Here is a 144,179-nt window from a genome sequence, read left to right on the forward strand (position 1 = left end):
TTATTTGGACTCTAGCATTAGGAGCTGTGAAAATGGTTCAAAGGTCACACTGTCATCAGATGTTTTTGACTGTCAATAGTGCAAGCTGTGCAGCGCAAGGTTGCAAGATCTGTCAGACTCACTGATCACAGAGGGAAATTTCACCATTAAATGCTGTTGTGACCAGAATGACAGGGGGGGGGCTTTATGTTTGAGATCACACAGCCAGGTATCCCACAGTCCTGCCATGTTGAGCTGGTCTCATGAGTCATTCATCAAAAGGTCCCCACTCACGGCTTTGCTCTTAATCCTCGCGCTGCAAATTTGGTTCCGTTTCGTTTTTTTGGCAAAACACAGTCAAAGCAGCATAAATATGGCACCTTTCAAGAAAAGAAACTGCGAAATGCTGATCATGAAGATTTTTTTTATGAGTAAAAATAAAAACTGAGCAATAACTGAATTCCACACAGCCGTTCCCAGAACGTTTTGGAAACGTTTAATATGTTAAATAGCCCATGGCACTGTGAAAGTTCCTGCTCTTACTGCAGAGGCCCAAATTAGCCTCATGTATGAGACCTTCTAAATGAAGATGGATTTTAATCCTCAGATCCCTTTTTCCCTTCATCTTCGTCATATTTCTGGATGAGTGGTTTGATGTCAGGATTAGACCCAAACTCTCCCACTGACTGTGATGTTAGAGTTTTTCAACACTTTAACTGTTTAAAGCTGTATGTGGGGATTTGTATTTGCAATATAGATGATGGTAAACTTCTGTTGAAGGTTTGGAAAATTGACCTTAGTTGCCTATTTTTTTATTTTTATTTTTATAATGATTCCAGGATTTTGTTGTCCTGTGAAAGAAACATGCAATCAACAGCACAGATGGTTTCAGTTAGGGACAATTACTTGCTTATGTGCATAAATATAATTTCCTTTGACTCCACACAGGCAAAATGATCAGACTGTAATAAAAAGCAAAAGAAAGCAATACGTTCAAGGCACAGAGGTGAAACAACGACAACAAAAGAGAAGAAAATTAAAAAAAAGAAAGAAAAAGTAATAGCAAACACAGATTCAGTGTTGAAGTCTGACATGTTTGTTAGCTGATACAAAAAATATCTACAACAAAGTTTGGAAAAGTCATTAATTTTGCTCTTTGTAATGATGCTGGGGAACCAATAGTTACATTTTACTGCAAATTAATTCACCAAAAGATGCCAATTATAGAATCAATCAGACTGACTGGCACACGCAGTTAGCAATAAAAATGCATTGAAGTGGGTAAGTGCAAATAGGCTCTTTTGGTGTATTCTTGGAAACAAAGTTAAAACCATTATAAGTTTACTTTCCAGTGAAATAACACCACACATGGTGTGTAGAGAGTGAGGTAGAACACAAATGGAACTTTCCCCATGCAAACACAAACACAATCTGGAGGTTCAAAAGGACATTTTATAACTGTTGTTATCAGCAGAGCTCTGATCGTTGCCAATTTGTGTTTTTCATGGAGGAACACATGGAAGTAAAGGTATGTACATCTGGGATCTTTGATTTTTAAATTTAAAATTCAAGGCAGCTTATGCAGCACAGTTTTATTGATACACTACACACACTTTCTTATAATGTATTATTAATGTGTTTGATTGAAGTTGACTGCTGTTCTTCACAAGTGTAATGTCTGTGTAGGATCTCAGTTATCCAGGTCATGGTAATCCAAAGCTTTGGATCACAAGCGTAATATATATTTTTGTTATTGTTGTTTTTTCAAAGATTGTGCTTTTATAATAATCGTCTTCAAACAACTCAGGGCAGCAGAAGCACCCACCTTAATATTTGATCAGTTTGGCAAGTGATCTTCAAATTTGTATATCTAGTAATTTGCTGAGCCACTATTTCCACAACATCCAAGCAAGAAGACAAACGTTGTCCAGTGTACCGCTCAGAGCAACTCCATCCATGATGCTCTAATGTCCATTTGAGCAGTAAGGCAATTGAACACCCTCATATTCTTACAGATGAACATGTTGAACCAGCTGTCTTTTAAAAACAGTGAATTATATTATGCTAACTTTATAAGAAACACTGGTAAAAATGAAACAGAATCTACCATAGATGAAAACAGGATACACTGGATAAAACAAGCCTTTTCCCTCTGGTTCTTAACGCCTTCAAAAACCTTGTTTCTCTTGTAGTTCTTTGCCCTTACATTGCTTCCTTCATCCCTGCCTGTCACTCTGAAGCCCTTGTGACCCTTGTGTAGCTCCCTCCCCACCATCCTACGCTCATGACCATGACACCCCTCCTCATTTTCTCAATAGCCTGCCCTTCCTCTCGAGACTCTGTCAGTTTCGTGCTGTCTTCCTCACTGCTCTTTGAGTTTCACATTCCTCCATGTCATTTCCCCCTGTTGTCATCTGCCCGGCTCATCTATCTGCCACCAATATGAGGGACAGAAAAAAGACATGGGATGCTTGAAGGCACACGCACGGGAAAAGAACTGCGAATTTTACTAAAACCCCCTCAAGGACAAACAAGCTTGCAAACACTGTAACTTCAACGGATAGCCCAAAATCTCACAGATAAGAACCCCCTCCATCCTGTTCAGATCAGCCGCTGAAGGAAACTCTGATGTTAAATTGTAATGCAGAAAAGGTATGAAATGAAAATGGAAAACCTGACAGTCTGGATGCAGATACGTACACCAAATACCACCGATAATGCATCCAGTCTATAAATGACTGGTTAAAGAAACGTAATATTTGTGGTATTTTTCATGATGACCTTTATATTTGGTATGTTTTTCTCCTTGGGATTTTAATCCAGATTTCTCTTTCATCACATTATAACCGTAAAATATGACTGGAAATTTGAAAATTACAAATGGAAACAAGCTCCAAGGCAGTCACAGACTGCAACATCCCACCTAGAAGTAGTACCTGACTAGTGCATAGGTAGATCAAAGCACTAGCTTTGATATATGTTCTTAGTAACACAGGCCTTCTCTCCTGTCTTTCTCTACTATCCTGTTCCTGGGTGTACAAAAGTTGAAATTTGACCTTTGACCTATGTTTCTCAAGATCAAGGTCATCTCACTTTCATCCCCTTTGCTGCCCGAGTAATGTGCTTCGTGTTTCATCTGTCTATCTGCAACGGTTGAGAAGGTATTTGGTGGACAAATGAACAAACAAACGACGGACACATGGACAAACACTGACAATTACAATACATCAGCGCTTTGAAGCAGGATGTAATTAACACTGCCTAACCCTACCTTCACAGAGAGACGTGTAGTAACTTGACAAATCAGCCCAGTTTCCCCTAATGCAACCAACCAAAGTCTTACTAAACATGGAACAATGAATGAATTTCGTACAACACAATTCAAAACTGTACATTCATCTTTAAAAAAAGAAGTGTGTGTGTGTGTGTGTGTGTGTGTTAGATTTGTACTGTCTAAACATATGACATCATCTTTTTCTTACCTTAAATTACATCATGAGCAGCAGTTCGGTCATAATGACTGCAAAGCACGAGATCACAGTTTGGTACCACTGCAATAGATCGGATCATTTTATTAGCTGTTGTAACCTTCTGTGGCACCGAAGCAGAGAGTTTTAATGATTTATTACGAGAGCCATGTTTGAAGTGAGTGAGCCTGGTATTGCATATCTAACCAGACCTGAGAGACATTTCGTGGATTATAACGTTACATATATTTTTTACAGTATCAACGCTCAGAGGGAATTACATTTAGAGAAAACGTGTAAACAAAATAAACATGTGGTTGCATTTATTGTCTCTTTCTCAGACACACAGCAGACACAGGGAGCACCACTGTTTCATTCTGTCTTATTCAACACTTTGAACCAGACACCCATTTAATGCAAACACACTGCAACAGTTTTTAAAGGGATTCTTGGGACAGTTTCCATTAATCTTCGCCTATACTGCACAACTGTCACAGACAAAAAAGCCACAAACCAATTACATGTCGGCGCAGGGAAGAAAACACACCGGAACAGCGACTCGATTAAATGGATGACAAAATGAAACAACTGAAAGGAAACAAATTACACAGTGTCAGCCGCGGCATCAAAAACACCCAAAGGGACGACGGTGGTGCCGCCTCACACGGCTCGGCTCGCCTCCCAGGCTCGGCTCCTCCCCTCCCAGAGCTCCTCACAGCTGCCTCTCTCCAAGTGATGAGACCAATGAATCATTCATTGGCAAGAACAAACAAACACATTTGTTGTGGAGGTGCAGAATTAAAATATAGCCTAATTTTTAAACAATTTATTATTCTTTCATAGAATGTGTTGAGCAGTGGTTGCACCGGTGAAGAATCGATCAGTGTAGGCCGTCTTGTCTATCATATTAGACGTAAAGGCCAATATTACCCACAGCCCCACTGTGCTACTCCCACATTTTAGTAATGTGCATTTTATAAGCACATATAGAGAAGAATAATATATGATTAGCATGTCTGAAATCCAGCACCCAGTTTTTGTTAGCAGAGTAAAACCTGAACAGAGAATTTGCACTTTAAGATAACCGCGAGTAGTCAGCTCATCCAGAGCTACAGCAGTTTCACTCTCATAAGGACTTTACTATAAAACTGTATTATTTCATCTACAGTTGGGTAATGTGCCATTTTTTTAGTCTCCCACCCTGACATGACATCATTTACCTTGTCGTGTCTGTGCACTCTGCCGTCTCCAAGACTTAACTGCTCCTTTCTTTTCTGTGTAATTCTCTGTTCCTATCACTTTAACACATAATACACGTCTCCGATGGTCTGTGCTCCTATTGTGATAGGATAGAAAGGCGAGGGAGAAGGCCAGCGTGAGTAAGAAAGCCAGTGCTTTGATCTATGGTCTGAGATATTTTCTATTCTGCAATATTTTTGCACGCATCTCAGGAACCGGATAAGAAAGACAAAACAAAAGGCATTATATTCAGGGGGGTAAGGGGATGAAAATTAGATCACAACATTGACCTTGAAAAACTAGGTCAAGGTCACATTTTCACTTTTATACCTTTTTAAGTACACATCTCTGAAACCTCCTGACAAACAGAATGCAGCAGTCACATGATGGATTGGATCTTTTATTTTGAATTCAGGGGTGTTGCAGGATGTTGAAGTCTCTGACTGCCTTGTTCATGTTGTAATCAGTCAGTACGGATTCCACATTAGAGAATCTGTGACCGCTGAGAAACTTTTACACCATCGTAAACGAAAGAAAATGTGTGTGGTGCAGTCCATTGGGACTCTGACGCCATCTCAAGAAATGTTTGTCACATTTTTATTTTAATTGATATTGTTATTTTTATTATATACTTTACATAAATAAGTTGTCAGATGGGATAGGCTTCAGTGTAAACCCTAGATCGAGTTTCAAATAAGCAGCTGAAGACGAGCCGATTTCTGATCATCTCGTCTTCTAGACAATGTATGTAACATATTATGCTTATGTCTCTAAGCTTGATAATCGCCCATTATAGGTATGGATTAAGTGAGTATGCTTCCATCACTCTCTGTGGAACAATATCCTCTTCCCTATTCTTCTCTTGTATAATTCCTCAGTATGCAGGCATTGACACAAAGGAGAATAATGTTTTAAAACAATACCTCTTGGCAACACCTTTGTTTGACCTTCCAGCAAGAAAACTGCTTCATGAAACTGCTCACAATCTGTACAGATGATTCACAAAGTTATGCAACTCAAATGATCTCAATGAATTTACATTTTACATTTGGATGAGGTTCATCAATTCTATAGGTATGTAGTAAAGACATTCATTTTGTTATGTCAGAAACCCTTTTTTTTTTACTGTCACACTTCTCCTCATGCTTTATCTATTTAATATGATACTTGATGTCCCCAATGCAAATCTGCTGGATCAAATTAATTGATTTTCAGTTTAGATTAGAACATTACAACTATTACATCTTTGTTGTTCCAGTTATCTTTGTTCCCTTTGGTGCGAGACACCTAAAATCCTCTGTCAAACTATTGGTAGAGCTTGAAGAACAGGGACTTTGTCATTTAGTCTTAACCTTTCTTCTGTACCAGGCACCATAATATCTCACATCACTAATATGAAACCAAAGGTAGCTATGAAGAATTTGATGTTTATAGACTAATAATCTAATAAGTTATTTCCATACTTGTGGCTCTAAGGAGACTGAATTCTCCTAGAGAGGGTTTCTGACAGCCTGTCGTGTGCTTCCACTGCTTACTGCTGCTCTCACCACTGTATCTGGGCTGCACCCATTCTGTGTTTATCCTGCAATCCACATTTATTCCCTACCCCAGTTAGCTCAACACGGTTCTGAGAGATTTTCCAGGCAGCTGACCATAATACAAAATATATGGTCCAAGGGAGTGCACATTCAGCAAACATTTCAGCCCAGGCATGAAGGTATTAGATTTTAAATGCCTCACAAGAGTCATTGATCTCTAGTTGATATAATGTTGCATTTCCACCAATCTTTGCTGTAACACGGCACAGGCGTGATGTTAGTTACATGCTAGGAGGAACACAGGAACTGGTGGATAGGATGACAGTAATTAGGTGTATAATGACTGGAGGGGATAAGGGAATTGAAACAGGATACAGCTCACTGTTCTAGTTTATTAGAAAGTAAAGTAAATCCCGGCGTCATTTTGGGCGTGGGGGCGGGAGGATGGAGGTGTGTTTTTGAGGGAGATTTAGTATAAAAACATGGGACACCTGTTCCAGATCCACTTGGTGTTTCTCTCTCTTTTCAACAAGGACCCTTTCTGTTTGAGATCATCTTGACCTCCACGAAAGCCAACTGGGTGACGTTTGAAAATGTTTTTACCTACATCCTAAATGGAAAATACTTTTCACATCTGGTGAGACAGGAAAGTACCTGGGATGGGTCCTTGCGGGGAAATGAATCTTCCTTTTTATGCACTGTCCCATCAGTCTGACTGGCATGCTATTAAATACACTCCATAGTTTATTGCCAACTGTTGTCTCCTATCCCCCCCCCCCCATCACTCAACACCTCTTCAGAGGAAGCTCTGATATTTTGGGAGGCCTTTTGGATGCATTGATGGGAAAATTTTTTAATTTACATCATTTGCTTTTGGATTTTGTGCTTTGTCACTTTAAATGAAATAATGAAATAAAAATGTAAATTCCTCTTCCTTCGCCTTCTGTTGTTTACCCACGGCCGATGGCTGCCTTTATTTCACTCATAAATCTCGCTGTCAGCCTTTGACTGGTAGATTGAGCAGACAAAACGGGCTGCCTAGAAGGCGTCTTTTCCACGACATTACGCCACTGTTTTCAGGATACCTCCTCCTGAGAGAAGGTCCTGATTCAGCAGGGAAACAGGATGAGGAGAATAAATCCAAGATTACAAGGCTTAACTCCACACAGTTGTGTGACATCAGTCATAATTTCTACGATGCAGCTGAACAACTAAAGTTAACCCTTAGCTTCTGGAGGACTTCTTCCAGTTTCCATTGTCAAAGATACACTAACTGTTCATCTGCTGGGAGCTGTTATTTTTTAAAGCACCCATGTGGAAACCACAGACAGCAAATATACCTTCAACAACTGCCAAATGTTCTTGATTATTTAAATTCCTTCTACTATTATTTGATCATCCGTTTTGTGTCAGTGCTGATTCATTCAAAACCATATTTGATGGGATTCCTGACAGCATTAAGAACTGAGGTACACCTCGGGACTGTATGCTATTAAATAAGTGCCAGCTGGAGGTCTGGTGACAATCTGACGGAGAGCCTCATGATGTTCAAGGCATCTCAGTCTTGCATCGATGCCTTTAAAGTCAATGTTGAAAGACATTCTTTGTAATGGAAGACATCTGTTTGTATGAGCATCTTCTGATGACCCTCCTTCGAGAATCCCAGATGGCATTGCATAGAGAAGGGAAGATAAAGAGGGAGGGAGAGAGCCACAGAGGAAAAAACTGATGGAGATGGGATCAGGTAGTTAGTAATAATAGCATGTGGATGAGGAAAGAAATATGAGGCATGAATGATGGAGACATAGTAAAATGAGGAACAGGGAAATGTATTTTTTCTTTCTTTCTAAGTGATCCATCTACTGAGGTTTGTTGTGGCTGCAGGTAGAGTTTGCTATGCCCTTGGGATGTCTTCATCCTCAGAGTTGAAGCTCACAGCGGGCTTCTGATTTTGAATCATAGTCTTGCAGTCAAAAACGTTGTGTCTGTTCTGACATATTTAGATTACGGTGGCAAGGAGCTGAATGTTATTTTCCCCAATGACTAAATTTCTGTTGCCGAATTTTTCTTTTTCAACATCCTTCAAACAGGCAAACAAGTATGGTTGATCAACCTCTATTGTTGTTGGAAAATTATTAGATGTTAAATTGTTCTGTGTAATCATAAAATAACAGCATGCGAAAACATGTGACGTCATAACAAGCTATGAAATTACAGGTACCAGTAAAAAAAGAATCCGATCCAACAAAAGACGTTTTGTTCTAGCAAACGTTTCTGCACAACAGGGACAAATCTGCTAACTACATATCAGCCTCTTTGTGTAATATGTTCTCATGTCACCTCATCATGTTAAATGAATGACAGGACTGTCAGCACCGGTTCATCTCAGGCCATTATAGTCTGAATGGAGGTCTTTGGTGAAGAGGGCTTGCTTTGCAGCACAGCAGAACAAGGCTCCCTCTTCAGCTTTTTCTTTGCTGCATCTTTTATGAGAGGTAAAAGCTAAAGCGATGTATTCATGGACAGAGGACTTCCTCTAAACTATTGAGATGTATCCAAAGTAAAGAGACGCAGAACAGTCTCTCAGCAGCTCCCCTCTCTCTTCCCTCTGGGTGTCTGAAGAGAAATGTGGCCTCTTTCCTGCCTTCATACGGGCTCAGAGAAGGAGGGAGGCCCCTCAGGTAACCGGAGCAGACTCGATGGACTGCAGGGCCAGCTTTCAGAGGCAGACAGATGTGTCATTGAAGACAGCAAACCGTGACCTCCAGGCAAGCCAAACAACCCTGGAGGGTCCAACAAACTACTGGGTCTTTGCATGAGTCCACAACCACCTGTATTTTATGTTTTTGCGATGTTATCGTTATACGCTCAGTCACTGGACTTTTTTATTTTCTTCTTCTTTTGGGAATTGCTGATTTTAATCTTCAACCCCTGAAATAAAGTACTGTATTGCGTTTTTCTTGTAAAGTGTTTCTTGCTGTCTGAATGGGTTACACATGATTGCAAAACTTTTTTATTTATTTATTTTACGTGTAGAAATACATGTTTTCCTCTTCTCCCCCTCCTCATTGGTTTGAAGAATTAAAATATGTTGAAATTCTATGTTTGAATGTCAGCGAAAACATGTAAGAAAAGGCACTTTTTACACATAGATTTACACGTTGAATGAAACAACAGCGGATTGTCTCTTTGATTTCTATACTCAAGGGGCATGATGGATGGCATAGCAGTATCTAATGTGATATCTAACATATCTAATGGACTAAGGTGGCAAAAAAAAGCTACGTCCACTCTCTGTGTTGGATAGACCTAGCGCTGGCTTTGCCCATTGAAAGACTTTTTTTTTGATTGCTTGTCTTCCTTCTAACAACTTCAAACTATTTCCAATTGTGGGCCCCACACATACTGTCTACAAAGCATCACAACCTCTGTCAGTCTTACCACTTATAGATGCAGATTTCCAATTCAGGGCCATTACCGTCTCCCCTGCATCACAAAACTGGAACAAACAGACAGCCATTATGCCTTCATTGAGTTTACAGAACAATGGTGCTGGATAAAGGAGCAGCGTGAACAGGATGAGTAAATGGTGCTTATGACAGGACTCCAGAGATTCACCAGCCTTCCAATAGGACTCGGAAGTCTTGTCAGATTTGGATTTTAATAAGGAGTTTTACGATTACCATTTCTGCAAGCAGAGAAAGCTATTTTTGTATTTTGGCCATTCCGAAATGCATTAAGATGGGATCTATTCTTGGACTGTTGCTTGACTGGTTGGTTGGTTGGTTGGTTGGTGGATTGGTTGGTTGGTTGGTTGGTTGGTTGGTTGGTTGTTTCATGAAGAATTAAACTCTGCCAGCCTTCTAACCTGCCACCAGAGGACGATTCAATGTAGAAAAGCTTGATGCTTAACAAACGTTAAACATCAACCTGACGTTTTTTCTAATATGGTTGAGCATCACTTCAAAATAAGGTTATAATTAAGTCAGATGAACATTTATTAGCACAATATTCAATTTATTATTTTACAAATAATATGTCAAATTATTCTGTGGGTTAAAATTTGGATTTCCTATTTTGTAGTTAATCAATCAATCTATTCCTGTTGCTGTTGTGTGTGCTACGGGGATTTGATAAAAATCAAATGTTTTTTCTTCAAAATGACCTCTGTGCAGTAGGACCGATGTGAAGGGGAATGACAGTACAGGGAAGGACCTACACTCAGCTGAATGAGGCAGACCTCGATGCACCTCAGTGATTTAAAAGTAGAGAGAAAATGGCCAACGGAATAACAAGAGAAGCATGGATCAGAATAACACCGTATAGGTCAGTCCAAACAGGCAAACAAATCTGATGAGGAGCAGACAAGCATCTAAAATCAACGGTCAATCAAAAATTTCCAACTGGCTTCAACAGGTTTAGGTAAAAAGAGAATGTGTTACCATGAGACCATATAAAAGAACCAATTTATTGAAAGTCAGCTGATTTATGACAACAAATGGTCTTATTGGAAGAATATTTGAGCACACGTTAAGAATAGCCGATTCCTGTCTTATCAAGTATGAAAGTCGTACATGAATAATTAATTCATTTACATCAAAGAAAGTTTCTACTGGTGATGTAAAATTAAAACAACTTTGACTTTGTACAAACTGCAGCCTAAAGATCTCCTCCAGACATGTTTGGAATCTATAATGTCTCTATTATGTCAGAAAGATCCTTCTACCTCACTACAATGGAAGAATCTATGAGCACCAGTAGCAGCTACAGGTGTCTCCTGCTTGACTGGATGTTTTATTCTCAGTGTATTCACACACTGTAGACTTCCACAACACACATTTGCAATTTCAGCGCTGGACCAGAATTGGCAGTACAGAACAGTTCATTTCGTCACAAATCATGTTCTTTGGCTTGCCCTTTAAAATAATTTTTTTTATTCAGCACAGAAAAAAATTCAAATTTGAAAATAGTATGTAAATGTAAAAACAGCCTTCCAGTGAATCAGTTTTACACATCCAAGAGCAAGAACTAAAAGAAAATTATTTTTGTTTGGCTAAAGGAAAAGAGAAGAGCGTGATTACAGCAACAAATGTTCTGTTAATCCATTGAAACTACTGGACCAAGACAGAAAAACAAACATTTATTACTGAGGAAAATGTTGCAATAACATTAGCATATTTTATCTGTTGGACAACAGCAACATCCTCATGAGAGAAATGATTCTGTTCTCCAGAGCCTCAAACTAGCAGACATGGCAGCAGAATAGTGTTGTCAGAACAGTGACTTCACACAGTTTAGGTAAATGGGGTCATTTGCCAGCCTGTGTCTCCTCTCCCGTGGTGTGTCTCTGACAGAGATCAATAACATTCATTCTCTTCCATTGACTTTCAATCACTTTTCTGTGACTTTCCCTGCTCCCTACCACTAACTCATTCTGGGGCTGGGTTAAGGTAAGTAGGCCTCTGCTGCTGAGACATTAAAGATTGAATACCTGTAGGCCAAACACACTCATCCTGTGCTGTAATGACAAGACACTGATGTTTACGCAATGATGTTAATGTGGACTTATTCTCCGCAGCAACTTTACTGGACAGAAAATATGTACTCAATCAGGCAATACAATTATGTCTTGAAATTAACAATTTGACTGAGATCAAGAATAAAAAGGGAATAAAAGGAAAAGGGAAAAAAAAACACCTTAATGAGAATAAAAAATACCAAAAACCTGAAACCCAAGTCCCTGGCAGCAGCTCCGGGTAACATTAGCATGACTGAAGCAGGCGCTGTGCCCACTTATGCAGTTACATCGTCCATGAAATGAGAAAGAAGAATAATTGATGAACTAGTTGGAGACTGGACTTGTTTGAATTGTCTTGGCTTAGCATTTAGGGTAGCCAAGACTTGACGCACAATTTCATTAGGTGAGATTCCTTGCCCACATTCTTACAAGGTATTTAGGAGACTAAAAGAAGTTGAACAAGTTGCAAACTATTAACAACATGGTGCCCCTTGTCCCTGCTTTCAGTGGTCATCTAGGGTTTTTTATCAATATGTTGTCTGCGTGTTTGTATTTGGTCGAATGCAGTGCAGATATTAATCTGAGCAAATAAACAAAAAACAGATGTTCCCTGGTTTTAATACTTATTTCAGCAACTGTCATTGATTACTAATTCTGAACTTGAGGTTTCTGTACTCGTGTCTGTTCTAACGTGATCAACCATGCATCCAATTCAGCTCTTTAAAATTCTTCTTTATTAACTGCAGAACAATAAGAACATGCCACAAGAAGGTTCTGCAGCAGCAAACTCTTTCCTCCATAACTGTGCTGTTGAAAAAGTTCATCCAACAGCTGCAGTAGATAAATTCTGATGTGTCTGTAGTCATTCAAGCCATTGCTTTGGAGCGGAGTACGTGACAAATTGAAATTTAATGGCAAAACACTGAAGAATCTTTTAAACAAGCTCCACATCTCAGACTAATTGAGACTTTTTATGTTCTTCTAAAAAGTGCCAAGTTTTCAGTTGCAGGTTTGACTTTCAGCAGATGGGACGTTTGACTCAATAAAAAGTATCTGAGCTTAGCTGTCGGTCCAACTTAAACCACCATTGGTCCTGTGAGGCCGACTGCTTTCCTGTAGATAGATCTAGCAACAAGGTGCAAACCTGCTGCTCAGAGGCAGCCTTAATATCACACGCTCCACATCTGTTCCATTAGTTCAGCAAAAAAAGAAAAAGAAAAAGATTTGAGGTCTATCTGAACGACCACAATAAGGAAAACAGATTTATCTCTTCTGGAAAATATTAGTGCTTCAACGGCTGTGTGTACACCACGTCTGTCTGCTGCCAAGCACACAAACACAGATGAGTTTTCAATGTTTCTCGGGCTGCAAGTGAGAGGTCATCTGGGAACATTTCCTCTGCCTGCTCCACTTTCTTCTTCTTTTTCTTCTCCGTCACACCGTTCCGGTTTGGGTATATCCAGATCATCTCTTTTCCACTTGTGGAGTCAAATAGAAAAAAAAAAAACTTTACACATTCTCCCCAGTTGCATGTGTATCACGTTTGTGATAATATATAATGCATGCTAGTTTTATGAAAAAGAACAACAGCAGCATTTCCAGTCAGCAACAGGTTGTTCACTGGCTTGGAAAGATTTTTAAAAAATGTTGCTTGAATTCTGAATTCTGAAGTGAAGAAAGCAGAAAATGTTTCTATTAAAAGAGAAATAAGGTCAGTTTCATTCAAAACTAAGGCTGAACCTGACGTAAATATGTGACTTTTTTTAAGATTATAGTGCTGTTGTAAGAACCTGGTTCTCATTTTATTACACTGGTGGAGCATGTCTCTGAATTTATCCTTATCTTATCTACAGCTTCTCACATTCCTTTAATGCTGATGATCAGAGAATCTCTTTTTTCAGCATTTTTCAGATCCCCTTCTGTCTGCTCTTTGGTGTCTCAAAAAGTACATTTGTGAAATGCAAACTACTTTTGAAATACAAAAGTATTTGTGCTGGCAGTAGTAATGGCAAATTACTGTTGACATGTAACAGTAAATGGGAGTTATTGTTAGATTGGACATTATATAAAGACTGGGTAAAATCAGAGTTACATTGATCTTAGAGCTCTGATGTACTGTTGTAACGTGTGACTTCCAAATTCAATCTGACAGTGTTGATTACCTTTCTCATTTTTTACCTGGAATAATATTCTTGAAATAAATTAACTAGAACATACAATTTAAAAGTGACATAATTCACACGACAGAAAAGCTACATAAAAAAAACCCTTAATCATCTTTACTACCATCATTGCCATTTTCCTAGCACCTTCTATCCTCCAGCCAACATTCTCAGCTTTTGTGTATCTACAGTGAGGAGCATAAGTATTTACATCCCCCACATTTTCATAAGTTCTCCCACTTAGAAAATAGGGAGAGGCCTGAAATCATAGATGCATGTCCACTGATAGAGACATAACTGGTGAGAATGGTGAGAATAAATCAACTATTGCAGCAATTGTTAGGAAATGGAAAAGGCTAAACATGACTCCTAATCTAAGACCAAACTGGAACTTTTTGGTGTAAACTCCACTCGTCGTGTGTGGAGGAAAAAGAAGAATGAGTACAATCCAAAGAACACCATCCCTACTGTGAAGCAGGGGGGTGGAAACATCATGCTTTGAGGGTGCTTTTTGGCAAAGGGGACAGGACAACTGCACTGTTTTAAGCAGAGGATTGATGGGGCCATGTATTCGTCAGATTTTAAGCAACAACCTCCTTCCCTCAGTCGGAGTACTGAAGATGAGTTGTGGCTGGATCTTCCAACCTGACAATGATCTGTAGCACAAAGCCAGGATGACCAAGGAGTGGCTGCGTAAAAAGCATATCAAGGTTCTGGAGTGGCCCAGCCAGTCTCCAGACCTAAATCACATAGAGAATCTTTGGAGGGAGCTGAAACTTAGTGGTGCTCAGCGACAGCCCTGAAAGCTGACGGATCTAGAGATGATTTGTGTGGAGGAGGGGGCCAGAATCCCTAATGCCATATGTGCAAACCTGGTGAAGAACTATAGGAAACGTTTGACCTCTGTAAATGCAGACAAATGCTTCTGCACTAAATATTAGCACTGATTTTCTCATACTTATGAACCCCAGTAACATACAAATAATCATTGAAAAATCATACAAAGTCATTTCTGGATTTTTTTTTTTTAGATCATGTCTCTAACACTGGAAATGCATCCATGATGAACATTTCAGGCCTTTCCTTATTTTCTAAGTGAGAGAACTTGCAAATTCACAGGGGGTGTAAATACTTATGCTTCTCACTGTATTTCCTTCCTTGTCGCTTTGGGAAAGCAGGAGGTTTGAGAGGAGACACATTCATCATGGTGGCCTTGACATTAAAAAAAATGGTGGACAAGAAGAAAGAGAAGTGATGAAGCACCGGCGAAGTGCTGAAGGAATGAGGTCAGTTGGAAGAGAGGAGGGAGTAGGAGGGGAAGTGGGAATTTGAGCATATGGAGGAGACAGTAATTTTGTGCATGTGTGTCTCAGCACATATGCCTTTGCATGTTTTGCTCATGAAGTTTGATGGAGATTGAGCCATTAGATGCATTATTACCATTTTGCTCAAGGGGACAACTGATGCTGATGCAAACAAAGACAAAACCATCTAAACCTGTCTCTTAGCCATTTATCATTGTTAGGACGACAGCTGTAGCACTCCCAGTATCCCCACAAAATCCCCCAAGTGTGTGTGCGTGTTTCTAAGAATCACTCCTCACACTGTATATCTCACAAAGGAGCCAATTTACAATGATTTGAGGGAGATGAAGCTGAGAGAAAGACACGGGGAAAAAAACTAGAAGACACTGTCGGAAGAACGCAAAATTTGTCTTGGCAAAGAATGAGTGGCCAGAGGGTCGATGGATAATTTTGTATTCCATATGCTGGCTGGAAACTGGACTGTCTTCTGGATTTCAGTGTGAACATAAGAGGAGAAACTGGAGGGAGTGGGGATGTCCCACTGCTTGGATGAATAACTGTATATATCTGTGTGCTTGTGTATTTCCCTCCATGTTTAGGAAATCTGCAAACATCAAGACGCATTTTCATTGTGCACTTGTTTATGCACTCACACGCTCATCTGTTTTTTCAGACTTGATTTCCTTTGTGTGTGTGCGTTCATGTGTTTGTTCATGTACACTCCAGAGGACTGTCCAGACTACAGTGTGGAGCGTCGAGCGCTGAGTCAGTGCATTACTGTCGTGGCAGATGTATCCTCCAGCCTGTCCCCTGGCTCTCACTGCTGGCCCACAGGGAAGCATTCAGCTGCAGCCAGCAGCACTTTGCGTGATGAGCCTGGGCAATGGCCTCAATAAGGGCTGATAGCACATTTGGAGAGAGAGAGAGGAGGTAGAGTAAGGGATAGAGGGAGGAAAGAAAAGGTGAAGGATGGATTACCCAAAGGAGGAGATCTAGATGGGAGGATGGAGTGCTTCTGGGAGAGTAATAGTGAAGAAAGATGGCTAAAAGAGGAGTAATATTGGTGTATGCTGAGCTCTATGTAGACTCAAATTGTCAGACTGCTGGCCATTACTGATAAACAGCCATGTTCTCCGACTACAGCCTGCTCAGACACCTATCATTACCCTGGTAAATGTATTATGAGACACTGGGGGGAAAACTGAATCCATTTCACAGCCACATTCAATCAATGACTGGAGCCTCATTGGCAGCCGAGTCTGCGGCACGTGGCAGCCCAGGGTGCACATTTATAAAAAACATTCCCTTAGCCACTGTTATTAATGGGAGGGGGTCAAAGCAGGGGGTGTCATCTCATTAGTGCCTCCATTTTATAGTGCAGAGAATTATAAATAATTAGCTCGGCACTATATGGTGCCGGGCGCGCAGTCATCTGAGAGGTTAAACACCAAAGATGTGATTGATTTGAAGCTAACGTTCAAGCATCTCATGGTTCAGTCGACATGTGTTGGTTATAAACTGATGACGGTTTCCTCCACAGTTGATCAAATGTTGAACTCAGGAGCATTTTTTTTGTTGTTCATGCATATAATAACTTAAATCTCATCGGCAGGGCTGATTTTTCTTTTCAGAAAGGGCTCAATGAGCAAACGTTGTTTTTAAACAGCAGCAAAGTGGGTTTAGTGCACTTTTTCCAGTTCTTTGGATGGAACGTTCAATAACTATGATGGAACAGAGACTTGTGGGCTTGTCCTGATACCCAGACCATCATTGTTTTATACAGGCATGTGATGAAGGCAGCAGGGCAGCAGCAGCTGGTGGACGTGGAGAAGTCATCCACCCGCCGGAGGATCGGTGGGTCGTGTGTCTTTGGATAAGATGCTGCAAAGTTTGAAAGAAAAAAAACAACAACTTCATATCTTTTAAATGAACTCATGAAATTTGGAGCGACAGTAAAAGTACTGCATTCATATTTTTTGACATTTAGTGTGTGTTACAGAGAGAAATGGAAATAAGCTGTGAAGCACTGACGTTTGCCCGGGTAGGGTTGGTGTGTTCTGACACACAAATGTCACGTCAAATCGTACTGACAGATGAACACATCAGCACAGACAATTAGGTGACTCAGGTCACAGATGACAGGGATTCAAGTGAAAGCATCACCAGCTTTCTGTATTCCTTGATTAACAGCTGTCACCTGTTACACGTGCTAACATGCTAAAAAAATTAAAGTTCTGATAATGACCGTTTCCACTGAGTGTGAACTTGTTCCCAAATTATCTGGTTATTAACTTGTTCACAAAACTTATCAAGCACAGATGTCCTTCTTATATGTCCAGTAGTACAGCAGCACTGCGTGATGTCTCCGTAATAAGAGACCAGAGCTGACAGCTTCACCTGCTAATTAAGATGGAGGTGAAAAACTAAAGCCACTGGATGACTTTGATCATGTACCACGACATTTAGCTAGACATTTCTGTTGGCATGAATTGGCTCACAACCCTCTGAGGATACATGGGTAACAATTTATAGATGTGAGATGGTTTTAATTATATCTCCAGTGATGTCAGATCATCAGACGTCACATGGTTCTTTTTAGTCCCGGTTGTTATGGTAATGTTTAATTCTAGGCATGTACATTCTAGGTCACAAAACTTATATATCAATCTACTAAATAAAATTCAGAGTTTTGAAGGTTATCTGTTGGAAGTTTTCTCATGTAGTTCTTTCAGTGCAGAGCTATGTGGGAAGCAATCACAGGCAGAGTAGACAGGATCTCAACATCAACATAGTCGGGTCTGTATATTTGCTTGCTGGAGGTATGTATTCTATAGACACCCTGAAGACTGTATGGTGTATTTTTTCAGCAAACAAACAGTTGTAAAAACTCTTGCATTAAATGATAATTAATTTTGGTATGTTAAATTTGGAGGGTGCACATATCATTGATTAATATTCTCAAACCATCATTCCACTCTTTCGGTTACGTATGTTCATCCTTCATTTTATGTCATTAATACTGATGTATGACAATAGTGATTGCTTTGGTTTTCACTGATGAATGTCCACATTAAATAAGTGTCTCTTGATTGATGTGATAATATGATCCACTTGAATGAACGCAGCAGAGCACATACCTCTAACAAGGCCCTTTAATTAAATTAAACCCTACTCCAAATTTAAATGATCAACCTAATCTAATAAAGCTGATCACAGACTGTTACTGAACTGTCAGCCAACAAACATATCAAATGGCTGAATGGGGAAATCTTTATCCACTAAGACACAAATGAAAAATGAGAACTATAGTTTTATAGTTTTATAACTGTTGGTCCATTTAGGAAAAAAAGCAACAACAACAACAGAATGTAAAGTTTCTAATACTTGATTCTTATGCAAACATTTTTTTAAGTGATGAGAAAACAAACTGGAAAAATCATGTTGATTTTATTCATAACAAAATCATGAAATCTCTGGGGAATGTCAGCAATCGTCAGAGCTTCAAAAACATCTCTTGTATATTTCTTTTATGGTTATATAGTCTGGGTAAATACATTCTCCTTTAACACTGAAAGACTTTATTTCCTGCAAGAAAAGGTTTGTAAGACTAGTGACTTTTCACCTTCTACTGAAACTTCTTTTCCCGTTTAGAAAACAGAAAATTTTTCCATCGTGGACATGAACATTTATCAGATTTGTGTTTTCAGTTGAATACATGTTACTTCCTTTTTTTCTGCTGCTGTAATTTAGTATGACCTTTAAACTCAGTTCTCTATCCCAATCAAGTACTACCAGGCGGTTCCAGAGAGAATCTTATCTGTCTTTATAGAACCAAGCGTGCCCAGTCCTCCATTAGAAATTAGAAATTAGAATTAAATTTCTTTATTGATTATACATAATCAATAAAGTCTCGTGTTTTTCATAGCCTCCTTGTTGAAGGTGATAACAGCCAATGAGTCTCCAGGGAAAACGGTGTGTGTTGTTCAGTGAAAGATGAGGGTGTGGAACGTCACACAGCATCCAGGAGTCAAACTCTCCAGGTACGAAGCTACGTGTTGAACGTTATCTTGTCTCAATGCCAATGTTATGAATATGATAATCATTATGGGTCTGGAAATGCACACCATTTTTGCTGTAGAACAAATCAAAACTACTTTAACTCCTGTTTCTGAGAATCACCTGTGCTGTTTCACCAAAACATTAACATCAAGCATCAAATAGGGGCCAGAAACCTGTCAACAGGGGCCCACCTCAAAGCTGGGCTTAGTCAGTGGAGCAGATGATCTCTTCAGATCTGTAGTTATTATAGTTATTATCGTTTATTAAAACCCCTGGTTGATGATTGTCCACTTTAATAGAACTTCACCTTTTCTGCTAATAATGACTAATTAATATTTATTAAAAAAACATAGATGTGTGAACAGACAAAAATGTTGTCGAGACCATTGGTTCATCCTGATCCATTCACTCGCCATTCTGTAATAGTCTGTTTAAAACACTTGAATAGGGTTTTTTTTTTCTATTTTAAAAAAAAATTCTCTTTTAACAATCAAATAGCACTCATAATAACATAACCTTTTTGGCAGATTTAATGAAATGTGACTGGACAGTAAGTGCCCTAGAGAGCTGTTATTTTACACCACAAACACGAGCAGGCATTAATTAATAACACTGATTGCTATTGTGCTCATGCATCATTACCAACATGATTGTAACGGCCCCGTCTGCCTGGGAATCACCATTTCAGCATGTTCCCACCTACTTCCTGAGAGGAACAGTGTATTATATCTTACATGCAGGAAAGCTTTTCATTTAATAGAAATGCAAATTTGTTTTACCACAAGCGCTCCAGGCATCAATGTTGCTCCCTTCTATTTTTTATTTTTTTTAAATAGTCAGTGATTAGAATCTTCACTGTTATTTTTTTAAAGGGCAAACTAGTTCTGTGAGCTAAAGTTCAACCGTATCCGAACCCTACAGGATCAATCAGTGTCACAACACAGCTTTCTACATTTTACTTCCCTTTTCTTTGTGTTTGCTTTTTCCTTTAACTTATTTAAGCTGTGTTTTTAGTTTCATCGTAGGCAGCAAAATACAGAATAATCGATACAATAACAAAATTATTCTCAACTTGCCCAAAGAGTTATTAGTCGAACCTGTCAGTGGAGGTAGTGAGGCTAACCTCAGGGTTAATTTTTTTGGTTACATGATGAATAAATTTGAACAAGATATTTTTTATTACACATAAACATAAACAAAGGTATTTATTTCAACTGGACAACACAATCAAATCCCTGGTCAGTGGAATTTGCTCCAGAGTGCAGAAAATTTATTTTTTGTCCAGAATTCAAATTCTCCCGACTCGCCTGCTCCCCCCTCTCCGTCTCCTCTTTACCTTCCACTTTCTAATACCTGTCTAAGGTTGACATTTAGTATTTCCCTGGGCCAAACACTCCTGCCGGTGCTGTCTGCTTTCTAATTGTAATAATAATTGTGTTTCCGCTTAATCTCCGCCAGGGCTTTGACCCCGGTCTGTGTGAGTGGATTTGAGATAATGAAATAATTGCCCCAAATGCTTCTTTTCCAATTGCCGCTGAAGCCCGAACCCCCCGACGAAATGGCATCAACTTTCACGCGGCCTCTATCAGCCGCGTTTTCTGCTTTAATTGAAATTTAGATTGTTGTTGACCCCTTGGGTGCGGTTCGGCAGACCAAGCCGAAGGAGCGGGAGGATAGCATGCAATTCTAATGGGGTGGGTTGGTCAGAGAATGCCAGCGATTGATCGAGGTGTTTGTGTAAATGGGTTTGTGAGAGTACGACTTCATGTTTTCAAAGAAGAAAGAGGAAGTCCATACAATCTGTCTTCTTGACCAGTGCAGATTTAATTGCATATGTATGTGGGGTTGTAATGATAAACAGTGAACTACACACATGCACACACACACACACACACACACACACACACACACACACACACAGGACATGTATTCCATTTGTCTCAGGATATCACCATGCATCATTTATCATGCAGAAGCCTGGATCAGTCTACGCACTGAGTAACTGAAGATAATTTCTGACTCCTTTGAGACTGTCCTACATGGAGGATGTAGGACAGTGTGTGTTTATTTGTGTTGTTCCACTGTTCCTTAACAGGCCCTGAGGGATCTCTGCTGGACTGCGTGAACCAACACCAGCAGTTATCCTGCTATTAAACCATTACTCCATCTGGATCCATTTCATTTCAGCCCCTGTCTCTATTCTGTCGGCATCACCAAAGAATGGGAAAGAAAAAAAGTGCTTGTGGAAATAGATGAATAAAATGACAACTGGCCATATGTCTCTTTAAGCAGTCAGTTTAAGCAGCTTAAGGATTTTTAAGTCAGTTATCATAGCAGAAGTGTAAGCCGAAGCTTTAAGCTTTAATGACAAAAACACACATTATAAGCTATCGGCTGTTTGAAGCTTCATCATTCAAGACGTAGAAAGTAAAAAATGACTTTGTCATAAACAAGTCCATTCCAGTGAAGTTTAAAATGCTGTTTCCAGTCATGGCTGATGATTGTCTTACCTAAGGAGGTTCTGTTTGTGGTTCTGTTCGTCTGTGTCACGATTCCTGCTGAAACATAGATTTAATCTAAATCTCCGTGTTTCCATCCTGTCTTTTCAGTCTTCTCCACCTCCCTCCACTCAGTCAAGTTCGTCCCTTCACCGGTTCTGTTTTCCTATCTGAATACTGAATCCTGTCTGTTGCCTATACCCTGTCGGACTTGTCTGCCTCTTCAGATTGATCGAATTCTCCTTTGGAATAGACTACAGATTTGAGTTTCCCTCTATTCTTGTGTTCTCCGGTTACCATTGTCGGATTAGTCGACTGTCAGCAGGAAGACAGAAGAAAACGTCATGAAACGTACTGGAATTATGTTGCAGAAACTCTGGTTGGATCATCCTTTAGTAGTGTAGAAATAATCTCACCTCCTGACAGGCCTCCACATGTCTAACCTTGTTATTTGTGCCCTGCTTCAAGCCCACTACCCAATGGTGGATGAACGGAAATGTCAAAACACAAAAAAATGACATAAAACACATTGAGTGAATGGGCTCCACTTATATACAATGAAAGTTTTGCACAGACAGTAATGTTGTTATTCTGGCTTCAGCTGAACTATCCAAGAAAGAATCGTTATAAAGCATAACAATAAAAATAATTAAACCTACTTTGAAAGTTAAATTAAGTATGTGCAGTGGTGCATGTGCAATGTGCATGTAGAACTCTCCCTGTAAATATGTTAATAACCAGTGATAAAAATGCTTGAATTCCACACTTGCTTTATGGTCCTTATTTTTTAATGTTTTAATTTTTTTGAGTAGTTTCAGCAGTTAACACATTGAAGATGGGGAAGAAATCCCATTCAACTACTTATGTATGCAAATACTAACATAACTGAATGAGTGACAGGCTGAAATGTAGCTTAACTACTAGTTTCATTGCCTGCAGCTCACTCCACCCCAACGATGATGGATAAAGTGATATTTAAGTGCATGATGCCTTTCATTGCACTGATCTCTAGCATGATTGTTAGAAGAGGATGAAAATCAATTCAGCTGAACCAGAGACGTCTTCTTTCTATTCGATGCCCTCTTCTCTTTGAATCAACCATTAACTAGTTCTCAAAAACTTGAAATAAGGCTGCACAAATGAATGTCTCACCACATATTTCAGCCCCATGTTGTAAAGTATGAAGGACCACATGACCAACATACGCTCACAATACTGTCCAATCCTGCATCACTCATGGGAAACACCATGTTTACTTTACAGGGATTTTATCTGCATATCCCTGAGGGGAAAGCGTTGAAACATGAGGCCAATATCCTCAGAACTGGGCCCATTACAGAATGACGTGTATAATGTGGAAACTACTCCAGTGGTTGGGGTTGGATCAATATTTCTCGAGAAAAAGGTAAATAAGAAGTCTGACGCTGTAACCCATGCACACACACACACATACACACTGATGCATTGGGGATGTAAACCTATTGTACCAGACTTGGAGTTATAAAAGCCATGATACAACAGCATGACTAATAGTTGTTATGAGTCCACTTCAGGGCCGCAGTGACCTCAGGAATCACTGAGTCTGAATAATTCAGAGGGCAGGCTGTAGGAGTGAACATGCTGCTCAGCGATAAGAGATGGAATAAATCCATTCTTTTACATTAAATATGGGGACGTAGATTTTATTGCCAGTGTTTTCCATATCTAACCAAAGATCCAACCTCCTATTTCTTTTTTTTTTTTTTTTTTTTTTGTGGAGAAGTTGTAGTCAAAGCACAGCCCTGACTGGAATAATTTAATTAGATCCAAGGGGAGGAATACATGACATGTTTATTTGGAACCACATTTAGTCACAACATGCAGTTGATGAATATGTTTAATATTGGCCTCCACTCCTGCAGTAAGTCTTCCACTGTAGCACCTTGGTAAAGCATGACCATAAAACCGTTTGAAGCGTTTGACATGAAGGACAAAGGATTTTTGTCAAACTCCACAAAACATCCTTCTTCCAAGGAATCCCACACTGAATTAGATTTTTCTTCTCCCACTATTCATCACACTAATTAAACTGACTCAGGAACAAAAGCCAACTTAGCCCATCCAGTTTTCTTAATTGCTTTTGACGCAATGCACAGATCGTCAAAGATAAGACCCGCCACCGCTGTTAGAATTACTGCAATTTTTAATTAGCCTTTGTCATAGAAGTCATTTTCATGAAGGTAATAAGAGAGATGAGGACTTTGTTTGAGTACTGAGACAAATCAAGCAGCAGTATGGCAGGGATTTGTGAGGCTAAAGCTAACATAGATGTAACATTATTCTACATATCAATCCTGGACAGTTAGCAGAGGGAACGACCCTGAAGCAGACCATCAACTGGCTCTTTCTAAAATTACCGTTCTTTGCTGAATGTGATCAATTTGTGAAATGACATCGCCATAAAGAACATGACAGTAAATTGAGCTGTAGTTAAATAACAACCAGACCTTCGTCAGGGAAGTCAAAGGTCACTAACCAGGAATCAAGATTCAGATTAAAAAGGTCAGATTAAAAAAAATTGTTCACATCTGACCACAGACATCATCTAAAACAGGGATTAAATCTGTCCTCGTTGTACAACTGCTGGTAATCATGTGACCCAAATATCGTAATCACATCATACCATTTCACATAACTATCTCCATGGTGACAGAGCAACTCCATCCACCTTGGAGGGCCTAATAGGAACTTCAGGTCTCTGGGGAAAAATAATTTTCATCTGAAGGGACTTATTGTTTAAATAAAATAAAAATTAATAAATAGACAGCTGTGACTAAAGACTTTGGAGAGAGAACGTAAAACGACCATGTGTCGAATCGTTTGTTGCCAAATCACATTTCTCTTTTGGCCACAGCTGAGATGTGGAAGGCAACAGTTTTATCACATTTGGATGATTTTGAATTATCTTTCCATGTATTTTCCTGATCATTCCAGGAGAGGATATGAACACACATACCCCTGATGAAACCTGGACAAACTGCAATCCTAAACCTGGGCAGGAACACAGCCTAAAGCCCCTGTCAGAGAGACATGCCACGACACAACTTTCTTTGTTATCCCAGAATCTCTGCTTCAGATTATTAGTAGAGGTTTGATGGGCCATCTGACAATAAATCATCAGGTTACAATGAGGACTATGACCAATAGACAAATATTATAGCATTGTTCCGTGAAATAAGACAAGCGAGGAATGCTGGCAGAAAAATACTGATCATGTAAAATCATGAAACGGAGGGTTTTAACAGCTGGTTCAATGTGAATATGACCAAGTCACTATGGTGATCTAATAAGTTTAAAAGAGATCCGTGGTTTAGAATTGAAACCTCTGGCTCAACAAATCCAGGCAGCATGACCCTAAGGTAACAATTGATATGTTTTCAATAATTAACGCGCAAACCATTGAAAAATACTCATCTCTCATTCAGCTGTTGGTGCAATAAGCAAAATATGCTTTTGCTTTCATCAATATTTTATGTTTTTAATTGATTAATTTTACTTATAATATTTGAGCCATTCTGTCTTTTATCTCTAATGTTTGTTCTTTTTTATTTATTCACCTATACAGCACTTTGGTCGACTGCAGTTGTGGTAAAGTGCTCAACAAATGATTTTTTGGTTAAAAGATTGACACTCTCTCGTTCTACACACACACACACACACACACACACACACACACACACACACACACACACACACACACACACACACACACACACACACACACACACACACACACATATATATAGTATATATACAGTATATATATACTGTATATATATATATATATATATATATATTAACATCAGCCGCCATTGTTTACATGTCATAGCTTTTAATAAAAATCAGCAATTTTGATCATATCTGGATGCTAACATACCGTATATACGTAGTATAACACATTTACAGCTGTTTGAACACATGGCTTGTAATCTACTTTCCTGTTATACCTTTAATTCCAAGGCACACTAGAAATAGAAATGAGATGCTTAGATAATCATCTCATAAATTTGAGAGGTCAGTACCGGTGTGCGGTGGGATTAGAGGAGAGATTAAATCAGATCACAATCTGAGAAGCCTTCAGGTATCAAAAGAGATCTAAGACTGGAAACTTCAACTTTCAGTCCCGGGTGAATTAACATTCTGTAGTTGAGCGCATGGAAGACCAAGGACATACTAGAGAGACTATGTCTCTCGGCTGGACTGGGAACGCCTCGGGATCCCCCCCCCCCCGGAAGAGCTGAAAGAGGTGTTTGGGGAGAGGGAAGTATGGTCAACCCTGCTGAGACTCGGCTCCGGAGAAGCGGTTGAAAATGGATGGATGGATGAATGGATAGCTGAGTGTATCCAACGTCTGTATTGATAAATACTTGAAAAGCATGAGCTTTCGGATTGAGTGCAAATGTATGTTGTACGTCTGGAATGAACTTTGGACAAGAATTATAATCCAAACATTTCTGGCTGCATTCCTAAGAGCTTTGGAAATGAGATTCTGCTGTCGTGAATAATCCGCTAATATAATGACTTCCCTGTAAAAGGGATAGATAGTCTGAGCCCACAGGGGTTTGAGCAGTAACTCTGTCAGACAGCCGCAGCTCCACGTATTAACACAGGCGCTCACTATAAATACTCACCCTCTTCAGAGCTGCGCATCTCCACGGCTCAGGTTTACACTGTAAATAGACATTTTTTCTGTGTTGTGTGTGTACAAGTGACAACACTGAATGAATAATTGTTAATGAGAGACTTCCACCCATCCGCTACGACACACATAATTGTGGAACGGTCCCAGTTTTCATCATGCCTGCCACCGCATCATTAATAATGAAAATTTCATTATGAAGTCTTGAATCAATTCATAACATGCCAAGTGGTGCACAAGTAGAGTGTGATAAGGTAGTCATATTACTGTAGATGGTATTGCATTAACAAGCTTGATCAAGTCTAGTTAATGAGCAACTTCACGTTCATGTGAAGCTGCTCATTAACTCGACTGCCGTTCCATTTTATCCAGAGGAAGTGGGTGGTTTTCATGGAAACACCATGTCCGCTCTACCAGGTTACATTCTCAGCAGCAGGAACAAAGGAACAAGCATGTTGCAGCGTGGACGGCAAGCATGTTCTCACTGCATCCCAGTCTTTTTACTGGCATGTTTACAGTCCTCTGATCAAAGTGTGGATTCTGTACGTAAGCACATGCATTGACACACACAGATTCACTTTTACAGAATCATGTAAACATTTATTTTTCCGTGTGTGTGTGTGTGTGTGTGCGTGTGTTGGCGATGTGATATCTTTCCATACACTATTCGGTTAGCGACCGACCCTCCTCCCTGTAGGCTGCAGTCACGCCATCATCAGGTGTTATCACGTTATCAGAGCTGTGGGTGGGAATATAAGCAGATGAAGATGAAGAGAGGAGTGAGGATCAGTCAGATTTCTGTTTGCCACACGTTGCAAGACATATAGTTGACATGATATCTAATGATTCCACTGGAGAACTGTTCTTTTCCACGTTGACTTTTAAAATCACTCTGTTCTGCTGTCAAATATTTTGAGAAGAGCAATTTTCTTTCATTCAAAAGAAAAAAAAGACCCATCATAAAAATACTTTGAAATTCAGACTTCTGAAATTGGCCGTGTTTAAAATCAACAGTTTTGTTAATACCGAAACAAGTGAAGCCAAAAGCCGAGGATGTGCAGATGTAAGCACTCCAGGATATTATTGAGTCATGCTGGAAGCACAGACGTAACACAGAAACACGGATGCACATGTCGTCTACGTACACACTTGGACCACTGACCGAACATCCTGTAAGTAAAACGGCAGCGGCTTACACCATTCATTACCCTCAGTCAGTTCTTCGCTGATCACACTCTGCAGCATACATAACATGCACTTAAAGACCTACAAGACCATGACCCACATTTCCTCTGGAAAGATCCATTTACATCAGGTTCTCTGCCTCATAGAGCTGCTGGCGTTTCCCACAGTCATTGGTTACATACAGCCTGATGCAATTTTTAAGGCCCGCTTGTTTTCCTTTTCCCTGTTCGTCAGATCTGAACCACTTTGACATCTACTCATGAAAATGAAATATTGATGCTTGATATTATAGTTGCACATATTTGGCTTAAACTCATGAAGATTCAAGTGAAATTCTGCTGAACACAAGGACTCATTGGAAACAATTGTCTCTGGAAACAAACACAGCTACAAAATAATTTCCTGGGGCGGCTCCTTGTGTTACCTTCGCATCGAGGCTTGAGACTAAGTAAGAGAAAGCAAATAAGAACAACTGCCAACGGGTTACCATGAATCCAGTCTCTCTGGACTATTTGAAATGCTAACACTTCCTGAACCCGAGTTTCCACTCAGTGAAAATAATCACCCAAGGAAGGAAAAAAAAAAAGAAAAATGTCTGGGGTGTGTTGATTTAGCAGATCTGTGTCCAGGGTTCTCAGAAATGGTGGTGTTGAACATGAAGAGATTGTATTCTATGTCTCCTGCTGATAAAATTTTATCGCCATCAGATGAAGCTGTGAAAAATAAACTCATATTTTTGCTCCTCTGGTGTTCTCAAGCTTGTGTAGTCAGTTCTTTACGGCCAAATGCCTGTGTAGGACCCTCAGCTGACTCTTTTCTGAGGGGTATTTAGGGCTGATGTCTGTCTTCTGGGTCACAACTGCTCAAACTGTACAATTTATGCTAATTGTTTCCTGTTATCCCTTCAACCTCAGTGCATAAATTATAACACACACACAAACAACAGACACACACACACAGGCATCTCAGGGTGCGAGACAGCCAGTTATCATAGCATCACAGTAGATAGTGAGACCTATATGGTGTATAACAAACAACACACTCAAAAACCACCGCACACAGTTCTGATCCATTCTATAATCCACGTCTATCTACTCAGACCACAGCGGTTTAAATTAACACAGTAGCACCAGATTAAATATACGATTTTAGCTAATGTTGCAAAATTACAGTGAGACTGGGATATCGAAGGTTAATACAGTAGGAGGATGGAAGGATGTTGCATTTTAGGATCTTGGACCGTCATTGGAATTAAAAATCAGTAGAATTTTTTCATTCAATTTATAGTTGCAAGTCCTTGAAATGCATAAAAGTGAATACGATAAGTTCCTTTATAGATGGTCATTTTAAAACTCTGGGTGAGAACAGAAGGAATTCTTAATAAACAGAAAAATTGAGGGTTTGCTCTTTTTCACAGCTGCAGTTAAGGCATGTCAGTCAGGCACGCAGAATTTTAATACAGGCTCTCCAGGTGCTCGACTGCCTTTATGAATGGGTAATGAAAAGAGAGTAACTCTACAATATGAAGTTAAATGTGGATCTAAAGGGGCATGTGAAGTTCAAGTACACTTTATACCTCAGTTCCACAATGAATGTCTGTTGTCTTTGTTAGTTGGAGAGGATGAGTCCAAAGAATAAAATTTACAGAAGCACTTTGACCAAACAAGGACCGAAGATACTGACCTCTCTTCAATAAACAAAATGAAAGGTGAGGTATTGAAGGGATTTTAAACAGGCTGTGTTTGCTACAGTTGCAATGAGCAAACAAAAGAAAGCCCAAAACACTGCAGCAGTGAAAGAATGGTGTGTTGTGATGGGAGATGAAACCTCACTGAGGTCTTTTTCAGTTTGTGCCTTTCTGAAACTGCATCTAAATCATTGTATACTTGAAGGCTTGTGCCTGCAGAGCTTGTTCTCCATCGTAATACGGAAAGCAATGATTACAGCACACATCTATATGAATAGTAGGATAAGAAGGAGACATTCAAATAGTCTTGTATACACAACTGGCCCTTGAAGAGAGGTAAAAAAAAAAAAGAGACTGATATGTGAAATGTTATCTAACACCGTTGGAATATCTGATAAATAATGAATCTGTCAATGCTTTACTTAAAGTTCATGGAAGGTTCAACTCTCGATGAATGAGCAACACTCTCTCAACCCAGAACATCATATTCTCACACGCTGTACCATTTAGTGTCCAACACATAAAGCCTTTCAGTAACAAAGCCTTTCTAACACAAAGTTAAGGAGTTAAGGCACAAAAAACTATGGCTATGGTGTTAGTAATGATAAGTGATCAATGTTGCTTTCTCTGATCAAACTCTAGCCTCCTATTACTCATCTCCATCATCCAACCCATGAGAGGATATTTGACCAGATTCATCAACAGGCTCATGGTGTACGATTGTCTTTACATTGAGAAGGTGTTGGAGCTAAATTAAAACTACGGACAAACAAGGACATCTGCATTTAGACGATGCACTTTACACTTTTTGAGATATTTCAATTTGTTTCCTCAAGTTAGAAATGCTGCCCTGGTATACTTTCTGGGCCAGAAAACTTTTCTATATTTTCTGTATTGACTTTTGAAAAAACTTGAAAAACCTCAAGAAATATCTCATGCATTATCAGGCCTGAGTTTTGGCACAGTTTCATATAGCATGCATTGGTCTTCATTAAAGCCTTACAGATCCCAATACCCAAACATACAAAAATAAGACAGAACGACATTTCTGCCATTGAATTTGTGGAGTATATTTTCAGAAATCTATCATAGTTATGGAAAACAACAGAGTTTCAGGTATTAGAGGCTTGATGGTTGATGCATACTAATGAAACCACTAGATTTTCCACTTTCAAATCTCATACATCTTTCTGAAAGGTGGATATCGATCAAAGTGAACGCTCCCTCACCAACAATCTGGAATCTGGCTGCGGGAAAATAAAAACAGTTCATAAAGTCTCGGTCAAGAAGCTGGCAGAAAATCCATCAGTGGGCTGAAGGAAGGAAGACAGGGTAATGATGAAAAGGGAGATTTAAAAGTTTTCAGGTAAATCGCTGATGAGGCTCACTTTTTTTTTTGCGTCGACATTGAACAGAGGTTTTTCAGCCCAATTCTTCTTAATCTAAAAGAGAATGGGTATTGACTGCCCATATAAGGACAAAAAGAAAACAAAAAACAACAACAACAACAGAAAAACCTCCAGATGAACAAAGAGCATCCCCCAGAATCCAAACTTATCACCCATATGTAACCAAAGATCCGTCTCCAGAGGTCGTAACTGCTGCTTGTGAAAGAGACAGAAAAGGGCCATTGCATTCTGTAGCTGACCAATCAATGGTGTGATTAATGGATCTAATTTTACCTGAACGCTGTGGATCATTACTTCCTGTTCTCCATCTCCTCCTTCCTCCTGTCTATATTGAAGTCAGCGTGGATAACATGTTTGCTTCACTAATGAGAGACCCGCAGAGACGCAGAGGACGGTGGAAGGTAAAGTCACGGACGACAAGTCATCTGGGACTGCAGCCTGGCACGCACAGATGCTATCTGCAGCAGCCGCCAAAAGCACGGCAGCAGCTCACACAGCCGTGACCTTCTCCTCTCCACCACTGACAGCGTGTTGACATGAAAAGCTACCCTGCATACCTGTCTCCGAACAGAATTTAATTTGTCTCACGGTCTGCCGAGATGAAAACGGAAGTGCAGGAATGCAGTTTAACTAGAAATACTGGAACTAATGTTTATAGCTAACAACATGTGTGGATGGATGTAAACATTAAATATGAAAATTGTTGTGAATTTAAGAGGACTTAATGGTAGTGCTTGAGGAGCTTGTTTCAATCCATGGAGTCATTTCTGGGTCCTGTTCACTGTTACCTTTACTCTGTTGATTCAGAACAAGTTGGTGTAGTTGGCTGATTCATCGATTGGAATTAGAAACCTATTATTCATCCAAACATCGTGCTTATGGTACAGTAATTAGCATGCTAAGGCAACTACAAGGAATTGATCAGATTCATTAATGATTTTCTTCTTTGTATTTCAGTAGCAGATTGTCCACCAATTGTGGACCAATAGAAATGATTCTACATTCTTCCACTCAGTACTTTGTGGGTTTTGGTCAAGAAAAATACTTTGTGTTAGTTGTTAAGGCAGAAAGCAGCAGACTGACTATTAGGGATTTATTAGAGAGAAGATTTACAGTCAGACAGACATGTAGTCTGATTTACAGGTAAAATAGAGTAAGCAAAGCCACGAGGAAGAACCGGCTGTCTGTCAGTGGGAACGGGATCATTAAAAAAATGTGAGGAGGGAAAGTGGAATCAGGTGAGAGGGCAGAAGAAGGAAGTTACATCCAGTGTTTGGTTGGTTGTGGCTGTTCAGCATCGGGTTGGTGGGTAGAGAATGGAAATGATTGTGTTTCTGGATTTGGGAGCCTTGAGGTGGAGTCAAAGGAAGAAAAATATCAAACTTAACAGATACTATTGGAGTTATGTTATTACAACTTTACTGATAATTGTAGCATCCAAGGACCCTATTAGAGGGTCTTTGGATGCTATAACCCATAATATATATATATATATATATATATATATATATATATATACACACACATACAGTATACATACAGTATATATACTGTGTATATATATATATACAGTATATATATATATATATACTGTATATATACTTTATATATATATATATATATATATATACTGTATATATACTTTATATATTTTTTTATTTATATTGTAAAATATAACAGTCAGCTGTGTAATTATGCCTGACACTGCAAAAAACACACCACAGACATTCCAAGGTTCAACCTCAGTTTTGTATAAATAAAAAACTTGACACTTGGTGTTTTTGTTATTGTACTTGAAGTATTGCATGTTTGCGTGTGGGATAAGGAAATAACCCGAACCCTTTCAAAACACCAAATGCTTTGTGGTTAAGATCAGGTCAATATTAGGTCGATGGTCATGTTCCTGAGTCCTTGCAATGCTGACATTTCAGACAATTTAATGGAGAAACAGCATTAAGTAAAACATTTCTGTTGACCTTTTTCTGGCTTCCATTGTGTGAAGTCTTTCAGACACATGGCTACAAAACCAACCCGAGAGTATGGTTTGAAAAACAATGAACTGGTCTTCTCATGAAAGTCCCTTCAAAACATGTGAAGTAAGAGAAATTAAGAAATAAAAAAAAAAGTAATGTAGCTATGTAAATTGTATACTTTTATACTACAGTATATTATACAAAATAACAGGCTAACAGGTGAGGACAATTGAAGGCATGAACAGATAGATAGATAGATAGATAGATAGATAGATAGATAGATAGATAGATAGATAGATAGATAGATAGATAGATAGATAGATAGATACAGTACAGTACAGTACATAGACTTACTGAAGTTTGTGTAATAATAAGGCTTTTAAAAGTGCATTCAGCAACAGTATTTAATGGATGAGCAGATGGCCCTAGTGTTCCTTAGCCTATAGTCTATATTACTTTAATCTACATAGTAAGATAATGCCTGCAGCTCCAAGCTCATCAGCTTAATTGCAGGATGTGCCATCTTGGTGGGAGGGATACCAAATGGACGCGACAGGGAGCAGCTGAAAGCTCACAAAAGCTGTTTCTTTACTTTGCTTTAAGTTTGTTAAGTTTCTTTTCCCTCACTTCTCAAATCTCCAGCCTCATCACTTCTGTTAATGATGTGAATAGAGCACTACCAATAGATCTAAAATTAAAATGTACAAAAGTCCAAGTCACATCATGTTAAGGAATCCAAACAAGTGTCAGCAATTATATAAATAAAAAGAAGAAGAACCCAACACTGTTAAAACAGTGTAGAAATACTTTCAGCAAAAGTACAATGCTTCTCTTTTTGAGTGTCTGGAATGTGCAATGTGCCTGGAGTCTGTTTTCATATGCATGTAGGTGTTTTTCTTAGTAGATTTCAGCGAGAAAGTGCACGGTTGAAAAATCCATTTGGAATGATGGAAATGATAGAAATTGGAAACAGATTATGAGCCTGTCTGGTCCGAGTTGCTCGTTGAAAGCCAGCAGACACAGAAATGACTTTTTTTTTTTTTTTTTTTGTCAATGCAGAGCTAGTGTTCAGCAGTAGAGAGAATCATTATATATGGTGCCGTCTCAAAACTTTCAGTGTTTCATCCTCCATCTGAATTCTCCTTTCCATACAGACGAGATTTTCGCTACAGAAATACTCTGTGGTATAAAGAGAAACGTTTTCAGCCTCTGAATGGATTGAAGCGAGATTAGAAGATGGCTTTCATCTAACTACTGGCTATAACTACCGGTTTTCTATTTCACAGCAAAACCGAAACATGGTCCTTTTGACCTATGATGGAATGATAAAGACATGAAAGCTGATGTATGGTCAAATCAGGATAAAATGGAAAGAGAAGCCTAGAGAAGAGACGATCAAACATACTTCAAAAAATAACAAGTTTTTTAATCATCTGCTTATTTTTCCTTGATCATCTGTCATGTCACAATTTAGTAAGCTTGACTGCTTTCCTGAAAGGAGTGGTGATTGTTTACGATACTGCATGCATAAAAGTGAGAAAAACAACAACAACAACAACAATGCACAGGCGCATCTTGAATAAATTTGCGGATCCACTCATACCACAGACAGCAGAAGACAGAAAAGAGCTGTAATCCAGTGCAAAAACGACACGAAACAAGGTGACACTACAGGACTTGAAATAGGTGTCATCAGAGTGTCTCCTCAAACAAAAAGACATAACAGGTCAAGTTTCTTGTTCTCACTCCTACAGTCGTATGCTATTCATAGCTCAGCCGCTCTGAGTGTGTTCATGATTAGAGCCAGAACTAAACAAAAGATAGACTTTCATAGAGGGTGACTGTCCATTTTTGTTGGATGTATTGCCAACTTGCAGGCTTAATGAACCAGCTAGATAGTGGTGCATTCAGTGATTTAGGAGAACTGAGTTCCCAAATTGAACACTTAATAAAAATACCATCCAAACCAACTTAGAAATGTTGAGAATTTGTGATTAGAAACTGTTGACCGCCATCAAAAAGAGTTGGAAGTCTCAGAAGGGCTCCAATGTGAGAAAACTATTTTCTGATGGCTTGGGGTTTAATGACAATAGTTCCAGTATTTTCTTTAAACACATATTGTGCAACAAATGTCGTTTACAGCACCCATATTGTTCCAGAAAATCATGTAAAAGCTTATGAAAACATACGGATATGTGCTTTATTTGTTTCCAGGCTGAGGATGAGGCCTAACCCATATGTTTGGTAAATGTCATGGTTTGTCAGAAATTGAGTTTAGTTTGTCAGAAATTGAGCTTAGCTGGGATTACTTCACTGTAAACATCCCCCAGTCCAATACAGAGTAGCAGAGATTTGCTCCCATCAGCAAAAAAACTGCATCCAGGTCTAGTTTTTGCAGAGAAGGTATAAGACAAAGTGGAGGTAATAGTGTTGGTTAAGGAATTTTCTTTTAATTTCTGTAACTTTAGTCATTAACTGGTGAATTATGTTTTGGATCTTGTGATGCTCAATTACTAGAGAACAGAAGAAGTACAGTCGACTGCCTGGCCTGACAGGCAAACGATTGTAGCTTCTGTTGGAGCACAAAAAACAACAACAAAAAAACCAACAAAAAAAATGACCTAAACCACTTTTTAGACCATTCTGAGTTCTGATTTCTGAATACACACATGCACACTGCTTTGATCTGTGTAGAAATCCAAAGATTGCAAATGTTGAAAACAAAGGATATGTAATGATCAAACATGTAACAGAAAAAACCCCAAAACATTTCAATAAGCATTTCAATCAATACGCAATCTCAGAAAAATTATAAAAATCTGGGCTCTGTGCAGCAAATGTCAGTAAAAACATCCTCCTTTACGTGCGTCAATGCATGTTATAACCTTCTGTGAAGCCCATAGTGACAGCTTGACCGTTACTGTCCTTCAACGGCCTCCTATCAAATGCTTCATTGTGCCGTACTAATAACCACCACTAGGATATATGGTCCTTAACCTATAAGGACCATTAAGCACCGCACGGAAAGGACTCGGGTTAAATGAGAATGCATTACTTCAGTTCCTGATGTAATCGCTCGCGTTTTGAGCCAGTGACAGCAGGGGAGGAGGAACAGACAAAAATAGCAGCGTAGAAAAACAGCCTGACCAGTTTAGGTCAGTTTAGCGCTAACGTTTTAGTCTGCCAGTTGGCGGTTGAGCCTGGTGGAGGTTTTTCGTGCTCCAGGCGACAGGTTGGTATGTTTAAAAAAAACAACACACACACACACACACACACACTGTCCATTATGGGTCTGACCAAGATACAGAATGAGATTTGCCAGAGGTGGATGCAGGGCAAGCAACAGTAGGTTTGTGCATCAAGTATGTGTTTCATGGGGATTAAATGAGAATGGGCACTGAGTTTGAGCAGTGGCACTAAGAACCGACCCAAATGCCTTTGTCTACAAGCACAGAGGCAGTTTGAGTCCTGTCATGAGAACCACTGAAATCAAACAGAGACCCACTCTATGACTGCAGTCGGTACACACCTTGACTTAAAAGTTCTTTGTTGTCAGTAACTGTATGTCACATGGATCCCTGCAAGGCTAGAATAAACACTCGTGGGCCATAGACAACTTGTGTTTCACCTTCATTGCGCAATAAATGCTGGCACTGTACAGCTGGGACTGAACATCCACGTCATTGTTTTCATCATGACACGCACAAAAAAAACCCCCAACACAATAGCAGGAGAGTTGAGCTTTATAGCCCGTATCAACACATATACAATTTTCCTTAAATCAAAACCACTTCTATTTTTCTTATCTGTTATCTCTGACGTCCAGGGTTCCCTTCAGTTTGAGCCGATGTCTTTATTTACTGTATGTCTCCATCGTGTTTGTTCTGGACTGTAGCACACACTGGATTAAGCCAAGTTTTCAAGTTTTGCTTGTCTGAATGAAATCATTTCTACTAATTCAGGGAATATCAGAAAATACTCCTCGTCGGAGGGGGTGTGGCTAATGTTTGATTGACAGCAGCTGCAGCTGAGGCCCACAAGAGGAAAGAGAGACAAACATCTTGTGCGCTGTAGAGAAATAGCATACAATCGTAACCAAGTGACTTTCTCAGTTTAAATGTGTGATGCAGCTGAGCAGCTAATTATCTAAGTAGGTGCTGAATAGCTGCAACAGGAGTGAGCTTTCCCTGGATGAATATTGCTTTGCTAAAATCTAGAACAAAGATTTATGACTATAGCAGGGAACCTAATACTGTTATAGTTCAACAATCTAAAGTTGTCATCTGGCTCAGTGAGACCATCTGCATTGCCTGTGGTAGAACTCTGACAAATGGCTCCATTGAGATTGGACCTACGTATGGACCGTCTGAACAGACTCATACTCAGAGGTTCAGAGGTCGCACAGAGCCTGGACTCTGTGGAGAGGCTTCGAGAAAGCAAGACCATGTGCAAAGTCAAGGCTATCTTGAGTAACATCAACCCCCACCCTGCAACACCACCTCCCCCCAGCAGAGAAGCACCTTCAGCGGTGGACTGCTGTCACACAGCGCCTCCACAGAAAGGCAGAGGTCCTCCCTCATGCTCTGTGCCATCAGGGGGTACAATGACTCTCTCAGGAGGAGGGGGGGTGAGTGAGGTGAGGTCAGCAATGTAGGGTAGGAGATGGGATGTCAGCCTGTGCTGCAGTGTTGTGGGGCCAAGGTGTTATGGTGCATACAGTGACATTGGGATAATGAAGTCTCTTACAATGTAAGGATGTACCTTACCCACCAGGTGGGCCTCCTGCTATCACTTTTATTCTATTTTATACTCTGTACTTTAGTTTAGCGTATGTCCTGTTAGTGTTGTATGTGTCTGTTAGTGTAGTGTATGTCTTGTGGTATGTCCTGTCCTGTGTCGTCTGTGCTTCTTTTTTCTCCTATCCAGTTTATCCATTGTTTATTTATTATGTATGTATGAGCAGTGGAAATGTGCAATTTCCTCTGGGATTAATAAAGTATATATCTATCTATCTATGGACATCCATTATTATTCTGACAATTTTAAGTTAAACTGGGGGGCTGTGATGTTAGCATTCAGAGAATGAAAGATAGAGATAGAATGGTGAGATCTCAATCTCCTATTTATGACTCGTAATTGCAAAAAAGTTAATGTTTGTCATTATCAGTCCTTGCTGTCCCCAGCTGTAACACAGCACAATATTGCATTTAATCTCATTTTATTTCCTTCATGATTTGAGATATTGGAAAATATTACTTATGTGGAAAGTATTAATATTTTTGTGTCAACATCTTGCGTGCGTCTCACATTGTTGGGGTGTAAAGCCCAGTCTGACTGGTTGGAAGTCTCAACATGCCTCCATGAGTGGTGGAAACAACTCAGGAGGCTTCATGGACAGAAGTGTATGCACTGAAACTATATCAGGACCTGACATCTGCAAGACAAACTACAACCTGTAGGAAACCTTGTCTTATACTAGTGCATTAGTAGTCATGTGAAATTATCCAATCCATTGTGTTCTGGTGCAGATGTATGGGTTAGTATTATCTCTTTTCTTTCAAGCTAACTAACAGCACATAAACTACAGACTCACAAATACAATCAGACTCAGCACTAGCAGATGAAAACAGCCTGCATTTAAAAAGAAGAACACAGAGTTGAGCAGCTTTTAATCATATATTGATCAATTTATTCATTCTGTCGAACACGTTTCCTCATTGTTCCAAAGCATTACACAAAGAAGTCATGGTGACATGTCCCATTTGTTTTGACCAGAAAACAGGAAAGAAAAGAAAAAACCAGTATGTGATTATGAAAACTGACACACATTCAAAAATGCTCGCACAAAAGCGAGGACACTTGATGTTTACGGATTTTTGGGTGGTCGACTGCAGCCAATCTGGTATGCCAATTACCTGTTTATATTTTCTTAAGATCCTTCAAATCTACTGCTTGAAGTTCTTTGGAGATTTAATTGTACCTGGAGAAAAAGACGGGGTTGGGATGACTTGTAACGCATCAAGTGATTCAGTATTACAGTAAACTTCCTCATCAGCTTTTGAGGAGATCTAAAGCCACGCAGAGCAGAACCGGTTGGATTTACAGTATGTTAATGCTCGCATGCACGTTGATACAGGCACTGATCTTGACTTCCCGTCTCTTCTTTGTTGGTACTCAGTCAGGAGAGCATTCTGGGAACTATTATTTCTGTCAAACAAGGCAGCCAACAGGATTCCATTAAAAAGTGGTCAGTCCATTTACAATGAACCGTACAGAATGACCAGTTTGGAGGCCCGCTTACTTAAATCGACAAGAATATGGGCCACTGACAAAAAATTAGAACAGCAAAATCAATAACTAGAACTTCAAGCTCATAATTAGCTTAATTCATGTATGTAAATGACAGAAAGTAACAGTAACAATATCTTAACACACAAAAATAGTGGCTTAACTCCAGGACCTTCAGACATCTTTTCACGATACAATACATTACGCTCAATACAAGCTGACCCTAGGTATATTTTGTCCAGAACGGCTCAGCAAGCCAGTGCTGACAATTCTGGACAATGTAATAAAATCCAGAAAAACAATCAAAGGAAGCTCACAATTAGCTTCTGTTTAAAAACAAACAAAATAAAAAGAAATATACAAATTTAAAAAAAAAACAACAACTCCAAGAACAGCAAAACCAAGCATAAGTAGTATGATCTATAATTAAGGCGAGTTAAAATATTGCAGAATAATTTGGCCCCTGTGTCACGAACAGACTGCCACAACAGTCAGAGCTTCTTGACTCCGTATCGCCGCGTGGATGCAGAGAAGTGAGGATGAACTGAGGTTAGAGAAAAAAAAAAAAGGAAAGAAAAACAAAGCCAGAGACAAAAAAAAAAACTGTCCTATTTCGAGAGAAATTGATTTCATTTGGTATAATTAGGTTTCTTCCTCAGGAACATGTTAAAGGGAACACAGAGGACCTTCTTAGAAACTTAATACAAAATATCAAAAAACAAGATCAGAAAAGGGATTGAAGGTTGGTAACGTGATTAATTTGTGTGTATCTGACACTGTTTATCTTTTAAGCACAGAATGCACTGTAGAGGAGGGCAGGCACCAAGATCAGAAAATATAAAACTGTTGCTCGATTGGGCAACTTGATATGACGGATTGGTGATGACGTGCCCTGTGGGAAGTGTTTGTGCCCCCTGAAAGTCCTCCTCTTGATTAAGAGCAGTTGGACAAAGAAATGAAGGAAAAAGGAGTAATGGGATAAGAAGTCATGTTTCTGAGATACAAAGTGATGCGGATCCTCTTCTTTTTATTTTCGTACTGGTCATTTCCCCACAAACTGTCCCTTGGCTCCCTGTTAGTTAAAAAGGCTGGGGCTTAGCGGAGTCATCTTTAAGACCTGGGGTCACTCGATGTGTGAGGATCCACTGATAAGCTGTCTGGCTGATACAAAGGTATCAGAGCACCCAACAGGAGGAGGCATGGCTGTGTGTTTCCACTAAAGATGTCCACTGTCCTCCTTTGTGAGGCGGGGCTGTCGTCCTGTTCTCTCTTGCACCCCACCTTCTCATCTCTTTCACAAGGTTCACACCCATTCCTGCATAGAGCGTTTGCAGTACAGTATGTGGCGTGGCGTACCCTTCCTCTTGAACTGCACCACAGTATAAATCAGCACCAGCAGGCACAGCGCGAGGACGCAGGGGATGACAATGGCGATGGCCTTCACTGTGTTCGCCTCGTTGTCCAGCTCGATCACCACGTCCGAGTTGCCGTCATCGGCTGGCGGCCGTGCGGGGTCAATCGGCCTCAGCTCACAGCCCATGAAGTCCTTGAGGATGGAGCGCGGGTAGCCCGGCTCCACTCGGAGGAACTGGTTATTAAACTTCCAGTATTCTTTACCCTTGTAGAAGTAGGTGAAGCCTGAGAGAGGGAAATAAAGGAGAAACAGAAACTATTAAGTACTGTTAGGTTTCCGTATCCATTACAACCTGGACACAAGTGGGTCTGCATGCAAAGGGTCTCTACAAAGTACTAGAGATGCTTGTCATTAAGAGGTTGAACCACTTAGAAAATATAGTAGTCAGTGAAAGCAGAGGTTTGTACTTTAATTGGGAAAATACTTGATATATCCTTCCTATTGTGATATTTAAACTGATTTCAGTTTACCGTCTGTGTTTTCTGCGAACAGGTAACAAATGGGGTAAATAGTACGAAACACAACGCTGGTTTAATCATTTCGCTTCTCATTCAGTGGTGAATATAGCAGTCAGATTTGAACCAGATGGAGGTCAAAGATGTATGAGTAAGGATTCAATTGAACTATTAAAAGTAAAAGGTATGTAGTGGATATGAGTCTTTAAATGCTGTTTAAATATTATCGTGTCAGGATTTTACTGTTGCAGACAAAATCTTACAGTAAAACAAAGTGTAATCCTGGGTCAGAAGTTCCGTGCAAAATTTGATTGACTCATGCCTCTCCTACACAGGGTTGCACCTAGCTGGCAAGCAAAATAATTGAATATCAATAACAATAGACTTTATTTTATTATGTGATATCATGATATCATGGGTTTAAAAGCTTGATTGTGTTTCAGTGTAGTACCTAGTAACTATGTCAAAAATGCATGAAATACTACATATTATTTAAGCTCGGTCACCACGAGATGCAATCCATCTGTAAGAAATAAATATAAACTGCAAAAATGACTGGAGTGACTGCACTACGTTACATCCCCTCCTGATCGTAGTGGTGGAGCCGTGTTAGTACTTCTGGCTGCCAAAACACATTTCAATGATTTGTACTACCATCGCTTGTTTGGCTTTTTCTGGCGAGAAGTGCGTCTGTGTTTAAAGTTCTTCGTGTGTCTGCCAAGCTGGGTGGGGTTCAACTCGCTTTGAATTCAGGGAGAGAGTTTCATCCTAATCAAAATATTGAACAAACTCTGCCTTGGGACACCTGGTTCTCTCTCCTCAGAAAATAACAGATGAAATAAAATCGAAGCGCTGGCGACAACACCGTGGGGTTGTTTCAGCTTGATCGCTCAGCTGACTGTCCCTCAGGACTGATTATATCTGGTCATGAGGGAGGAAACACCCGGCTGGAAGTCACACCGCAGCTAATATCACACAACAACACATAAAATGTCACGGAGACCCGAGCAGCTATGGTGCTTCCCAAACCAGAAGAGTCCTGGTGGCCAAGAACTGATTTGATTTGGTTCTCCTGTTCAAGAGCAACAAAAATTGTGACAGAAGCTATGAAACATTCTCTTAACTTCAACCACAGATCAAACACATATAACCATTCCAACAGTTTAACATTAACATAAATAATTTATGAGATTATACTGCGGTCTCTTTTTCCTGCACCATGGTATTAACGAACTGTGAATCGATGTGTGTTTAGGTTGACTGTAAACTTTGCAGCTGCCTGCTTGTCACTGGCTCTGAATGCTTGTCGGGAAAAAATAAAATAAAAATGCTGAGTTAAACAGAGAATGACAGCCTGGATGAATTTTCAAGCTCTCCTCTTCCTCACTGGACCACTTTGTTTCTAACTATTTATTATTAATGGTCGCTCCTCTCGGAGAATGTAAAGGTTGGGCAGCTCTAAATTTCCAGTCAGAAGGTGAGGCGGCTGCTGGAGAAGTCGGGGCTTCTTAAATCACCAGTGAGGCCAAGATGTGAGGACGTAAGGAGGCGTGTAGGAGTTGTTAAAAGTGCGTGAGACAAATATACAGGATGGAATATAATGAATTTTTTTTTTTCAAATATATGACAAAACTAATTATAAATCATGTTTAGCAAAGTTCAAAGTCATCTGAGAGAAACATAACCACCAATTAAACTTCCTGTCTGTGCAAGAATTCATTCATTTAGCTGGTTACTGGGTCTTAAAAGCCCAGCAGAATGTCGGCTCACATCTAAAAACTCATTTCTAAGCAGCAGGAAATCAAAGAGGTCACTTGGGGACAACATTTACTGCTTTCTTGCCAATAGATTTCAGCAGGAAGAAATTAGCTTTGCTAAATCATGAGCATGTTGGATCCCTCACATTGTGTCATTGGGGAGTTCCATACCATAACTATGTCAAAAAAAGACCGAGACAAAGGTTAAAACTTGCTAAATTAGATTTGCTGGTTGCCAAGTAAAATTGTGCAGTAAAATTTGTTTAGCATGTGAATGCCTTCACAATCTGCTTTAACTAAACGTTTGTGAGGTCAGTCTCTATGTCGACACGGATAGTCAGAGATCTCACATGAAGTGACTCATCCAACCCAGCTGGACCGGCTGACGACAGAAGGCTCAGATTACAACACACACACAAGGAGGAAGTGTGACATCATCATGTGTTCAGGAAGAAATTACTCCACTGATTCTTTACAGAGAGAATAGATGTTTGCTGAAAGCTTAACGGTCAAAATCCTATTGATATAACCTTTATATATATACACATGTATATTATATAACATAAAAACAAATCCAGCTTGATTAACACTAAAGAAAGTATGAAATAGAAAACAACAAGGCTTGGAAATACAAAAAGAACCCCTTCAGGGTTCATCTGAATTAGACGAAAACATTTTTCTGCATTCGCAAATTTTGCTATGAACCACCCTGATAGCAGCTTCTTTCTTACTTTCCTCCAAGACTGAACACGGAGTATTTTTTCTGCCACAGAGAAATCTGGATGAAGTAAGACAAAGATGGGGTTGCTGAACACAAACCTCCAGCGTTGTGTTGCATATGAATATCCAGAGAGAGATAGAGAGGCTTAGAGGTGAGATGGACGGTTATTGTGAGTTAGAGCCAGGTCAGCATCACCCCGAGGCCTCTGCGCTGAAACATGTTGCCCCCTGCACATTACCATTGGCAGCAGCGCTCAATTATGACTGGGAATTTGGGTCAATGTTATGAAAGTGCCCCTTGACACACTGTCTGAATTTAGCAAGCCAGCCAAATAAATGCAAGCTGACACACATACGAGCTGAAACATCTGATCCACACAAACACCAATCATCCCCTTAGATATCAAGCTACCCTTCACGCCTCGACTGATGCCCGCTGCACCTGGCCTCACCGGCAGACATGCCTGGCTACAGATCTGGCAGCAGATCTGCAGAACAGATGGCCTGAGCATTCAGGACCACCTGTCCCGCTTTTTCCAACCCAGGCAATGCCAAGAACAGGCCAAAACCAACCTGGCATGATACAACCAATGGCAGAGGCATTTTGCCACTTCACACTGTTTTTCAGGCCAATGGGTTTGCTTCCGTGCATCGAAGTCCCGCCTCTCTATCCATGGAAAGAGCCAACTGGCTTGAAGTGCAATGTGCACCCAGCAGTGGTCTTTTCACAATCTTAATCCAACTGGGTCTTATGGCACCCTGGAAAGCATGGACTGATTATGGAACATTCTGCATGTGAAACAATTCGAAAACAAACAATTTGCCAAAGTTCATGAATTTTTCAACATGCTAAATATGTTACAAGGTAAAACAATAACAACATTACTTTCAAACACAATAGTGGCAGTGCCAGGCACCTTATGGAACCTGGACTCCGTTTGTCCTTAATTTGCTATTCTTTATTTCCCTTCATGTTTGGACGTGCGTCATTCCTTGAGACTCAGTTTAATTACTAGGACAAATTTCAATCAATGCTACTCTGGTTTACCTCTTGCACAGAATGTACCAGTGATCAGATAAAATCAATGCTGCCTGGCATGTCAACCTTAATGTCATTGCAAAATCACAGCAGTGAGCAGGACAATGCGTACCGTTGGCTTTATCAACGAAGGCCCCCTGTGGTGAGTCAGGCACACCTCTCCATACTGTGATGGGCTTGGGATAGCCAGGGTCCATGGTTCTCATTTCTTCATTGTAGCGCCAGTACCTAAGGGGTAACAAACGATGAGCCACAGGAAGTTGAAGCAGGTACCGACTGCACCTTTGAATGCAGTAGGTGTAAAGGAATAGTAGGAGTTGAAAGGAGTAGAAGGACCAAACAGACCACAAGTGGTGACTCATGCTCATCATAATACCACAATTCTGCTGGTTCAACTAGACTGTCTACCTCTGCTAACCAGATTGCATTTTTTCATCCATGTTTGTTCAAAGGATTCTTCAGAGATTTCAAAAAAATTGTTGTTGAGTAGTCACACTTGAAACGGGCAAGAGGTGCATTGATTTTATGGCTGATCTAAATCAAGGCTGATATGTGAGTATTTTTGCAGCCTTGGTGGAGGTACACCTCTGAAGTTTGACTGTTTTCAACAAGATCCTTAAGTTTGAAAAAGGACAAAAATAAAGTTTTAGGCTTTGACTCAGAAAAAGCTGACTGTGAAGAATGTGAGCATCCCAACAATTACCATTAGACAAGTGATTGATGCGACTGTTTGAGTGTCTTTTTATGTACACTCATGCATGCTCCAGCTTTTTTTTTTAAATAATTATGGCATAGCACAAAACTGCAGATGACAATAACTAAGTTGTAAGTGTACAACACATGAAATGACAGTGAGGTTAGCGGGGGGGAAAAACAAACTTTTTAAGGTATTTATTTATAGTTATGCTTTTTTTCGAGCTGTTAATACATTTTTTGGGGAGTCCTTATCACTTCTGAAACCCTTCTTGTACCCACCTGTCCCCTTTAAAGAAGTAGGTTTTAGCCACATCCTCCCACCAAACAGCAGTCTCGATACTCTGGGCTGGCATTCCATGGCCAAACTGACTGATGTCTTTTGGGTATCCAGACTGCAACACTGTGTCCTTAAACACCCAGAACTGCTTCCCTGCACATTGAGAAAGAGACAGAGAAATAAATTAGCAGAAAGACGCTATTGAGCAGCTGGGATTACCCTCCAGGAACAACACACGAAAAAGCTAGATTTAAAAAGACAGAAACAACCCTTTTAACAAATGGTAGGCAATAACCTGCTGCCTCGTATTACTGTATTTGATGTTGATGTTTCCTTAATTTAAAATGGGACTCAGACGTTGTGACAGGCTCTCCTTGACCTTGCTTGGAGGTATTCTGGGAACTTTTTTAGAGTTGTTGATCTGAGCAGCTAACACTGGGATGAGATAAAATGAAACAGGAACAACCTTTGTGACAAGATAAGCGATGAAAGAGTCAAATTAAAATGTACTTTTTTCAAGTCCAAATGCTGCAAAAAAAATGCCTGAATATTATTTTGTACTTTATATTATTTATCATGACCTTTGTATGCGTCACTCCCCACTTCCTTTTGACTAATTAGGTTAAACACCAGGTTTCTGACACATTGACCCCAGGAAGTGTTTTTTTTTCTTCAATGACGGAGGTGGAGGGTGGACCAGGAGGAAGTGGACAGACGGAGAAAAAGAAAATGGAAAAGGAAAGGATATTAAAAAATCTGAATCATCCTAATGACTCACTGCACAATTTGTTTCTGGACTCTTATCACATCCTTTCAGATAATTGTCACTTGATTAATCCGTCAGGCTGGAGGCTGTAATTCCATACATGAGAAACAGTTCTCCTCACAAAGAGTATAATGTTGATTATATCTGTATTGCAGACATAGCTAGAGTTTCTAAAAAAATTATTCTCAGGGCTAACCAATGTAAATGTGTCCCTTTGGGATCAAACTCCTGACCTCATCAGGTTGGTAAGATTCCTTCAGGTAAAGGTGGAGACCGAGCAACAAATGAAAAGACTGGAGGAATGGAAAATAAGTAAATGATGATTGTAAACAGGCTTCAATGAATGGTACATTTTCAGTGAACAGACTTCTAAAAATGCTTCATACTTGCCACATCCATTCACTCACACACATTCATATTCATCCTGAGTGACACAATGCAGTCACACATGCACAAAGATGAAATACACATCTATTCATAACTCTGAAGCCTCGGCTGCTAAATAAACATAAAAAGACTACAGGGGTAAATATATAATACACTACATACTAAGGCAACAAAACCATTTTCCACTGAAATTGCAGATAAACCTTAGCACTGACAAAAAGTGCTATTTGTTTGGGAGACTAAATACATTGGCGTGAAAGGAAACATATCTGTTTTCAACAGCATTTCCACTTGTTCTTTGGCTTCTTAATAGCCCTGCATCTGAGACTTAACATTTAAGAATTATTTCTACTACACAGCAGAGGTGAGGGTGAGAGATTAATAGCTGGTCGTGAGGAAGGAACAGTAGGACAAAGTGCTGGCTGGACCGAAGTGGGAATGTAGTGGCCTCTTTTGGAAAAGGAAATTCCTGTCATTTCTCCTCTCTCTCTTACAGTGCTCCTCTTATTCTGGGTCACACTTCCTGTGGCCCTGTCGCACACACAAACACTATGCAAGCTGAGATTAATAGCGGATGGGATGGGGGGGGTGTTCCTACACGCACTGGATATGAGGGCACAATGTTGAGCTTTTGAAATCTGAGGTGTAAATGAAGCACACTGGGGGTACCTGAGGGGGGAGCTGATTATTTTCTTCTAGTCTTCTATGCTTGAAGTCGATCCCAGCTGACTTTGGGTCACATGAATGAGCTGCATGAATTAAATCTGTTAAAGGCCATCTCATGGCCTGTGTGTCATTATTTCAGTTGCTTTGGAGTATTCCATGGGATTTAATGTTGAGGTTTCCTGAATTTAAAATAGTTACAGAAAATATATTGTATTGTTTGAATATTTGTAAAGCAGAAATATCATTTTAGGATGACTGCATGTAGTTTAATAGCATAATGTATTAAAAATAAAGCTGCATTTGGGTAAAACAGGGCAGGGAAACTGTTAGAGTCAATTTTATTTGATTTTAAAAAAAATCCTGTCTTGATATCCTAAATAAAACAAGATTGCTCTTTTTTAGAACTGGAATTGACTTGCATCTCTCTCATAAAACTCTGGCTTTATCTTCAAAGCTGTGAGGGCTGCTTTCATGTCGCAGTGGCTTCAGCATCTGCTGTGCTGTAACGAATAATCCACCGCCAGCCTCCACAGCGCGTCAAGTGTTATATAGGTTCAACGCTGTTTCAAAAAGGGAATCCTCCCCCCTGACACAGGCCACACACAATTAATGAGTACCTACAGACACACCTACACACACGGGCGCTTCAGTGATGTGATCCCGCTTGACTCTTTCTTGCCCTGTTTAATATTCAGTCGTCTGATGAAAATGATTTACATTCTGATTTACTGCATTATAAACACTGAATCCTTCCTTGAATATCAATGTACATATTGAACGTTCTTGAAGAGAAATCCTTGAACATAATCATTCATTTTTCCAGTGACACTATCCTTTTATTTTTAACAGGACTGTCATGTTTCTCTTGGGTGGTTGTGAGTCTCCGCAAAAGAAAAGTCCAATACTAAAGAGTCTAAATGAAGTTCAGTTATCACACATAATTATCTTACTGTTCATATCAAAATTATGAATAACACTGACAGCAGACAAGAAAAAGCTCTGTTCCGAACCACATCATATGTAATGGATGCCAACATGCCAGCAAATCACATTTTGCCCTCTTAAACCTCAAGAAAAACTTGAATGAAATTATGTTCTTTTTTCCATCAGTCTGTTTTTCCTGTTGCAGGCATCAGAAACATCTTAGGTGAGGCAGACACACATGATCGCAGTCATACTGAGTATCTGCATGGCATCCATGAAGTGAGCAGTTGTCTGTCTCAGAAAGCACCACTGGTAATCCACAACTGAGGATGCATATCGATATGTGGAGATCCTGCTGCATGTATGAGGTGGCTTTAGGTAACCACGCTACTGCAAAAACTAATTTGATAATTTTGAATCTATAAAGCATCCTCTTAGCTTCCACCACTGTGTTATAAATACAGCTTTTAACTTCGTACATCTGTTTGCAGGATGTCAATGCACTGCAAAAAACATTAAGTGGGATTTAGAAAGGTGACACAGGGCTTGAATGTACTGTTGTGTGTCATTTACACGTGATAAACAGACTGCATAACCTCGACTGGCGTTTTTTGCAGAATGAAAACAGGGAATCACTGACTTGAAATCTGGCACAAGCAGCACCGTCTGATTGAAAAACTCGAGCTGGACCTATTTATTTTATGAACCAGTGGTGTCTGCTTACTGACCAGTTCTGTGATACCATTACACCATTACGGTAATCAGCGCCCTAGCCATGACTTCAGCTCAAATGTGACTCAAAATCCTCCATCTGCGAATAGATCTTGTGAGAACTGGTCATAGAAGGTGCTGTTAGATAATAATAAAAAAAAATGGTTCATTAGGCAAAAACCCAGGGAGCTGCATTTTGCTTTCAGAATGATTTTCTTCCTAATCCTTTATTCCAAATAGGAAAATTCAGAATAAAACCTCCTGGGAAATCAGCAGTGCCTGTTCAAATGAAAAACTGCATTGTATTTGTATAAATTTTCAATGTCTGTGTGCGATCCTGCTGCCGCTCCCCAGTCCAGAAACAGAGAAGGGTGGAGGACACTGAAATCAAACTCCCACAGCTTATGGCTCGCGCGGGGCCGGCACTTTGCATTTTGCAAAAATGATTTGATGTTGAAAATTGAAACAGGTTTGAATTAAAATTTGTGGTTTTCATCTCAGCTGACTTTCATCGCTTAACAACTTCTCCTTTCATCAACACGCCACCCCTGGGCTTCTCTCTCTGGAGTGCATTCAAACAGGAGTTTACAAAATTGCTTCGTTAGTTTGTGGTTTCTTTTGAGTGGATTTTCAGCTTTAGACATTAATAAGCTTTAAAATCTGTCTTAGACTGAGTTCGGTCAAGATTTGAATATGAAGACAGTCACTTCAAAAAAATGGTAAATCAAAATTAGAAATGATAAAAACGCAGACAGCATGTATTGTTGAGCTACGCATACTAATTGTGTTGATTGAAATCATAATGTTCCTACCAGAGACACAAAACCATACAGCAGATTTTCTAAGTCAGGACAATAGTGTGTCAGTGTGAACTCACACATATAATTCCCACTTCACATGGGAAACAAAGAAGGAACATATAGACCCAAAGTTTAGATCAGATGAAGCTACATCAAGTGCAGCTTTGGCTCACCTTTGAAGAAGACAAACTTGCCCTCGCTGTTCTCGTACACGGCGTCTATCTTGGGAGGAAGACCCCTCCAGAAAACATTGATGAGCATGGGGTATCCTGGCATCACAGAGTTATCTCTCACTCGCCAAAACCAGTGGTCCTAGCAAAGAGACATAAGAGGACATGGTCAGAAGACAGACAAACATCATCAAGATCAGACATGACCTTTGCTCCTTCAGTTTTGATCAGCATACTTTTGTCTTCTGTGAATTCACTACTTTACAGACGTGTAGGTCTGAAGGGGGGTGGGGGTGGGGGGGGGGGTCACCAGACACTCGTGGTTTAGTAAATGTACATTCACATAAGAGACTAAAGTCATCACAACAACTTTGGTAAGTGCTCTATCAATCAGACGCAGATATTTCATTGTTAGAAGTCCTCATTCCTGAAGTCTCTTCCATTGTTTATTACTTATTGACATAAATGTTTGTGTTTGAGATTTTGAAGTGATTCATATTCATTTGTATAGTTTCTGTAGACAGAGATGAAAACTATTTGATAGATGGTATATGTGAGCCTCGTCACCTTCCCCTCACTGATAAAAAGATGTGTCTAGTCTTTCAGTGATGTTGCCATGTTTAAGCGAAATAGGTCTAAAAGGGCTGGCATATAATACGTTTACTTCAAAAAGTACAATCTGTGAGATGGATCATGATGTAGAAAATCAGTTAATGACAATTCACAAAAACCTACATGAATCTGCATAAATCGTTTCAAATAGCAGCTAGAAAAACTTAGAGGATCTTGCACAACACAATGCCCTGAATCAGGAAATCCTACATAATGAATTATGCATATTGTAACACATTTGCCAGCAGATAATAACATCTGATAGCAGCGAATTCACACCAGTGCCTTGCTTTCCTGTTCTTCCAAACAAATCCTGCTGGTGATCAGCTGCTGCTCTGATCGCCCTGATGCATTTAAGATCTGCATGTACTTACTCGGATTGCCTGGAAAGCTCATGAGACTGTCGCGACGAGCGCAAAACTTGAGGAATATACTGGGAAAACCATCACGTAACGGGAGCAAAGTGATAGCCAGGAGCTTTATGAGAAACCAAAAGTCTCCGATTTCCTTTGTGGTGGGGGAGAGAGGGAACGTGAGGGCGGCCAACTGGAAGGTGTGTCTTTTTGATGTTGGATGAAACTTGATGACAGAGAGGGGCTGGGGAGAGACCCAGCTGTGGAAGCCATTAGACCTCAGTCAGATGCCCCACCCTTTGGCAATAAACGGGCAATTGCGCCTCCTGAGCGCAGCCAAAAAGCTTGACCTCATAGCCCGGGATGCAGAGACAGATAGAGAGGAGGCAACACATCATCAGACTCTGCTTCATTCACAGTGAAAGCTATATAAACAGGCCATTTATCAAACACTCCACTGCTCCCTTTCTCTCTTTCTCTGTCTAATCCAATTGTATTGCTGGGACTCTTCTCCCTCTCAGGACTCTTCCTCCTCTTTCTTTTCATTTCCCCTTGACTCTCATTGCAGCTCTTACTCTCTTCCTCCCCCTCATTCTATACCTACTGCCTCCACAGATTTCAATTCTTCAGCATTTTCTTCTGTACACAGTACCGGCCAGTAATTGAAAACAGATCAAACTGTGAAATCCACCCCGTTTGAATCCTTTTGACCTTACAGAGAGAAAATGTTCTCCCTCCTACCCTACCATCCCACCTCCAATCTGAAAATAAAACTCAAGCAGACTTCACTCGCTGTGCATTTCAGCTGTCATTGTGTAATTACAGGAACATCAAGAATAATCACAAGTTTAGTCTCAGCAAAAGTTGGAAATATTATATTTCAAATTAAAGCTGGACACATTTCAAGTTAAAAATAATCTAAAATACATTTAAAAACATACGAGTTGGAGTAATGTAGTAATCTAGTACCCATTCTTCAGTCTCGATGATGAACGTGACCCAAGCATTGCCCGAGCATTTTTGAGCTGCTGTAGTGTTGCTAAGCACACTTGATAATGTGATGCACACACTTACTTGGATTAGCTGGGAGCAGAATACGGGTGTAAATAATTCAGAGGGATAAGGATTAGATTGCAAAATTTATCAGAATTTCTAGCCAAAATCAAGTCTGCATCTATGTACTGAAACAGACCTCATAAGATGGAACAAACCAGACAAACTTGACTGCTGTAAATAACACTGCAACCATTAATTCAACGTACACTTGTTCAACTTTTTAACCTGCAGCTGTTTCTTTTCATTATTTTTCATTCATTCATTTCATTTTTGGATTATCCATCTAATCTAATCTCAATTCTGGAGCTCAGATTTATTACAAAGAATGTGGGTTTCTTGAGAATATAAATGATATATTCCTAGGAGGTAATACTTGTAAAACCACAAGAACAGGAACATTAATCTTTAATAAAGATTGGGATCAATACAGAGAAGCTAACTTTGTCTACCTCAGAGGAGATAAAACCCTCTATGTCCTAAGTGTCCTCTCCTTTGCCTTCATTTCTCTCACTGAGAGGAAAACTGAGGGTCAGAGAAAAAATACAACATTGTGGGACAAAGAATTACTCGATTTGATAAGAAGATGGGTACCACTGACACGTCTTACATGCAAATGTAAACTAGAGCTAAGTGATGGCTGCCCAAGCAAAATGATTTAACCATAAATATAGTAAGCAAATAGTCTCCTGGTTCAAGTTTAATCTTCAATGTATGCTTTGTGTTTCTTTGTACACATTGTGCTAAAATATTGCGAGAAACTTGACACAATCCCCAGCTTTTTTTGCTGCATTTGACTTTTTCAGAGTCCTGAATTGGTCTAAAGGCTGACACCTTGCACGACTATCCATCTTTCCTCCTCATTATGCAAAGACAAAGTGGGGACAGCTAACTGCTTACTTGGCCATTGCATTGATGAATGTCATAATCAAAGTATGTCTACAACACCAGCGGGCAAGTAGCCAATCCTGAACATCAAGACACCTGTTGGCATTCAGGATTCACCTGTTCTAAATCTGTCACATCATGGAAGGAATGTCTCTCAGTGAGGAAGGAAGAGGTACACAACACAATGGCAGTTTCTTTTGATTTAGACTGTTTTAGGATTAGAATTGAGCAGCAGACTAATGAGGAAGCTCTGTTTTCTCTATTACATCTGGTTTGAAGTGGTGCAGGAGACTCTGCTGCCAACTATACAAAGGTCTGAGTAGGGAAAAGCTACATCACAAACAGGTATTATGACATGAGATTATAGGCGAACTCAATAAAATACTGAAGCTTCAACCATTGATCCTATTAAATGGATATTATCGTTCCTAATGACTGATTTGGTGTTAATTATTTAATGTTTCCCTGTATGTCTCAATGAACAATGGGTTTTTTAATCAGTTTAAACTGGCTATAAATGGCTACAAATCTGTGGAAGTATTGGACAATACTCAAGCTATCTCTGGAGGTAAAAAGAAACCAAAGAAATTTAAGTCTCAGCTCGGGAAAGTTGGGAATTTTTGGCTTTACAAATTGACGAGTGGGCAATGAGCCACAAACTGAAATCCAGCCTTTTAAACATCTGTTGGACGATGTCTGAGGTTATATGTAAATGTTTTACTACTGCTACACTGCAACCATGGTGGGAAATAAATGTACTCTCACAAACTCTCTCTGCAAACGGGTCATTGTCAGACAGTTTAAAGAGTGGGGTCACTCACCTTTTACAATGGAAAAACAAGATAAAAACCACTGGTACTTGCATTAACACCTCTGAAAAGCACTGTTCATGTATGCACACATGCAGCCATAGTGACACCATTGTTTGGGGGTTTATGGAAAGGTGAACCCAACATGCCTGCAATCGTTAAAGTGGAATGTATGTAATTTTATTGAGGCATTTACAAGGGGTAATGGATGTGCGTGGCCATCCGGTCATCTGTGAACAACCCCTCTGTCAGCCCAGAAATGAAAGAGAAAAATGATCAACCATGAAACTTCAACCCTAGCAAGCGTGACTCCCAACCTTTGTAGATTTAAAAGCTTTGAATATATCCAGTAGTTCACAGCAATGGAACGAATGCTGCCCTCACTACAATTAAACTTTCTGTGCATCTGCAAAAGTAAAAGTGGACACTAGCTGTTTAAACAGATCTTCTCTTTTTATGCATCTTTCTTGATATGAGTCAACATTATCTAAAAAGTAATGATTCTGATTTAAGTGTTTGACTTCAATGCAAACTATGAAGATATGACAAGGTACTAATATAAAATAAGTAGAAGCAGTAGCCATAGTAGTAGTAATAGTAAACATAAGTTTTGAACTTGAATTCTACACCGTGCTATGAAATCATGATTTTCCCCAACAGCATTTATCAGGGATGTGATGGAGATATTTCTAACGGCAATTCTCTTTGGATCAGACTTTGTTAGTCAAGAAGCGACTAATCAGATTGAGTTGAAGGATGTGTTCATGTATATGTTGACCAATCTTAGCTTGTCCGTGTCAAGAACAAACATTTTAATCAAAACACTCATGTACAGTTCTCCCAACGAATTTCATTACAGTCATGAGAGCAACACTCTCTTTCAATACTGGACCACAAGACTGAAACACGTTTAAAGTGACTGTCCTACTTTTGAAATATTGATATTAATTCATATCCTTGGCTTGGGGTTTAAGCTTTATACTTTGGAAACCAAAGGCCAGTGTTATAAATTGGGGGCTGTGGGGTTAGAGAGGACATTTAGGAGGCAGGGGGTCTGATCAAAGGCACTATTCGATCCAGTCTACATGAGGGCTATTTTTGATCATGTCTTTTTATCCAAAGACATGAGATGTGTTTGGTCCAAAAGTGTGACCTTACACGCCTCCAATCAATGAGATAGAAACTATGGTAGCTGAATGCTAACACCAGTGAAACTGAAATTCCACTTGAGTCTGAGTGAGACATACTACGTATATTCAGGAACTGATAAGCATAATTGAAATGAAGGTAATGGGACCAGGTCCAATTTGGAAACAGTTTTTAATGTCCAACTCCAGTTATTGATTAGCTGTTGAAAACAAAAGAACAAGTATTGTGGATGTTGAGAAAATTTGTAACAAGACTTCTTCAAAGAGAAAGCTCTGAACTATGAGAAAAACAAAACACCTTTAGTTGAAATTTCATGACATTGTAGTCTATTCAAGACAGAAGTTTTCATTTACATAAAAAATTTTGTGGAGGACATTTATGAATCTGTGGAATTTGCAATACTTCCAGGGGCAGGAAACCGGGATGAATAATATCCAAAGTTTTGACAGGAAAAATCCTCACAGATGTGGCATGAATTAGGGCTTCATTGTAAATACGATGGTAACAGGTCTTTCTCCTAAAGCCCTCTATTCTTCATTAATGGACCATCTGTGGACCTCAGGGGCAGTAAGGAACTCACATCTCTGGCTAAATGACTTGGCATCAACTTAACTCTCACTCCAAAGAGTTGGGAAAGTGAAAAAAAGCCAAGGCACACAGGATTAATGGATGTATGGCACGAAGAAACCAAGCGGAAAATCACTTGGGTAATGAAAATACAAGGAACAAGAATTTAAATAAAGCTTATACAAGAAGTACGCTGTAAATCATTCATTTTCGATCAACCATCTGTTTCACCATTCTCGTCTTCAGAATGTAGACCTTGGCATTCTCTAAAGCAGGGGTGTCAAAATCAAATACACGGAGGGCCAAAAAAACAAATTTGCTACAAGCCAAGGGCCAGATTGGTTCAATGTTTATTAATACATATTGAAATGAACATAGCCTATTGAACCAAGAACTAACACAGTGTATATTATTTAATTATTAAATAAATAAAGCAATATTTTCTTGTGGCTCTGTCAGTAACTTCAAGGGGAAACCTTTTCAACAGGCAAACAGCAAAAAAGTAAATGTCCTTCAAAAACAAAATATATTCCTTAATATCAAGATAAATGCAGAAATGAAATTGCATTCATTATAAACTGAAAATACATTAGTTCACATGCATTATTGGATGAACAATAATAATGTTTTGCATGCACAATAATCATGCATTATTGTGAAAATTTTTTTTTTAAATATTGTGCTATGATCCTACCAATCACTGCTTTCAAATAGTAAAATAAAATTTAAAAAAAACAACTGAAATAAATATAAATACATAAAATAAAATACAAAAATCTATGGCACACATACAAAACAATACTTCCTTCAAGGTGACATCACATCTTGTGACATCACAACTCTGACTCCCACCTGGCTTGAATCCCCCTGCTCTCAGCGTCCACCTTCTTTTAAGCCATTGTTGAGGAGGGGAGAGGCTAAATCCACCTCCGATGTGACTGCTGATTAACAATGAAACCAAAGCCCGCTTCTTGTGCTGCAGTGATTTCCGCTACAGTTGCATTGTGGGGAATGTAGTGTTCGTGTGTGCAAAACACCAGCGGAGCCATGTGGCCTGCGGGCCGGTTTTAATAGTAATTAAAAATTATCCCGCGGGCCATAAATAATTCGTCACGGGCCAGATCTCGCCCCGGGCCCTGACTTTAACATATGTGCTCTAAAGGAATATACATAAAAAGCTGGAGTAGATCTGTAATTGTTATTCCAGATCAACTTTTTACAGATGGGCAGGTTCATCCACCAGGACGGAGGTTTAAAACAAAATCTCTGTCTTGCAGAAAAAACTGGCATGACACAGGAGAAATATTAAGACCACCTGCTCCTGCTGTGAAATACAGTTACAAAGTGATTCCAAATCAAATCTGTGATCCGTTATTGATTACACATGACTAGACATTTGATTCACTGGTTAAGATGTGGATCATCATGACTCATAAAGTTACTGTGGTACTAATAGTGTGAACACTGTGGATTTACTACTGCACTTAACATGTATTCTGTAACAAATCACTCTGTCAGTCTTTCCTCTCTATTCATCTAAGCTTCTGGAAAAATGCAAGCCACTACTGCTTCCAAAGACCAAAATGGAGAAAACATTAATCATAGTCCTCAGAATGATGGAGCAAAAATCCCTCTTCACATTGGTGCTGATGTCACATTAATGAACTGGAAGTCTAGTAAGTGGAATGAGGCAGTTTTGTTTTGTTTTTTTTAAACAAACTATGCTCAGGGTTTCCCTAACTACTTTGATTATGTATTATTGTCATGGCTGACTGCACTAAACTTTCCAGACAGCATAAAGTACATTTCTGTGAGTGCAGGAATGTTAGCGGTTCTCACACGACGGAGAGATTAATTTACTACAACAAACCTCAACTCACACATAGAGGTACACAAAGGCCACTGAATGACAGAAAATCAGTTTCTGCATGTTGGCTTTAACTGGAACACTGTTTGTGACTTGATGAGGAGCAGCAGAAAAAAGAGCTGGAGAAAGAGATGGATCTTAACATCAATAAAGCGTAATACACGAGTACTGCCTCTGGAAAAAAACTGATGGATAGTCTATCAACTCTATCGTAGACGAATGAGCGCAAAATGAGATGGAAATGAGTTCAAATGTGTAGGCATGGATCTTTAATATCCCTTCTAAAGGGACAGTCTACTTGTTCATCTTTGTGAAAGAAGCCCAAGAAATTGTACTGCGGCTTATGAAGGCAGATAAAAGGAAAATATCAAAGTGATATTTTATTATTTCTGTCAAAAAGAAGATGTTTCAAGAGCATCTGTTCAATTGACATTCAATTTCAAACCCACTAGAGGTGAAAGATGAGCTCAGATATCCTTTTATCCTTCACATTCTAAACCCATATCAAGCTGTCTGATTGCTGATCATCCTTCTGTCTCCTCTGAGCTCTGCAGAAATATCCTGATCACCACTCCATTGGACCAGGCTGCTGCCCAGTGAGTAATGATGGGTGGCAGTAGCTTATGAAAGACAATAGGGCTGTATTAAGTCAAAATGGAACAAATACATGTTCCAGATAATACTTAGACAGTGTGACATTTGAGTCAGATTTAGGTAAAACACTTTCATAGGTAGCACTTCTGGTCCAAACTTCCTTTGTTCAGGTTTAAACAATACAGTCACAGAGGGTGGCAGAGAGGACAGAGAGGATTTTTTTCTGGGCTCCACAAGCTTCTTATTTAACCATACTATCTATTTATATCACTAGAAAAATACAGCTTTGCTCACAAAAAGAATCAGAGGCACTCTTTCTTCTTTCTGTTAAGAACACAAGGCGGCTTTGTCTTGCCCCAAGGTTTTGCTCTGTTCCTTGGTGTGTGTGTTGCCAAGGTCTTGTGCTCACAAGCTCATACCAAGGATAGAAATGCATTATGAGACTCATATACCTTTTTCTCTGCACAGGAATGGAATTGCACTTCAGAGTTTATATGTGTTTGTGTGTGTATATACAGGTATATATATAATTATATACAAAAACACACACACACACACACACACACACACACACACACACACAATCAAGTATACCTCGGCTTACATCATTAATTGGTTACAGGAGACGCGACGTAAGTGGAATTAAGGCTAACACGGAAATGACTTTCATGTTCTTTACTCAACTTTATGTATGAATGCATTTTCAATGATTTTCAGTAACGGGGGTTGCTACGGGCTAATAATATACAGTATTATGTTTTTATTGTTATTCATTGTAAAACAATTTCATGATATTATGTGCTTTTAATAGGTTTTTAATGGTTTTATTATGTGCTTTTAATGGTTTACTGGTGATTTCATGATTCCTATATTTGTGGCAAGTTGAGCTAAATGAAAACTATAATTTTGAAATAATTTTTTCCATATTTTTTGGGGAAAACCAACGTATAGTTTGAATGACATAATTCGAAATGACATACGTCAAAGTAAACCTGTGTGTGCGTGTTTCCATAAGAAACCATTAAGTCTAGATTAGCTTTCATTGTGGATGACAGTAAAATTAGTGAAAAGTGTTATCTGATGTTCCATATGCACACAGACTGCTGTTACGAAAGGAAAGCAAATCATTTTCAGGACTGGGCTGCTGAATTAAGAATGACATATAGTATGGAGGACAGGACAGAACCATGTCTGCCAGAGATCAATCAGTCTATTTCCTTCACAAAGTCAAGGTGTGAAGACGAGGTAAAAGCAAGCTGTTCTTAATTAAATTTAAATTGTACTGTCTTCTTACAACCATTTATATTATATCTAATGAACCAATTCTGGATTGTGAGAGTGAAACATGAACCACATCAGCAAAAACATTCAACCGTCTTTATTTTTAGGTAACCCTTAAGCAAGCTCTATGGTAAATCCTCCTATCATTTCCACTGAACTGAAACAAGGGGTCAAGAGTTCACCTCTTTCAAGGAATGAACAACAAATGTGCAGGAAACACTTGTCTTAAGAAATATTGCTGGAATCAACCCTTCCATTAAGGTTTTGTGTGCTTTTTCGGCCTGTAATGAGTGATTGCAGAACTCTCACAGCATTAAGAGAAGCTTTACAACACCTCAAGGTTTTAAGACAAACAAAACGGCTAAATGTCCTGAGTTGTAGACTCTCCACTTACCTTGAAGACAAACATCTCTCTCCTCAGTATAGCAAGTGTATTATAGCCTCCATCGCAGATGTTGGGCTTTGTGTTGGGGTGGGACGGTCTATCTCCTGGGGGCAGCCTTGGAGGTCGTGTCTGCCTGTCTGGTTTACGGGGGTCTGAGGGGGGATGGGAGCGTGGAGGGGGCACTGTTGGTAAAGGTTTGGTGGGATAGGGGATCTTATCAGGAGGTCCTGTAAGAAAACAGAGAACAATTTAACTTCACAGTCACCCCTTGTATCAGAGACTCAGAGAAGAGAGGCAGAGGGAAGGCAAACATGTGGGTTATGTGTTTGAATAATTTAACACATGACGATGCAGGAATAACACTTTGTGACTGTGATAACACGGTTGTCAGTTGTCATGTGTTGATTGGGGCCAACAGACGAAGGAATGGATGACTGCAATATGAAAGATGCAAATGTGACAAGCAAATGCTCCTACTGTCCACACCCCCTACACATCAAGTATTAATGTGTGGTGGTAGCATATATATAAATAATGATCTCCAAAGTGTTTGCAGACATTTAGGAGTTATAAGTAATGATTCAGTGAGTCGACAAATAGCTTAAAAGTCAGTAAATGAAAAGAGGATTAAAGATGTGAATGAGCAACCAATCATTTAACTGAAGTCACTCTATAGTAAGCAATTAAAGAAATAGAGAGAGTTAAACCGTAAAAACTAGTTGACACACAAGCTGATCAGAGGATTACGAGGGAACACTTCTCTGCTAGACATCTCACAGTCTGCAGAACTGATCTGCGGTCTGCACGAGAGATTCCATTCACTGACTGAATTAAATCCCCTGAAATACATCCCAGATTAGTGGAGCCACAGCACTCTGCAGTTATGTAAGCACTATAGAAGACTCAACAGTCAGATGGGCCTGTAGACAAACATGTAAATTCAACCACAAAGAAGACGTGAAAAATATGGACATCTTATTGCAGGGGATTTCTAAGGAGGATAAATGGGGCACCGTGCCCTCTTACTTATCTATGTATCTGCAGTTTTACCAAACAAAAATTCAGTCTTTCTATTCTTAGTTCTGTTATGGTTGTTGCTGTACACATCTGCGTTCTTTTTCCATCTTTCCTTCAGCCCAAACTGGGGGGTGCCCACCCAAGTCAGGATCGTCTCGAGGTTTCTGCTTGTTAAAAGTTAGCTTGTCTCACCAGTGTTGCCAAGTGATTGCTCATGGGGAATCACTGCAGAATAAAGAGTGTGGTCCAGACCAGCTCTTTTCAAAACCCAGATCTGTAGGTATTTTCAAGCAAGCAGCACGTTTCTTGTGGCTGCATGGTGAGTATGTCAAGAGAGCAACATAACATGAAACATCACGTCAAGACTCCCATCTGGCTCATATCAGATTTAACAGTTTAGACAACAATTCCTATGCTGCCACGCAGCTTAAATCTTTCTTATTATTAAAGGCCATCTGCTTACAGCATGCAGCTGCATACATGCTACGTGTTTAAAGGAGCATATATGGAAACCAAAATTCTACAAAAAGAACAAAGGTGTCTGGAGGTGGGACTGAAGCAAAAAGTAGCATTTAAAATTGAAAAAGAAAACCAAAATAAAACATTCAACTGAGAAAACCTAAAGTAAAACAAATTAAAACATTCAACTGAGGCTAGAGTCCTAAATCCTTATTTTTAACCTTTAAACCTAAACCCCTGTATGGGTCAAGAACCCAAAACATCATAAATGCTGTTATTCTCCTCAATATTTATGACACCATTTTACACTTCTCAAACACCTCTTTTGTATTTGTTTTAGTATATGTCAAGACTGCAATGAATTATATATTTTATTAGTAATATCATCTTTTATATATGAAGCTGCTGAAAGGTTCAGTGAGGAAGGTCAATGCTATAATGAGTGATCTCTGGAGTGCTTAACTCCATTATCATGTACGGTAATGTGAGAGCTTCCTTTACTGCTGCATGTGTAAACAGGAAGTCAGCTGTTGTTCCTCAGAGGAGTGGGAAGACATTACGTTCAAAGTACAGAGAGAAGACAATGACATGTCCACAGAGTATTAAAAAATTACAGTAATCCCACATTTAAACTGTAGCTCATGATCTTTCTTTATTATTTATAATTACTCTCAGGGAGATAAGACCTTTCATCTTTTCCTAAACCAATAAATATTCAGTGAAGTTTAAGCTTTTAATTATTCAAAAGAAACATGTTTGTAAACAGGAATAGAAATCATCTGAGAAATACATTCAGCATAATGGAATTTCATTGCTACAAAAACTACGACTTAGGCTAATGTAAAAAAACAAAACAGATGACGGAACATTTAAGAGTGAACCAGTAGTCCAAATCAGACCTCGTCTACCCACAACTCACAGCATGATCCCGCCTGACTCCCACGGACTTCAAATCAGACGACGGAATTTAGCTTTTACACTCCACCTCATCGCTTAACTTGAACTGTCCTTTTCCACCTCCGCCGTTACTCTCTTTACACCTCATTCTGTCTCTCTGCATGTGTGGAAACGATTCAACTTTGATATTACAAATTCTTCTGAAGTGTGCAGCCTCTCCTTTGCCTCTGCTTAGCCTCCTCATTTAGCATCACCATTGCTTTGCAGTGAAAAAAAAAAGGCGGAAAATAAAATGAGTCTGAGAAACGAGCTGCCACTACTTGTCCTGCCCTTCAACTCCTGGTGCAACAGTGAGGAGGAGGGGGAGGAGGAGGAGGAGGGGGCTGCAGCGAAGAGGAGTTAAACACTGGAGGGATGAGGAGCGATTTGATCGTTTGCCCAGGTCTGTCACTCTCAGAGGGATACGCCCGAGCCATGTAAGCAGATGGCAGGTTCTTTTGTGTGTGTGTGTGTGTGTGTGTGTGTGTGTGTGTGTGTGTGTGTGTGTGTGTGTGTGTGTGCCTGTGTGTGTGTCAGATCAGTCTTCAGATCAGATCAGCCAAGCGTGACTGCTGTACAGTCTTGACAGCTGTTGAGGACAATACTGTCATTTCCCCCAAACTTCTGTTTCTTACTTTAAATATTAAAACCAAGCTTGAGATTCGACATTCAAAAGTAAATTTAAAAACAAATGAATTTAACAATCAAATCAACCCGAATGGATGGAAAACATTTAATGATTGAGGTCTACTGAGGTCTTTCCAGCCTGAATCTGACAGGGCAAATGAAGACATTGGTGCTTACATAAATACATCGCCATTAAATTGAATTTCACACTTTTGATGCATGCGTCCCTGAGCAACACCAGCTTTCTGAGTAGACAAAGGACTGCAGTTAGTATTTATTAACACAAAATGTGTGTCAGCGAGCAAATAGGCAGGTGCAGGGTTTTAAATTGCTATGTATTGGTAAAATAAATGAATCTCAATTTATTTAGATCCAATTCAACTTTTCACTGATGATTAAAAATAGTTTTTAATTATTTCTCCACAGCGACAAACCTATGGTGCTTTAAATTAAACCTCTCCTTGTTGTGCTCTCTTGCAGGTCTCTCTCTCTTTTGAAAACCATTCTTAAACACACAATTGTTTAATTACTTGCTATCCAGTTCCTTTAGTTATCCCTAAACTACGAATAGCTTGTCTTTCTCCCATCTTACTCAGTGTAAACTAAATAACTTTTATCAAATGTAAAAGATATTTTATTTAAAAAACCTAATTAAAATTAATACTGCTGCTCTAACACATTAAGAATACACAGAATAAATACAAACTTTTGAGCATCTGATATTTGTCATCCAAAGCAATTTAATGTTAGTTTGTCATCCAAAGCAATTTAATGTTAGTTTATAATTTTATTACATTTATTTTTTCCTACTGAAGCCTCAATACTTGAAGAATATTATTGTATCTTAAATGATCATGCTCAAGCAAGTCTCCAAGGATTAGTGATTTGGTCATTTTCCAATGTGTCACACTACAGCAAGTTGCTGAGACTGATAGTTGCGTCCATATGAAGCCAGGACACCTCACCATAAATCTTCTGGATGCCCAGCAGGTCGTCCATGGGCAGTTTGAAGTTGTCGGTGTCCATGTACTGGTAGAAAGGAGCCATGATAGCTGTGGGGTCATTAGAATGTTCCAGACCCAAAGCATGACCGAGCTCATGGACCGCCACCAGGAACAAATCGTTACCTGTAGATAGAAGAAACAAGGACACAGAACATTATGTCAAAGCTGTGTGAAACACTAAGATGTGTCTGCAGCTTTTTATAACTTCCATCTATTCAACAGAAACATTTTGCGCTTGTTGATTCAATCCATACAGTTGAAAGTCACGGCTAAACAACAAAATAGTTCATTTATTTCCTGGCAATGCATTAATTCATATACAAACACATGTAAGAGTGTGTATGAGGATTGATAATCCACTACTTGTCCCTGATGAGTGGATCATGTAGTGAAAGCCATTAATGGAACATACAACACAGAGACATAGGTCGAGCACACATACACACACTCACAGAGCCCCATCCACACGCTGTAATTAGTCTGGAGCTGGGCTAAGCCGATGACTACACTGGGCTGACCTTTTGACTGAGAATCCCTCCATGGCCGGTAGCCAAGCCACAACCAAATAACAGCTGTAATAGATTTGGCTATGTGGGATTTAAGCCCCCTCCTCGGTGTTCAAATTCAACATTCTAAACCTACGTCACGACCAACCAACAACACAAAGACCACTCCTCCTCAACATCCTCCACAAGCTTTCCAGATGTTAACTCTGACACATGAAGAATGTCATCATTGTTGAGAAACTCATGCATCTAGTAGTCCTGTTCAACTGCTCTGTCCTTATGAATAATTCAATATAATGATGTGACAGTCTGGGAAGCTATTAACCTCATTCCATCTAATGCCTTAAAATAAATGGCATTTACAGTACTTCAAAGGAAAGCCTCTTACATGCTATCGTAAATAAAATGTTATGAAGCAGGCCTGTATGATATGAGGACAAACTGCAATGTGCGGTAACATTTTTCAACACTGCAATAATGATGTGACTCGAGATAAATATTAGGTCTCTGCTTCCTCCATCATTGTGCTAGCTACCTTCACAGTTCTGTGTGGGTGGGAATGCACTACCAATGTTTCCAGAGGTCTGCTAGGTCACTGTTTCAATCCCAATCCTGCAGAAATAATTGGGATACGTCCTAATAATTGCGTTGCTTGTGCTAATTTTTAAAGAAATATTTATCCACATGTTCATATATCCATAATGAGGACATAATTTATCATTAGTAATAAGATAATCTGGAATTAAAATGTAAATTCTGAATACAATACATGTTTAAGCTGCGGTAAATCATTTAAACAAGGTCTTTATTTCTTGGTTTGAATACCTAGCCTAGATGCTCCTACTACTGTCATATTTTTCTGTTTCATGTACTACAGGGGCTTAATAAGAATGAAAAAGAACATCACTTCCTTATAAAGGGAATAACTTATGTGCTGCCAATGTGTCACATGAATAAAGCATAATGAGATACAGACTGCGATTCAGATCGCTTTATAGCACGTAAAATACAATGTTTAAGAATTTTATGGAGCCAACTATAACAGAGAGATGACTTAATTACTGTAGAACAATATTAGACTTTGTGATGGAGTCTTTATGGGACAGATGCAAAGCCCTTTGCTGTGAGAGTGTTTTAGGGCCAACAGACAACATTACCGAGTTTTGCTGAACAAGCTCAACTGTTCATCTTAACTCGTCCAATAAACGTAAATGGCTTGTAAAAAAAGTACAGGAAGTGAGTCAAAAATTTTTGCCACTCTGCAATATCGGAGTGTCTGGATTTAGAGTATAGCAAATAAAGACAAGTACAAAAGAGACAGGAGGAAAAAAGGAGACATGGCTTAGTGATACAGGAATCATTTGTGCAAAAAATGTGGTTATGCTTCTCCTCAGGAGGAGATCTTTCTTTAGGCCACTTCTTTTGAAGAAACTCTGGGAAAATAAGTCCTGGAAGTACTGTGCCCAACAACAAAGATGCTCACGGTGCTAAAACAAAAACCTGTAATTCACGTGTACAGACTATACATGTACAGTATATATTACATATGAGCAAACTGGTATGAATATCAAGTTCAAATGTGCATGAAAGTGTAAAAATACGCAAATTAAGCGTAGAAATACATTTCATCCTAATGATCTTATTCACATTTAAGCAGTGTCAAAAATAAGCCCAACACTACTTGTCAAATGTATTTATTAAAATGATCGAATTATATGATGCAAAATTAAACATCTAATGCTAATCTCATGGTATTAAATTCCTCATTTATATACGACTGCAGGATGCCACAGCTGTAGCAGTGGAAATCCTGAAGCTCAAGACTATCTGGTCACATCAGCTGCTTGCCTGAATAGAAGGACTGTCTGCCTCTTTTCATTTCCTTCATGTTCAGTCACTCAATCTTTAGTTTGTCTTCCTGTCTCCTGGGGCCGTTTGAGGTTGGTGATGTCATTCAGTGTCTGTTGCTTTAGTAAGTCACACTAAGGGAGACGGGGACATGCCGATGGTCCTGAAGCCACGAACAAAGCAAAGGCTGTTTGTACTGCCTGGTTAATTATACCTGGAAGGTAGACGGTGACTACACATGGGATGGCAGAGCTGGGAAGGAGGTATGGAGGATATGAGACAAAGACAAAGGATGAAGAGAAAGACGTAAAACAAGGGGATGGTGTAAAAGAAGGAGAAACTAAGATGGGTGAAGAAAAAGTTACAAGGGACAAAAAGATGAGTGGGAGTACCATTTTTAAGTGTAGCTAAAGACATAAATGAAAGGGCTGAGGTAAACTGAGGACATCTGGAGTGATAGCTACATGAGGAAAAAAGAAAAGAAAAACAAAGCTCTTCAAATGATGAAGAGAGGGGGGAAATGGAAGCGAGAAAAACTCGAGTACTATTTGTTATCTTGTAATGTTCCAGCAATCACAAAAGATGTAGATGATGAATTACACTACTGTGGTCTCTGACCTTGGCATTTGTAACATCACCCTCCTGTCAGCGGCTGTATCGCAGCCCAAAACACTAAACAGAAAAGCGAGAATACAGCAAGAGCGCTTCAACAGCAGGATACAGTGGAAGAAAACAAACAGGAGATGAAATGCATTAGAAGGCTCTGCAGGGCTTGTGTGATAACACACTGAGAGAAATATTTTTTTTTGGTTTGCAGGGGGGGAAAAGCAGAGGTAGCGAGTCGTGTGTTTTAACACATCATGATTCATCACCCTCATCTTTGCCATCCACTGGTTTGGCTGAAAAGTGGGTATAAAAATAACTCATCCCATTAATGATTTGAAGCATAAAAAGTCATATTTCAACTGACAAAGCATAAAAATTCCAGAGCTATATAATTTTTTTTCTATGCTAAGTGGACAGTGATCTTGGTGGCAGCAGAAGTCTGGCTGACATTCACCTAATGATAGGTCAAGGCTGCTGCTAATGAGATACTGAAGAAGTGAAGGGAAAGAAAGCCCAAAAATATGACAGACTCTAAGAGAAAGAGGAGGACACTCATGCTGGATTTATGGTCCAACATATCTCCTTCTGTCTTTCCCCACAGGGTTGCAGTAAAATAAACAGGGGTCGTGATTAGAAACCAGAAACCTCTACCTGGCTGTCCATAATTTACCAGCTCCCTGCAGAGGCCACTGCCGCCTTAGCCCATCAAGTGGCCTGTGGCACACGTGACAGAGGTTTCAGACATAAGCACATATTGGTCCACAAATCAGACAAGCAGCACTGGACACCGCAGTGGCAGTAATAGCTCTGGGTGTCAATGGAAGTCCCTAGGGGTGTTCATCCCTCTCTGCCTCTTAACTGTTGAATTAAGCAAATGTGTTCAACTACACACGAGATTTGACAACCACTGTCCACTTTCTTTTATTTTCCGCATGGTTTGAAATGTTCATTATCTTTCTTGTCTTTTTCTCTTGTCCAGAGTAGAAAAGTTACTACCTCAGTTCTCCCCCAGCCAATTGGGTTTTGGAAAACACAACCCCTAGCAACATTAACATTATAAACAACTTGAACTACCAAAAGCCTGCAAACAGAGATAGAACAACCCTCACTCCTCCGATTGCGCAGGCGAGTGGGACAATTTTGAACTCTTCATGTCGGCCAAGAATGTTACTGCTGCTATCTCATTTGTGTGGTTTTGCAGTCTGCGTCCAAGCAAGCATAAGCACTCCTTTTGTCCCAGAGGAGGTCAATATTTCCCATTGTTCACTTCTTACAACTCCCCGAGTGGCTGACAAGACACTTTCTGCAGTGTCTTTGTACCCTAACAGACAGACAACACAACAATGTAAATAAAATGTGTGTTTTTTTGTTTTTTTAGGAATATGCCTGAAAATGCAGGCAATGACTTTTGAACTAAAAGCAAACACATCCAGTTTGAAATGTGTTCATATGAATAGATTTAAATCACATTGTTGGTTAACTTTGAGATTTGCTGTCCAACTGAACTTTCAGTTGTGTGGCTATTTAAGTTGAATTTGTGTGATGATTTATTGTGGCAAAAGCCTGTTGTAGCAATTTATAATGTACTATTTGGTTTATGGTCTATATGGTTTATACAATTTCCTCCGGGATTAATAAAGTATCTATCTATTTCCGCAGACGATCGCATACTTTTAGTTGCCTGTTTCACTTTTACTCATACGTTAACTTTGACTGCATATGTTTACTTTTAGGTCACCATATGCCTTGCTGTTTCAACTGATATCCATTTAATCTATTGAAGTAGTAGCTGGTCCTTGATCATTAGACACATTTGCTGTGTTTGGTGGTTAAAGTCGAATGAAATCATCAAATTTTTTCAACAGAATAATTTCAATTCTACTATTTCTATCAAATCAGCTCATCACATAAAAGGTCTCTGTGCCCTCACTCAACTAGAAAAGTACTGACAATGGTAGGTGACAACGTTAAACAGTAGCATTAATAACTCTTAACTACACACTTATCTTGCAGAGCCTCAGTTACATTTAATCTTGCATGCAGGCCGTGGAACAGCTTTAATCCAAATGCAAAATATTTGGTGATATCACTGGTATTTAACCTGAAACTAGCAGTGTGAGGGCGCTACAACATGCTGATGTTCCCTAATCAGGAGAGGTCTTTCATAAAACACAGGAGTATCTATATCTAATGTGATATTTAATACAAATATTAAACATCAACAATGATACAGCATGTCAGCAACAATTATTTATCATCCCTGTTAGATGGTTTTGTTAAAGTGGTGAGGGTACTTCATGGAGACTCTCTTTCTCCTTGATGTGACGATACTTTTGATTGGTTTTCACTCTTTTTCTGAGTAGCAGCGAACGACTGATTAACTGTAAACAAATCTTCTAGTTGAAGTTCAAACATAATTTATCATCACAACATCACACCCCCGTCCTGTTCTACTGCCTCACCAATTCGCTGCCACTACCTCTGTTAACGGCCTACAGGCAAAACAACAGCCTCTCATTACACCCACTGAACAATAACACAGAACGGTAAGGCTCAATAAAGGCTTAACAGTCCTAGATTGAACAGGCTGTGTAAATTGAGCTAATGAGAGCATTGGCTGACCAGGAGGGCTGGGCTGTACTGACAAGCTGCCAGAGGACCTCATCCCAATGATTCAGGGCCTGGCTCAGAGGGTCCTGGTCTCACCGAGCTCTGCTGGCCGTCAAACCAGAGCAGTGTGCCCGACTTGACAGAGTGGTCATTGTGAAGAATGCAGCCAAAGTACAATGGGTGCATTCTGCTTGCATCACTTTCACACTTGTTGTGCTTCCAACATACACTCACAAAACACAAACACATAGTGTATTATTTGGTGCATTGCAACAAATCAACTTTTCCAGGAATGTCCATGTTCAAAATGAAATGAGAAAATAATTACTTTCTGGTATGCTGCTGGTCCAATTTTTAAATGAAAAGTCATGGGTACATAAAGTAGAATAACGTAGAACCACCTTTCAGGATGTAATGTGGCACCCTACCACAACTATTCAGTCATACATTACATCACACAAATTACCATTACACATTAAGGCCGTGCCATTTATCCAATTATAGTGGCAACAAAACAGTTAGGATGACGCTATAAGATACTGTGACTGTATTGCAGGAGACATATGGCCATATAGCTGACAAAAATACAGTTGATGTCAATGTAAAATCAATTATATTTGCTACAGTAGTGATATATTGGTTGAGCATACTCATGAACAACAGACTGATTCCTTTGTTGTTAAACTTTTCATTTCAAAATTTTGATTTGAATTTATTAAGTTTTTAAATCCAATAAAATAGTTGTTTGTATCTTTAATACAGTTTGGCATGCAAAACAGATATAAAAGATGCTCAGTATAAAATATGAAATGTACTTCTTTTGAGATATTACTTTCAAATAAAACTTCATTTAATGTGAAATTAGTCTTATCTTATCTTGGTAATTAATGAGTCCACATCATACTTCTACATTTATTACTCCTCATTTATCATTGTATTACATGAATCGATTGAAATAAAAGATATTCAAATATAGTCCATGATGGTAGTGTGGACTTAGACAAACCCACAGGTTTAGTTATATCTTAATCCCAACAGTGTTTGTGTCAGTATTATGCACTATCCATTGAGAGACACTATCCCATAGAGAACAGCCTGTTGTTCTGTTTCATCACCTTCCTCTCTTCCTCCTCTATCACTTAACTCTACATGTTCCCCTCCTGTTCACTCTGGCCCAAGGCCGCTGACATTGGTTGAGCAACACTTAAGGCGCTGAATCTATTACACTGAATTCTCACAAGCCTGTCAGAGAAAATAAAACCCAATAGGAGCAACATATGTCCTCTTGAGTAATTATATATTTACAGACATTACCACACACTAGATTACTGTGTGTAGAATGTTGCCAGTGATCCAAATATTGGACACTGCTGTGGACCAATGGTAAATAAACCCAGCAGACAGACCGAAAGGACATCCTTTACTCTTGACAGGTTTATCTCTGTGCAGCACCTGTGAGCAAACAGGGATGTGTGTACATTTTCATTGTGATCATCAATCATTAATAATGTAATCATAAAAAAATGGCGTGCAGCTATGTCTATGGATGCAGCAAGCACTACAGACAGAAATAGTAGGATAAGAATTTGTAATGAAGCTATAAAACCTCAAACGGTGGCACAGATTTGATAAATATCTTTAATAATTCTGGTCTTTTAATATGAACTAAACATATTTTGTAACTTTGGACAAAACTTCAGTTCACTGAGTTTCTCCAGCAAGTTCAACACACAAGTCGTCACGCAACAAACACCAAATAAATCCTACAGTTAAAAAAAAAAAAGCCTGGTTAATACTTGGTCTTGGTCCTCAGTATCTTCTCGTGAAAAAAACAACAACTATTAACTGCTTTTCGACAGTTGCCACTGGGCATTTCTATCAACTCAGTACTGTACTTTTTTTTAAACTTCTATGCCCTATGTGACACTTTTTCAGGACTCACAGGTCAACAAAGTTTGTTTGTTTTTTTGTCTCCTTTTAGGCAGCACAGTGGTGCAGTGGATAGTGCTGTTACCTCATTGAAGAAAGGTCCTTGGTTAAATTCCACCTGGGACATTTCTATGTGGAATTTGTATGCACTCCCATGTCTGTGTGTGTTCTCTATGGGCTTCCCCCCACCACCAAAACCATGTAGCTTAGGTGGTTATCAGTCTTTCTTTTTGGCCAACTGGTAAATGTTTCCTTTGAGAATGCTTCACAATTTCTGGGTTTGGTAAAAAGTACAATTTTCCTTTGTGATGACAAAGTAACTATAACAGTTGCGGTAAGGGTAATTTTTTATTGAGTTTCTTAGTGGGTCACTAATGTGCCACAGCATCTTTTGAATGTTTTTTTCACTATAAAAACATTGACAACCCCACATAATTGAAAATGTAAATGCTTTGTCTCAGAGAGAGAAACAACCCATTCTGGGGTGTTGAAATCTTTTGTTTTCTAAGGATTGTGGGTAAAAGGTTGGAAAGCATCTAATAGACTGGTGGGAGGGCAAGTCATCCCAGGTGCATGATTTGTGAGCATGTGTACTTCTGAGTGTGTACATGAGTGCATTTATGTATTTGTGTGAGGACAGAAGAGAGCACCAGCACCCATGTGGAAGATAATGCTGCTCTCAGTAGGCTGCCATCTATTTCTGGTTGCAGCCTGGTGAGTAGAATTGCATGGTGGTGTTGTTGCTTTCTTCTCTTCCTTGCATTTGCTTTGTTAAAGTCTGTGAAACACTGTGAAAGTGTGAAACCAAGGATTGAAATCCTTTATGTTTTTCAAAAGTGGTAATCATGGATTGAAATGAATTGAAAACAATTGCATAACCATCTGATATATTTAGGAACTTCAGTATTTTCAAAACAGGATATAAATCTACCAATGTCAGTACAGCCCATATAATACATTCTATAATAACAATAATAACAATAACAATTTTAAACCTCTGGATGCAGTTAGTCAATTTGCCATTAGCTTCATTACTGGCAATGACTTTAGAATGCATCACTGTTATGAGAGGCCATCAGTGATGAAGAATACAGTATATTCTAGTTCTTAAAAAGACTATCTTGCAGTTGAAACACACACACACACACACACACACACACACACACACACACACACACACACACAAACACACACACACACACACACACACGCACACACACAAACACACACACACACACAAACCCAGTCAGCCAGCTAGCAGAGCTGCAAAAAGGGAACATGGTGAATAAAGGGGTACCCAGAAAATACAACAAGCTGTCCATACCTGAAGCACTCGAACCTGCCAAACAGAGTTAAACAGGTCCGGCCACCCGACTGAACGTATACACTAAGGAAGTAGAAGCCAGGAGAGTAAGCAAGATATTTACTCAGCCAAGGTATACTCTCAGTGGTGAGGATGTAACAGCAACAGATCAGACCCACCGAAAGCTGTGATGGAGAAATACTGGAAGGGCATCTGAGAAAGAAAAGGATCACACAACACTAATGCCCAATGGGTAGTGGACCTGAGAATTAAGCACAGCAGCATCCCAAAACAAGAACCAGTAACCATCTGAATGGCAGATGTCCCAGAAAGGGTGTCAAAAATGAAGAACTGGAAAGCACCGGGCACTGATATGATACATAAGTACAGGCTAAGAAGCTGACAGCACTCCATGAGCACCTAGCAGCACAGATGAACCAGTTGCTAAGAGATGGGACCCAACCATGTTGGATTACCGAAGGCAGAGTAAGTCCTCGTCATGATGAACCCCCAAAAGGGACCATCCCATTCACCAGCCAGCCGATAACCTGTCTCACAACATGGAAGCTCCTGTCAGGTATCGTGTTGGCTACGATGAGTAGCTGTATGGCTAAATACAAGAGCTCAGTGCAGAAAGGAATTGGCAGTAACATCAAAGGAGCGAAGCATCAGCTACTCGTGGACAGAACAGTCCACAGAAACTGTAAGGATAGCCAGACCAGTCCAAAGAGACTGTAAGAATAAATAAATTAATTAAATAAATAAATAAAAAGAATAGACAAACCAACCTGTGCACTGCCTGGATTGACTACCAGAAAACTTACAATTCAGTACCACACACCCTTGGATACTGGAATGTCTGGAACTATAAAAGATAAACATGACATTAAGAGCCTTCATCGATAACTAAATGGGAATGTGTAAAACAACCCTTGAGGCAACTTCAAGACAATTAGCCAAGTCGACATCAAGTATACCAAATACCAAACGTATACCATATACCAAACGGATGCAATAACACCACTGCTGTTCTACATAGGTCTGAACCCCCCCAGTTATATTATCTCAAAGAGTGGATACTGATTCTGAAGTGGGGCAACAATCAGCCACCTGTTCTACATGGATGACATCAAGCTGTACGCAAGGAACGAGTGAGAAATCGACTTACTGATCCACACCACCAGGATCAGTAAGCGATGACATGGGGATGCCACTCGCATTGGACAAATGTGGCCAGATGGTATCATGTGGAAGCAAAATTATCAAAACTGAAGGGGTAGACCTACCAAGGAGCAGGATAGGATACATCCAGGAAAGCCACACACACACACACACACACACACACACACACACACACACACACACCACACACACACTATGTACTGTATATGATCAAATGAACGGGCAGTTCTCCTGCTACTATCTCATGCTCCATAATTTGGTCCAATCTGCCACTGTGCAGTCCCCAAGCCAAATCCTTATGGGCTGAGCTGCTATCGTTCCATTTTGTGCCATTTTACTGTCTCTATTCTTCCACAAAGTCTTATATTCAAAGAATCTGAAGCTTTGATATCTTTCCTTCTGCCCTCCCAAATGTAACCATGCTGGATGTCCTCGGGACATGCATGCTCCCGGTAAAAGATAAAGATCTGCTCCTGTGGTGAGAAAAAGCATTTCTTTTTTCCCATTTATTTTCCCCAATAGATAAAGAGAGGCAGTGTCAGGATTGGGGAGATATAAGGACAAAGATAGCCAGAGAAGGACACAAAGAAAACTGAGTAATCTTCAAATAAGCGAGGAAGGTTTTCTGTGGAACTAAACTTCATTGAAACAAAGGACATTTATTTCTGTCACCTTTAGGCGAGAAAAATACTTAAATCAATGGCATTGTGTGTTGAAAAAATACCTTGTCAAAAGACTCAAAATTAAAAGAAAGAAAATCCTCTTTTATGCAGATGACGTTCTTCTTTCCGGTTTAAAAAAATACTCCAATACAGAACTAGACAAACAGCAAAGGTTGTCATTTTGGCCTTTGAGATTAATTGTTCTTTGATGAGTGACTCTATTGTCTTTTGAGTTCAGGGTAAAATTCCTGACTTATATCTGGAAGTATTGACATTTAATGAATGCACACAAAACACGACAAAATGGAAATGGAAGTGTCATCAAAGAGCAGTTTAGTAGGTCAGATTTCTAGCTTGTTGTTTTACTATTGTTTTTCCCCTTTTTAAGTAGATACAAAATTGCTTATAAATTGAATAAGGCTTGATTTTATTTGATTTGCCAGTTACTGTTTTTTTTTCAGTTCTGACTGTATCAGGGCTTTGGAGAAAACAAAAAGGGCGATGCCAACTAAACCCACTGAACTGGCGAGTGTACAGTTGAAATAGGAGGAACAAAAAAGAAGCAGGGGGAAAGACAGTCCACTCCTTCCATTCAAATTGAAATTGAAGTAGTGGAGAGTGTGTGTGTGTTCACACACTGTGTGTGCTGGCTTCATGGAACAATACCTGCAACATTAACGTCTAAGAAGTTAAAGATTGATCTCCTGCTGGTAAGAACACCCAAAATGACAGACACTTACTGATACAATCGGGTTACAGAATTGGACATCGATGTTGAACTATCCTGCCAATTGACACTAGGAAGACAGAACTACCTCCTGTGATCATCAATCAATTAGCTGATCAATGTGAAGCCCATTGCAAGATGGCATGCCAAAGTCAATCATCACTGAGTTATTGAGTGCCTCACCCAACTCAAATCCCAATACCTGGAAACATAAATTCTTGCACTATTTTTCAGATGAGTGTGTGTTTTTGTAGCCCCTCATTTTGGGGGCAAAGGTGAAGAAAATAATAAAGCTCTGGAATCTGTCATTTCCTGTGTGTATGTCTCACTATTATGCTTATGTTACATAGTCTTCACTTACATCGCCACAGGCCTGAGATTCTTGAAAAACCTACTGGGTTCTTTAAATTACACCAAGGCTCAAGTGGGTATTTTTATTTCATTTTATTTGGTACAATTCTGTCATTCTCAGTGTTGCTAAATGTCCAATGTAAACTGTTTTTTTTATTCCTCTGTGTATTGCCTTGATTTTTTACATGGAAAACAAAGCAGCCTCCACCCACAAAGATGACCTTGTAATAAAAAACTGATGAGCGGCTGCTTGTTTGACTTTTGATGCATGAAAATTGTCAAATGGGAAAACACATTCACCAAATGTGCTTCTTTTCAGAAGCAGCAGTGGCACACTGAGGTCTGATGAAAAGACAATCTTATCATCTTGATCTCCAGTTCCAATATTTGTTTTTTCTGCCTTATCCTGTGTGCACACTAAATCCCTCAACAATCCTCTCCTTTCTGTCCTCTAGCGCTTTGTCTCTATACACCAATTTTACTTTTGTTGAAACATTTTCTGTGATGTTTTATCCAAAAAAAAAAATCTTCTTACTCTCCCTGCTTCTCTATTCAACCTCTGCCATTTCCCATCAAAACCTATAATGTCTTTAATTTGTCCTCTCGTGCATATTTCTATTCCTCTGCGTATTGATCCTTTACAGCTATTCATCCATCAGTCTCTAATGCCTTACACTCAAGGAATGTAGGGCAGCTGTGAGGAACTCCAGGTCCACTTGTCTCTGCTTCCCCCCTGGGGATGTTGCTCTCACGATGCATGTATTGGCTGATCACCCATCTCCGGGCTATCCCTCCCTGTTATTTCTCAATGTGCAGCATCCTGGTTAGAGTAAGCTAGCAACAATCCTGAACTCTGAATTTCCACACTGAAAAATGAGATAAGGAACAATTCGAGAGAATAAAATACATGAACTGTCTTACATGGTGCCAGGGGAAAAACATTTTGTTGTATTTTTTTTTCTGTTTTGTTTCTTTCCCCAGATGTGTTCGGTAATTTGGTAACTTTCATAGATTAATTTTGGAAAGTCTCAGTTTGTTGAGGGTTTGATTATGGTAGATGGTTGATGCCCTGTCAAATCGCCTTTGGTAAGATGGTCTGGGCAGTTATGAGTTCTTTTGTTATTTTAGCTGGGTTTGATGGGTTGGTCATTGAATAAATCTTTTGTTTCTGTCAACCAGACATGGGTAAAAACAATCTTTACTGCGGATAGTAATATTGTTAAGTACCTCCAACAGTTGAGAATCACCTGCACTGCTCAGTGTTCTGAAAACATGTTTCTCGCTATGCACTGCTCCTTTACTTTTTTCCAACTGACAGGGTAGGGATGTGTTCTAGTGAACTAAAGGGACCAGTAGGACACCCACAAAACAGTTTGATTATTATGGAATAAGAATCCTCCTCATTGTACAAGTCAAAATTGGCTCAATTGTTTTAACACGACTTAAACAAATTACTTCACATGATTTGAAATTCCAAGGGCTTTAAAGCCGCTTCAATGGGTGACACTCACTTTTTTGTGAACAGGAGCGCAGACCAAAGAAACAATGTGGACATGGAAAGAGATAAAGATATCAGTTAGTCTTTGTATATAATTATGCATCTTAACATCATCACCGATCCCTTGTCACTGTCTGGTATTTTCAGCTCTTTTTAGGCATAATGTACGACATAAAAGGTTCTCGTGCTGCAATTTGGCATGTGCATTGTGATCATGTCCACTGCGACCGTACAATATCCCAGTACTGTAACCAAAAAAGCAGCACAGAAGTGTTTAGAGTGAAGTACAAGCAATAATAAAGGACTGAATAAGGACGAATCCCTGAGAGGTTCAGACACTCCCCTAATATTTTTCAATTACGAGGGAAGTGTTACACAGATATTAACATAAATATTTCTACAACTGTAAAGCAGATCAGTCTTATTTTCTGTCTTATTGCTAAAATTACATTAAAGGTGCTGTATGCTTATTACACCACCTACAACACATTTTCACCTGTCATGATTTGGGTATATTAGACTTATATTATGTAAACATGAACATTTGGAGTAAGACAGCATCTGCTGGTGTACACATTCATGAGAAAGGTTCCTCAAATTGTCAAATGAAGTTGCTATCTGAAGATAACCAGCTAAGACAAAAAGTGGAGTAAGACAGCCACAGCGTGGCTATAGTGGTAACTAATTATATAGTTTGTGATGCAGTGTGTTTGTCCATCGGTTTGCAGTTTTTAGAAGTCTTACTTTGGATTTTTCTTTGTGTTTGAGTGTTGCAGTGAGTGCACGTCTCAGTTACTTGTACATGATCAAAAAAGTCTTTTTTTCCATCACCCACTGCCTTTAAAATATCAGAAACAAATGTTTATGCAGTACAATGTCATGATTTGTTTGACTAAGTCTGAACAGGTATCTGAAGCACATAAATCACCTTCTCCAGCTACACTAAATCTACATCCATGTTCAGATCCGCCCAAAATGTCTCTCTACTTTGGCCTATATGTTGATAATTTTTTACAATCTTGCACACAAACAAACTGGTTATCACCTAAACTCCAAGTTGGTACAAGAAGATGAATGTGAGATAAATGGTGGATAACAATATCTGTAGTTAATGTACAGAAAATCTAGAAAGAGTAAATATCTGCCTTTTTCAATATGTTTGGCTTTAAAGGCAATATTTTCTCTCTGCATGATGAAAGGACCACATAGAAAACAACTGTTATACATTGTATATCAAAATCTCTAATAAATTCCATTACCTTATGTTCATCAGAACCTCATTCTGCTGTGTGATAAAATTTCCTAATGAATGCAACACTGAATAATCCTCTGTCGTCAAATGCCTGACTTGCAGGTGAGCAAAAATGCCAAAAACTATATATGCAACAGAACTATGCACATGGAACAATATAAAACAGTCAATTAAGTGATTATAAAATAAACAAACGTACAAAATTCATTTCGCTCAATTGCTTTCAAAAACTGCCCTTGCAACACGTGGATGCAAGTGTTTATCTCGGTGAAGACCAGGATTAATTCTCCGGTGTGTATCAGTGACATCATTGTCCAAAACAACATGTACTGCGCGGTGCTGGTAACAGCCCACATGACAACTGATCCTTCTTGGCAACACCGTGAGGGGGATTAGAGGTGACAGACACAAGACAGGAGCTCATCTTCAGTGTGTGTCAAGTTTTTTAAACACAATGAAAAGAGATAGACTAAAGGAAAGAGATGAGGAAAAACAAAATAAAAAGCCAACCTCTTTAGCTGAACATACACGAATGGCAGCTGTTGATGCAAGAAGCCAAAGGAGAATGACAACAGACGAACTACAAACCCTTGACACAAGCTGCTCCAGAAATATATGGAATCATCTGCCTCCGTTGGCAGAAAATTCTGGATTAACTGAAAGCATCATTCATATCTCTACAGATATACATTCTTCTTGTTATTAAATTAATGAATGTGGAGATGTGAGCTAGTAATTTGAGTTAATTTTTACACTTTCTTAAAGTACTTTCGAATTACATTAAAGAAATAAATTTCACCCTATTACTGTATTACTGTATTCATTACTGAACAACGTATTACTCGACTCAGTTGGTCAGAAACCATTGTGTATTTAAAATACGCAAATTGTATGGAATAATAAATGAAGAGCAACATAGTGATGTTATCACTGAATGGAAAATGGTCAGGAGTTCACACATTCACACACAAGCATAGACGGGGCTGTAAAAATAATGATTAAAGATTAATGTCATACTCTGTTAGCAATTTCCCAACATTTTGACACATTGAGGGAGAACTAAAAGACTCCAAGATATACTACTGGAAAAATATTTACGACAATATGATTATATGAGGACAAGTTAGGAGACTCACAGGCCAAGTCACACAATGTGGATACAATACACCAATCATTTCAATATACAGTATATGATAGTTGAAATGAAGCAAATGCTGACATCTGTTCAGTGATGAGGAAAACATAGCAGCTGAAATATACAGTACGAAAACACATTTCATGCTTTTTTTTTTAATGTTCCTTTCGTGAAGACCTGAAGTTTATTCATGCTATGTTTTATGTGTTTTTATCTAGTGAGATTATTCTCAAGATGGTTGCTGCTCAATATTTACATTTTTTACCACTTCATTCAGTTCTTTTACTGTTTATTGTTCAGTAGTTTAGCATCTACAGTATAATCAGGTAATTCATTAATAAGAGTACTGCAAAAATATTTCAGCTTTACAGAGCGCTAAAGGGCTAAAGGCAATTTGTGCCAGAACATCTACACTCTGTCATCTTCTCAATGCCAGAGATGTGTATAAGCTGGCAAAGATCGTAAAAGTATATAGCTAAAAAAAAGTTTACTCTGTAGCTGAAAAATAGCCAAAGCATCAACATGATATCAGGAATTATTGTGTTATAAGATATTATGATGCTGAGTACATTGATGCAAGTGATGCCATTTAATTATAAGTAGTAGCGTGAGTAATACTTTCACAGCCCTTGCAGTTTTTTAGCTTTTATTTGCCAAAGCTGACATTTGCCTTAGAGATGTTGCTATCAAGCCAAGACCAAACAAAAACTGAGTAAAAGATATTTGTAGTATTTCTTGACACAAGTACTGTAAAATCTAAACATATTCAAGACCCCCACACAAATCACAAGCTGGATCCAGCTTCAAGCCACAAAACCCATCAGAAATTCAACTCAGCTCATCACACACAACCAAGAGAAGCCATCACCATGCTGAACGGTCAGCAGCCAGTGGACATTCATATCTAGCAAGAGTGCCAGCTCAAAAGAACATAATAAAACTGCATGCATTATGGGATGCTTGCACAAAAGTGTGGGCAGCAGCAGCAGGGCTGTTTTAAAATTGCACTGAGAGGTAGAGAGAGATTGCAAGTCAGCTAGAAGAGATTGAAAGATGGCCTTCAATGCCAATTGCTTCACATTCTTTTTCATCAAGGATGACATAATGAAGAGATGAGAACCTGTATGTGGTAAGATGCATGTTTATACAGGACAATAGGATGATGTTTAATACAGTAGACTGGCAAAGTGCATTTGATCTAACAATAATCTTTCAATTGTTTTATTCAATCTGTTTCTTGTCATTTCAAACTGCGGATCCTCAAAAACATCAAGAACAGCCTTTCACAACATATTACGTAAGTCTACTAAAAGCCCCTTTGCTCCTATTTAAAATGCAGTCTTCTACTGCAAGTTCTTCACTTCTATTTTAGACACTTAGCGCTCTACGGCTCCCACTCATCTCCTCTACTCTCATCTACAAATGTTTTCTTTACTTCTCACTACGCTGCATTCTCGCCTCTCCCTCTGCATCTGTCTCTTGCGAGTTCTTGAACTTCTAATATTTATCTAGATTTACACCGCAATTCTCTCTTATCTTCACTTTATCTTGTGTCTTTGGTGCCTTGATACAGTAACTCCGATATTTCCCTCCTCAAGTGTGTTTTACTGCAGACGCTCTCTTTGCCATCCTTCAAGTCATCTCTGCCATGGTTTTGTCTCATGACTCAGACACAGTCACGACTCCTATTGAGTTGTCTCTCTGGACCTCGGGGCAGACATGCCTCTTAGATTTAATGAGGAATTCAAAAGCAAAAAACACATGTTTGAGAATTTCAGTGACAAGTTTGACACATGCTGGCCTTCTGTGACAAGAGTCCAGCAAAGAATATTAACCCAGCCTCATTTATCTGTCACTACTTGCTAGGATTTTCTTTGCTCTATTTGACTTTACTTGGATTAGATCTCTTTCACAATAAGCTCAGCCAAGCTAAACACAGCTGTTTGACATGAAATCACCCCCATAGTATGACAAACCCTTCTGAAGGCTTACATACAGTTGACAAGCTGTAAGGGTCTGAGGGCAAGCAGTCAGAGGAGGAAAGACCTGGAGGTTGCATTGGTGTCAGGGGTGATGTGATTGTTGTATGTGACCAAGGGAGACATTTGCTAACAGGGTAGGATTTTCAAAGAACAGATTGGATTTAAAAAATGCCAGCATACACCAGAAATCTGAAATCACACTGTAGATTATTATACACTATTTTGATTGAGCTTTTGCGACCATAATTTATTTTAAGTGCATAACAAACAATATATCAGCATATTGTCGAATGACATATACTGAAAATTTAGAACATAACACAAGCTCACCAACACTTTGCAAACTATACCATATAATGTTCGTTTTAAGAGAACATCTACCCTGACACTAACAGTGTTCAAAAAAAGCTAAAAAAAACAAAACAAAAAAAAACAGCACTTACATTAAGTGCTTTGGGAGCATAAAGGAAGCTCTTATCTTCAAACAATGTAGAAAGTAAAATAACAAAAATATCAAAAATCACCCATTTATACAAGGATGATGTGTGTAACAAAGATTTTTACGAATATATGGACCTCCAGAAAAGAAATGATCACACACTGAAGTAGAATGAAATGGATGACTATATCCTTTAATGTTTTTTTGTGGTGCTGATACAGAAAATATAGAACTTTTTTGAGATATGCAAAGGAACTTCATTTGAGACTACATTCAAAGTGTTTCATCCAACTCCGATCATTTTGCTTTTTCAAAATGTGAAAATAAATGTTTTGTGTAAGGTGAACACCAAAGAGTGCTTACCATCATGGTTGGGGTTACCCAGCGTCCACGGCTCATCCGAGTCAAAATGTGTGTCGCCTCCGATTCCCGGCCCTGGAAAGTAGGCATGTGCCAGGAAGCCTCCTTCTCCATCAAAGGGAGAGCTATCGCCATGGAAACCTGAAGCAAAGATGATGGTGATGTCTACATCTTTCTTGGTCCTCTCCAGCTCACTGTAGGGAACAGCCTCAAAGCGAAGTGGCGTCACATTTTGCCAAACGTCAAAGGCTCGCCGAATGGCATCGTGGGTCTCCTCCGCTCCCACTTTGGGAGTCACGTTCTTTATGCTGCACAGAGAGAAAGAGAGAGAAATAAAAGATGGAAAAGCTGATGAGTTATATGTTGCCAATAATGGTGTAATAAGACTCTCTGATGTTAACACCCGAGCGCAGCTAATTCTGCTGATAGTCCACATGGAACACAGAAAACAAGCCAGCCTATTCTTTGCCAGCTTTGAGTTGCTGTAGGTGTCCTGCCTCTGGAATTTTCTTTCTAATTAAGGATTATCAACAGCTCACAGTCTGCTAAGAGCCCCAGTATGGTTTGGGCAATCAGAAAAGCCTCTCACCAGTTTATTCCTTTCCAAAATAACTGTCATGCTCGATTAAAATTTGGCTGATGAACAGATTACTTACATCATTCAGCATGAACACTAGAAAGAACCCAATATTCTACATTTTCTTGCGTCCATCTCAGAGGTGAATGAAAAGCTGGTTGACTCGAGTTTGGTTAATAAGTTCAAGGTGGAAATGAAATGCACCGCTAAACTGTTCTGTGCCTATTTCTGGTTCAAAGACTTCTTCCTGAGCTGTTTCATGCTGTTTCAGGAATTTTCTTTTATGTCATTCACCCTGTTCCCACCTGTTGTTTTTTTCCTTGGTGCATTTTGGATGGTCATAGTGCCTCTGTTTAGGAGTCAGGTTATAATTTTCCATTATAAAAACAAATTTAATCAGAAAGTCTTTTGTCTTTGACTGCTGCACATCATCATCTATCTACATGGTGGGTTGACTGCTGCGAGGCACACTAATACACCACAAATTAAAACTGCATGTAAGCGTGGGTTCATTATTGACATATACTCTGTAAAAAGAGAATCATAAAGCCTGGAAAATAAATATAGATTGTTACTGAATATTCTGCAATATTCATTTAAAATGTGATTTCTAAAACAAATTTATCTAGCTGCTATACAGACTCATTTACTGATAAATTTTCAAGTTTAGCAAACTTCATACAGGCAGACAGTTTTGTTTTTTACCAGACTTAAATCAAACCAGTCACAATTGATTTGTTTAACCAGTTAAGGACAATGCAATTGAGACATTTACAATAAGCTTGAGTAATAAATGTTTGTGTCTCTTGAATAACAGAAGCAATCATGAATATCAACTTATATGTGCAATGTCTCTCTGTTGTTGAGTAAGCAGTCTGAATTGGAGCACTTACAGAGGTAAGACAAAATGGTCATTTAGTTTGTTTAAGTGCTTATGTAGAGCAAATAGATTTATTCAAACCACAAAGGTATAAGCACAAAGAAATATCAATGCAGTTGACCAGCATTCTAAAAGGAACAAGTGTTTTCACTGAAATTAAATCGGAAACAGGGTAAGCATCTGAGGGATTTGCCACAAATACATTCTCATGCTGTGTCTAGTCATTACAGGAGTAAAAACCAGTTTTAATGACACTATTATCCATCTCACATTACGTGGGTCGTGTTTTAAGGGCAGAATAGATTAAATGTAGCAATACATGATGGGGGTTGAAGTAAAGAAGGCAAATAAAAGAAACCCAACTAGCTCAGAAGCCGTATTAAATATTAAATGTCATGTTGTGAGGTGATAACTACTCTGGATGCAGCTTACGCTATAATGGTACCTGCATGCAGGGAGAACAGTAGGGATGCCAAAGCTAATTAGTTCCTCCCTAGAGCTAGGACTGTATGTGATAGCATGGAAACTAGCATGCACCTAAGGCAGCTTTGCATTCGGTATGCTTTCCAAAACCCTCTGTTGTTTTTAATGCTTATTTTTGAAATATGCAGCTTATAGCCTCAAGGAATAGAACAAGGTGAGGACAAAAATCGGTTTGCATGATTATAACCCACTCAATGACAGCAGAACTTTAGATTCAGTGATGGAAACATGGCACGTATTACATACATGCAATTTAAATCCGAAATTGAACATACTCTGGTTTGCATATTTATTTTGAAGCCAGGGTTGGTGTCTTTGAAGTTTGAGAAGAGTTGAACATTATTTTGGTCCCAAGACCACTAAGTATCTGCTTAAAAGATAAAACATGGAGCGTCATCAATCCTGATGGAAACTTCAGAGGGATTCACATCCTGGATGGTTCCATTAGCCTTTTGTCCCTACATTACTGTAGGGCGTCTCGTCAGGCTTCACCCTGACCAAGGATAGTTCTACATCTTTGGGTCCTGTCACACATGTTCACGCTCTGTGTCCCCTATAGAACACAAGTCTGTCTCTGCCACTGAGCCACGTTGGGGCTAGTTAGGTCTCTTTCCTAGTGGAAGAGGGCTTTTATTGTCAGACATGCTGAATCTTCTTAATGTTCTCCTGTAGCTGTCTCAAGAGTTCAGCAGCAGACCTCCACAATAGCATGATATTTTCCACAAGTAGCACTCCCTTTGCATACCAGGAGATCCCCTCGACATAGACCACAACAATTTGACTTTCTTGAGAGCTGGAGTCTCTCTCCAGTCTCAGATATTCTTTTGTGTTTTTGGAAACCATGGATACATGCACAATTCCTTTCCCTTAGAAATCCTTTGGAATCATTCCCTGACACATGAAATCAGAGGGTTCTTAAGTGTGCTGCATTATCCTAAACCTGAACATATTATATCTTGTATTTTCTTGTATATTTCAGACTAATAGCTAAAACTGGTAATGCTTTATTGATATGGATAATGTGTCATGCACAACTTCAATATAGTGTAAGTGGTGTTTTTCATGAAGTCATCTCAACTATATTTTGCTATTATTGGACAAAGTACTGGGACACAGTGTTGCACCTTTAAAAACATCAAGTATATTAATGACATAAAAGGTGCAACATTTTCTACACTGGACCAATTTGAGTTAAAAGGAGCAGCTGCAAGCACATCTGACAACTGACTGGAGGCTAGGCAGACGTCCATATACAACACACACACACACACACACACACACACACACACACACACACACACACACACACACACACACACACACACACACACACACACACACACACACACACACACACACACACACACACACACACACTCAAAATGCTTCCATCCTATTACATAACCCTAATCTGTCAGAGAGCACCTTCTGCTTTCCACTGGGGGTTTCCTGCTCTCTTCCCCTCTCTGCTCACTTCTTTCTCTCTGCAGCTGCTTCTCCTCCAACTCTCTCCCTCCACCCTCCATTTTCCCCCATCTCAATTCAGTCCATCCACTCCTCCACTCTTCATTGAGCCAACTAATTTTCTTCTCTTCATATCTGTGCCTTCACAGATGAACCGAGTGCTGATAAAACTAACATCAAACTCAATTTCAGTGTCATTTTTTAAAAAGAAAAATGCACAGTCATAAATCTGGACTGCACTGCCATCAATGATATACAGTCCTACTTCAGCTGTAGGTTACTGACCCACTAGATTATATTCAGCATGTAATACTGTTTATACATTTATCCTCAGGGAAGGGCAAAGATAAAAAAAAGCCCACTTCTTAAGGATTATCCCATGAAATGTGGAGCTGGAAGAAAATGACAGTATAGCAGTTATAAAATAGTACGGAAACTGGGCTACTGGCTAAATCAAAATATTATATAACCAGAGCATACTGCCTTATACATCATTACTCATTATAATTTCCAATTAGTCCTGCATGTACTTTCAAGAATTAAACAGATTCTTTGAAAAACAAGGGCAGTGTTGTGCATAATGGTTGTAGTTCCTGTTAAAACTTCGACATTGGTCTGTGCTTTGTTGAGGTGTCCTCTCTGATTGTTCAGTCCAAATATGACCGGTTATGTTAAATTACTGCTCAATCATGAATTCATTCAAGTGTAAATGAGGGTTTGTTCTAGCACAAAAGTTTAGAGTGGTGATGCAGCCTGTTTCCTTTCCTGTTTGTGCCTCTTAATGAAAAAAACTGGTGAAAATGGTGAAGTTTTAAAGCCCTGTGGTGAGAACATGCCTCCGTCTATGTGCATGTATGCAGACTGCAGTTATTAATCCACGGCTGCAGGCTCATACTGTAATAATCCTGTTGACAGGGTGTCTTCACGACTAGACAAAGGCCTTGTGGATGTGAGAAAATGGGCATGTGTGGCAGCATTTTCTGTTTTTGTTGGGCTGCTTATGGGGAGGTCGAATTTTTGTAAATTGTTGAAAAACCAATGCGTCCATATTATAATTAGTCAGGTTATGAATGAATTTAAAACCACCTACCTGTATGTGATATGCTTGTGTTGCCACTTCTGTCCTGTAAGAGCGTACCGCCGTTTCCTAACGTTGAATTTGGTTACACCTCCCATTTGATCAGGAACTCCACACCTCGGCTTCTTCATCCACCTACAGCGAGACCAGCAGAGGCCACCAATCAACATGGGGAGTTCAGTGGCTGATTCTCAGGAGGTATACTTCATCAAGCATGTTGCAGAAATTTTAGCAGAATTGTGCATTAGCATAGACAATGAGTTGAGAACAAAACACACTTTATCATAGCTAATTTAGGTCTAAATCAAAACACAGCTCATGCAACTCCACATAGTTCCCACAGTGTCACAGGGCAAGACTTCATTTACATATTATACACAAAGGAAGTCTCACCTTATTGTGTTATCGCTACATCAACAACGAGAAGCAGAGGTGGAGAGAAATAAGGTAGACTGTTAGCTTATCACATTTCACTCTGTTACAGCCCAGTGGCCAAGGAGCTGAAAGAGTGCATTCACACCGCTGGCATCCACATTGCCATGTCACAGTTCAGTGGTCAAACTGAGCACATTGCCATTTCTAGCATGGATGGTATTTCAGTGTCGGAGCAGGCAAATGTCAGTGAGCACAGTTTTTGGTGTTGTTTGGGTATAAAGATGTCTGGTTAAGGCACAAAGGTTAAACCTGGGTAAAATCTTAGCAATATACTGCTGAGAGTACATTCTTGTGTTTTTCTGTTTGATTTCTAACATCCTGATGAGGAACACTGTGTAAACACATAATGTGAATATACCTCTTGAAATGTTTTGTAAGCCTTAGGTGTGTACATAGTCAGACAGACTTTTTATGATAGTAACTCACTATTCTCATTCTTCCTTCTCTTCCACTGAGTATTTAGACTTTGGCATGCTGCAACCTTTCGTTTGACAACTGAGGTGTACTCGCTGTAAAAACCCCTTTGATCAAATGCCCCACTTAATCCTTGTCAGGATAAGTGTGCGTCAGTCAAAATTACTCTCTTTGCCTTCTAAAAGCAAAACAGGGAATTAATTAGATTTTAAAAGCTCTTTCTCTGCAATCAAGTCTAAATAACATTAATCTATGAGGAGACGTATATCAAATTGTTTTTGGCAAGGCAATAATTAATCACACAAACAAATCCAGCAATCAGTCATTTGGTAAAAGAGCTATGAACTAGATTTACAAAGTAACAACCATCAACATTCATCAATGTGATAACATGGTAATTTAGCCATGCAGAACAATGTCATAAAAGTCACCCTTATGAATATAATATTCATGCATCTTTGTTCTCACCTTCAGCTACTACAACATTTCTCCATGACTTTAATTCTCTTAAATTATTAATAACAACATCATGAACAATGCTCAGGTCTCACCGCCCCACACTGGAAACTGTGTGACTCACTCAATGGTGTTGCTGTCCAGAGTCCCTGTGACATTGATACCGTAGCGGCGCTGCATGGCAGCGATAGCGGACTGCATGACTCGAGCCGAACGTAGAACGGACATTCTGGGGTCTGCAGATGGGAGGTATCCATATCTCTGGAGCCATGCCTGTGAACAAGAATGGGCAAAGAGAAAGAAAGAAGGAAGGGGAAAGGTAAGACACTACTGTCAACAATTTACAGTTGAGAGGAAAACAGCAACGTAGGAACAAACTAATTATTAAAGTCGCTGTTCTGTTCACCTAGGGAGTCTATCAGACACCACCGAAGCCTCAAAGATCACTGTCTAATGTGTTTACCTCAGTGGCAATAAATCTGCACATGGCCAAGACACCAACAAAGGAAATAGTCACTTTAAAAAAAAATAAAACATGTTAATATTTATTCTTGTGGTCCAGTGGAATTTACAGAACTTCATTCAATCAAATTTACAAGAAACAGTTAATCAAAAGATTCAGAGAAGGGTTAGGTACTAATCTGTGTTCTGGACAGAACCAGTGGAACTGTTCGCAGATTTAACATTGAGCTAAACTAACTGTTTCTTAGGCGTGTTTCAACTGTTGAACTATACCCACATTAGCCTCCTGTGAAACCGTAAACACTTCGACAAAAGTTGGTTCAACAGTGCAGCTCAGACGAGCAGAATGTCATCCACTGTCCTGTCATCTGGCTTGTCAGAGGAAGGCTCGGGAGTAATAGAGCTTTCAGTGTTCCTAACCTGCCGGAGGGAATCATAGCTCAGACCTTTGACCCGACGGCTGGAGGAGGGGAGTCAGGCTGGCTATGCTTTCAAGAGGAGACCTCAGGGATTTGGAGAGTCCCAGCCTCTCTTCATTCTCAGTCCCATCATAGAAATGGAACACAGATTCTTCTACTGCTACAGTTGCCAAACAAAGTAAAGCAACCAAGAAAACCAATAAAAACTTTATTATATTGTTTGAAGTGTACAAAAACAACACAAAAAACTATAATTCAAAAACCAAATGACCTCTCAGCCTGCACATGTGCCTCAAACCATTTTAAATTCTGAAATAAACAACTCTGTGTTGTGAAATGTAAGCACTACTTTTGAGAAGTTGTCAAGTTGCTGTATCATTATGGCCGCCTGCTTCTGAGGATAAAGGATATACTAAGAATTAAATTCATTAAACAGAAAAGAATGGAAATGTGCTGACCAGCGGGGAGAAATCCTCATTTATGTTGCAGTTTCAGATTTTTTAATTTCTTATCATACAGATGTGAGTTGCACTTTTACAGTGACCTCAAACAGCACTATTGTAGGACACTGAAGTCGTGGAAGACACCAGTGGTTTGTTTGCCCACTGTTTGATTGTTCAAGTTGAGTCATGATCATCATCATCATCTTCGGAGATTGTATGTGGACAAAGGGAAATGATGAAGACAAGTGGTCCTCAGCCTGTTTTGCGTCACAAACTGGTTTAACGCCAGACATTTTCACGTGCCAGCCTTTAAGGTGTGGTGGATAAATACTCTGAAATAAAAGAATATGACCAGCATGAAAACTTTTTTCTTTTTCTTTGAAATTGTAGGTTCTTCTTTGTCCTGACTGGCTCTTTTACTCTGGGCAGAGAAACTTTTCAAAGATGTTTGTTTTTTGTTTGTTTTTCTCACTTGGGACTTTAAACTTAGCAGTAATGTATTCTGTGTTACTGGCTAGAGCAGCTGCTTTAAGAAGGTAGTCATGTGACTGGGGAGTGACAAGCGTAAAGAGTGAGCCATAGACAGATGTGGCGGAGATAATCCAGTAATTTTAAACAGAGCATCGTTCAGAATTAGATCATAAATGAAACAGAAATATTCTAAATTATGTTTCCTTTCTGTGCGGTCCTTGTACCAACTGACCCACAAACTGGTACCGGTCCACGGCCAGGGGGATTGGGACCACTGGTGTAGACAACCAACCCATTGAAAGACGGTCGGTCCAACCTGCTTCTTTTATTGGCTTTTGTGCCTAATGGCAATGGTTTGACTTGAATAAATGACAAACTACATAATCATTTAGTTGCTTAACTTGATATAAATGCTTAACATATACTTATTTTTGCACATCTACGGTGTGATTGATGGAACATTTAAATTAAACTCTCAGCTAGACTAGTTAATGTTATTTCCAGTACCTTGATAAGGACCTGGAAAACATCTGATAGTTTCTTTCAAAACAAGCAAGCCAAACCACGGCTACGGCCACATTAATTGGATGGTAATGTAGCACACAGCTGAGGAAGTACAGAAGAATGTGAGCACTACAACATAAGTTAATGTTCCAGGACCTGACTACAAAATGAAACCGAGAGGAAAAATGATACAGTTATAGCAATGGAGACAGTGATCAACTTTTAATAAACTGATGACAATGATGAGGATGAGTAGCCCAGAGCATTTTATTCAATGCATCCACAGGACATCAGCTGAACACAAAATTCAGTTTATCTACAGACAAGCATCATATTAAAATATATAGTTTCAAGTTCCAAGTATTTAGTAAATGTACCTACATTGGAGGAACCAATTAAAAAAAAGAGTTTTTTGAATGGGTTTTTAAGTTACGTATTTTCCAACCAACATTTTTCAACCAGACAAATTAGGGGAACAATGATTTTCCTTGAGATCTGTCTTTTCTCTCTGGATCCAAAATTTCTGACTACCTGTTTAGACGAGGATGAGGGATGGCTCTCAATAACGTGTTGGTATCAGAAGAGCTCAGAGGAGACCACACCGACTGAAGAGATAGTAACAGTATGTAATTTCATGAACCTCTGGCACAGCTTGTAATGGATCATTTTTACTTCGACAATCTTTTCAGACAATCTTTGGATGGCATCCACACAGACTCACACTTATTTCTTATTTGTTACTCTTTCTTAAGGTAGAAAATATTCTATGGTTTTACAGTGTTGTAGTTTCTTTTGGATTTAGTATATTTATTTGATACATTTCTTTGATTTGATAAACCTCTCTACTGCTTTCTTTTCTAACTCCTCTCTCTCACTCCGTGGGTTAGTGATAATACCTTGATGTGTGTCAGGTTTTCACACTCAACTCTGGGGAGAGAGGTGCATGGGTGATGTTTCCATTCAGCTTCTCAAATCGTGAAACTACAGCGCTGTAATCTGACGCACGGTCACACAAAGATACAGATTTATGAAACACACACACACACTCAGAAGGACAGCCGTACACACACATTACAGTCTCATGACACTGACAAAGCACTCAGCCATGAAAAAACATAGCAGAAATGACAAGGTACTACAGTGCAGCCACACATGTAAACACAAACATGTAATCAGGATTTCTCCTCTTTATATCATGTGGTGAAATCTGAAAGATTCTGAAAGCATGAACTATGATTGAGGTTTAAAAAAGCACAACTGACCATCTGTGAAACCTTTCAAAATCTGGTGCATGGTTTGTTTTTCCCTCGAAGTTAAGATGAGTCCACTTCAAAGTCATGTTTAAATCTCCTAAGAACTGTCTAAATCTTAAATGAGGAACAAAATTTAAATAAAATCTCTAACACAACAAACATTAAAATCCCAAAGCAGTTATTAGAGACTTTCAAGAAATGAACATGAACTTTTATAGTGTTTCATGATTGGAAGCATGACTCTTAGTGCCCCATTCAAAAAGCATTAACCAGAATGCATTGCAAATTTCAAACACCAATACTGTAACCGATTTGCTTGTCCTCTGAGATCCACTCTGTTCTTCCTTTTCCCACATCTCTGACATGTCACTGCTGTCCCTTTTCACCCTAATGTCTACTTTCCCTTTTCTTGTCCTGTAATCATCTCTGCTCCTCCCTCGCGTCTCCTCTCCATGCCTGGCTCTGTCCTGCAGCCACTGGCTGAATGAATACCCTGCTGATTTATGGGCACAGGATAGTAAAAAAACACAGCATGAAAAAATTATATAGCTAGCTGTGTAGCTCTTCATATTTAGACCAACAGTCTGAACACTGTGAGGCTGTCTATCCACTGCAGATCTGGAACATTCTGAGTCAACTCAACTTTTTCTATTGTGACATAAAGTTTACAATGTAATCTATCTGAATTTGTACTGTCCAATAAGCAGCTGAGATAATCATGATGTTGTCACTACAACAGCACCTTTGTTGATTTACTAACATTTTATTTTGGAGACACACAATACTGGATTCTGGTCTGATATGCCACATTGTTACTTTTCATTTTTGGCTGATTCCTGACATGAAATTGCATAGGGTGTCAAGTCTCTCCTGCACTGGAATTAATGTTATCATCTCTATTGTTTTTAGAATAGGACACTGGCAGACCTTTTAACACATAGCAAAATAAGTAAGAAACTACTGGTTTATATCATCTTATTGCCCCTTTGAAATCAGATAATACATCTTTTTAAAGTCTCCTTTACAGTATTACCTATCTTTGACAAAAAGGTTTAGAGAGCTGCTGCGGTTCTAACAGAAAGCAACCATTTCTGTTCAGGTAAATACTCTATACTCACTGACACTGTTTCAGTTTTCTACCAAACTTGGGTCTTTACTTAGTTCAACACTCAAAATAAAAAAAACTGAACTGCTGAACTTCCAAAATACATTCACCGAGCTCAAGGTTCAAATATATTAGTTAACTGCTAGATGACTGGATACACGCATTATTAGTTATAGGAATAGCTAAAAAGCTAAAATAGCACTGTGTGTGTGTGTGTGTGTGTGTGTGTGTGTGTGTGTGTGTGTGTGTGTGTGTGTGTGTGTGTGTGTGTGTGTACAGTATTACACTGTATATATACTAGCAGGAACCCGTGGAAATTCCACGATAAAACAATAATATCAGACTTCATACCAAACATATGAAAACAAATGTATTGGTATTGTAAACTAAGCACATCCCAGTCTGACTCATAACTTGGGTCGGGGTCTTTGGCGAGGAATGTGAATGAATGAATAAATAAATATATGAACTTTATGACTCATAAAGAAAGAGACAAACAAATATCCAACTGTCAAGCATGTTTATCAACGTGCATTTGTTATACGTCAGAAAATAGCCGGTTTTAACTCTGTGTGTACATGCAGACATGGGTCACACACTAACGTCACAGCGGTTTTTGTCGCAAGGAGACGCACACCAGATAGAAAAAGTTTTGGTTACAGCGTCCACACGACAACGCAGACCCGGCGTTTTCAAAAAACTTCACTTTTGCCAGCGTTTTCGTCCCGGATAACTTTGTTGTCATGTGGACGAAAGGCGTAACCACAACAAAAATTCTTGCTGGCCAATGCTTTACGTCATATTGTTCACGTGATTCCTTCTGATGCGCCGTGATTGGTTGGGCGGTAGTGGGTGGGGTTAAAACGTGACACCGTGAGGTTTTCAAGTGAGTTTATTCACATATATAGGTGGGGTTATATGGTTATGTATATATACTTATATGTGTGTGTGTGTGTGTGTGTGTGTGTGTGTGTGTGTGTGTGTGTGTGTGTGTGTGTGTGTGTGTCTGTGTGTATGTATGTATGTGTGTACCTACAATACACAGCAGTGTGGAAGCATGTTTGCCACCGTTTCTATAATAGCAGCCCATCCTAGAGAAAGACGCAGACCTTAGATGTATTCTGCTGACTCAGCATCTAACTCTTTTACTTTTTTCTATCACTCTACTATCTGTCCTATCTCTATTTCCTCTCTCCGCTGCCCTCCTCTCCTAATTGATTCGGGCCTTCTCTTTGTGATCTATGGTTCCCGTGTTCAGCCGGTGTAAGGAGTCCTTAGAGCAGGAGGCTCCGGCTCGACAGCCTCCTTTATTCAGCAGGACAGAAATTCCTCCCTGTCCTCTCTCTATAAAGAGATAACAAGGCAGATTGTGAGCAGACAGGGTGTTGTTCAGTAGAGCTGCCATTTGGACTCTTTGTTGTTGGAATGAATTTGACAATGAATGGTAAGTGTGCTTCATCTGGTGGGTCACCGGCTACCAGAGCTCATAACAGCCGCACTGCAAAGCCAGAGGTTAAGAATCACACATACATTCATACATTTTTATTTGGCCACCCTTATCATTTTGACAAGAACATCAGATTATAACCTGACAGAATATAAGCCTCCATGAATTGTTAATGAAGAGAAGTTTAGATGGATGTTCAGTTCTCTAGATCATAGCGGGAAGTAACACATTAAAGCAATCACATGCTCAGAAATTTAGAGTTACACAACGTCTGAACCAAAAACAAACACACATTACATATCAGATGACTGGGAACCTTTGTTCCATTCAATAAAGCTACAAAATAAACGCTTGAATCGGAAACCATAAGGATAAACTCAACATTTCTGCAATTATTCGCATTCTTGACAAGAAGCAAGAAAAAAGGTTGTCTGTACTGTTAGCTAAACATGAACCCATTGCCAGAAGCCTTAGCAAAGCATGGGAAAACATGTATCTAGTTTAAAATTGAAATTGCTTGTCGTATGGATTAAACACATTTTGAATTAACAAGTCTAATTTTCAGTGCTAGTACAGATCAGATAAATCAAAAATGCACAAAATAATTTAGAACCTCTCCTTGACATAAACCTGAACTCACGTTCATTCAGTCAATACTTTCCCTCGTGCACGTACTCATCACCGTCCTCAGAAAAACAGCAAACCTGAGTCTGTGGTCACTTAAGGGAAGAGTGCATGCAAAGCGTTATGGTTGACGGAAGCACAATTACTGTCAGCGTAGCTTCAAGACCGTTTAGAAAAGAAAAGGCACAATAAAAGGTGTGTGAACACAACGAACCAACACACACAAAGATGACATTAGCAGTCAGATTGAGATTTCTGTTCTATACATTCATTCGTCACATCAATATGTAGATCGATTAAAGAAAATGTGAACACATCATGAGAAAAACCTCTCTCATGTGTAACCCAATAATTCTGCTTTTAGGAAAATGGTGAAAGAGTAGAGTGCTGTGATGAGTTCAACGTCTACAGGAATCAGGGGGCAGATTTATTTTAAGTGTAAAAATGAGGAGTTGACCAGCATGTCCTGATGAAATGCCTGAATTACTTCGCTGCGGATTTTTATTTCACTCCGCAGTGAAACAGATTTCACTCATTTTTTCCTGACGCAAGAGTCTGGCCTCTCTAACTAAAAACAGAATCAGGCAGTGCTGGGTCAAAAAAAAAAAAATATCGTGAGAAGGTAAGCTCAGGCTACCCATGCCGTCTGAAAGAGATGTCTGAGACCTGAAGTGGCTCAGACGCCCCGTCCTCATCCGGCTGCCTCATACAAGAACTGAACTGAGCTGAACTCAAAGCATTCATGTCCCCAGATCACCTCTCAACAAGTTGGCTTGACCAGCTACCTGCTGAAGGAGCGCCAATTAGCCGATGGGCGCCATTATAAAAAAGGCCCACCTTTAATGCGATGGAATCACTCCATTATGGATGTGACGAGCCTCAGCAAGCCCAGTCAGCATGGCAACATGCTGACAGCCTGCTGTGGCTGCTGATGTTGACATTTATGACCAATCAGCCAACAGGAGTTTATTCCCATGGGCATACAGGGACAGGATCCAATACACTGCTGCAGGCAACACGCATTTATTGTTCAGAGCAAGGCGGGTGGATCTTTAGCTTTTAGTTCAATGGTGAAAATTGACTTTTTAGACTGAAATAAATGCTAGTAATTTCATGACTGCAGGAGAAATTTAGTGAGATCATGTGATTAAGTTTTAAATATGTCCAACGTCAGTATTATAGAGTACTTTCATAAATGGTGCAATAATAAATAATAATAAAATAATAATCGTGCCCCGTGCCATCAGGGGGTACAATGACTCTCTCAGGAGGAGCGGGGGGGAGGTGGCGAGGTCAGCACGGGGTTGAAAATGGATTTAATTTAATTTAAATTTAATTTTATACTGTTGTATATATATATATATATATATATATATAAAATTTATTTATTTATTTTTATACTGTTTTTATATTTTAATTCAATTTTATACTGTTTAGATTTTATTTTATACTGTTTATATTTTAATACTGTAATATTTTTAAATTTTATACTGTTTATATTTTTAGTTATAGTTTAGTATATAAGTCCTGTTAGTGCTGCATGTGCCTGTCTGTTAGTGTAATGTATGTCTTGTGGTATGTCCTGTGATGTCAGTGTTTCCTTTTCTCCTGGTGTTTATCCAGTATTATTTGTTAAGTAATGCCTGAGCAGTGGATATATGCAATTTCCTCCGGGATTAATAAAGTATCTATCTATCTATCTATCTATCTATCTATAATCTCGTTCTTATTAAAAATAAACTCTGATTTAATGAAGTCTTACTTTTATTCATGGAATCACAATTTGCTGTCTGGTTTTAAACATTTCCTGCCAGTCCCCCCAAATTCAGAGATGCTTATTACTTCATTACTGAAGACAGGGAAATGTATTAATCACAACAGCGGTCGCCAGATCCCGGGTTGCGTACCGGTACTGGCAGGTGGGTCAATTGGTACTGGGTAACTTACTTGGTGACTTACATTATTTCCATTTTATTTATGTGATTCTGAACAATGCTTTGTTTTGGAAATTACCGGATTCTCTCCGCCACATCTGTCTGTGACTCAATCTTTATAAGTTTTAATTTTATTGTTTTTACAGAATGTTTGTCAACTTCAAACAACAACTTTTGCATCTTTTCCACAGATATTCTTCCATAATTTAGAGGACTCATTTCAAAACTGACAAAGGGTGCTTGGATTTCAGGTAATGCCTGGTAGTAATTGTAGTTATGACACACAGTATATGCCACTTGGCACCAATTTCTACAAATCACAAGTGACTCGTGAAAAACTCAAAGTGTTGGAAGTTCAGAAAAGCTGCCTGGAAACGGCCAAAAAAGCTGCAGAATGGCAACAAGTTCCTCTGCTGTGACTGTCTTCCTTTTGCTGCTTGGCTCACAGCCCTCCTGGTTTTCATTCCACACATCTAATCAGAGACTGGTTTACACCCAAGGATGCTGACGGAATACAATTAGCTCCCTGCTAAAGTAAAAAATCAGCAGGAAAGGCCTAAAGTTTGTCACGACAGCAATCAGGCCAACCAAGTATAACTAAGAGAGCATTTAAAGGAGGAAGTTTTGGAATGTCTGTAGATCTGATGTTTGTGGTTGAGTCACTGGAACCTGATCCTGGTAGCCTGGGACATCCTGCCATCTTTGACCACCCTGAATTATTCAGAGGTTTTCACAGTGAACCTTTGGCAATTGTGCCAGGGTCGTCAAGGCAACTACAGCCTTCCTGCCCACACCAGTAACCACACATCCACACATGCAAACATAAATAAAACGATCTACTAAAATCGGAACACGACAAGAGAACCTATCAATTTCCTCTTATGAACCCAAAGCAATGTGATTACTGAAAAACAGGTCAAACATGGCATCGCTTCTCATTCAGCCACTGGCGCCGACACACACTCAAAACGTACATTCAGCATGACTGTGGCCCTTTAAGGATAAAAGGTCACATAAATGTCTCCCAAAAATGTCAGTCTACATCAGCATACTGATCACAACTGCCCCTCTCCTAGCAGATAATCTTTTGGCGATTTGATGACATAAGACGTAAAAATGTGGCTCCTGGACTATGACATCTGTCATCAGCACAATAATAATAAAAGATCGCAGAGAGATTGCTACTGATGTTAATTTGAGGGCAGGCAGGAACCACATACAGTATTCAGACACCCTGATGCAGATTACACTATGCACAAAAACCAACTGCAACAGTTGTGCAAGAAAAAATACACACAAACGTTTCTGTCAACAGCTTAATTGGCAGTCTTATATGTGATGCCCCACTGGCAGCATCTGATGCTGCAGCTGTCAGTCACATTAAAGATTTAACTGTTCAGTAAGCTGTGACCAAAGTCACAACAATTTCAGAGAAATGACTGTGTGTTACATATAAGGACGAAGATTCGGATCAAAACAATAACTAGAACCAAGGCAGTCAGAAACTGCAACATCCCGGGACATCTCTGAATTCAAAATTTTACCCTGACCTACTTTTATAGATCAAGGCACTAGCTCTTACTCACAGTGGCCTTCTCCCTCGTCTTTCTATCTTATCCGGTTCCTGAGTGTACAAAAGTTGACATTTGACCCTGACCAGGTTTTCTCAAGGTCAAGGTCATCATCTCATTTTCATCCCCTTTGCTGCCCGAGTAACCTGCTTTTTGTTTCATCTGTCTGTCTGCAACTGCGGCGAAGATATTTGGTGGACTAACGGACCGACGGTTGGACGGACAAACACAAACAAACACTGACAATTACAATACATCATTGCTTCGCGGGATATAACCATTGGTTGCGCGGACAAATCACGAGCATGTGTGTGTGTGTGTGTGTGTGTGTGTGAGACCATGAATCATTCAGGTCAGTGGAGGCATTGTGTACTCCTCCAGGATTGGGTGAACAAACTGACACAGACACCCCAGTGGCAGATATCTGCTGTCCTACCAAAGCCAAATGACGTCAAGAAAACTGTGACTATGTGTTTGTGTACTTGCAATGCATGAGATTGCTCATTGGGACATGAGGGTAACGTGCCCAAATATAAATACACTCACATAGTGAATACACCTGCAAGCAGTCAGATACAGACGGTGAGCTCATGTATGTAAAACACATCTTATGTCGAAGGAAACTGCATGAAAACCATGGCAGAAATTTAACAACATACCTACATTGTTAAGGATAAACAGTTTTACAATATTAAGCCACATAAAAGGCCAAAGGTTTCAACAAATGGATGTCACACCCAGTAAATTGGAAACTTGTCCAACTGTAATTTGGACAATTATGCAGTTAAGCAGTTGATATAAGTAGTGATAACCTCATTGGCACAAGTGCAAAATCCACTGACTGCCAGGTGTTTCTGGGAAAGGCAGAGCTGAACGCCCACCAGCGAATGCTTATCACGTAAACCAGCAACGTGACATCGCTTTGAGTTGTGTTTGGTCGCACTTAGGCCAAGAAATCAAAAGAAATCCCTCTCTTGCTCCCCTTACTTCATTTACAGGACTGTGGTTACTGAAGCTGTTGTCCCATACAACTGGAAATACATAAACACACAAACAGATCGGCTTTAACTCTTAGACCCCCGACCTATTTTGGCGGTTTTTTGGTATTTCATATTTGTCTCTTTATACCACATTCAAACATACCCATGTTTGGTATGTTCATCTTTAGCACAACTTCAGCTATATGAAGGTATAGTTATTATTTCCCTATAACTTATTATATTGACATATTGGGGCAAAATAGATTGTCACAGTCAAATTTGACTGTGTGAAAAGTTGCATTTTATTGCACATAAAAACCAAAAACATGGTCATCAAATTGTTTTTGAACCCCAATAAGGCTGCCATAGGTTTCTAACATTACTATGATGATGATACGCCTTTAGCAAACACACTCACACATGATTGCAGAAGAGCTAAGTGGTTAGCCAAATGCTAGCTGACTTCAACAGCTTGTGAGGAACTTTCAGTGCGTGGCTCTGAGCTAGGACATAACCACACACCACTACCATAGTCTGAGCGAACTCCCCCTCGGGGATGACTATGCCCATATCCGGATGGACAGTCAAATATGACTTAGGTCAATTTACTCAATCACCACAGAGATGACGTAAGGTTTGGGGATTCATGAATCCGATCATTTTTGACTCCGTCCAGCCATGAATTCAAAAGATTCCAAATATTTATTAGTGCAAGAAGCGTTTGTTTTCCAGATTCTAGGATTTGGTCCTGTTAGGGAGTAACGCTATGTGTATGTAGAGACCTGAAAAAAACGTGTTTTTCAAAATAGGACCCCTTTAAACAAATGAATGTGCAAATACTGAGAGGCGAGAAAAACAATCCAAAGAAGTAAAAGACGCCACAACTATTGGAACTCACACAGTTGCTTTACATTAATCAGACACCTCTTGGAGTTTGAGCATCCAGACCAGCAACAGGAGCTGTGAGAGGAATAATCTCTAGCATTCCCTGCATGGTGACCACAGCAGTGGGTAATTTGCATTGGACAAGACAGCGTTCTGCACTAGCATTGTGCTGAAAACAACTGCAGTCGTTACAGTGACAGAAAACATAGGAATGATGCATTGAAGCAGGGTGAAGTGGTTGTAGCTTATTAGCTTGTTATGTCGATGTTATGCTGCATATCATGAACCAAACGCTCTTAATGCATAAGGCGATGTGTAACGCATGTAAGTGTGGCTGAGCAAGTCAGAGAGATAGAAAGAGGAAAAGAATAAATAGCATGTTAGCGCTTTAGCGGGCGGCAAGGTGGCACTGTGTGCAGTTTGTCGCCTCACAGCAAGAAGGTTGAATTCCTTTTTGTGTGAAGTTTGTTCTCCCCATGACTGTGGTTTCTCTCCAGGTTCAATCCAAATTTCCCATTGGTGTGAGTGTGTGTGTCAGTGACGATTTGTCTATGTGCGGCTCTGCAATGCAGTGGCGTTGTGTCTGGGGTGTACCCCACCTCTTGCTTGTAGCCAGCTGGGATAGGCTCCAACAATACACGTGACCCACTAAGCGGATAAGCGGCTGTAAATAATTGTCCTCTCATCTACAAGAAAATGGACGGTTAACCCTTAAGCATTAAACATATAGGAAGCAGTTTTTAAGGCAAGTAGTCAAAAATAACCAAAGTAAGATGAGAACCAACAAAACAAAAAATGTTATCTGTCAAATAACAACACACTCAGCATGTGCTTCCAAACTGCTGCAAAAAATCTGATCTGATTGTTCTTATTCATGTTGCATTCATCATCTATCTTACTTACAAGAGTGAAAGAAATTCAGTTCGGATTAGGTTAGATTTTTGTGTTCCACAGCTAAGAAAAAGAATCAGCTTTGTGTGTCATGAACACAAAAAGAACTCCATGCTGGTTATATGAACATATCCTTAGCTGGTTCAGTTACACCAGCTGGACGGAAGACATCCAAGTCAAAGGAGAAACATCCATTAAGAAGACATAAAACCAGAACTTTGAACACCTCTGTGTCACATTAACATAAATGGGGTTTATAGGTGCTCTAATGTATTACTGAGTTTTTAACAGACCAGAACCAACTGCTTCTCTGTTCCTGGTCTTCTAAACCAATGCATCGTAGTTTGATACTGAGCATCATTATCTATCAATAAAGGGAATACACATGTTTCCTTCATGTTTGCTACAATGACAATTTCTAAATCTCCAAGTGGAAGTTTCCCTGAGCTTCCAAAGTCTGTTTCACTGGTTTTTGAGTTACTGGTTGGATATTGGTTCTGATGCCTGTCTTGCAAAGAGTCATCATTCATGGAATCAAACCCTGAATCTGAATGACACAAATTTTAAAAATAATTTGTGTGACTAATCACAGCATGTGTCTGACTCATGACTTCATTACCCAATAAGGAAACATAAACTTTCAACAAAGAACTTTAAGAAAACAAACCAGAGTCTGTGATACACACAAGTACATTTCTCTCCCTGCAATTAAATACACTTCATAACCTAATGACCCTGTAAGCAGAGAACTAGAGGTTTACATTCAGATGCATTACTTTCCCATAGGGTAACACTTAACTGCTGTTGTCTGTTTTAACATTCTAACATTCTAACTGATTGCACTCATCAAAAGGTGTGAATATAGATTAATTTCTTTAGTGTCAAGTTCTGTCCACTGCATTTCATTAAAGTTGATGGCAGATTTTACAGTTATGTCCTTGAAATCCAGAAATAGTACAGTCATTACAGAGACTGTCAGGAATCGAGACGATCCATCTTTAATAAAATTCATCTGTCCATGTGAGACAGAATGTGATGTGACGGAAAACACAGGCACAGACTCATGTTCTCTTTGTCGGTCAGCCCATCATCTCTGAGAACGTGAAGTTGCTTTGTCTCGGGTGAGGAAAGTGACTAAAACACTTGTCTCAGAGAGATGTGATGCACCTGATGCCTCCTTGTGAAATATAGTGTCACCAAGGCAATGCGATGCTCCAGAGGTTTTGGCCCCTCACAGCATTATTATTGTGTTCAGAGAGAGAAAACCCAAGACCAATACCTCAAACCCCTACAGAATGAAAGAAGGGTGAATACAGAGGGCAAACGGCTATAGATGATATAAAGTGGTCTTTATGACAGCAGATAATTGTTGTGCAAAAATGATTGAAAAAATTTTAATCTTATTTGCAATATTTGCATTTGTAGATATCTCAGCCAAGGTGTCTGGATTCAGCAGTCAAACTATAAATTTTTAGGGTTGAATCAATCCAATACAGGCGAAGCAAATGGGTGAGATCTTCAAGAGTACACCTTGGTTTTACATCTCCTAGAGATGATGTAGTCGCTGGAATGGAAACTCTTAAAGCACCTGATAAAAACACCTGCTCGGGTGAAACAAAATGACGCGTTTGTGGCACTGAAAATCTTGCATGCAATACTTAGTGAAATGTCACTGTAACTGTCAGGTAGTGACATACACACAGGAAAAAAAGACAGTTTCACAGTAAATCCAGCGTCTCTAAATGAGTCCCTGCTACACCAGACTGACAGTACATTTAAGAGCTCACAGAGTCAACATGAAAAATGACTTCCCTGAATTGCTGCTTTCTTCATTTAAAATCAAAATGGGTTGAAACAGAAAATGAAACTCATTGAAAGATAAATTCAATTAACTGGTGTCTGGGCCATTGTTAATTCATTGTCTAATTTGCAGGGAAAATTACTTCTTCAGGCAAGACAATTGGATAAACAAACGCTGAGGAGCTTTTTGGGAGAATAAGCACACGGCAGCTCATCTGGTGCGTGAGACTGAAGACAGGTGAGACACATTGGGATTATTTGCTTCATCACCTTTCTGTGAAAGTTGTCAAGACAAAGACACCGTAAGAAAAGAAAACACTGGAAATACAGTAAATGCAACTATGATATCAAATGCAGGAAAAATGGGAAGTTTCCAGAATACAGAACTGAATGGCAATTTGGTTAGCTCGAATCTCACCTGTCACTTAGAAGCAATGCTCATCTTCCTTTTCATCACTACCCTCTGTACCCTGTGCTACACAGTCATAACAAAGCCAATAAATGGCTCCACTGGAACCAGTTTAATACATTCTTTCCCAAACATGAAGTGTTTATAACATCTCACATGTAGGAACATCAGTCACCCTGCTACCAGCTGTCCAGTGCTGTCTAACTGCATTGAGATGCCGCTTGAATCAGCTTGTGAAGCATGACACTGTTTATACAGCACTTAAGGGGGGGGGGGGTAACTGATGATTATAGAGGTCGATCCGTCTTGAAGGCATCTGTGATCTGGTTTCAAGGCAAGTCGCAGAGATCACAATGTTAAACGTCCTCTTTGTTTCATGTCCAAACGCATCAGCTGATCCGGTGACGTAGCATACTGGATGGTTACGATGATTAAATGGTCGTAAACAGCTCATATTACTACTCAAAGGCAGAATGCTGGAAACATACTCTGTCCTAGGCATCTGAAAAAACAGCTATCAGTTATGAAATTATCCTAAGCTGCCTACGATACCGTCTCAGTGCTGAGATCACAATTCACCCATATGCAACGCTCACACTTTCAGGACATGCAATGAGATGTGAGGCACACAAGCTCACCCTGTTTCTGATTTAAAAGACAAACCCACACACCTTTCAGATTCAGCGCACATTTTAACACACATGTAGAAACGGTAAATTACACGTAATTAACGTATTTTTGAAGTGGATTAACAAACAGTAACAGTTCTTCGTCGGAGGCTGGCAGAGAGCTGAGCCAAACGTGAGTAACTGCAGCTACAATAAAGAGCAGCGTCTTAACACCTTCACATGACAGGCACAGCGAGTCGCTTCCATCCTTCACTTCCATTCATTACTTTAATCGTACTTGTACTCTGAGACTCACAAATGCTTTGGCTTTCATTCAGACTCGCTTACAGCAACTGCAAGATTTGAAGTACAAGAAATGAACACAAAAGAGTGAGGATCTACGTGAATCGACTGCAGTACACTAATGTGTAGGCACCACAAAGAACAGCTTGTAGAAGAAATGGGATGCAAGTGCTGGTAGATGATGTCGGGAAGTGGATGTGAAGCATGACGATGATTATACTAGTAATCTATAGTCACTCATATTTACATCGCTGAATTAGACTGGAGTGACAAGCAGGAGTTTTGACAGCAGAGATAAAGTTATCTTCGACTCCACAGAGGGAAATGGTGTCACCTGAGCACAAGGAACAAACCTTTTTACATTCCTCATTCTGTCATGTGAGCCTGGACATGTTAACTGAATAACCTGTACCATCTGGACCAAATCTGCTCGCCCCCTTTCAGAGAACTGTGTGGCATGGCAGGCTTGAAAATCATGTGGATGTAGGTTATTTAAATGACTGTTAGTAGATATGCCAGGGTGTTGCTATGTGGTGTGTATGTGCGTGTGTGTGTCTGTGTGTGTGTGTATGGAGTCGAGTGTGAAAGACAGCAAGAGGTTTGCGATGTAACATTTCATGCTTTCAACTTTGGCAGACCGGCAGAGTGATTTGCTCTGGAAATAAAAGAGGATGTAAAACAGACAGATGTGGCCTTGGTAAAATTTGTCTCTCCCATGGGGAGGAAAGCCTGTGACTTGTACCAAATCTTCAAAACGAAAGGGAAAAGTATGCATATTGATTTTTTTTTTTTTTTTAGTAAAGACTGATTGAGTGTTTCAGTTTATTTGCGGTGGGCTTGTAGCTTGCAGGCTTTTGACAATCCATTAAGTCGAGATATCAGATTGAAATGAAAGCTTCTTTGGAAAAGAAGCCTTCATTCTCATCTGATTTCCCTCTTTCTATGAACCCATAACATCTCTTTCCACAGAATTAAACTGTGGACCATGTGCTTCTTTGTAAAATAGCCAAAGGGGCCATCAGAATACGTAACTAATGATCTCATCATCTGACCTAAAATGCTCCAAAAAGGGTATCCTAAACTCAATAAGAACCCACTTAATATTTACTCCACTGCCCGAGCATTTCTGCTGACTTGGTATTGTATTACATGTTTATGTACAGTAGCATTACTCTGACCAAACTAGTGCTATGGCTCTTAAGGGAAATTTACACTTAGATCATAAAAGATGATAAAGTATTTTTTTCCCCGTCTCGATTTAATAATCCAAGAATCAGATTCCAATCCAGAAATGGGATTAGAACGTGTCACATTTCCACAGAGAATTGAGAGGATGGAACTGGAACCCAGCTGGACATCTCACAAAGACTCTGTTGTTCCTGAAACATCAACACAGAGGAGCCAGGGCAACACAGAACATTATTCTCTCAAAGAGGGCATAAAACTACACAAACCAGGGGAAAGGGAAGGCCTCTTAAAACACTGGTCCGCTTCTTACCTCCACACTGAAAGGTTGCTCCTCTCCGTTCACGGCACATAAAATCCACAGCAACAACTGCAAGCATAGCGTCCCCATACAGTAGCTCTGAAGACATCTCCTATCGCGGGCTGCCAATAGAACCATAGTGAACCCCGCTGCTGTCGCTTATTGTCTCTGAAGCTTCTATTTACAGTCGGGACAAACAGACGGACCACGGGGGGCGCGGCGGAATCTAGACGTTTAGCAGAAACATCGCTGATGTGTCGGTGTCTCTGCTGCCGAGGAGGAGAGCGGACGGAGTGGGAAAGGAAAGGGGGGGGAGAAGCGGCGGTGCCTTCGACCGCCCGCGCCGCCGCTTTAACCGCGGGGGTTCCGGAGCAGGAGGTTGTCCCCGGGGAGAGACTCGCTGTCGGCACCTGTCAGCAGCCTCCCGGTAGTCCAGTCCCCGGTCCAGTCCTCCGCCGCACCAGCGCTCGTTCCGACAGGAGATCCAGCTCGTTGTCAGCACCGCGCGGCATAGCTGCCCGTTTTCAATCGCGGGTCCCACCGAGTGCGCATGCGCAGACTGGCACGCGCGCCCACCCCCCCCTCCGAACCCACCCCCCCTCCTCCTCCCACCACCAGATTCAAATTCTCGTATGAAAACAGCAGCGCTCAGTTCTTATTCCGAACGCATCTCATAATCATAAAACTCGAAGTTTCCCCCCCCCCAGGTATTTATTTTAATCAAATTAAAACAATGCTTTATAATCTAGATTAGATTAAACAAATTCCGGTAATATTTTTTAATGAATAAAACAATGCCTGTCATGCACACATTATTTCACTGATCAGATACATTTACTGTCAGATAAAGGACTCAAGAAAAATAGATCTTATATAACGACTAATGCTGGTTTTTGGGAATACGTTTGAATTAATCGTGAAGGAAATAGTTGAAGTGTGCCTTTTCTATAGCCTGAAATGCCCCATAAAGAGAAAAGTATTGTGTTGCATAAATTGAGTACGATGACTAAAGTGTTTTCTTTTATTTCTTCCAATCATGATGTATACACACTGGTATTTAATATTTACTATCTACCAGTAAACAATGACATCTTGTATCATATATCTGTCTGTGTGTATCTGCTCTGTTCATTTCATGAATCATTCAAAGCCACTAGAGGGTGATAATATGCTCACAGGATATTTCAAATTCTTAGTGTGAGTCCAAGACACACAGAGGTCTCTTTTGACTCAGCATTGTTTCCAGGCACTGATGATGCCATTGTCTGTCATTCCAGTTGTCATAAAGCCATTATTGTACCGAAGGTTTCAAGGTCATGCTTTCAAAAACCTTTCATCAACCATCCTTTCATGTGTAAATCATGCTCTTGTGATTTCGTGCCTCATACATTACAAGTGAAGCATTTCACTATCATAATAAAACTATACCTAATGCAAAACCCTTCCTCTAATCCCTCCAGATGATAGAGTCTGTGATCTAATGAGGCGGACGGAGGATTTAGAATAACTCCAAAGGATGAGGAACAGGCACGCGCGCGTGCACGTGTGTGTGTGTGCGTGCGTGTGTGTGTGTGTGTGTTTGTGAGCTGCATCGTTAACTCATTGATGAGGTTTCAATTTGCGCGCACACCTCATCGCCCTTCTCTATGGAATTCTCATAGATCACACTCAGAAGAAAACTCCATTTAAAGTTTTGAGAAACATCAGTATAATTACAGCCAGAACTACAACTATTCACTGCGGTGATCTGTTTGACCCCGGGTACGCTACATGGCTATGACTGCTGGCTCACAGGCACAAGATCACACTCTGTTTATAAAGGCAGGTACAAACCAATGTATTGTTGACTTGTTATTTGCCCAGTTTAGCTCCCACCTAAAATATGACCTGACACCAATAATAGAAGACAAGTTTGAAATTATTAACAGAAGCATAAATGTCTTCGCTGTACCCACAGATTTTGTAAATCCTCTTAAATTACAAAACTCCCTTCAATGAACTAATCTTTAATGCATTTTTTAAAAATTGAGAATTGGATCCAATGTTACAACAACTCTCAATAAATGGATTATCATGTTTTCACGCTTTACTTTGTAAGGAGGATGTACAATAACTTTGGAGAAAGACATAATTTTTGTCCCCCATTTCTGATATTCAAGACAGGAGTCAAATCCAAACACGTACTTTCCATAACAGCTAGTTAGCATCTGAGCTTCTAATAGCTGTTTCATCTGCATACATTTCTACAGGTGCTGTTGTAGGGGTTCATTAACATATAGACTAAACAAGAGGCCTAACCCCATTACACACTTCATATAGCAAGACCTCACATGATAATAAGATGTGTTGTATAAATATGTGCTGATATCCTTACCTGCGCTGTAGAAGAAAACAAAACATGAAGCATTTAAATAGGAGAAAATCAGAAGTTTTTTGTAAATCTATAATAAATTCAGCACCAACATACTTCTCCGAAAAACTATTGTTACCTTCAGAACAATCAAACAATATCTGCTAGGAACCACAACTACGTAACTAACAAAGAACAGCAGTAATAATATCCCAGACAATATAGCAAAATCACTGCATATTAAAGCACAGATGCCACCCACTCACATAAAATTAATGTTGTATTACCATTAAGAAAATCAATGTGTGCAAGAGTAACACTGCACATCACCTTGAAAACACCATTCCCACCGTCAGACATGGTGGTAGCAGCATCATGCTCTGGGGTTGCTTTTCTTCAGCAGGGACTGGGATGATCGTTAGAGTTGATGGGAAGCTGGATGGAGCCAAATACAGGGCGATTCTGGCAGAAAACCTGTTGGAGTCTGCAAAAGACCTGAGGATGGGGAGGTTCACCTTCCAAAAGGGCAATAATCCTAAAGATAAATTCAAATCTACAATGGAATGGCTTAAAACTAACCATATAAAGGTGTTAGAATGGCCAAGCAAAAGTCCAGACCTCAATCCAAAAGAGCAGCTGTGGAAAGATCTGAAAATTGCTTCTTCAGAAACGATCTCCATCTAACCTTAAGGAACTTGAGCTGTTTGGTACGGAGGAATCGGCAAATATTTGTCTCAAGATGTGCAAAACTTACAGAGATATACCCAAAAAGACTTGCGGCTGTGATTGCAGCAGAAGGAGGTTATACAAAGTGTTAACTCAAAGGGGGCCAATACTTTTGCACGTCCTACTTTTCAGTTTTAAATTTGTAAACACATTATAAAATGTTAAATAAATTTGGTTGCACTTCATGATTGTGTGTCACATGTTGTTGATTCTTGAAAAATATTTTCAGTTTTTTATCTTAAAGTTTAAAGCCTGAAATGTAGAAAAATGTCAGAAAGTTCTTGGGGGGGGGGGGCAATACTTTCGCAAGGCACTGTATTGCAAAATGTCTTTATCAGACACAACAAAGTGGTAAAAGAGGACAGAAACATCAGACTTAAATGGAAAGATGTGATAGAAAACTAGTCTCACAGGGAAGAGGAGACAATGATACACAGGAGGAGACAACCTAATGATGAGTGTGGAGGGAAGTGAGGGAATTTAAGAGGGAAAACAGAACAAGAGAGAAGGAACAGTGCAGTGAATGACAAGAGAACTGAATGAGCAAAATTAAATATGGCACAGAAAATTACATTTTCAAAACAGGGATCAAAAATTCACAACCCAGAACATATGACATTATGTAAATACTGAAACAACACAATTAATTTGCCATCCAAACCCATTAGTCTTCCACCTTCGTCAGATGTTACACCATTAAACAGGCAGTAACACAACAGAAGCATGAGCTGTCTCAATGTAAAGCAGGAGGAGTTCCACTGTAAAACTATCCATCATCTCATTAAAGCAGGGCTGTGACAGCTTTCTACATGTAATTGCTAATTATATACAAAGCTATAAAGCTTCCTTTATTTACTTCTTGGGATTTTGAATATTTAGGCCTCAATGCAATTGCAGTTTGTACAGTTTATGCAAAAATAAAGAAATAAGTAAAAAATCAATACCTCATGTTTATCTAAACATAAAATCTCAATTTTTTTATGCTGACCCCTGCGGGTAAACACACTTTCATAAAGATGTTGGAGAAGCTGATTAATAGATAACTGACAATACTGTGTATGACTTATTTTTTCAATGTCATGTGTAGACTCATACATTATATATCTGAAAACATGGCCCTTTAACAACAGTGAGAATAATTTGCACTGTGCTCGGTTGGTATTAGCGAGAGAACAAACTTACATGAGCACAGCTAGAATAAACCATAGGCAGCCTAGCGGTGACACAGAACTTCTCACTTCCCTTAATCCCATGGATTTAATCAATTTCACTCCACTAACCATAGATGTGATGAAGGTTTGCAGTAATTTTCCTAGCCCAAAAGTTTGACTTCTTTTTTTTTTAAATTTGCCTTATGCTCATTTAAGTGTTTTGGCTGATTGGCGCAGTTTTTCATCCAGACTTCCCCTCTCCTTTCCTAATTTTCTCACTCTCACAATCTATCTTCCTCTCCACTTCTTAATGATTTCCTCTCTCAATAATCCTAAATGCCCTTTTTTAAAAGTTCTGGCCCTTTCCAAATGGTCCTCCCACCAGCGCAGAGCTTTGCCAGGATTCTCAAAGCCTCTCTCTCCAAACATGACTCTGTCTCATAACTGCTGCATCTGCTCCCAGTCAAACCTCCTGGATCTGCTGGCAGCATGAATCCAAAGCCTCCCGTCTGTCTCCTCTTTCCTCCGAGCACAGAAATAAAGATAATAGTAGGAGATATGAGGAGAGGGTAGTTTAGTGGAAAAAAGTACATCTCAGAAAGCCTGGAAACAATATAGTACTTAAAAGTCTGCAGTACATTTGTGCTGGGTTGAATGATTCCTTCACACTTTTGCCTACCTGCTAATGTGCATCCTGAGGCTGGGTGGGATCACATCACATTCTGTCTCTGGGGTTGTTTTGGAAGCAGAGTGAGAAGCTAGGTCTTGGATTGATTAGTGTTATCGGCCAGCCAAAGCCAACTACAAGAAAAAGCAACTTCTCTATTCCAATAAGAGCTTTTTTTTTCTTTCTTTCTTTCTTTTTTTTGAAGCTGGACCATTTTGCTTGGATTGGAACCCAAAATCATGTCAAAGTGTTTTGCAAACTCACAGCCCTGCTTTCTTTCACATGGAAATTCTACCAAACAAAATGTATTTATCAACCAACATTGTACACAGAACATTTTCATTCACATAGTAGCTTTTGCTTTGCATGTTATACATGAATATCAAGAAAAGCAATTTTAAAGTAATTCCGAGGTTTTCTCTCACATGTCTTTCATGTTCCAGGACTCTATTATGGTTTACTATTTTTTTAATCTAAAATTGAGTTTGGATTTCAGTCCAGCGATTGCACATTCGGTCAGTCAGCTCATTGTAAGTATGTTTCACCTGCATTCATTTTTACATATGAAGTCAATAAACACACCAGATCACAGCTGTGAAAGTGCTCCAATTTGAAAACCGGTAGTTTTGCCATGTTCATGGCTTGGCCAAGCATTCAGGACCAGATGACACAGGAAATCAACACATCTGGGTCTCTGGCACTGATCATTGCCCTCCAATGATTTGATTGCACCTCCTTCAAGAAAATCTTGACATAAGCCAGAGAGCTGATCTGTAATAAGTCAGCCATGACACAAGAACCTGCCATGTGCCTTCATCTGAGTACTAGGCATTGGCTTGTTTAAACTTTGGACACACAGGCTTAGAAACAAACAGCACAGTCTACTGGGTATAAAAATAACCTGATTATGGCACACACATTGGCTGCGCTGAGCACAGATTGGATATTTAAATATTGGGCCTGGTGAGTCAATCAATTGTCTAGTCAGTTTAACACTGGCAAGAAACCAGATTAATTTTGCATTATCAATGGTGTCCATGTTTTCAATATTGAGAAATAAGTTAAAAAAAAATATGAATGGACAAAAAGAGGCTGTTTGGACATGAGGATTGTGAGTTGTTTTGGCAGTAGATTAGTTGCAGGCACATACAAGATTTTTTTTTTTTTTTTGCTTTAGATTTCTGGCGCTCTGTTTGCTGATGAAAACAGAAATCTCAACGAGATGAACCTGCTTGTAGAGACAAGAAGATAAAGAGGGAAAGAGAAAATGCAGGGAGAGGAGGTGGGGAGTGCTGTGTAAAGCAACGTCTGCATTAGCCTCTGTAGGTCACACACTGTACTGTGTGTGGAATTCATCATTGAAGACTAAAAGGAGTTAACATTGTGAGATCATGTGTTTGTTTGTTTTCCCATAATATGATCATGTAGTGAAGCATTAGCAGCAGATACTGCTTGTCAGACAGATCAATTCTAGTCCATGAGAAAATTTGCAGAGCTGCAGAGATTTTTCCCAAAAAAATGTTAAGGTTTTAATGGGAAAGGAAACTGAAAATGGAATTAATAAGGTACATTTTCTTCTCTCTGTGCATGACTGCAAATGACCATAATAGTAACTGTGGCTAATGGTGTAAGTAACTAAATAGGGAGCTACTTGCCAGCTAACAAACCTAGCGCAAAATTAAATTAGGAGAACCAAAAACTAAATAAACCAACAGCACCAAATCTCTGCATAGATAAAGATGGTCGTAGAACAAAAACATGCATGGAAATATCCAATATGTTAATTTACATGTCAAGTCCACATTCCGTGTTTTTCACTTGTCATACACTGCAAAAAAGAAGTGGAGTTGCATTGAAGAGTGACATGTTCTAGTGACATGTTCATGGTCTAATGCCACATTCTAATGTAAGCCACTTCTGAAAAAAGTAATTCGGAGCAAAAAATAAAATGGGGAGGGAAAAAAAAATTGATGGGCTGCAGCCGAATTTCCCCACATTCAGCACAGTGTACTTTTGGCTCACCACCTGCCGTTATAAATCGAAGTTTAATGTAGCCAGGACCAAATTTCTTCATCCCATACTTTCAAATCTGATCTATTTGGTATTACTAAATCCAGGAAAAGGTAAAGTAGCTCCATAAGTTTAAAAAAATTATCTGGTCTCTGCCAGTTGTGTTATTGTGTTGTTGAAATTGATTACTTAAACACATCTATATGTCATCTATCTATCTATCTATCTATCTATCTATCTATCTATCTATCTATCTATCTATCTATCTATCTATCTATCTATCTATCTATCTATCTATCTATCTATCTATCTATCTATCTATCTATCTATCTATCTATCTATCTATCTATCTATCTATCTATCTATCTATCTATCTATCCATCCATCCATCCATCCATCCATCCATCCATCCATCCATCCATCCATCCATCCATCCATCCATCCATCCATCCATCCATCCATCCATCCATCCATATATACTGTGTGTATATATATATATATATATATATATATATATATATATATATATATATATATATACAGAGAGAGAGAGAGATAGATAGATAGATAGATAGATAGATAGATAGATAGATAGATAGATAGATAGATAGATAGATAGATAGATAGATAGATAGATAGATAGATAGATAGATAGATAGATAGATAGATAGATAGATAGATAGATAGATAGATAGATAGATATTCAGAACAATGGAAACTGTTTAATTGTGCATGCACACCCACATCCACCCACACACAAACGCACGCACGCACGCGCGCGCACACACAAACACACAAACACACACACAAACATCCACACATTGGCTTTGGGGAGATTTTCCCCAGTGATTGGTTGTGTTTACTCTCAAACTCAACTGTGCTCTGCACCAAAAATCTTCCCACCCTTCCTGTACGGGGTAAACATTGGTACCTCTAGCCACCCACTGGCCAAAAACCTGAAACTGATCTGCACCGCAAAATCGGAAGTAGGTCATTTGGCGCTGTTGGCAAACTCTGTTTCTCACTCACTCTCAATCTCTCTTCTCTCACTCGCCTCAGTGTGGACAACTGTTTCTTTTTCAAGCAAGTGCTTGTGGGAAGAATAAAGCAGAGCGATGCCATAACAGAACTGTTAATAACGTCAGTGGGAGAAACTTGGAGGGGAAGTACAAACCCACAAAAGGCAATGACTACCTCCCGTTGCTTGCACTTAATGACACATATAAAATTTGTTTGTGTGGAGGCATGGGGTTCACCACAAATGCTTGTGTTCCTCTGATCATCTAATGCCAGTTTAAAAATATTTACATCTTTGTAGAGCACATACAGCCCAGTTGTATAAGAAGACATCTTTCCAGAGATGAAATAAGTGTCTGTTTCCCATTCCTGAACAAGGTGGCAGGATATAAACCCTATGGTGGGGATGCTGTTTAGGTGACTAATTCAGGAAGTTATCATTTAGGCACATTTATGTGGTAGGAGAATCTAAATTAGAACCAGAACATGCTCATGTCTCATTTGCATTAGAACAGGTTTAGACAAGGACAACTAGACAGTGTTGCTGGGATTTGGGACATGATTAATTATCTTGCCTAGACTAATATCATCACAATCTGACCGAATAGACAGTAACATAACAACATATTTGCCAGCAGGCTTTAGAGGTGCTTACAGGCTGATTTTGTTTTAAGTAGAATAGATAATCACATTTTCCAGTCTGATTTAGTGATAATTACTGTTGGACATATTCTGATGAACTACAACAAAATACTACAGCACAGTGAGAGAGACGGATGTGTTTGCCAACTGATCGATAATGTACCAGTCAGGTTTATGGTCCCAGTTCTATTTATTAGTATCTTCTTCCTCAAATATCTGTCCATATGTGTGGGTTTGTGCGTGTGGTGAAGACACAAGCATTTTTTAAAGTGTTGGGGTTATTTTAATATGATGTGAAGGTGAGAACCCTCGTGATGATGGATCCACCGCCTCTCAGTCTGGGGCTCCCATTCGCTCCCTGTCACCCACGTTAACATACTGCTGAATCCCAGTTGAATGGTGCAAGTTCAGCAGGGAGGAGAATGCCACGGCAGACAGATGAAGATTGCACTCACTGCCCTACTTTGAGCAATTATGATTGATTATAACTCTCAAGCATTTCTCGCTCTGGTCTTCTCTTTTGTTAAATTGGTTTGTGGCTCGAAGCATAGCATCATTTCACACAGGAAGATTTTAAAGCAGACTTCAGCCTGTGGAAATGGCTTATCCCAGCTCTGTGACACTTAGCATATGAATTTATACTACGCTACACTATTTGAGCTTTATTCTTATTCTGGGTGGGCCTGCTGTAACCCAGATGTCAACACAGATTAGCCTCTAAATGGACCAGGCTCCAGGACAGATGGGGTCCAAATAATCTTTGCTCAGACAGATCACGTTCATGTATTGTGAAGCAGTGCAAGTCTTAGTAGATGTAAAGTTTTTGTCAGTTTAGCTCAAGGGAAGAAAAATAAAATGTACAGAAACTACAGTTATTTTGAACAGCTTTGCTAGTAGTGGTAGAGTATGTTTCTTTAAATTTGCTCCTTTTTTTCATGCAACTGTTGCTAATTATTGGACTGAGGCAGCAATATGGAAAAATCTATGCATATCCAGTGTTTTTGATATGATTATGTAACTTTCAAATCATGTTCGGATTGCTGGTGATGTTAATTATCTTAAAATTGATGCCTACTTCAGTGTCCACATTAAACAGTTCCAGACACTAGTGTTAGCTACCCGTCTGACATGTAAATGTAATGGGATAAAGTAGCCTTGGGCCCAAAATAATTGTGATCTCAGAATAAGCCATGAGAAAACCATTATCCTGCAGAGGCTTCTCAGATGAACGATCACATTAAAACAAAGGTTTTATGACATTGGAGGCCTTTAAAAATGTTAATTGTAAGCAAAAGGCCCTGGGCTTTCAAAGACAAAATATGCTACGGTTCACTTTATGAGGAGGCGATGCTGTGTGCCACTGCTATGAAGAGAAATATTTAAAGACTACAGTCATTATGAGAAATGTGCCTCATCACTGAGTAGGGTGCATTAGTAACAATGGTGTGGAGTCAGAGGGTTTAGTACTGTCTCATTCTGACCAGAACATAATCCATAATGATGGGCAGCTTGTTGCTGCACCAGTGGCTGTAAAAGCAGTGATTTGCTTGTTAACACCAAATAGTGTAATCCTGAAAATATTTCTAATAAAGAGCACATCTGCAGCTCACTGATGTTAGACAATGTAGTACTCATAATATTGTTTAGCCAAAGCAGTGGACTGGAAAGTTTTTTCTTTAAAAAATTCACATATCAACAATCATGGTCAAAAAATATGTGTGAAAACATTCCACTGCCCAGTCAAAAATCTCAAAATCTACTAAATAGATCAGCACAAAATCATTCATGGTTTCCAAATGCTGAGATCCTAGGAATATTTTAATTTTTCTAACCTTTTTTAAGACATATTTAGACCAGAATCTCATTTAGTCCAATCACCAGGCCCATGATCAGTAAATGTTAATTACATTAGCATCAGTAAGAGTTGGTTCAGACCTGATTAGCAAACGTTAGCAAAGCTCATACCTTAAAATAAAATGGAGACCATGTCAGATGTATCTAATAAACAACTGACTGCTTGTGCTGTCAGTGACAACATGTTAGTATTCTGAAAACATGGCTAAGCTCAGTACAGTTGTGCAGTTACTACACAGATAGTTGATTAGTGATTAATTACTTCGATTGCTTTTCAAATCAAACTACTGCATATTATTGAGAAATTCTTAAAATTTGAAGCCAAATTTACCTGGATTTCACAAGTGTATTTCTTTCTGTCTGTCATCACCTTTATTTCACAAGCAGGTTAGTTTTTAAGCTTTCAGGTCCATTGTTCTCATTAACATTCTCCTACTTGCAACATCAACAAAAAGCTGAGAACAAGAGGCACATATGGAAAGGAAATGAATAAAACTGACACCAAACATCATGTCCTAAAAGAAAGGAATTTTATAAAGACACATACCAGAGCCTGACAGATGGGTGCACAGAAACAAATAAACTATATGTGTGTCAGACCCTGGCAACATCACACCCTCTGAAATGTGTCAGTTCCTGGCAGCCTCCCCCCGACATTGTCGTGTGATTTAATCGCATGAAGTGTCCAAGCTGCTCATGACCCTGACTCATAAACCAAGCTGCCAACTGTGGTGCAAACGTTCTTCAATGTTTTTATGTGCGTGTTGCAGCGACTGCATCAGTGCGGAAGCTGCACCGATCCGTCTGTCAATCTCACATCTCATCCTTCCCTCACTCATGAACAAGACCCCAAGATACTCAAATTCCTTCACTTGGGGCAACTTGAAGAGGGCACACCACCCTTTTCCGGTTGAGAACCATAGCCTCGGATTTAGAGGTGCTGATCCTCATCCCACTCGCGTCACACTCAGCTGCAAACCATCCCAGTGCACACTGAAGGTCCAGGTTTGATGAGGCCAACAGGACAACATTGTCTGCAAAAAGCAGAGATGAAATCCTTTGATCCTCAATCAGACTCCTCCTCCTCCACTTAGCTATGCCTACAAATTCTGTCCATAAGATTATGAACAGAACCGGTGATAGAGAGCAGCCCTGTCGAAGTCCAACAAAGATAGATTACCAGAAAGCCTCATCTGGCTCCCTGGGGCGGCAGTGGCTCAGCGGTAGAGCACGCGCCCTAAGATCGGAGATCAGTGGTTCGATTCCCGCTCCCGTCCAGACATCCTTGTAGTGTGACAGTGGGAGGTGTCGGCTCACCTACCAGGCACTGCTGAGGCGCCTTTGAGCAAGGCGCCTTCCCCCTTAGAAGCTGCTCATTTCAGGCGCACCTTGAAGTCGCGACCCATCACTCTGCCTCCCCCTATAAACTGTACACTGTTTGCTGTGTACTAATTACATGCCTACAGGCCCCTAATGTGTTTTCAGGGGACTGTACAAAGCTATGTATGTATGTATGTATGATTTAACACATACATGCATGTAACTATATAAACTGTGGAGTTTACTGAACTTCCCCGTAGGGGATTAGTAAAGTGGACTTTTTTCTTCGCCTTTCGTTATGTGTCCATTGAAAACATTTCTGAATTTGTGCCAAGAACAAAAAAAACGCTCTTATTTTGGATTAATTGGATTTACAGTGAAAACAGCCTGACTACTATGCACTACCACCAAACCTCCAACAGGACTCCTTGGGGACACAGAATATTTTGACTTGTGTGTCTGTATTCAATAGAGTAGATATCAGTTGTAGGTATCGACCCAATCATTGGTGCTGAGCCACAGGTTTGTATCAGATGACTACAGAGAACCCAGTTGAGCAAGATTCACAAATTCAGAATAACACAATTGGATGCGTTCACTAGTAAGAGACTAATCCACAAACTGATTTCAGGTCCTGTCAGGTATGATTCCCATTAAAAGAACAGGATGGGCCTGAAGGCACTCTCTTCAGTCAGGCCTTCCACTCTGGTCATGTAAACATTCAGAGATATATAGACAGATGTCTGGAGAAGAGATGAGCAGCACAGCAGCGCTAACTGCAAATTTTTCATTATGTAACACCAGACAGGTTTGTGGATTAGGTGAAGATTGCTCCCACAGGTGGGTGAGCAGAATTGTATCTTCTATCTGACCTGTCTGCCTCACAATGCAGGTCAGCTAAAACCTCCCTGAGCAATGACGAGCATGGCAGCAAAACCGGCTCAAACAGATCTGCCACAACTGAATCCATGATAAGATGTATTCATGGGAAAAATCAGACTTGTCTAAAAGACAGCTGAACTTATTTGCATATATTGCAGTGTGTTCACAAGATGAGCAAACAGATATGCATTCAGTCTATCAACATGTAGGTGTTTGCATGCAGATTTTGTCTGATATTTTGCACTATTAGTTTAGTTCCTTACAGAAACATGAAAAAGTGCACAGCAGATGAGCAGTGCTACTCTATGATTGTAGCAGGTGATGATTATAGGATCTGAGTGGGTTTATCTTTCACTCTGTAATTATTTCCCTGTTGTTGTTTTTTTTTATTGTTTGTGCAAGAGCTCATTTTATCAGTAATCAGCCACTATCAATTTTTTTGTGGTATGTGAGCGTGGTGTATAGTCTACTGTGTGTTCCCTTGATGGATTTATGAGGCTGGCTGGCTTCCTCTTCATTATTATTCTTCATTGTGAGAGCAAACAGTAATATTTGACAATAATAATGCTCAATTGCACCCATTCTTTTTTGTAATGAATCTGGTGAATATTGTCCTCGATTGGAGCCCTTCTCCAAGCCAAACTACTTCAGCTGGTATTGTGTAATTTGCTGTCTGCATTGTTATCCATTTGACCTAGCATGGGTGTGCAGCACTTGGGTGCTTAGAGCTTTATCTATTCCTATGATAAGCAATCTGTGAGTGCTGTAATCAATGGCTAATAACCATCCAGGCTGCTCAGCCACTCGTATGGAATGCCAGGTGGAATTTGATTATTTTATTGGGTCGTTTACCATGTGTCTGTTTGAGTATTGAGTGTTGTGGCCAGCTGCAGCTTATTGTTCCAATGGGGAACTGCATAATCGCTTTGCTTATACCCCATGGGTGCCAGTGTGGTGGGTTACTGGGTGGTAAAAGAAATAGAAATCACGCAAAGACAGCCTAAGAGCAACAAACTAATTCAGCAAGGCCATGTATTGCGATTTTGGCTCGTTTGAACTAGTTGGCTTTTGAGAGGTCTTTCAAGGCAGTTAATGTAGTGACCACAAAAAGGCCCTTGGAGGAAGTAAAAGACTTACATGTAATTTTCTGGTTTCCCTAAGACAATAATGTTAGTTATAAAATGTCTTTTGTGCCTTTTTGCAGTCTTTCACAGACATTACATAGCTAAAAGTAGTGGTGTTACAAAAGTGTTTTTTTTTTGCACTCATGAGGCTTTTCAGTCTTTTGTTGTGGAATTTCAGGCGGCACCATCTGTCCGGTACCAAGTGATACAACTCTACATGAAACCTGGCAAATTAACAGTGTCTTAAGTCATTTCATGAATCATCAAAGCGTATTCTTTTGTTTGTTCTTCTCTTTAGTGCCCTCCATATTCAATGATGCCCGTGTCACTTCGGGTGCAAATATCACGAAGAAATGGAAATTGAGATGTTATAAAGAAGGCATACACTGGGTTGGTAGATGAATCAAGCAGGATTTTGACACCAGAGACCAGTGTGTGTATCCAGTTCTATTCGGTAAACAAAGCTTTGTTTAATCCTTCTGCTCCACATCATAAGCAAATAAAATGTGGAGTTAAATGACACAAAAAAAGCCCATGTCTTAAAGATCCAAAGTACTGTTTATTCAACATCCTATGAGATTACAGTGAGACAAGAAGGTTATTCCTTTGGAAATCAAGGTAAGCAATGTCAAGCTAAGCCAGTCTTTCTGAACAGAGTGCAAAATATTGAGCGTTGGATGGTATATACCATTATCAGGTCATGCTTAGTGTTACATGAATGTCTTAATGAACTTGATTATTTTGTGTTTGAATCTATGTCTCACTGTAGAGGCTGAAAGCATGCCTCTTTGAAACAGCAAGTCTCAGATATCAGTCAACAGCTGCTATGATGCCCCTCTGGGCTCCAATCGTAGACGTTGCTTCTCCATGTCCAAAAACATCTTGTAAATATGTGCATATGAGCTGCAAGATCACTGTCAATATCTTTATCTTACGCCAAAGGCAAGAACAATTTTCACTTGTTTAATTTGTGGATTCAGGATTGGTTTATTCCCCTTTGTTTGCACAAGAACAGGAACTCTTAATGTTGTTGGTCTTGTGCATACAATGCTACATGGGACTACATTTGACTCCCTCCATCCTTGACATCCTCTTTGATTGGGATCAAGCTGTCATCTGCTTTCAGTGTTACTCAGACTCAGATATGGGATGTGTCCCTCCCACTCCAATCTGTCACTGTCACAGTTTGGACATTGTGGTAGGAATCTGGTTACTTCTCTCTCTCTGCGTTGATCTGAGAAGAGGAAGGAGTGTGTCGCGTCTCTGAGAATCTATTCACTGTATTTTTTGCTTGTTTTACAAGTTTAAACATGCTTTGTATCCCATAATTTAACCACGGTTATGTCTTGGGAGTTGGTGAGTGAATGTGACGTGAGTGTGGCGCCTTAGCACGTTTATTCTATTTTTTTTCTTTTTTGCTCGTATATTCGCATTCCAGTTACCTACAGTTACATCGCGGTTACGTTGAGTAGTTTGTGGGGCATTTGCAGGGATTGGGAGGCAATAGGGTAAATCCGAGATGGGCAACCGAAGAGGAAGAAGCCGCACTCGAAAGGCTCACTCGTGAGCACGGGATGGACAAAGGAGTGGTGATATTTCTAGATGAAATTGAAAAAGTGAATCAGGTCATTGTGAGCGGTGTGGTGATTAAGGGCAGCTTCACCCCCGTCCTCCCCCTGGATACCCCTGCTAGGAAGGTGATCATATCAAATGCACCCCCGGCTCAGAAACAAGGTCCTAGAGAGGGAGCCGTCATGACATGGTCGGCTCCTGGGTCGGATAAAAACGTTCCTGGTCGGTGGTACCAGTGACCCCCACCAAGATTTGTACGCCTTACGGAAACAGATTATGATTCCTAATCGGATCAATGAATAGCTGAACATCATGCTTAGTTTTAAAATTAATTACTGGGATTACAAGGTTTATGTCACCACTGAAATGTTTTCGGTGTGGGGGGAGGGATATCTCATCTGTCACTGTCCGGAGGAGGAAGATGAGCTCCGGCCGTCGACAGCCTTGGGGCGAGCGGCTGCGACCGCGGTGGGGCCAGCAACCGGGGGCTGCTGCGCGGCCAGCTGCTGTGGTTGCCACAGAGTCGGTGGTTGCAGCTTCTTACCCGACTGTGGCGGCCTCCGGTGGTATTTAAAACCTGATTTTAAAAATCAAATCAAATCTCTGTCTCCCTCTCTTTCTCTCTCTGTCTCTCTCTCTTTCTCTCCCTCCCTCCACTCACTCATCTTTTGGGGCCCAGATGGTGCTGTTTCAGGTGAAGGAAGCTTTAGCTGTGTGCCCTACCTTTTGCTGAAAAATTGGCTGCAGGGCAGAGAGAGAAAACCTATCAATGAACACCGTCTGTTATATTCTGTGTCCGGTAGAGAACACAGCAGAGAGTGTGGAGTTGTTTTTGCCACGAAGTTACACCAAAGGCATTTAATGGATGTTTAAAGTACAGGTGTACTTTCATACAGCAATTTGAAAATATATATGCAGTAAATCTTTATCCGGCAGTGTGTGATTGTGTGTGTGTGTGTGTGTGTGTGTGTTTGTGTGTGTGTGTTTCTGTCTGTCTGTCTAGCGAGTTTCCATGCATTCTAAAATTTTACCAGGTTCTAGTCCAAAAGAGGAGTACTGCAGTCACTGGAAAATTTAGTTTAGAACCTTTTTTGTTTTCTTTGTTGGTGAGGGTTAGGATTAAAATGAGCTGAAATGTCCCTTTGGTTTTACGTACTTTATTTGGATCTCTTTGTCTGTACCCACAACATAAACCTCTATGACTAGTACACGAACACAGACTAAGAAAAAGTAAATGAATGCTACATCACTCACATACTTGAGACAAAAATAAATGTTCATTTCAAGCGTTAAAGAAGGATTAGAGGAGATGTAGATGATATTTCAAATAAGAACAGGATAATATCATGAAGATAACTAATGCATAAGTATCGTCTTCATTTACAACAATGGAAGCTTACATTCCTAAGGCAAATTTCCCCCCACAAAGACGGCTGTTCATGTCAGATAGGAATAGAGATGACTGAAATAGCTTTGGTAAATGCTGATTGTTCCTCAGATGTGGTGCCCGAATTAGTCATTTCTGAAATGAGAGCAGTAATAATGAAAATATGAGAATAAAGGGAAAACAAATGATGATTAATGGTATCCTCATTAATAATGAGGACTCAACATCTGGAATACACAAGGCAGAAAATAACTCTACTATACTGTAGATAGCAAGCATCAGAGGTGTGGTAGCTACAAAGGCCCACATCTACAGAGAAAAAGTGTTAACCTCCATCTGGATGTTTAAAATATGCATTTACAACTTACTTTGAACTTAATGACACACTGATCATTCAACAGACCACTTTATAGGTATGTGAAAAACCTGTTTCATTGTTTGAACATTTGCACAAAGAAGACACATCAAAAAGAAGCTTAAATTTAATAAAGAACCCATACAAGCATAGATTTATTAAAAAACAAAATGCCACTATAACCATGCAACTAAAGGAAGGAACAAAGCAAAATCATATATTAAAACAAAAACACAAAAGAAGATTGAACTGCGTATACACACATACTGAATAAAAATACCTATGACAAATACAAATATCCAGCAAGCAGGTTTTTGCAAATCTCTGTATGAATTTGTTTTGGGATGAATTAGAAAAAAAAGGGGAAAAAAAAAAGAACCTAAACTGGAAACCTTGGAAAACTTACAGCCTCTTTACAACAAAATATGTCATCTTAAAACCAATGAAAATAGAAGGGCTATCAAACCATGCATACATTTTATAAAATGTGTGTTTTGAACATTGAGTTGGAACAGCCATCAAGTCCTGCCGGTTTGAAGATGGTCTAGCCATCGCTATGTGGTCCTGGCCAAAGTTAGTCAGATTCTTTTGCCCTTTTTTAAACTTTCCAGACCAAATGTTTAGTTGCTGCCACATTACACCCACTTACAGGTGCCATAGTAACAAGATATTCATTATTTCATTCATTCGTCTTCTACTGCTTCATCCGCTGTAGCGGGTCACGGGGAGCTGGAGCCTATCCCAGCGACTAAGGGTGTGAGGCGGGGGAGACTCCGGGCGCGAAGCCAGTGCATCGCGGATAAGATAATCAATGTAACTTAATTCACAATACAACACATACATCTGCATTCTGTTTAGATCTACTTTGTGTCACTTCTCACTGTAAAAGCTGTTGGTTTGCTCATTTGTGAACAGCAAAACCTTTTCCTTTGTCATAATACAAATGTTAAAAAAACAAACAAAACAAAACAGGATGAAAGGAAATTCAAGCAGAATTGATTAAATTTGCAATAATTGTTGCTACATTTCACAACATTTCAAAGTCCTGAAGAGGATATTTCAGTTTTGGAAGGAGGGTTGTGTGAAAAATCAAAATGATTTTTTTTGTCAGAGAAAAAATATGAACAGTCAAGATCCAAACCCAGTGACCTTCAACAAACAGAAAATAGACAAGAAATGAGCTGTTAAACAAAAGATTACTAGCCCAGTTAGCTCAGTTAGCTACAATAGGTATGCTTAACAAACAGGGTAAAAAGTCTGGCATCTATTTATTGAACAATGCTCCTGTGTTCATTATTAACACATTTCATAATTCTCATAAATCCTTCTTCACTTCCAGATAAAGCTCATGAAAGGCTTTAATGGCACACTTTGCCGGGAGCTCTCAGCCTGCTGTGTCAGAAGAACACAGAGCTCATCCAAATGTTGATTTGGAAAGCCATTCACTTAATGGCCTCTGGCTATGCACAGAGGTTATTGGCTACAACTTAATGGTTTACACCGGTTCCCATTAAAATGTTTATAAAGCGTCGTGGAATGGATTATCCTGTTTTAAAACCTGTGATCAACAGGAGTGCATCCCAATATCCTCTGCAGCAGTCAGCCCACGTCAAAGTCCATTAAGATTGTGGTCAGAAAACAAAAAAATGCTATTTATAGTTACACATTTTGCTTGCAAACAAGGTCAATTGTTAATTGTCTGATTGGAAATTGCTATAATTTAATATGATATTTTTTTGGGCCCTTGACAAAGCACAGAAAACTGCTTGTTCCGCAACTTTGCAGCAGATAAAGGGGGCGGCAGTGTCTGAGTGGTACAGCGCGCAGTAGAATGGGTCATCCAGTGTTCCAAGATCGGCGGTTCGATTCCCACTCCCGCCCGAAAAAACACCCACAGTGGGAGGTGTCAGCTCACCTCCGGAGCACTGTCGAGGCACCCTTGAGCAAGGCACCTTCCCCCTTACAAGTTGCTCATTTGGGCACACCACAAAGGAGCTGCCACTCTACCTCCCCTGAATGTGTACAGGCCCCTCGTGTGTGTTTGTGTGTTCAGGGCCTGTATACACATATACATGCATGATTTGACTAACTAGAGTGTGCCACTAATTTCCCTTTGGGGATTAAGATCAGTATATAAAAAAATAATAATAAATAAAAACAATGAAAATAGATAATTGAATGCAGACGTCAGAAGGAGGAAATATAATGAAGATAAATTTAATGACCTTCATAGAGATGGAGGAAGAATCAAACAAGGAACAAAGCAATCCAGGAAGTATTAAAAGTCAATGAAGAACAGCAGAAACACAGATGAACTGACTGAAAAAATGAAAATGTGAAATAAAGACACAACAAATCGCAGAGGCTTCCTTTACGTACTGACTTTTATATTCAGTTGGACTTTGAGGAGAATCTGCTTCATCTTCAGTCTGAACACAAACGCCTTATTTTCCTTGGATATTACGACTGGAGAATAGTTTAGCTTTCAGGAGATTACTAGACAACTGAAGCTCTCTTTGGTACATGGGGGAGCAAAGTTAACATTCTCATACTTTACAATAAGGGAGAACCACAGCACATAGTGATATGCAGTATATTTACAGTCGTGAAAATCTGCATTTAAATGGAAAAAAAACTATTTACCTGACAGAACTCGACCATTCTCTGAGCAAATATCTACTGGTGTATGTCAGTACTGTCTGCACTGAATGTGATGTAATTTAAAAATTGGTGTATTGCTGAAATTGTGTGTTCAATCATCACAACCCTATCTGGATTGCCCCTATCTCTGGAGTTGAAGTCATTGAGTGGCACACCGCGAGTGCCTAATAATTGGAAAATTCCAAAATCAATCAAGATACATCACAAAAATCCACTTAAATTCACTAACTCAAAATGTTTTGGTCTTATTCTGTGTGTTCAGTGGTTCTGTTTTTACCACAGATATATATGAGATTACTGTTTACTGAAATTTATCTTCATTATATATTTCCTCCTTCTGACGTCTGCATTCATAGCTGCTCCATAGCTGTCCACGTCATCATCATGAAATCAACCACTCAAAGGGTCGTCACATGTGTCTGGAAAATTGCGAGTTTCTTTTCTCACACTACTGGCTGTGAATAATTAGCTGGCTATGGGTGAGAAGGTAGGATACACCCCTGGCGAGATCATGAAGTGATTAATTAATCAGTGAGAATATTTTTTATTTGCACAAATTTGTCTCAAGATATATTTCATCTGTTTTAGAAACCCTTTGCAGACCTCAGACAACAGCATCAGCAACTAAAAAAATATCTCAACTGGTTGAAAATATGTGGAGCAGTTGTCTGATAGTGAAATATTTTGGCAAAATATCTTTGGCAAAAGAGTTTTCTTTTCTTTTCATTTTCTTTTTCCTGACACTACCAAAACTGTTTTGAGAAGAACAGGAAGTTGGACATTGACTCCACTAAACCTGGCAAATTGCTTGAAAGCAGCTGTCCATGGTTAGTGTTAAGTGGAAAAAAAAATCACATTAGCAATAGATAAAGGTCTTCCAAAGTTCCTTTTCAACCACATTTCAAAAGCATCACAACAAAGTCTGCTCTCCTTTTTTTTTTTTTTGTCGTCCCTTGAGGCAAACTGTTTGAGTTAAACTCAGGAGTTGCTGAAACCCTGTATTATAGACATCCATCTTCATGTGTATCATTGAACTGGGTAAATGTTTGAAATGAGATTGCACCAATGAGAGCAATAATAATAAAATACCCAATCTTAATACGCAGAAAGAAGTTATGAAACCACCTCCATGAAAAGTCATTAGCCCCCTATTGTGTGAGTTGCGTTCCGCAGGCAGGAGTCACGAAAGTGGCTGGAAGGAAAGAAAAACACCTAATAACATCAATAAAAACTTAATACACTTCTGCTTATGAAAGAACACGATTTTATGGAGTCAGAGTGTACTGAGGAATACAAATCAAGCCGTTATGATGACATTGTGGGAGTGTTTTCCTATCCGAACTCTGTGAAACTCGAAAAATTGGACACACTGAGGGTTGCTGGTGTTATCAACCCCAGACACTGCAGGGGATTTTCAGAGTCCAGCCCCTGCCACTCCTTAGAGCCCCGCAGTACTGATGAAGGGTACTGTTCTGGAGAGATTATACAGCTCCCTGGGCACCAGCTGGAAGTGCAAATTCAGGAATACCTGTCATTCAGAGGTTCTGTTTGGGCTGGCTGTGTTGACACCACTCAACCCCAGCAGTCCTGTGTCTCATTGTGTCTGATTGTCAAGGACAAGCTAGTTGTAAATCCAGCGAGAGAAGGGTAGCTGCAGATGGTACTGGGTAGACTAACAACGTATTTATCTGGTCACACGCCTTTGTATGTGGTGCATGTTGTGTATTACTACACCTTTAATGACTTTGCTCCAATCACTCTCATATTCTGATTCATTGTGTTGTCAGGATAACGCAATGAGTGGACAGTTTGTGGGTCGGGTGCGGTTTTGTGTGGTGCTTGCAGCATATTGAGATTTGTATTATCGCTCTCCATGATTTTTGAAACAGAAGACATCACTTAGTTTGGTTGCCTGGTTGCTTTTGTGTCAGTACATTTGTTCCCTTTATATTATTTTAGAAACCATAAACAGAGGAGCAGCAGAGAGCAAAACAAGAGACAGAAACATCATTTATATCACAATGATACCAGCTAGAATCATTGTGCAATAGAAGGTTATGTAAATGTCAATTTTATCATATTAAATCCATCAATTAGTGATAAAAAAAAATTCCAGCTCAAATTTCAGCTCAAACTGAGCTGAAAAAATATTTGACTAATATTTTTGATGGTCCGGTATAAATAAACATCCTTTTGTTCGAAAGCAGGGAACAAGTCAAAACTTCAAGCCTCTTTGCTTAGCAGTTAGAATTTTTTTTTTTCCCATCACAGTCTTGAAGGTTCTTGTTTTATCCATCTGCTGCTGCAGTCTGGGCCCAAATGGACGATAACAAGATACAGCGTGCGCTGTAGCCTCGATGAAGACGCAGAACAGAGCCAAAGACTCATCTCACCCACCTCATCTGAGGTGGGTGAGATGAGCTATGTCCTCCACTGAGTGATCATCATAAAGCATCGCAACCTGTCCACTGATCAAAAGACATCAAAAGAAGACTTTGACGGTTTTGTGCCGACATGGTGTACCCGACATGTGTGTTTGATTTTATCAGCGACAATCCTCTTTTTAGGAAATGTCTCTGAGACTTTTCTTTTTTACTTTGGCACATATGGAATCGGCCTTTTCAACTGCTAACTGCATGCTGTCCCACAAAAATGCATTTGAACTTTGGATCCACCACCACATTCTGAACAAGTAGCTCCCAGGGATCTTTTGGATCAAGGTCTGCTTTTCTGAACATATTAACACAAAATTTTCATTCATTAATTCATTCATTCATGAATGAATGAACAAAATTTTCATGATACGAAAAACACAAACCTCGATGAATGTATCCATGAATGTTAAAACGCAGAAGTTAAAGGTCCTGCTTTTGATTTTACCTTTCATCACCTCTGAAGGGTTTTATTTTATTGTTTTAATAAATAATAATGTAATTTTAAACAGATTATTTTGGTTGCCACACAATGACAAACAGCCTTTGTTTGAATTCAAGCATTGTGACATCTACTCAAGTATGAAACTAAATTATTTCATGATTGCTTCTCATTCTTTTCAAGGTAGACTAACTAAAACCAGGCATGTGCTCTAGTTGCATGTTAGCACAGTCTATTAGATCTTCTTTAGCAGCTGAGGTTGGATCTCAAGGTTTTTTTTTTCCTGTTCGGTACTAATGGTGGCCAGGAACTGGATCAGCAGTCGTGGATTATGTAAGCATGTTGGATTCAAACTGTTACAGCTGCGTGCAGTCGTATAAACCATTTTGACTGAATTGAAAAAAAATAAAAAATAGGTGACTGTTCTGGATTTTGACTGTGTCACATGTTCAACACCAGCAGATCCATGTCTCCTAGCTAAATGCTAATGGTCCTAACAGGTTAAATGAGGCCATTACATGAAAACTCTGTCCAGTCTAAATCTTTTGCTATGAAAAACTAACTTCAATAATTAACACAGGGATAATGGCTGTTCAGCTTGTCAGGGCCTCAGTGAGCAGGTGTTTCAGCTTAACCTCTGCAAACATGGACAACAGCAATGATGTTGAACACAGAGCCAGACAATCTCTCCCAGAATGGCATTTCCTCTTCTCTTTTAAAGCTGGAGGCAATTTTAGCCAAGTGGGTTTGCCAGCTCACCCTTTCCCTACCACACTCTGGTCTTCATATCCTTCTTCACAGAATTAAACACAAACACATTCACCCACATCCACTAGGGAGAAAATATGCAGAAACAAAAACCTCTTTTTGTTTTGCATGCAGAGCAAATATAAACTTAGATTGTATATATGAAAGTACTCATGCCATGTCAATTTTGGTACATGGAAAAATATGGTGCATAAACACATGGCTTGACCCCCTTATTCAGAGGACCCCATTCTACCATCCGCACCCATACACATAGTTGAACTCTTAGCTTGTTAATGATCTCTGTTTGATGAGCTCCTGTTTCACAAACTCCGCTGGGGCTTTCAGAGGGATGAGGAGGAGGAGGAGGATAGAGGCAGATCAAGGATCTGAGTGAATGGACTCAGTTTAGGGATTAGTTCATGGTCCAGAGGTGATCTGATGTCACTTACAAGATGATGCATTTGTACCGATTTGTAATCAGGCAGGTTATGGAAAGCTGAACGACACACCTACACTACCCTGAAGGTGTTAGCACTTTGGCCAACGTGTATGAAACTTGTTGTGTCATTCAGATACCGACAGAATGTAATTTGATCCGTAGAGCAACAGATGTTTGCCTTCCTGCAGTCCAAAGGAGTAGAAATGGACTCTGTCGGTATCATTGGAGCATGCCACCCTCTGCCCCGGACAGATGACAGAGGCAGACGAAAAAATACAAAACAGTGCTGTTGAAACAGGGAAGGAAACTGAAAGGATCAAACGTGGGTATCGACAGGAAAGCACGCCTCATGAAGAAGCAGGGAATACTTCAACACACAGTGACATCAAAATATGTAAAATATAAAACATAAAATGTAAAACATTTAAAATGCGAATTTAACTTAATGGGACACAGGAGCAAGCCAAATAACATGGAGGAACTGGACAAATACAAAAATGAGCATCAGAACCACGACACTGAGGTATAATGTCATACAATTTCAATACACCGACCATAAGTTACTGGACGTGGAGCATAGTATAGATCCGGACACGTAGATGTCGGGGTTCATCTGTGTAGACATTAGACATCTACACAGATGAACAGTACAACCAGACAATTTAAAACGAAAAGTACATTATCCATAATCCTTTTCAACAGCAGAAGTCTCTCTGTAAATTTAAATAACATTAAGGAATACTTCAGACAATTTATAAAACTATTCTAAATTATTGTTATATCAGAAACATGGATCAATGCTGATAAAGGAATAGATTTTGAACTAGAAGGATAATGAACTTTACAAAAAAAAAGGGGGGCCTCCACTTTTCGTAGTGTGGTTTAAGGAACATGGGGAACGCCAGCTGTTGATCCATCAAGAGGATGGTAAGATACCAAAGTGGTAGGACAGGGTCACTCGTGTGCGTCCATCCAAACTTAAGTCCACATGTGACAGAATAGACAAAGGCGTGTTCTGTACTCACCTCCTAAACACATTGTCAATTAAATTGATGACAACCTAAAACACACAGAAGCTGCATTCAGGCTTGCCTCATTTGAACTGGATTTGTTGAAGTAGAACAGGTCAGGTTATGTTTCAGGTAAACATTTTTTTCAATGTTTACCTGAATGCAATGGGAGATTTTGATGCATTTAACATTGAACCACAGTTCAATGTTTCTGTTTACTATTTGTCTAACTAAAATGTTTTATACTTTTTATTTAACAGTTGATATTTATGTGATACAAGTATTAATTTTGTTTAAGCTTTAACAAAAGTATTTGAAGGTTTGAAGTGTGTTGAGAAGAAAAGTCATTTCAGTATGTAATCCCAGAGAAATTGTAGTGGATGGATGGTAACTGATGATTAGATTGTGATTTAAGACATTTACATACATTGTTTTGGTCAGTGGTTCCCAATCTAAGGTCCGCGGGCCAGACGCGGCCCGCCTCCTCATTTGGCACGGCCCCCTGAACGGTAATAGAAAGATTTGGAGACCCCTGGTTTAGATGAATGTTTTCTGCATTGGTTAAAAATAAAAAAGCATTTCAAAAGGGAATATTAACACAAACATGTCAATAACTGAAACCCTAGTTATGTGTTATAGATCACAGGTCAGCAGACCTCTCACATTAGCCAGTACACATTACAGGAGTGCTACATACGCATTGTATGGGCTGTTCAGTTTTTGTTTTTTTGTTTTGTTTTTTCCAAAAAAAAATGATTTAAACAATTTTAGAACTTCATCCAAATCCATCCACAAATTGATTTTTTTTTTTTCGAGGGAAGGACTGTTTTTGTTCTGCATCATCATAAAAAATATAGTTTGCTGGTGAAGTTGGAGTAAGTTTTTGCCGTAAATATATACTGAGAATCATGCAGCCTGCCTCATGTGATATACTAATACTACATAATTCTCTGTGGCTGATTGAAGCAAATACAGTACACACAAATACTCCTGAAATCAAACTTCCATAATCCACGTAAAAACAATTCCCAGGTTACATTTTGTGATGCAAAAGATTACAAATCAATGAATTGTTATTTGGCCAAATTTGATCATTTTCCCATTTTTTTTAGCCGGGACTTTGAAAATTTCCAAAACACATTGACTGTATCCGCTTTTTTCTCTCTCTCTGAAACTCAAGCACTGATCATTTCTACCATCTATACCATGTTTCTTTTTTTTTTTTTTAATCTGGTCCCTCATTTCTTGTGTCGTACTTCCTGTCCCTGTGCCCTGTTGCGTCTTGGATCACCTGCATCACCCAGACTGGAATCATCTGTATCTCCTTAAGTCTTGTATTAATCTGGATGTCACCGCCCCTCTGTTCCAGTTTGTGTCCAACACGCAGTTTTTGTATTTCTATACGTACGTGCTGCCAGGGTTTGGCTTCTGCTTACTTTTGTCTTTGCCGATTACTGTTCCTGTCCGCTGTCTCTGATTACTTTTATATCAAACCCAATACCAGGAAAGACTTTAAACCTAAGGTACACTTGAGTGTAGTTCAGTTTGTGTTCTGCTTGTACAAATGTGTTCATGTAGTGAAGATACGTAGTTGTAAGTCATCAGGGGAAGCTATCTGTGCATAGAACTTATTTTTCCTGCGTGATGACTTTATTTTCATGTGTTATTTGACCTTTAGACTTGATGGCGTGTCAATTTTACAAAATCATAATCAAAGCAACAATATCTATTTTCAATTGTTTAGTCTTTGTGCTAAGCTAACCTGAATCACCTCTTTGCTGAAGCTACACATTCAAGGGGAAAACATTATTTTACCTTTTAGTAAAACAGTAATGTCAAATTATTCTGGGTGTCAGTAAAGGACAATGCACTCCCAATGGGAACACTGATTTAATATTAATATTAGCATTAGCTTTTACAAAAATAAGACCACTTCTTTCATGCACACATGCATTTACTAATGTTCAGAAATATGTACACTTTCACATGCCTTCGCTCAGACATAGGAAAAGCATACATGTATGTTGAACAGTCCCTGGCCAGTTTGAGGGACGACACGCGTCAATCTATCCTCAAACGCCTCCCCTGTGGATATAATGGGGATAAACTGGAGGGGCCTCAGGGGATGCCATGTTTATTTAAGTTGAAAAGTTGTCCGCCACTTTACATTCCTGCCCCAGGATGGAACTGAATGAACAAACAGGGCTGATTTATTTTTAAAATCAGCGCTTGAGTCTGGCTGCTGGAGCGTTACTGATTTAGAGGGTAGCTCATCATATAGCGTACTTTATTTGGTCTCAGCTGAAAAAGAAAACACATTACTGTCTTTCATGATGGGTGTAAGTTGGTTAATTATGAGTTGTTTACTTGCCCCCTATAGCTGCTGCAACCCATAACGTCTTGTTGGTGTAGGTTTGGTTTGTACCCAGCTGTGAGGTTAAGGAATAGGTGCACTAGGAGGTTTCCATTTCACAGAGGAAGAAGTTCTCAGTACAGAGCTAGACTTCATCTGGTGGAGACTCTTTACAGTCCACTGTGGGTTTTTCCACAGAGCACTCCCACTCTGCTGCTGATTGAATGGTTGTATTGATAAAGAAAGTGAGTCTATGTGCATCTGTGTGTGTGTGTGTGTGTGTGTGTGTGTGTGTGTGTGTGTGTGTGTGTGTGTGTGTGTGTGTGTGTGTGTGTGTGTGTGTGTGTGTGTGTGTGTGTGTGTGTGTGTGTGTGTGTGTGTGTGTGTGTGTGTGTGTGTGTGTGTCTGTGTGTTGGGGTCGATCACATCATGCGCTATGGGAATTTGTGGCATCTGACCAGAAAATGGATTGCATTGAGAGCATGAAATGGGAGTGCGGGCCTTCTGGGAATCTCTGGCTGCCTGACTGTCCCCAGATCAGTCTTAAAATATTTATATGACATTTTGACACAGAGCCTGAGTCAAGCAAGGGAGAGGGGGAGTCTGTGTGTGTGTGTGTGTGTGTGTGTGTGTGTGTGTGTGTGTGTGTGTGTGTGTGTGTGTGTGTGTGTGTGTGTGTGTGTGTGTGTGTGTTGGTAGGAGGAGAAGACTTTTGGTCTGATCATATTATATTGCACTAAACAGAAGCCTGGACGGCTCCCAATACCTTGCTTTGACTGCGGGCCCTGAGGTGTCGGCCACCTACAGCCTGGTGTCAAGGGGCTTCATGTAGATTATTGTTACATCAAGGTAGGTGTGACCTCTGCATAATCACTGTTACATAAATACAATGAATACACTTCTCATTAAATCCTGGATTCCTCAGCGTGGTTCAGTGGGAATTACTAACCAGGTACCTGTATCCTTGTGTCTAGCCCTGCAGTTTCCCAGGATAAAATACTCTATTGTATTCCAGTGTAGTTTATTAGCAACTCAAATGAAACAAACTTTAATCAATCAAACTTTATTTAATTTAACGTGGTGATCAGACTAGAAGGTCTTATGGGGTCTGAGGGTCTGCCCAGTGGGCCGCCTCCTCTTCCAGATACGTCTGTGACTTTAAACACCTTCGCTTCTTTTCAGTAATTAAACCTTCAGTGCTTTTGGGAAGTTGATTTCCTAAAAACAGTTTCTTACCTAATATTAAGTTCAGCTCTTTGGCATCGGCAAGAGATTTCTTGCTCAGGATGCTGATCGGCATTGTATAATGTGCATTATCCTCTATCAGTCGTATTAAAGGCTTATTTCAGTAAGACACTCCAGGTCTTTAAATCAGAACCCAGCCTGCTTGTAAGCTTTCTCCACCGTCTTCATTCTAAAAACTGCTCAAGGAAGCCAAGTCATTTTGGCAGAGGCTGCAAGGTTTTTTTTTTTGCTCCATTATTCTAATTGCCTTTAACTTCTAATCAATATTTACAGCACAGACAACCCAAAGGGTTGGAGGACTAAGCATTTCTCCCTCTTCTCTTTTGCCTCTGATTTGATTAAGTCAGACTGCAGCCAGACTGAACGTGCTCTTCCTGGTTATTGCTCAGGACAACAGAGCGATTGTCTATCTGCAAAATTAAAATGTGGTAACTTCTGACCTTTCTCTTTTCTTTGGAAGTCTGGGAAAAAAAAAAAAAAAAACGTTCAACAATCTGCTTGATACAAGTGACCTTTGTCATATATTGGATGCTAAATGGAAAGCCTGTAAACAGCAAACAAATAAAAAGGGCAGATTAAAAAACAAAAAGGTGGGAAGTGGGAAGTGAGGTGGGATTTGTTTGGGGGGGGTTGGGGGTGGGATGAAGGAACAGAGCAAACAAGAGAGAAAAGTCAGTGAGAAATGAAGTCTCTAGAGTGTGAAAGGCCAGCAGCCCACACTGTGATTCCATCTGGCTTCTTCAGTGTGTGTGTGTGTGTGTGTGTGTTGTCTATACGTGACATTAGGATAAAAGCGTCCCAGCCCCTCGGCGCCCTGCGTGTCATTGGCTGGCCTGTATACAGGGAATGAAATGAGTTAATGGGGACGCATCTGCTGCACTGGCGGGACGTGAGTCTGTTAAACACACCCAGAGGTATTCTCTAAGTGGGTGAAAAAGTTCAACTTGAGAATTTTAGCTGAGTTGCTTGTAAGGGTTCATCAACACTTGTGGATTCCCTCATGTGTTGTGGATAATCATTTTTAGTTATGGTTCACTCCACCTGGTATGTTTGGCTTTTCAGATACATTTACTGTGTTGTTTGTTCATTAACAAGCCGTTTTGAAGTGTGAGTCCAATGTGTGTTTTACAGATGATGCATTTTACATACTCGCACGTACAACATCGGTCTAAAATTTTGACATAATTATTGGAAATTATCAATTTTGAAATGATACAAATATTTTTTTACACTTTCACATTCTTCTTTCAAAGTAGAAAATTAACCTAGACCAGAATTTGAGGACATTTACTGTTGTGTGAATCTGTAACAGCAGCTCTATTTTCAAGTCAACACGCACAAAACCGGACAAGTCATTCAGAATGTCTTTAGACTGGAGGTGAGTGACACTCAATACATTGAAGACGGTGACACACGGTCACAACAACAAGAGACAAGCATCATACATGTATTTTTCTAAACTCTATTCTTACACAACCTAGTCTTACGAAGTAAGACTGGAAATATTTAATCGTCTAGAGAGATCATAATGTAAATAGCTTGCCTTAAATTAGCAAAAGTACTGCAGTCGGGTGCATTTGACTGTGCTTTGCCCTTTTTGTCTCAGTCAGCCTCCAATTAAACATCGACATTGTGTTCCTGGAAAAAAAACAACAAAGTCTAGATTCTTAATCCCTTCAATTCCGCAATAACAAATAATGATAAAAAAAAAAACCACAGCTTCTCCAATCCCTCTGAATCCCCGTTCTTCACTCCCTGATCACTTCAGTGTCCTGAAATATCCCCCCGACTTGTTTCAGACTTTCATTTCAGACAGTTTACAATGTCTTGCATAAAAGGCCATCTGGGGTATTCTCTGCAACAGCATCAAAAGTCTGAGGGTCTGATCTCCTAGAGCTTTGTTTATACCACTGTAAGCAAAGCTGTGAACCACTGTGGAGTAGCAAAGCAAATAACCAAAGCTTATCTTGACTGTATGGAGACGATGATGTCAGTCAAACAAGGAGAGGCCATTTTTTGCAGGTTTATCAGTTTTGCACTTTTATGTTCTGATCGTGAAGTGGTACAACATGCGAATGTTAAAAGATGAAAACCATTATTTAACTACAACAACAACAAAAAATAACATTTTCACTGCACAACACTCATAAATATAAGCTTGTGCTGTGAATCTAAGTCAGATTTTAGTTTTTTTCCCTGCGGGACAGAGAAATGAGTAACACAAGGAGTCGTGCATCACTGCTCTGCCAATTTTAAAATTTTAACTTAATTTCTAAAATATTTTTTAAGAACATCATGTACTACAAAGTGACAGAACAAATAATATCTGTCAGTAATAGTGAGAATTTAGATACTGGCACATTAACAACCATCAGGTGTGTGCAGAATTCAGCTGTGGTCTTTAACACTTATTGGCCACTTTGGCAGGTGTCATTGGCACAAACTCTTATAACAGCAACAAATTGATTTGTGGTGATGAAGGAGGCAAATTGAACATTTGAAAAACTCAACAGCAATGTCTCTTTACAAAAATCCTCGTCCTCGTCTCAGAGTGAGATGTAAACATTAATGGCCTCCTCCTCGGCTGAGCTGTAATGTTAGTGAACTTAATTAACAAGCCTCTCATCCATGAGGAGACACACACTTCCTTCTGTGCAATGACACAGAAAGAAAATAGTTCCTCTTTAGACTGGATCCAGAAAGGAAGTGATTAAAAGAATGTACATCTTTAAAATGACAATATTTTTAAAAAATAAAACTGAGCACTGAATCGAAGTTACGCTAGCTTTCTGGTATATTTTGACTTCCCATATAAAAAACAATTGGTTAGATTGCACTTATTTTAGTTCTTGGTGATGGACCTCTCCAGTTTGGGTCTGTAAAGCAGTGACTTGCAGTTGAGGGTCATGGAAAACCACAGTAACAGAAAAGAACGGACAAAATTACAATTATGATGTTTTTAATACTAATACAACCATCTGAAATGATTGGAATCCAAAGACATTCCTTCTAATGACCTGTACAGTCCAACCAAACGGTTGCTGGGTTCTTTGGTTGCCATGTGCATCCAGAGTGGCTCTTCACTGGGCTGCAGTAAGGAGCGCGTTCTCCTCCAGCTATTCATTATCTTAAGCATGTGTTTGTGGCAGATAGTGAGCAGGGAGCGTTCAGAGGCTCCACAGGAACGACTGCTGAAGCCTGATTTTCAAATGGAATATTTCTACTAATTATTTAGGAGGTGTGATCCATCTGATGGAGAATGGCTGACCTGCCTAGCTTGTAGTTTGTTGCTCTAACAATGCTGCCAAGCTGAAAGAGTTGTGTATTATCCAGTCCTCATTTTAAAGATGAATATTGTTTTTCATTTATAACCTGAGGAGCGAAACACAACTCATTATCACTTTTCTGTAAGCGATAATGAGTTGTGTCATAAGATTTGGTGGTTAGTAAAGGAGCACATGAAGATAGATTATCAATTTTTTTTAAAAAATAAATCTCTCTTCTCCTCAAGGAATAATTTAAAAAGGTTTTCTGTTAGAGTCAAAACAAACAAGTATTTATTTTTTTTCTCATTTAACTGTGAAATACATAATTTGCAACGGTCAGACCAATCAGAGCAGGAGTGTCTCACTGACTGTCAGTTGTTCTTGTTTCCACGTCCTCCTCTGAATCCTAACTTGATGGTTCTTTCCTGGACCGTTCCTCATCCTTCTGCAGAGTTTTGTGGAAACTCTTTCAGTTTTCAGCTGCCCAACTAAATAAATACTTCCAGCCAATCAAAGCAGGCAACAAGTTAATCTCCTCGGTGGATGTAACAGATGTAATTCAATCGGCTATGTTTGCTTCAATCAGACATTTAGACTGAGATATCACTGCAGAGAGTGTGAAAAGTTTTCACTGCTTGTACCTGGATTGTGGAGAAGAAAAAAAAGAACTTTTCAGTGTCATATAGGTTTTCCACACCAAGATTTTGCTAACATAAATTCTCGCCGGAAAGCACTTGAGAGATCTTCCTCTTTTTCTGACAGGTCAAGATAAGAGAAGGAGCTGATGAAGAGCTTTGTGAGGTTAATCATCCTCACCTGCTTGTGTGCATTCTCATACACATCGCAGACATTTGTGCCGTCACTGTAATGAGCCAGGAAGAGCAGCAGGAAGAGGCTGATTATCCTAATCTTGTAACTGACTTCCTTCATCTTGTAGTGATTAAATGCTGTTAATGTTAAATAGCTGTTGTTGCTTAAGTGAGACAGGAAGAAAAAGTCTGCTCTGTGTGTGTTTAGTGCTCCTTAAATAAATGCAAAACCAGTAAAAGTGATCCACTCAAAGCCCTATTAGGAAAAGTATTAACAGCAGTTACCAAAAAAGAAAAACATCATTATGCAGTAATGTATGTTGTACTTTCCCGCTGCAGATGTTTGAAGGTCTGACTACTTTAACTCAAAGCAAGCAGAGCACTGCATCGTATTCTGTAGGATCATATGCTTGCAGCATCGTCATGTGAGAATCACAAACACAGCCCCTGCTTTGTCTTCCATCTGATCCAGTGGTATGGATCATGGTCTTATGCAGCTAAAGGAACAGTTCCTCCAAAAGTCAGACCTGATTTACCCAAATCCAAGTCTACAAACAGTTGGGGGTAAGTTTATGAGGCAGCGGGACATTTAGGTAGCTTCAGGGCAAAACAGCATTGATTTGAAGAGATGTCATTTAGACTCTTTGGTAAACCTCAACAGTAACCTAAACATCAGTGTGCACCTATTATAGGAGTTCTAAGGTGGCACGTGTCATTGATTTAACTGGGTATTAAAAGTAAAGAGGGGATGAGTTTACAGAGAATGTTAAGACGTAAAAAGAACAGTGAAGCAAAGCTGCAAGAAATGGAAAAACAAAATCAAACGCATAACTGCTTAGTCCTTAAGGAGAGTCAGGAGGTCACAATCCCAGCTGACACTGAACAAGACGCAGAAGCACAAGTCAGTTCATCATATAGAAACAAAGCCCATTCATTGTGAATGACCTATAATGTAGGTCTTCATCCAGCCGGAGACCCTGAACGCACCGTCACAAGGAGAACATCTTGGACACCTAGAGCTCCTCCTGTCTGAACCAGCTAATCACTGAAGAGGTCAGGAAGCTATTTCTGTCACTTTCTGTGAGAACCCTACAAATGTCTTCCAGCAACATGAAAATGTGTGTCATCATCCCCATGTTCAAATGATTATTGCATCTCTCCGTCTGTGAGACGGCTGGCGTCTCTCCTCCCCATACAGTTCAGAACAGCCGTAAACACATTTACCATCTGACATGGCCAGATGACACATCACCATACGAACTGTTTTATTCTAAAGTGTCTGTCTTCAGGTTGGAATTATCACTGGAGTAGAGAACGCACGGTTAAAATCCGGAACAGGTTTTATAAAATGTGAGAGAGGGAGAGGTGTTCTCAGTTAAAGGAGAGGTGCACAAAAAAAACCCAAGATGTTAATGAGAGTAATTTAGACACTGCCTTAACGTGATGTTTTCACCAATGCCCATTATGATTCATTATCCATAAATCTGCTGAGAAATCACAGGAAAAAAATGCTCCATTAAAATCAAGTAGTTGCCTCAGGCTTAAGTGACAAAGTAATCCTGTCATAATGATCTGAGCATCCACTGTAGTGCTCCAAATATGAGCTGCTAAATGAGCTATCATCGAACAAATGGCTACTGTACAGAGCATGAAAGAGAAGCTAATCACTTTTATTTTGTTCCCAAAATTAATTAAATTTGAAAAATATGCGCTGCTTTTCAAATATCAACTAATTACAAATTTGATTTGGTTTATTTTTGGCTGTTTACGACGTTGGACATGTGATGCTGATGCTTGTTTGTCAATCAGTTATTTCTTTTTTTCTTTATCCTCACCTGTAAAACATCTTAAATTTTTTTTTTTTTTTTAAAATACTGAAGCAGAAAATACATTTTCACATAAAGTCTTTCTATTTCTGTTTGTCTATTACATTTAGACCATTTTTACAGCAATGATATTTGCATGTAGAATAATATAGCAGATACAGTGCGCCCTCGTTCCTTGGGTTAATGCATTCCAGGAACCAGACGCGATTAACAAATTCCACAATAAATAGACTATTTATTTTATTATTTACGGTAATTCATACATTTTTGAACCCTACCTGTACCGATATTAAACCATCTTCTATCTGTATTACCTTTTCCCTCATTCTGATAGACTGTTTAAAGCACTTTTGTGTCTCACGTAAGTAAGAAATTCACAGAATCGAGCGCACTTCTGGTTGCCGTCAGCCAATAGAATGCGCGTACGGTATCACGTGACTGCCTACCAGAAGGATTAATTTTGAGCTGCCAGCTAATTAATTATAATAGTAAATGGTGATGATTTAATGTTGTGTGTGTGTGTGTGTGTGTGTGTGTCAGCGTAGAAAAACCTGCCAATCCCACCAAACACACAATCTACTGAATCAGATAAAAAGCTGCTTTCGTAGGATGAAATTAAAATGATTTTTTTTTTTTTTTCTGGTTTTCATTCGTGGTAATGTTCAAATGGTTACGACAAATGAAATTAAAATTAAGCAAAACCAATGTGTGCTCCATGTGATAGCTCTTTTTTTTTTTTGGTCTCTACTTTAAAGAGTCGTTCACGCTCTAAGCAGCACAAAGACGGTTTTCTCAGACAAAAAAGCTCCTTATCGTTCTCCTACCTCTATAATGGAAATCCAGTATATTTTATTAGTCTTGGAAATTCCAATTAATGTCAGGTTTATGAAATGAGGCCAATCAGTCAATATAATCTACAGTCGGCACTGGATGCAGTCTCGGCCGTGGAGCGAAGCGAAGCCTCTGAGATGACAGGATGTAATATCTCAATTCTGAGTCAGAAAAGCAGAACTGGCGCTGCACAAACGCAGACTTCTGTTCTGAGAACAGCCTGACGCTGCATGTCAGGCGCTCTTTCTGCTTCACTTCACTCACTTTGCAGATGAGTTTGGCAGCGGCGGCTCGCTCTGTATGCCCGACTAATTTATGACCTCTGCAGAAGAAGGTGCATTGGGCAGATCAGCCACATCAACCTCCGCCATGCTGCCACAGAGTGGACACGAGACAGCAGAAGACACAACACCACACGCACACACGACTGTGTGTGTGTGTGTGTGTGTGTGTGTGTGTGTGTGTGTGTGTGTGTGTGTGTGTGTGTGTGTGTGTGTGTGTGTGTTCAATTAAGGCTGGTGTTAATTTTGCACAGCTTTAGCAGCTCTCCATTCTGAGGGGCTGCTCTCCATGTCTCCAACAACTGTTAGGTTCATTTATTTTTATGTGGAAGACATCCAGGGCAACAGACACGCAGCTTCTGGTTGGGTTTCTGCTTACAACATTTATGTACGATGTGAAATCATTCTACAGCTATCAAAGAACAAATTGATCATTGGATTCTAACATATTTGATGAACACATCCATATTCTGTCCACCCTAAATATGTTACATAATGTGTTATATAACATTTGTCTTATTTCTATGAACGGCAGTTATTATCGCAGATAAGGATGTTCATCAAGTAAAGATGAGGACAAACTGAATCCAATATATCTCCATTATGCTCTCCTATTTCATTAACCGATGCTTCAGAATACAATTCCTTTACAATTATTGTCATATTGTGCCACAGCTAATTGTGCCTCCAACAATGTGTGAAAGCTGTGATTCACAGACCTTCCAGTTCAGGTCTGAACAGTCTGGTCCTGCTCTGCAGTGTGAATGCTGCCGCTGGCAAACCGCTGTCTGCAATACTTTTAATGTAATGCACCAAAGTCACTGGGTTCATTTCAGGAGTGTGTGTATGTGTGTGTGCGTACGAGTGTGTGTATTTGTATGTGACTTTATGTGACTTCCCCGCTATGGGTGTGTTCCTTTTCAGTTGAGCCGACCAGATTTTCGCCACGTTTTGCATCAGTTACTGAATCATTTCTGTCAAACTTTCAATCTGTTCTTTATTATCCCCATGGCGATAAAAATCCACCCTGAATGCAGTGTAGAGGGATTTGGGTTTTATGATGTAAAAGTCTCGTTTATTGTCTCAAGACACGACATTAAAAGATGATCGTGGTCCATCTTTTCACTTAAAAAAATTACAGGCCAAGACTCGCGTTCAGGTCTGTACAGTTTGAAGAAAATTGATGTTGTAAGTTGTTCTTTTTTGTGATATATATTGAAAAATTGGAGAGGGTTTTTTTTTTTTTTTTTTAATAATAAGACAATTTAAAGACAACAACGACACACTTTAAAATGTGGTTTAAGGATAAACTGAGCTTTCTCAAAGATTAATCTTGGAAAGTGAGAGTTTTGCTAGTTATGTTTTGCCTGAAGCTGTAATGTTGTAATTTGAATTCATTTTCCTGCTTCCGTGCTGAGTGTCCTACCACACGACTATTACACATTGTTAAACAATATATGTGACACTAATGGTCCTATTAAAGTCACATTTACTGCTTTGTGAAAATGGGATGAACCCTCCACTCTGACATCATAATTTCATGCAGAATTCATTGCATAATGACAGCTAAAAAAAAAAAAAAAAGAAGCTTCACCTAAAAAAAATATGTTTCAGGGATGGAGTGCCCTTCAGCATTTTATATCTAGATTTACTGCTAGTGTATTTATTGTTGCCCAGCAGGCAGTCTTTCATGCAGCTTATGTGTCTCTTCTCTTTTTTTGCAGCTCTGATTTCATTTCCCTCCTACCCCTCTTCACCCCATCCACTGACGGAGGGGCAGATGTATCGCCAAGAGGACGTAGCTCTTTGTGCTGGAGGTGACGACATCCTCCAATAACAACCACATGCTCCTAATATGTACTGTATGTGCAAAGAATGCCACATGTTATATTCAATATGACCCAACATCCTAAAGGAGTGAGGAAGACTAAAGCATCCATGTGGTTCAGATTAATATTATTCAACATATTCCAACATATGTCAGTAATTTTATATCAATGATTGAAACAAGATTTTGTATTTTTCTGCTTCATTTTCTATTCTCCAAATAAACTTGTGCTTCTAAACCTATTTAATCATATTATTTAGTCCATTAGTTAGTGAGTGTTATCTCCTCAGATGGATTTTCTGTTTGTTATCTTGTCTCGTTCTTAAAGAGACAATTAGATTCCTCCAAGGTCGAAGTGAGACGGTCATTTATTTGAGTGGGAAACAGATGGTGACTGATTTACTCACGTCTGAAATGCATGTGTTTACGTTATGGACACGGTTCTAAAGATTTTCTACTGATTTGTTTGTCATGTTAAATTAAGTTATTGGATTTATTATTGGAATCTATGACATAAGAAAAAAGAGTTTGCATCCATTTCTTCCTCAGTACAACAAACAGGACTTGATGGGACTTTTCAGCTCCTTTAAACCTACACCCATATGAGGCACAGTGGAACCACCTACCATCGGTCTGACCGTAGGATGCCGTTGTATTGCTGCAGGTTCTCCGTTTGCAGCAGCATCTACCTGGATCCAATGGGACAGTGTGTTTGTCATCCAGTGCAGATCTCACAGACTGCAGACTTAGGAATCTCCATAACTCCTAGACATTAACCACGAACATTTCTACAGAAGTTACTGGTTTTACAATCGGTTTACTGTGTTCTTGCTCCATCTCTCAGAACTGGCGGTTTAGATGAAGACACATGGAGGGGCATTTACCGAGCCTGAATGTTTGCACCCTGATGGTTTTCCTCCTTGTGATTGAATTACTTCATCCCCAGAAATGAATATTGTTAAACAGTATTTATTACTTATCTGACGTCTGTATATTTAAGAAGTACCTCATCTGAACTGGAGGCTTGTTTTAATGAAGTACTTGGTGACGCAGACCATGAATGGGGTGAAGAAGATCACTTGTGTTTCTCACACACTAAAAAAATCATCAAAAAGATTGCAGAAATGATCCTAACTTAAAATCTTTATTAACCATTTGTCCTGGGTTTGTATTTTTGTCACGTATTGTAATACTTTCCGAATTTAGTGCAGGTATTAAAATAATGGTTTAGGATGACAGATATGTGTTGCCTTTGATTAAAGCTAAGAGTTCTTGCTACACATGAGGACCATCAGTGGTCTCCTGGGTTGATGTGGGGGACTGTGTTATGCTTTACAAAACATCACTTGTCCTGCAATGTGAACAAACCCCCCCCCCCTAATATGGACAGCATTAAACGCCATTACCTGCTGAATCTGTGTTGATTCTCCAACATGAGGGTTGATGCATTCTACTACTGTTCTCCCTGTGACTACAGTCGGTGATGTCACGCTGCTGTGATGCACATGTGGCTCCTCAGGTTGCAATAATTTTCAGCTGGAGTATCAGGTTATTAAGTGCAGGGCCAAACAGGCACATCAGAGGCGTAATCATCCGATGGACGGTCAAAGATGAGCTCACTCTACCAGCGCACCTCTCTGAGGAAAGCGTGAATCCATACAGGACTACTCACAGTAACACAATATCACAGCCAGGAGAGCTGTTACAGTCAAATACATGTGTTGCTCTGGCTGATGAGAAACATTAAATGTCAAGTGAGTCACACTCTTTGCACGCCTTCCTATTGCCCTATTTTTTTTTTCTTTTCTTG

The 144,179-nt window shown here is 39.5% G+C and overlaps 1 protein-coding gene across 1 annotated transcript; it reads right to left on the reverse strand.

The window, feature by feature from the left end:
* Nucleotides 1–38,358: 38,358 nt before the first annotated feature.
* Nucleotides 38,359–105,667, reverse strand: LOC137587631 (matrix metalloproteinase-16-like). Its single transcript, XM_068304180.1, has 10 exons — nt 105,152–105,667; nt 87,669–87,817; nt 86,252–86,374; nt 81,761–82,065; nt 63,329–63,490; nt 59,334–59,551; nt 49,770–49,908; nt 45,345–45,495; nt 44,482–44,597; nt 38,359–40,622 (listed from the first exon to the last, which is right to left on the reverse strand). The coding sequence occupies exons 1-10, from the start codon at nt 105,275–105,277 to the stop codon at nt 40,288–40,290; spliced, it is 1,824 nt and encodes a 607-aa protein (XP_068160281.1). The 5' UTR covers nt 105,278–105,667; the 3' UTR covers nt 38,359–40,287.
* Between the last annotated feature and the right edge of the window lie 38,512 nt (nt 105,668–144,179).

The sequence above is a fragment of the Antennarius striatus genome, chromosome 20 (genome assembly GCF_040054535.1).
Source record: "Antennarius striatus isolate MH-2024 chromosome 20, ASM4005453v1, whole genome shotgun sequence".
Taxonomy (NCBI): Eukaryota; Metazoa; Chordata; class Actinopteri; order Lophiiformes; family Antennariidae; genus Antennarius; species Antennarius striatus.

Excerpts from the sequence above, each read along its gene's own strand:
- LOC137587631 (XM_068304180.1), bottom strand. The coding sequence starts at position 105,277 with ATGGTTCTATTGGCAGCCCGCGATAGGAGATGTCTTCAGAGCTACTGT. Across the intron at positions 82,066-86,251 it reads CACAAGCATATCACATACAG|CATAAAGAACGTGACTCCCA; the intron begins GTAGGTGGTTTT and ends CTCTCTGTGCAG. Across the intron at positions 40,623-44,481 it reads CTTCGTTGATAAAGCCAACG|GCTTCACCTACTTCTACAAG; the intron begins GTACGCATTGTC and ends TCCCTCTCTCAG.